Consider the following 144179-nt stretch of genomic DNA (forward strand, 5'->3'; position numbering starts at 1 on the left):
GTTAAAGCTCGGACTACCCTCGTTCTATATTAAAATGTTTTTTTCACCCTATAACTACTCTGCACCAAATTTTTCCTTTTTTTCCTTACGCAGTCCAAATTTTGAGGCTATAATACTTTCCACAATTATTCAATTAGAAAAAATATCTTCCAAAATAAAATTATTGTAACTTTTGTAATAAACCATGTAACTAGTAAAATAAATTACTCGGGGATTGCTTGGAACTTTAAATTTTGGATTCTGTGAGAGAAAAGTAAACAGTTATGAACACATTGCACGGGGATACGGGATAACAAAAGCAATCGAAGCCAAAGTGCGATAAGTAAAAGGCTCCCAGATTGGCCTCTGCGTCTATTGTAATACTATAGTTGATAAAAAAAAAAAAAAAAAAAAAAAAAAATGCATGACTATAATGGATCAGCACGTGGCCTGTTCTGTTTTGGCTGTACGAGCTCAAGGTCGACTGTAGTACATTTTTTCTTTTCTCCGAGAGTATCAAATGTTGTTCTCACGCGTCGATGTGTCAGTTGGACCTAATCATGCGCGAATCAGTTGCTGGTATATATTTATATTGTTATACTTGTGGGTTTACACTCTTTTATAATCAGTCAATGATTTTTCAATCAGCTTAACTGACGTACAAACCGAGTGTTTTTTGTATACATTCAAGCGAACCGTCAATTTTTTTGTGTTAATTAGTCAGTGTTTAAAAATAAAATTTTTTTAATATTAAAAGTACGTTTACACAAGATATTTCTCGACACACTGGCGCTTTATTCTATTTTACGGACATTCAGCCTCACGAATGTTTTTTTTCTTTCTCTCTCGCTCTCTTTCTGTATTCGTACAAAAAAAGAAAAAAAAAATTAATGTCACGAATAGCCCGTCTGGGCCGATATCCAGTAAAACATTCAGTCGGTCTGATGAAAAAAAAACCACGCTTGATTGTGTAGTTTGATTTTTTTTTTTTTTTTTTTTTTTTTTTTCAAGTATTCGCCGTTCATTGTGTATCCCTGGATGTATTTGAAGGAACAACAATAAGGCGTGCTTTTTTGCAGTTGGGCTCGATGGAAAAAATCGGGGTAAGTATATCAAGCACACAGCACGTGGATGTTTCTCGAGGACAATTCATGCACACGTATACTCGTGGCTTTGTGTTTTTTTTACTGAGCTCTTGTATGTATCCTTGTGACGGCGAACGAAGGTGATGTATTTCTGCAGGCCGATCAATATTTTACATCATCATAAAAAGAAAGTACGTTTGGCCCGGTGTGTTTAACATAATATTACGAAACGAGCGAGACAAAAGTCAACCGGTCACAGACACTCCATCGGATACCTCGACTCATTCGAAAGTGAAACTGTTCGACCCACTGGCTGGGTCATCTCATCCTGTCGAAATACCGAGTCCTTTTTTGAAACGATTGCCAAGTCGGTGACCCCACAGCTTTGTCGTTTTGAAAACAAACAAGTATTACGGAGCCTAACTACTCTAAATGTCGCTCCTTTTGACAAAACGAGTCTTTGAAAAAATTTAGGATACTCTGAAGTTTTTGAAAATCTGAGATCTTTCGTAAGCTTTTAAAGACAATTAAAGATGTTACGAGATTTCTGAGAAAAAACATATTAGTCTTCGTAAAACTTTTGCAGTCTTTGACAGACTCTGGGGTTTCCTTGAGTCACCGAAAATCTTAGATGTCTTTCAAATCTTTCGAAGACTTTGAAAAGTTTTTTTTAATGACTCGAGGAGTGCTACTCGCGTATAAATTAAAATAACTCGCTCCTTATGCCTGTACGATTTCTCGCGTCGATTTAACAATAAAAAAAAAAAAAAAAAAAAAAACAAGAAACACAAGTTTTTTATAAATAAGTATTATCTATCACAATGACAATGCGAAAGCTTCTTATTACGCTCGAACGGCAAATCATATTACGCAGGTGCATAAACACAATGGAAAGGATCGTTCACCTCTACCATCTATACCTTGCATCCTTCGAATTTATGTGTAACAACACCCACACCCACTCGTCGACAGACACAAGATCGCGAATTTCCCCTTCGCTCCTTGAAAGCCATTTCAGAGGCTTGTTTTCGTAAGTATAGAAAGATAATTAAAAAAAAAAAAAGTGAATGAGCAAAGGCACGCGAGCTTAGATATAGAGACAACACAACGCGCATGATTAATCGTCACGAGACTCTGCGTGTCTCACTGTCCATTGTCGTGGCTGGATGTTTAATGCGGATCTCGGCCCGCGTGTAGATTGAGATAATTGAAAAGGGGGAGGGAGGACACAACTCGTGACTCTCAAGGATGCCGAGTCCATTTGGGCAATTCCTTTGCGTACTCTCGCGCAATCTTTTTTTTTTTGCGCTAACTACTTTGAACTCTCTCTCTCTCTCTCTCTCTTTGGTTTTTTTGCACGCGGTTTTATAATAATAATAAATGCTGTGCTTTTTTTACGATTTATCGTTGAGTTTTTGCGATCCTCTGTAAAGAAGCGCGGGTGGTTGGATTTTTAGTAAAATTGCACTCTCGTGTTAATGGGTGGTCGAGGGTGTATTTATTTCCACGCTGCCACGTGGTTCGGCGAATCTCGAGGGATTTTATTCTGCTCTGAAATTTTAACTATAACGAGGTTTCAACAATTGTCTCTGCAACTACGAATTCTTCCTTCCAAACGCGTATCATACGTTATTTATTGGCGATACTAAGCAAGAGTGCGTAGTTGAAACTTTTTTTGTCCATCGAGTTTTGTATAGTGCATCAAGCAAAACGAACAGATTCTCACGATAACTGCGAGTCGAGGAAGAACTTTTTTTCCTAACTAGGAATAGACAAAGCTCAAGGTTTTCTTGAACAATCGCGAAATTTTATCAAGTTTTTGATTTTAATTTAACGCGTATCGTCAAATAATTTTTTTTTTTTTTTTTTTTTTTCTATAAATTGACAAAAGGATTATTTATTAAAGTAATAATAAGAGCATATAGGGGTAACTTGACGGTCAGTTCTGGTGGTTTTTAAAGCTACTGAAAAAACGAAGTGTGTGGTGTATTTAAAAATCAATAATAATTTAACTTAATTGTCAAGTACATGTACTTTTTTCAGAATTCAAATTGAACGTTTCAACTGTACGAAACGCGTACTCATTGTTTACCGTTAAGATTTTGCGCTTAAGTAACATCTGTAGATAATATTTTATTAAAATGTATTAAAAAAAGAAAATCAGAAAAATACGGACGCGAGCAAAAAGTGCATAAACGAAAGTAACTCCAAGCTTTTCGTAACGTAAAACGAGTGTACCTATATATTTAAAAGTAATGTATACGTGATGATATTTTCGTATGGTCTCACCTATTCTATCATCGAAACCCCATTCCCGCAATTTACCAGAGAAATATAACGTAAAATTAAGTACATTTTGTCTCACTGCCGGCGACGAAGCACCAAATAACAGACCCTCCAGAAATAAGGTTACGATCAATTACCATTTTATCGATCAATCAACCTTCACCCTTTTTTCCCTCGCTGTCCGTCGCGCTGCTCGCAAAACCCAAAAACACCAGTAACACTGGAGATAATGAGCACCACGATGGAAAAAAAAAAAAAAAAAAAAAAAAAGAGTCTAGGAGTCTAGGATCATCTCGTGTGCAGACATAATGAGACAGAAAAAGAGTAGCGATGCTCGACGCACCCACAGTTGTATGAACTACTGATAACGAGCTTGTCGTTAACGAGGGAAAGAGAGAGAGAAAGAGCTGACAACACCCCAGGGGTACACTGCACACGTAAAAGCATTCGGCTTTCGGGTACATAATATCCCGCGAGAGAGAGAGAGAGAGAGAGAGATGGTGTGCTTTTTTCTCGGAGGGGAAAACAAGATCGTGCGGGGATATATACACGTGTTCCTTCTTGTCTCGGTTATTTTTAGACTACGCGCGCTCGCATCAACGGGAAAAAGGGCCTCTCGACTTCGAGCGGATGCACCGCGGGGCGCTTCCCGAGGCTCGGGGATTTACATCACCCGTGACGCTTGCCAAGGTTGACTCTCGCGTTGTTACCGGATTTTCTCCCCCGGATCGGCTCGCGCGGAGAAAATAGTTTGTTTTTGTCACTGGCATGTATACTCGAAAACGAAGGGATTGAAACGCGTTTTGGAGAACCGACTCTTTTGTTGCTTCGGCCCGACGAACGCGGGGTCCCCGTTGGAAAATGTTGTTTTTCGTTCGTCGCCTGGAAAGGGGTTTCGATCCATTGCATCGACGAGTCTTTCGTCTTTGTTCTGACATTTTGCAATTATCGTTAAACGATTTTCGTTTTCGAGAGCCCGCAAATGCTCCTCGATTCCGATTCAGTGGCACCAAGGACCGCAGTTGCTTTCTTCTCGTGTACCGTACAGAGTATCGAAATGTAGCACCTATGGTCGTTGGGTGAGGATGATTTTTCCCGTTTTCCGAGTAGGAATGAAATGAGTTGCATCACTTTGGACTCGGGGTGGGTCGTGTATATGCTTTGAGGATTCTTCTGTGCACTTAGCAGCCAAACACTACATAGGGCCCAAAAGTGACGTGTCATCGTGGTATGTCCACGTGAGTTATTGGACTGCTCTTCCAAGTAAGCTTCGTCTTGGAATTCCCAATTAAGGACCCCTCGGTGTACTGTTTCATTGTGTTTTTGTTGCATATACATACATATACATTAGCTACGAAAACGTGATGTATTGGGACACTCGGAAATGAAATTTCGTCATCTCGCGTGGCTTGTATATTATCGCGTGAAAAATTCCGCTGTCGTTGACGACTCGGCCACTATACCCCTGATACGATGTAGGAATCTATACGCGTTTCAATAATAAAATTATTTCTCTGGATGGAAGATATCGACATGTTTACTTTTTTCGACATAAATTCATTACTATCACTTACGTATTTTTCATAAAAAATCTGTTTAATCATTAATCACCAAATATAACTTCAAGGCTCAAGCTCAATTGTAGGATTTAAAGTAAAAATTAAAAAATAAAATAAATCATACAACTGGCAAGAGTATCAATTTCAAATATTTTTTATCTTCCCACGCACGGCGTACCGGTCAGCCGCGTATAAAACTGAAACTTTTTATTTCCACTTGAACGCTCCGCGAACGCGCATCAATAAACTTCAATAACGTCGATCTCCGACGCGTGAAAGAATCAATTGCGCGACCGGCGATCTATACGAACAAATAAAAAAAAAAAGATATCTTCTGTTAGCGACACTTGAAACAGTGTCCGTAAGAGAGAATTCTTTTTATTCATTTTTTTTTTTTTTCTCTATGCCTCCACATTTTTCCAGATCAGCAACTGCAGAGGCACCCAAATGCCCAGCACAACGCCGCCAATTAAAAAGCGCCGCTCTCCGGTGACGCAACACACGTTGTACGGATGCACTTTGAAGGCTCACGCGCGACTGGATTAATGAAACCGTAAACGACGATCGGCCGGCTCGTTTGACAAAATGAGTCGGGAAAACGTCGAGTGTTTCGTTACGGGCCAACTCTTCTCACACGCTATTGCGCAACGCCGTCGGTCTAATTGACGGCCCTCTCTTTCTCTCATTTCGTAAAAGCTTTTAATATTTGCCGATTTTATTGTTACGACGCTTGTGATGCGCATTGAGTTTTGATACCGTGGAGCTGGAATTTTGGGTGCAGTATCCCATAGTTGTAGGATTTTGTTTTAATTTTGAGCTTTGTTTTTACGGAGGAGCAGATTTAGTTTGCAAAAACTTATGTTTTTTAGGCGACTGTTTCGTTTGATTAACATGTTTTTCAAGAGTCAAGGGTTATGGGTTCCAAGATGAAAGTCAGGAAAATTATGGATCATTGTTTCATTCTAGTTAAGCGTGGGATTGACTCGACCATTGCCCGTTTAATTTTTTTGGGGGGTGGATGAAAAAAAGAGGGTTGAAAAGTTTTAAATACATGTGGTGTACGAGTAAGAAAAATAAAAAAAATTCATCAAGAAAAGTTGTCATCATCAGCGCTTGTGGCAATGGACCCTACGTTGTGTTAATTTACCCTTGGGTTTGCCAATGAGATTCGTCGGAAGCAGACTAAATAAAAAATTAATGCCGATGAGTATGCGAATTCGCTCTACTTTCCCCGAAATTTCAAGATGTTTCAATTCCTTGAAAAACAAGTTCGAAGCTAAAGTTCGTAGTTCATTCGGTTCTTCCACGTTGGCCAACTGGAACATTGCATTACCTACCTGCTCAGCAAATATGACTTTCAAAGTTGGAGTGTCCAAGCCAAAGTCGGAAAATAAGTTATGAAAAGTCCCAAGGAGTCGGAACGAGAAAAGTGGCCAACTTTCTTTGTTACTTTAATGGAAAACCAGAGTCGTGAGAAAAATCGGTATTTCCCATGTTACGCTCCCCTACAGTGTGACCAAAAGAATAATCCATACAAATATATACCATCATCGCGGATGATCATACAAAGTTCAGCTAAAAATACCGCGCAATGGAGTCAGAGGTGCTCACAAAATCGATCGCAGTGTAATTACTAGGATCTCATGAATGAGTCACACCGAATTCGCTCTACCGATTTCCCGGCGCAACAACAAATACAATACCAAATCGCAAAGTCTTTAAATATACAACTGCACAGCGTATTCATTGTATGGCAGTGACGATAAACTATCCCTTGAATAAATCGGTAAGAAAAGCTTTTTTGTGTTAAGTCCATTACCGAAAGTGGAGTAAAACGTACATGGGGAAATCCCCAAAAAATGTCCCGTTTTTGGCCCCCATTTTAATAAAAAAAAATTGTTTTGAGGCACACCCTTGAAACTGGGCTATTATGAGAAAAAGAAAATTTTGAACACGGGTTCCACTGAAATACACATCATCTACAGAGATAGCATATAATATTAACACGTAAATCGCTGAAAAAGGGTGTCACCCTCACTAAACCTCGTGTTAAAAATTTTTTCCTCACAATACGTGGCATTACGAGTAAAATAAGGGATGCCTCAAAAACAATTTTTTTATTAAAACGGGGGACAAAAAAGGGATAGTTTTTGTGGATTTCCTCATATGCCGTACGAAAATGGGAAAAATAAAAATTCCCAAAAACCACCGATTTTTGATACCCCTCGAAAAAAGCGTTCCGAAACACCACACACTCTTCTCTAAGGCCGATTGTCGCGTACACGATGTTGCATGCTCTCGCCGAGGGAATCATCTTTTTTTCCTCGCCGGCCCGCCCGAAAACCAAACGAAAGACAACGTTGTTGGTGCACATAGAACACGCGCACACGTGCGCACATGCCCGTTCCATCTCTCCCTCTTTCCCGGCTCATCCGCCTGTACAGGGATATATATTTACACGCACTATCTCTCCGATGTGGCAGAGCTCTCTTTCGAGAGTCAGTCAGTCAATCGAGCGCGCTTCAAACAGTGGGTTCTGTTCCGTGCACCGTAGCAAGACAGTGCAGTGGCTCGAGAGAGTGTGTTTCTTGTGATACTGGATTGACGATAACAAGCGGAGGAGAAGAAGAAGGAGCGCATCGGGAAATCGGCGAGGGGGAGCAGGTAAAACCGGATTCCGGGCCGTTGTTGTACGGGCGCGCGTGTGTTGTTTATGCTGCGCCCGTTCTTCTTTCGGTCGGGTTCACGTGAAAAAGTCAACTCTTTCGAACAGTATAAACATTTCGGGCGACTCTGCGTTTTTCTTTGATCGGCGAGCTTGCCGATTTTTTTTTTTTCCCCATTTAGCGCTGATGAGATCGTTTTTCGTGCGGTGCTCCTGGCATTCTTTCTTGCGTACTTTTTTTCCCCCTCATGCTTTCGTTCCTTCGTACCTTTGGGTGAGTCCTTTTTTTTTGGATGGAATGGTTACTGTACTGTGTGATTTTTTTGACGATTTTTGATCGTTTTGTGCACGTTTTTCACGTTAATCGAATTTGATTTAATAAAGGATCGGAAAAGCGTGTGCTGGGAAAGCAGCATTGAAATGAATAAGTGAACGTTATTTATCTTGTTTACGGGCGCGTTTCCTGATTTTTTTTTTTCTTTGCTAAATTATTTGTTGATTGTAAAACTCATCGCTGCAGAGTACATTAAACAAATCAAGTCTGGAGTCGTACCGATTTTTTTTTTATCTTGAGAAATAAATGTTTTTTTTTTATTTTTTATTTTTTACCGTACTAAAAAAATAATTGGATGGAATAATTATATTTCTACCGCGTGTGATACATGTTCCGTACAAAGTTTTGAAAATCGATATTTTGGAACTATTTCTAGGTTATTTTTTCCGAAGCTATGAATTTAAAAGAAATAAGTACTACAATAATAAATTTAAAAAACATTTGTTTGTTTTTTCTGCTCGTAAAAAATTTAAATACTCTTAAAAATTATTTATGAAGGAAAAAACCATTTGAAAAATTTAATGGCTACACAATATTCATGTTAATTACATTTTACACGAATTTTACTTTTAAAAAAGTACAAAAATCTATTGTAATTGAGCCTTTTGTACTTTTACACAAAATTTTTAATTGCGAACAATAAAACCTTTGATTCAACAAAAATACTAACTGACGCTAGTTTTTAATTTATACGTATTCTTTGAACTACATTTCCGACAGAAATGGGTACAGATGCTCTTTTCACCTATCGATCCACCGAGTGATACAGGCAACGTTGAAAACTTCCTTCTCCCACAGTTAGCGTGCCAAGGGTTCGTTCGGCAGCCGCTGTGTGCCGTTGGCATTTAAATTTCCTCACCCGCCAGGTTCCCTAGAGTCGGTAAATTCAGTCGTTTTTATTATTGATTTAAACATTTTTTTACGTAATCCTACAACTTACTTATTTTTAATGGCTTTAATTTTTCTTTTGAAATAAACAATTCAAGTTAGAAAAAATGAGTGTTTGAGATGTAATTGCACTGCTTCACATCATAAATCACAGTCTGTGCCTTTATTAATTTTTTTACTAATGTATCAATTTTTTTTAAATTGTTTTTTCAAATGAAATAAGTGTATTGATCTAAAAAAAAAAAAAAAAATTCAAAGAACAAATAAAATACTTAAAATTAAAAAAACTCATCCACTTACGGTTCCAAACTACTATATTTTGTCACATTCATCGTTTCTACCGAAACAAATTAAACCGAAAGAAAGTTTACGAGCTCACCAAACTACTAAAACGTGTCGCAGAACAAAGTGAGCTCAATAAAGCCCAACTAATGGCACGTTAACGAACCTTTGCCGAACTAAGGAGCTTTATGTTGACTTGTAATGGGTTGCAACAAGGCATTTTTAGAAGGTTTCTTTCAAAGATAATTAAATCAAGCACACGACACTTATTCATAAATTGCTACATACGAGCTAATCCTATACTTATCAACTGTTGTTTTTTACGTTCGTAATTACCTGTCATTTCCATTCCGTTAAAAGGTGTACTTTCAATGTATACAAATGACTATCTTCAAAATCAACACAGTGTGGATTGGGGTGAGGCTAAAGTAAAATCAATCTGCTAAACTAAAGTCAAGCGTGACATCATAAGTACTGCGATCTTAACAGCTGATGGGCCAATTAGCAATTAAATCATACCGTGATGATTTTTCCTCTCGTCCCACTGATTCTTCCACGCACTTATTTTTATTTTTCATTCTAACGATGTATTTTGTAATAAATAAGCCATTGATATATTGAACAAAGTGTCCAAGATGTCTTTTGACAATATTCGTGCATTGGAAATTTTTTAATCGATTTCTAATAGTTTAAAAAAAAATTAAAACTGTTTTTTTTTTACAGCGAAAAAAAACAAATGAATAGTTTATATTAAAATACTTTCATGCATCAAAGAAAAGTTTTAATTAACTGCAATTACTAACGTTGACTACTGCAAATTTGCCAAATATTAATTTTTTTTTTCCACTAAAATAATATACGGATCGATAAAACAAACTATTATATACTAGGGCTCCACAAAAAAAATTTAATTTAAATTATGAGCTATGGACTAAAAACTCTGATGGTTGTTTTGACGTTTTTTCTACTATATTGTACTAAGTGAATAAATAAAAGAGATACGTAAAAAAAGACACACTTTTATTTTTATTTATCACTGTAGTATTTTATTCATAAAACAAATAAAAGACAAATAAAAGAGGGATGGACTAATTAAAAAATCTGATAGTTAATTCTTAGAGATGTAAAAAATCAGCTAGTTATCAAAGACACGAACTTTAATTCTAGTGGCTATTTTAAAGTTTTCCATGGTACTTTACTTTTAAAAATGTGAAAAAAAAAATTATTTAATTATAAGTGATACACACAGATTTGTAGGGAAACTTATATTTCGTACTGTTTAGTCCCAATTTTAGTGACTTTATAGTCATATATCCATGTTTTTCCACAAAAGTAAACTAGAAAAATTTAATCAAAGATGATTTAATAAAGGCATCCATCCCAACTTCTTGATAACGATCATTAAAATCGTTTAATACTACTTTAATAAAGATGATTTAATTTTAAAGATACAATGACATTAAATGATGAAAGCCAAATTTTAATAACCATTGACCAATTTGACCACTTTTCCCTAATATTTAGTCTACTAAATTAATCAAAGCTACATTTACAAGACCCTCTTTTTTTTGCCGTTGGCAAAAATCGTCTGACACTTACAGTTACTTGGAGATACCATCTCAGTTTTTCAACAGCTTACCTAATATATATGTTAATGACAGATGATTTTGGGGCATCATTGATCCCTATTTTTTGATGCTGACCATTGAAATCGTTGGATAATTTATAATAAGAGCGATTTAAAATGAAAAAAATCTTATTTCCAAGCTCTCGTACTTACCTCAAACTCACGGCGTTTGGCCTATTTGACCACAGTATCCAACCAAAAAAATAAAAAAAAAAATTAATTATGAAAATACACGTTTTGCAAGCCTACACTCAAAACTCAGCTCAGGTAGAGATAAACACCCGGGGCAGTACCAAAAAACAAGCAAAGATTAAGCTTCCGACAAAATAAATATGTTTTCAAGCAAGAACCCAACAACACGCACCTGGATGAAAAAAAAAAAAAAAAAAAAAAAAAAAAAAAAAAAAAAAATCAAAACAATCAATCTCCGTGTGCGCCCTACTATACGCGTGAAACGATAAATCCTCCCTGCAGGTTGTCCAATAACAGGGAAACAAACCACCTCGAGCCTACGCACACTCGCAAAAATCTATTATCGGAGCAAACACCCTCAACCACCAGCCATATACGCACAGCAAACGCACGCAAGGGAGTATACAAGTGTATCGAGAGAAAGAGAGAGAGAGAGTTCTTGGCCTGATTTACGGGGAATATTCACACGAGCTCTTTGCCGAACAAAAGTCGCGAACACGAGATTTGTTATCACATCGAGAGGGAGAGGAGGTGTGAATTTTCATCGATCCGACCTTGAAAAATGACTCGGCGCCAGATATTCGAGGTGTGTCGTGTGTGTGTGTGTGTGTGTGTGTGTGTGTGTGTTACGTCGCGGAATGAGAGAGATAAGGTGGACTGTATGCGAGAGAGAGACAGCAGGTGCTGCCAAGAGATGCTGACGATGTCTGTTGTGTGAAACGGAGGAGTCGATGAAGTGTAAGCTTTTGTGCTCCATAACTATGCAGATACGGTTTCTTCTGTTGGTGCATAGGGGGGAGGTCAGTCGGGCGTTAATGACTTTTTATTGTTAGCGTATAGGGCGAGGTCGCACACGCGTTGCAGCGCGAAAAAAATTGAGGGGGCCATTGGTGTTGATATAACTTTTTTTTTTTTTCGTGAATCAAGAGAAACTAAACGTAAGGGTAGCATATTATCGGTATTTTTTTTTTTTTTTTTTTTTTTTTTTTTTTTTTTTTTTTTTACAAAGAGTATTTTGAGTATTTCATTTAGATTATTTAAAAAAACAATTTTTTAATTTTATCATCGTTGTTTTTATAAGCCTTGGTTCAAATTTGGATACTATCTACGTCTATCTATGAAAGAAAAAATAAATAAAAAAAACTAATAATTCTCAGAAGTTACAAAAAATATGGATTAGCCATGCATCCGGTAAAAAAATATACCACTTACAAATTAGACTAAAAAAAATTTGTAAGAATTTTTAGGGATTGTTGATTCACAGAAGTTAAGTGTACAAATTTTTATTAAGTCAGTCTTAACAATGAGCCCTACGATAGCAGAAAAAAAAATCTCGCTTTTCTGCAGCACCACTTAAGAGGATCATCCATTAATTTCTTATTCCTAATAATAGTATTATTCATTTGAAATGGAAAGATTGTTCATTGCGCTCAAGTACTTACACCTTCCAGGGAAAGCTTAAGATAAATACTCCAGTTAAGCCGGACGTCAGGGCTTTGTCGTCAGTTTTGACGTCATGCGCGTCTCCCCAACACCTCACAATTTCAACAGCCCACCCCCATAAAAGAGCATTCCTACAAAATGGTTCGGCACCAATCGTCCCTACATTAAAAAAAAAAAAAAACCTTTAACTTTGCTTCTCAAAACCCTTAAAGAAATAGCGATTTTCATCTATTAAGCTCTTGGGTACACAGCTCGTCCGATATCCTCTTAGCATAGATCTTTCTACACTTTTACATCCACACTCTGTGGGAGTTGAGACTCAACAGATTCTCCCAAGGGAGAAAAAAGTGTGTGGATTCGTCTAAATCAGTGGGTAAATACTGAAAAATCGCGACTAGAGTCGTCTTCTTATTCAAGTTGTTTTTCGCTGCTGTTCGATGCTTTTTCCTTACTGTTTTTCAACAAAACGTTATTTTTCCCACTCACTCGGTCCTACTGGTTTAAAGTCAATGTCTGTGGAAGCAGATTTTGATACATGCATAATATTGCTTATTTTCCATTTATTATGTTTATTCACATCAAAAGAAGGGTTTTTTTCTGATGATTACGTGCCATACACGTCAGCTATTACGTTGGCTATCACGTTATCTGTATGTGCGAAATTTTTACCCCTTGTCAGCATTTATATAATCTAAAATTTTGTCTGTTGTGTCTTAACTACTGTTATATCAATATCATAAAATTTCCATAATTAATATCTTATAATTAACTGTCAATTTTTTAAATTGCAATACTTAACTTAAACTGCGATATATATATATATATACTCACACGTTTGTAAAATAAATTACGCAAAATACACTTAATTGTAGTAGAAAAAAATATTTTTTACTTTTCATGTGTAACGTAAGAAAAAGCTTATAGTTTACATTTGACCTCATGAGAAAAATAGCTCAATTTTTACACGAGCTGCATCACCTGAGCGTAAGTATAAGTGATGTTCCTGGGAGGGTACAACAAAAGATTCACCTGTGAAGGGGGGATCGATCGAACGATAATGGATGTAAAAATATTTTTCACTTCCTGCAGTTTTTATCAAATATGCCCCGTGTAAATCGACGTAGTACACAATTTAGCAATTTTTTTCCATTGTTATCGTACGTTCTGTTGTCATAAAAAACGTACAATATATGTAACTAAGTACAGCTAGAACTGAAACAATTACAATTTCTAAATAAATGCACCACAACAAGTGTTAAGAAAGATTTAGTAATAAGAAATTAAAAAAATGAAACTAAAAAGTTGGGTCCGTTGCAGCAAACACCGGCAAGACAACGGAGGTGCCGTCAGAGCGACTGCTCCACATGTGGACATCGCCGTCCCAATTGAGGATCGGACGGGCACCCAGAAAAAAGAGCAGCGGTCCGTGAAATACAATCGGCGCAAATGAGAAAAACAACGATGACCGGCAAGGCCGAGCAGCGAGCCTCGACCGCCAACAAGCGGAAGCTGTCCTTTCTCGGCTTCGGGCAGAGGATAATGGTGAGTGTTTATTTTTTTTCCACTTTGTTGATTCAGAGACTCCACTTTGTTGAGACAGTTGGTGGGAGATTAAAAAAAAAAAAAAAAAAAAACTGTTTTTTCAACCTCACGTCTGAACTTCTGAAAGCGATCGAACCTTAAAAACCCTAACGTTATTCGACGTCAATTCCTCACCTTAAAATTGCTCAAAAAGAGTGCAACTAGATTGAATGTAGTGAAAATATTTTTTACCTTTAATATGTATCAACTGCTGTATTTAAAAAAAAATTTTTTTAAATTAAGATAAGTGCAACTAATAGTGTGTATAAACTTTTCTGACAATTTTATGTAGCTTAACGATTTCATATTAATGAAAGAAGCGTTTTATGTACTATTAAAATATCATGCACTAGATTAAATATTAATTTTCCTATAGTAAAATTTAGAGGGTAAAGTATTTGCTACATCACATTGAGGTTTAAAAAATTTGAAATAGCATTCGTTCACTACTTGAAATTTGGAGAGATCAATGAAAAAATCATGAAAAAAAAAAAAGTTACCAACAAATATTTTAGAAAAATGTGCTTGTATTATGAGAAATTTCCACTGTATCCACAATAAGTTAAATCAATTTTATACTAGATTATTTTTAAAAATATAGTAACTTTTGTACATGTAACACCACTAAAATCCAAAAATTACGTATACAAAAATAACCCAATACCTCACAATACTCATTGAACCCCAACGAAACAGAAAAAAACAAGATTCGCATCGCCGACTCCTCCGTCTATTGAGAGTATAAAACCAATCGTCACGTACTCTCGCGCACAGCCCATAAAGTCATCCGCAAGCGGGATTCTTTTCTCGCGCAGCAACGGACTTTAATGCGATTCCATTATGCGACGTGTCAAGAGAGACGCGACGGGGAGAAAAAATAAGGATGATGCCCGGCGTCGATTTCTCGCCAACAAACGATCGTTTTAACGGGTCGAGCGCCTCGCCAATCAGACCAATCGAATCGCGAGGTCGAGACTCTTCTCGGTTTTCCTTTTTCCCCTTTGCTGTTCACTGGGGCATTTGTTCTCATCGACGCTGTTGTGACCGATGCACTGCTCCTCGAAATAATAGGTATCGGCATGTGGCTGTTCGAGAAAAACATGGAATGACTTTTCGCTTTGAAATGTCATTCATGAAAGAATGATGGGTGTTTTTTTTTTTTCATGTTACAAGCTGCAGCATTATTTTGGCTTGACACGGATGTTTCGAGGTATAAAGTAAGGGACGTTTTTATGGGTCTTGTGACTTGTGAAGTGTACTTTTCGTACATCGAACCAGTCGTTGCCAGTAGAGTATAAAAACAATATTATTTATAAAAGACTGAGTTTTTGATGTATTTTTTTTGTTTTTGTTTCTCAGGGTAACGTATATAAATTGACACACGCTGCAGCAAGTTTCATTAAGATTATTTCAAAAATTTTTTCTAATCCACCTAATCGATTATTCCTTGTTACTCCAATGCGTGCTTCATGCCCTCACACGCGGCACGACCCTCATATTTTTCTCGACACACGCATACACATATACGTACGTAAACCGTTTTGGCTTACGCAACAATAGCCGCGTCCGGAAGCCATCCTGCAAATTCGATTAAAAGACCAGTGTCAATCGACTGCAGCTATACGAAATGAAAAAACGAAAGAGAGAGACGAGAAACTATAGCATTGGCTGTCGAGCGAAGATTATCGGCCTATAGAGTATGGTAGTCCGAAGCGCGACGCGCGTCTATCTGTACGAAACACTGAGAACCCGCGAGTTTGAAAAAGTTGGCCTTCGGGTGTGTCAGTTTGAAAAAAAAATTTTTAAAGTGCTCCCAATGTGAGTCTGCAAATGCGACGTGAGATTGACGAGAATGCCGAGATTAATACCGCATCTTCTGAGTACGAGCAGCTCCCACAGGTGACACATTTTCGTAGTATTAATAAAAACGGAGATAATCAGTGCATTGGTTTTTTTTTGTCGATTTATTTGCATTGGAGAAATTATGTTTTGAAGAATTACTAGCAAAGAAAGTTAATTCAATAACGTTAATTGTCATTTAAGTTACCCCCAATATTAATAAAAATAACAACAGTAATAATTAAATAATAATAATAATAATAATAATAATAATAATAATAATAATAATAATAATGTAATGGTGTAAATTGTGTGATAATTTGAATATAGTGTTTGTAGGGAATTAGTTTAGCTCTGTTTCTTAATTATCGAGTTACGAAGGAGAAATTATTCTAACTTTGAGTTCTTGGCTTATCTAAAATTAACCTTGGAATATATTGATTTGTTTACTAAGTGTGTGTGTGTAGTGTGTCGCACAAAGCCAATTAAAAGTTAATTTTGTTATGTCAAATGCGTAGTAAAAGATAAATTATAAATGAAATCTTGGTTTTATTTTAATGCATTTATTGCGCTTTGAATTACACTTTCTTCAATTCTCACGATTATAATTTTATTATTTTTTATGAATTGAATGTTGCTTACTTCACTTATGATTTGATTCAAGTATAAGTATTTTAGGATTTTTTTTTGTATGGTTTCACAGTCTGAGATTTTTTTGGTTTAAGTTAGTTTATTTCAAGCGTAAAAAGAAAGAAGCCACATAACTTTCAAGCTCACGTTGAATAAAAAAATTTTTTTTATTTTACTTTGTTGTTGAAAAACTATTTTTCAATTATTTTTATTTCTTCAATTTCAATTATTTTCATACGTGGAACTTTTACAATTAATTTAGCCATCGAAAAATCTTCCAGAGATAATTGAAACAGAAAAAAAAAAAAAAAAAAAAAAAGGAACGACACTTTGTCACACTTTGTTAATACACGAAAAGTATGCATGTTCAAGGTGCAGCTGTAATCGCAAGATCGATAACATAGTACATATGTATAAGCCATCAGAGAATCAATTTAACTTCATCAATGCAACAAAACGGTATAATGAACTTCTCAACTCGATCTCCCGAATCAACAACTTAACCGGCACCATCTGTACCCCACACTTGTTTGCCTACACGTTCCAATCCACCCCCCGACATTCAACACAAGGAAAGGAAAAAAAAAAAAAAAACTTCCATCAGTTGCAAAGCGCGGCGTGGGGAGGGGGAGGAGGGTAGTGTCGCGCTAAAACTCAGCTCCGTTCCCTAGTTCAAGGTCAGGGTTGCCACGCGACTATACATCGCAGACTTTCACCCTCGCGCCCCACCGCTCCCCACCCCTGGCACAGCCCATTTTCGTGATCAACCACCGGAAATGCAAACAGGACGAACTGCCTGATGTGCACGTACGTGTACACTTACTCCATCATCCCTCGATGACACATCAAGGGAGGAAAGCGAAGTGGGCCTATACATCGAAGACAGATTGGTACTCCGGCGGGACAGGTAAAGGGGGGGGGGCAGAGGATCGATTGAAGCTGAAATGCGCCGGGGAGGGCGCGCAAGACATCAACGAAACGGCGAAAAGGAGGATATGTATATATGTGCCGAGGGAGGGAGCGTCGCTCATGTACTGGTAGCGATTGGATGGCCCCTACGGCTGCCCCAGATAAGCTTCTCCTCGTTTTGGCGATGTACCGCACAATTTTGTGGGGACACACGCGTGAAATATTACGTGTGCGCACGTGCGAGGGATCGATCAGCTATGACAAAATACAATGGAATTATAAATAGCAGCCAAAAGAGGGGTGGGGGTGTCCGAATGTTATTGGATCTGGGGCGGCTGTTTTGGCTGAGTGTTTTCAATCGCATTTGATTGTTAAAACTTACACGGGCACCGTTACCTGCCGAGTGAATTCGGGATGGCTTGTAGTGGCTGGTTATCGTTTCTCGTAATTAACTCAGCTGATGGGGGTGTGGTTACTCATCGAGATGGATTTTCTGTAATTATCGAAGCCATTGAGTTTTTTTTTTGAGGGTGTACGGGGGTAGTATTTGTATGGATTTGTTGGCGCGAAATTGTTTAACAATAATTGGCCCAGATGGGGGTGAGACAGAGCATTACTCCGGCTAGTCTGATTTTTCGAGACAAAAGGTAGCACCCCCATCAGAAGTAAAAATAATTTATCATCCAATCGACGTACAGAAATTCCTTTAGATCCAACCAAGGGGTGTGCGTGTCTTTATTTTTGTTTATATTTTTTTCTCAAATTGTACAAAAAAATTACATTTCATGCGTACCTATACACTTGGAGGATAAATTTTACTTATGACTTGTAGGTATGAAAAGTGCAAGCTCATCGTTTAATTACGTACAAAATGAAGCGGTGTTAGGGGGAAGGTGTTAGGCAGAATTAACTCCTGTGTAATGTAATGCCCAGCTGAACTGCCATCGGGTGGTATGGAGTGTTCCCGGAGTTTCCCACGTCACGTGTATAGGCAAAGATTGGGTTCGGCGCAGCCAAGATGGTGCACTGCTCGGGTAGTTTGCTAAACTTCCGAAATCAAAGCCTCTCTCTGAACCGAACGTGTATACGGCGAGTGTAGCGAGAAAGAAAGTCATGCGATATGTACAGGCACGCGCGCACGAAACGGGCAGGTTGACGGTGGCGCGCAATATCATACATTTTAATCCCATCCATCCTAGATCGGTCCATCGATTCCCGTCACTTCCGACTCGCCAGTTTGAAAAGCTGTCGCTGTACACCTACTTTGCTTTGCCCCTCTTGCGTCATCCACCCTCTCCCCCGACCCCTTTTCTCTCCCGCGGTGATGCGAACTCTGTAGAGCCGAACTTCATAGGAGTTGAGTGTATACACAATAGAACCAACCCACACTTGGGATTGTTCCCCACACATGTACCGTATACTCGAAGGACATTATATTTATATAGAGAGCAATGACGGCTTTTAAATGTAATGTTTTGTGGTGGAAAAAAGGTGAACAATTTATGTTGTTTTTTTTTGGTCACCCTCGTAAAAAAAAGCCTAATAATTGTTGATAAATGATGTTTATTGCATATCAGCCATTAAATTTTATAAAAAGAATTTATTTTCGAGATGGGGGTGCATTTTGACAAGAATTGAGGTAAAAATTTTCTCATCAAAAATGGATATTGTAAGTTATTTCATCGATAATCTAATCGCGGTAACACCATTTGAAAGCTTAAAATCGGAATGCCACCTTTTTCCCACCAAGCAGTCGATGCATTTGCATCAACCTCACCTCTTTGCACGCTCAGAGCTCGCAAGTATCGATTTTGCAATTTTCAAGGTTTTATTTTTACTGCTAATTGAATTCTCGCGAGGGCAAGGGTGACGGCGATCCTAAGGGGTTGTAAATGGTTACGTATCTAGGGTTTTATTATTTAAAGCTCGGGAGGGATAAAAGCACGGAAGATTATGCAGGGCTTTGTCGGTAATTCGGTTGGGCGGACGTGGGCGCTTGCGAAAATCGCAACTGATTCGTGTTCATTATAGTTTATTGGATGCGTCTTTTCATTCGACCTCAAAAATAGAAAAATGATTTGCACTATGGATTCAAATGTTATATCAACTATGATATTCTTCGATATTTCATATGTAGTTCTTAACACATTTATCTTACATCTTCAAATAGATATTTTGTGGTACAGTTTTTTTCTTAAAAAGATCATCCATCGTGTTGTGCTAGAAAATTTGTTTTCCACTATTCTTCTTGTGTTAAAAAAATTATTTCTAGCGAAAGTAATGAGAGCTACATTTTGAAAGAGAAAAAAAGTTTCAGTGATAAATATACTTTATAATGTTATTTTGTTTTCGAAAATATGTACACCGTTTTTGATAAAAAAAAAAAAAAATTTCCTACGAATAGAGATGAAAAAAAAAAAATCCAGTATTAACTGCTTGAACCTATACACGTTCGAGTAATGATGTAAAAGCTGAAGAGAAGCGGGTAAGCCGTGCGTTAATGCACCAAGATACTGATTTTAATAATGAATTTAACGAGAGGAGGGGCAAAACGGCGCTCGCTGGCCGGAGTTTTTTAAATCACGAACGTGCCCCCCGAGTAGATAAATTAACAAATCGTGGCCACGATCAGCGAGAGGTAGTCACGTAGATTCGCCCTGTCGAATATTTCCGGTACCCCACGAAGTTTTATCGTTGTACGAGAAAAGCCCTGATTGACCCGCTTTTTGTTTGCATTTCAATACGCTACAATTTGGAAGGTACGGCTCGAGAATACTCGGAAAATCTCAACGGTAGGCAAAAAAACAAAGCTCCATTCTGTGGCATTGCTGCACGCGTGTGCTGAAAATAACGCTGGCCAAACAACTGGAGGATTTTCAAAAATGTTTAACCCACGAATCCCACAAAATCAATCCAGCGCATGTGATCGAATTGCACTATGGATGCGATTCCCAAAAAAAAAAACAAAATCTGCACTGTTTCTCAGTAATTTCATTCAACATTAACAACAACAACCCCTATGTACGCATAAAATCCCAGGAATTTCACGAATCCCCCCTTGTGCTGCAAATTATCACTCATCACCGCAGCTTTTTCGGATGTAGGTCAGCCCCAGGTGGGCAGGTACCCGGGAAACCTGGACCCACAAGCTCCGAGCTTCTCCTTCCTGGGAAAAAAAACATGCTCGCTCGACCGCAGCACATCGAGGGATGACGTTTCGTTTTCACCCCGGTATTTCCGAGAAAACGACAAACACGGCAAATAATCCCGTGCTGCTTCATTTTTAACGAGGTGCTCGTTAACTTTTGCCGCCAACTTTTCCAAAAAAAAAAGCAAAAAAAAACTCGGCAGGTATGTACACGGCACTTGGTTAGAACGAGTAACAAGTCTCATCCGAAGCGAGGACTGTACATTGCGTTGTATCCCATCCCTCTCCTCCTCACGGGAATCCTACATACAGCAACTTTATATATATCCGGTCCACCGCGTCGAGGTTCAAGGTCACTGTCACCTGACACACATATTGTGTATCCACGTACCCACATATATTGTAATACATTCATATGGGGCGCAGAGAGCGCTTTCGCGTGAGTTTAGCCCACACGTTGTATTATCGTGATGGTATTTGTGGGTCGGTCGATGATGCCCGGGAGCACGCAGCTTCAGCTCCACGAGCTTCCTCCGTTTGTACTTGCGTTTTTCCTTTCCGTGCACTGATTTACATGTATACATAATTATATAATGAGATACGATGCGTTCGGATCCGTCCAAGTAGTACAACCCCGGTATGGTCAGACGTGGGCGCGACTGCGCTTGGGTTGTACTACTTGCCCGCGGCGTTTCACTGGAACCGTGATGTGTGACGTTGTGTGGATGAAAAAGGGAAAATGCAAAATGTACGTCCACTAGATATGTGTTCATCGTACAAAACTTTCGTACTTTCACTGCACCACGTACATATCGCCACAACAATAAATGAAGCGTTCCTCGATGCGTCAGCTTTGTTTTATACCATTTCATTTGGATCTGAAGCTAAAAACTGGTAACGTTGCAGCTTTTCTTTCTAAAAAAAAAAAAAGTAAATAAATAAATAAAAGAAAGTAATCAAACAAAACCAAGCGCTGCTTTGTTTTTCACTTTACTCGCGGTGCTCGATCTCCAGTTTCCGTGCATTATACAATACGTACCATGCACATGGATACGTTTTTCTTTCCCGTTCAATACACGCGCGCTCATCTCTTAATGCACGTGCACACACGCACCGCCCGAGGTATATCGAATCGCTCGTGCGTATATGTGCACTTTTCACATTTTTCTTTCTCCTCGCGGCCTTGAACGTCGTTTTATTACCGCTGGAAAATTATTTCCCCCCTTTCCCCCTCACTTAAGTTTTCAGGCTAAAAATACATATTTTATAATATATTCACGAGGCAAAGCAAATTGCGCCTACATGCTGTACGTGTGAGTTTTTTTTTTTTTTTTTTTTTTTTAACAAGCCTTTTGTGCTTTGTAAATATATTTGCACACGTTTTTCAATACGAATATTTTCCACGCAGTTGTTTTCAACTGCTTTTGAAAAGAATTTTCACTGTCTTGCGTCCTGATCGTCCAAACGTATTTAAAAGAAAGAAGGAAAAAAAAAAAACCAACAAAATTCATCCTGTACACGTATTTGCTTATTTCACTTTGGAAACAAAAAGTCACACTCAATCTTCATCCCGCAAAAGGCTTGCACATGCAAAACAAACCACTTTGCCTTTCACCCCCCTACACGTAAATGCCATCATCCATTCAATTGGTCACTTTCTTTTTTTTTTTTTTTTCTTTCTCACAGACATACATACAGGAATACTTATACACAGGAAGAAAAAAAAAGTTCTCGAGTGTCCTTCTAATCGATACAAGGTCGACCCTATCAGCTTTTTCCTGTTTCATGACCTCTCCCACCCTCACCCACACGCACAAACTCGCTCATTTTACATTCGACGCCGAGCGACGTCGCGCTGTCTAGCCAGTCTGGACTGCTGATTCTATACCATCATGGAACTACATGTATAACTTACATTGGTGTATGCACACGTGCACGGGTGGACTATAATAGGCTAACCGATGGTATTCACGCGTATATGCGCGTACTTTACGTGCTATGAACATTATATGTGGGTACACTCGATGATTTAATGCTTCGTGTAAACGTGGTATGTATTTTTGTTGCAAGCGTTTCAAGTGTGTCTATAATGTGTTGTATAATCGCACGTTTGGTACAGCTCGTCTACGTATCCTATACGTGTATGAAATACAATTTATTGATCATCTCGGTCATGCAGCACGTGATTTCTACAGGCGATGTATACAAATCAATCAAGAAAAATTTGCAATCATAGATAAAAAAAAAAAAAAAAAAATTACAATGTCGTAACATTGCAAGTAAATCTTTGATGCTTTGCACAAATACACGATATGCTTTCTGTGCTCGTGTCGGAAATACACCCTACATGTGCGTGTGAATTTTGTATGAGCCGTAATGATCTCGCGCGACTTTCCTATTAATTGTTACTTGTCTCTTGTGCATCACGCGTTTGTACGATTGAAGCGCCCTTGGCCGTTGTTTCGTAATTTAACGAGAAAGCTAATTTTCTCGGACAAAAGATTGACGCGCGGAATTGTTTTTCCAGGATTTTTTCATTTTCATTAGATGGGAATTAGCGTAGAGCTGCAGTGCGACGATAGCAGGGAGTACATTATCTCTGATGAATGACAAATAATACAGTACTACGGAGCATTCCGTAATTGAAGGGAGGGTTCGGAATGGAGTCTTGCGTCGCTGGGCTAATGGATTTTATTTCTTATTCATTTTGCAGGACGGGAAATAAGAGAGAAAACCCAAAAATTCATTAGTTCAACTAGAACGCTAACTGTTTGAAACTGTTTTTTTTTTTTTTTTTTTTTTTTTCTTGGAAGAATTTTATTTTGGATCCCAGTAGTATTTTACGAACTAATTGCCCCTCCTCCCGTCATTCCCTTTCTTGCATGTCGATAAACTTGATTTTGAATCTTATATAAGTCGACTCATTTGTCGTAGTCTGATTAGTGTACCAAATGTCCGTGATACGTATATATAATCTTTTTGGTTTTCTACAAATGATTTCTTGCAATAATATTTACTCGTGTTTTAACTTATCGACACTGTGAATCCAAATTTTTTTTTAAGTACACAAGCTTGTAGTTGTTTGAAATTTTAGTTTTTATATAAAACACATCGCAGTTGCGTTGATAAGAATTTTCAAGGACAACGAAATTGATGGTGCCCAAAGTGGTGTTTAACCAGTTATATAGAACCAAGAAATTTGGTACGGAAAAAAAATCCACGTTGGAAAACTTTAGAGTAAAAAAACTTGAGTGGGGGAAAAAAATAACATTGAAAAGCTCTCCATCGACTGGGCCGGGCGTGTTTTCATTCACTCCTACACGCGACCTACAGCGGGAGAGAGGAAAAACTTCTGAAAAAAAGAGGCATTAGCATACACAGTGCCGGGGAAAAACTGTAGGTGTTCCACGTAGAGGAAACTAAGCCCCGGTGGGCTCATAAATTTCCATTTCCCTCCCCATCGGTTTCACACATCGGCCACGAGCTTTCGATCATTTTTTCACGCCTCCAGAGAGCTTTCCCCTGCTCTCCTCCTTCCTTTCCCTGTGCTGCAGAGATTTTTTCCCAACCTCGTAACGTATTACACTCCAAACGTTGTATATTATTTGTGCCCTGGGCTGAAAGCTAGAGATACCAAGTCTTTGGCTTGAATCGAGGCTTTTGTTGCCATTTTGTTCGTACGTGTGTAATTTATCGTATACTTTGGGTGAATATTATTGGTTATTCCTTATGCTGATTACCTCGGTGTGTTTATTCATTAAATAATCAGCGATCAAATATTTATTGTTAATTAAATAGAGACGCGCTCTATTTTTTCACTACTACTTGTCCATGCGGTTGGTCAACCCGTGTTATTATCGTTATCGTCGTGAAGTATAAGTTTCAGTAAACCCTGATTTCAAAGTTGACACTTTTTAAGGTTTTATCATCAGATGATTTCGTAGAATAAAAAAAAATAGATGAAACTTTAGTAATAATTTCCGTATTTAATAGCTCGAGTCCTCGATAAAAGGGTACACCCACCCCCCCAAATCAAACCTGGGTTGAAGAATACCAAGAAATGGTAAAATTTTTTTCTTCTGGCAGCTTATAGTATCTGTTTTCTTAAACCTGTAGACGCAGAAATTTGAATTCGTAAATGCGCAGGTGTAAAGAGCCAAGAGATCCCGTGGACTCAAGGGGCGAACAATAGACCTTAACACTTGTTGCGTCCAAGCGGCGTTTGCGCTGATCAATTGGGCTTAGGGCTGTCCCTCCGCTCGCAGGAAAAAACAAAAACGATATACAGAGCCCAGAGACGAGCGAGGAAAAAGAGAGCCACAAAGCGTGCACCTACGAGGGAGGGGGTGCGACGAGGAACCGTTCCAAAGCTCTCCCACGGGAGCTTTTCCCCGTTTCAGCTCTGCGCGCGCAAACTTGCCCCAGTGTACATAAACACTCGCTGCAGCTGCCTTCCTACGTCATTCGCGAATTTTCTCCCTCATCCCCCTTTCCTTTTACCATCTGCAATTGATACCATTCACTGGTTGCGCTAATTTTTTTTTTTTTTTTTTCTTTTTTTTTCCCGATCGGTTATAATCGGTATATGAACTTCTCGAGTCTGCTGAGAGGGTGCAAAGTTCCTTATTGTAGGGTCGCGTGTGAAGTAATATTTATACGTATGTCACGAGTTTAAGCATTAATATTATTTTGCATATACATATATGTGTGATTTTTCGAAAAATAATTTTTTTCCCCGAATAGAGTTGAAAATTATTGGAGAAGTGCAGGTAGGATGAAAAAAAGGTCAGGTGCGAGGCGTTGTAGTTGAGTAGGGTTTTTTTTTTTTTTTTTTCTTTTTTTTTTGAGAACTATAAAGTGGAGCAGCGTGGGGTCGCTTTTCAAGGAATCGGAGAAAAATTTTTTTCCAATCGTCTCAAGGAGAGACTCACTCGAGAGCTTTCTGCTCGTTATTCCAGTCATCAACAAAGGAAAAGCCCGTTGGAGCTGTTGTTCCCGGAAAAATTAGATTTTTCCCTTGTTGTCATAACGTGTTTTCAAACGCCTCTTCAGACTCGTATTTTTCTATACTTGAGACTCCCCATCGCAAACTTTTTCATTTTTCGTTTTACGATCTGTTTCTGACGATTTTATCAATGGTGTTTTCCCCGTTTTATCGAAATAATCTTTTTTCTTCGGTTTTCAAACTTTTGTTTCTATATACACTGTCGAACGAACCAAGTGCCAAGCGTCTTTAATTGCGAGTAAAAAAAAAATTCATAAATTTTCCTATTTACCATACTTGTGACATCTCACACCAACGATTTCCCCTAAGAATTTTAATGCAAACGGCACCTAACAATTACAAAATAAATCACAGTACCAACCCACCGGCAAACTCAAGCTACTCCATTAAACTAATCAGAAAAAAAAAAAAAAAAAAAAAAAAAAAAAAAAAATAGAGCAACACCACAAACGCTTAAAGTCCATAAAACGTGTAGGTACTCTCATCCCTTCCGCTTAGCAAAAACTCCCCCCAACTTTGTCCGTCCCATTCGCCGATAATCCGACTTGCAATTTAGCTCGTTCCAACCCACCGTAACAAGCCGCACTTCCGAGCATCACCAACGCCGGACTTTCCCTTCCCGCTCCCGCTCGCAGCTTCCGCGCCCCGCACTTCTGGGTCGCCCAGAGGCTTCATTTACTCCCGTTTCTCTCTCCCGCTCGCGGATCGACTTATCGATTCGGCTTTGATTGCGCGTCTGGCTAACGTATGCGCGGGGCACGAGGAATTTCGTCCGGGTGTGGGATAACGAGCCTGTAAAGCGTGCGGTCATGGGGTGGTGTGTGGGAGGCTGCCGGGTTCTCGGATTCCGGATCAAAGGCGAGCGACGTTCGGAGTTTGGTTATCAAATTCACGTGATGTATACTTTTTTTTTCTTCAGTTTTTACATCCTCTCTTGTTTCATTGCATCGACATCAGGTGGATCAATGGCCAAGTTCACTGTAAACCAGTCGCCGTCGAGTGTGATTACGGTACACGTTGGATGTCTTCGTTTTTCTATACCTAAATAAACACCGGGGTTGAGTTGATGAGAACTGTAAGGACAACGAAATCGTTGGTGCTTCCAAGCACTTAACCAGGCGTACCAAAAGAAATTCTTTCAAACGGGAAACAACCAATGTAGGGGAACTCGCATATATTATACAAGTGTATCGAATGCGTAGTTTAAAAAAAATTTTTAAAAAGTAATACAGAGATGGTATACGTTGGATATAATGAGGTGGTTATGGTTGTCAATAAGTAACCTGACGGGCTTGTTGGGTTTTTCTAGTCATTCCACCATTTAGTGTTTTACATTAGGTTTTTTTTACCACGGGATGATGGATGATTGTACTGTACGTCTACAGTCTCTCTTACGCAGAGACGTTGATCAATCAAGTTTTTACACTTTTCAAACTCCCATGTATAATATATATATACACACAACATGAAATGCGTTACTAGTAAAACAAGTGATGTTGCCCAAGAAATACGAGTACTTACATAGTTTTTTCTTGTATTGCAGTTGAAAAAAAAAAAAATAATGAAAACATTCTAGGAAATTCGAGACGAAAGAGGTTCGTATTATTTTTCTATTTTCTTTTTCAATTTTTTTTTTTCTTTTTCGACACAATTTCTTTATATAAATTGTATACTCATGGCATCATTCAATGCCACAACTAATTTAACACGTACCAGCCAATGAAAAAAGAAAAATCATGGATATACACAAAAGCTCAAAAGTTTAGTTGATGCAAGTTACAGCTCATTTGCTGTAATTATTTTTAACAATCGAGACACATTGATTTTTCTCCATGTGTACGCAGATATGAGTCTTTACGTGCGTTCATCACCCCTCGGAGTCAAACGTGCCCATCGACCTGGAATCAATCCCAACTGTACGTTCATCTCAACTGCCCTTGGGCCAATTTTTCTCACCCCCAGAATCGATAAAACTTGAAGCAGCGACACGCAGCCGAGAATAATGACCATTTTCGTACGTTTGTTCAAGTTAAACTTCAAAATTGCGATTAATGCACTCATCCAGTGATCGATAAATCCAAAATCAATTAACGGCCACAGTCTCCGCTTTGTAGCAACGGCGACTAAGCGAAGTTAGTCCGACGATATAAGTATCGCTAACTCGAACTGAATATTCGAGATGACGTCCAAGTTTCACAACCAACTCGTCGTTGCATTTTAATCGACTCCCGTCAAACTTGCTCCCCAAGCGTGGCGTTGAATTAGATACGAGATTGCATCACCTATGGCCATGGAAATGGCTGTAAAATATAAGGAAAAAAAAAACCTATAGCCATTTCTTTAATTTTACCTTTGAATCGGACTATATCCTGTGGCCATTAGTGGCCATCACGGGGATTCGCGTTGAAAATAACTCTTACGCAAGTTTTACTTTTCATCAAAACCGATACTTGCAGGCTATTGAGTTGTGCCTCGCGATCGGAGGGGCTGTTAAAAAGTGCTCGCCACTACCAAGCCTTTTTTATAATTTTCAATCTAAAATTCAGAGGCGTTTTTTTCACAATACCTATACATGCAATATCTAGAAAGAAATTGACAAATTTTTTACAACCCAAGGATTTCCTGTTTGTTTTTTTTTTTGCATCTCTACAAATAATGGTCCGATCCTATGACTGTCGATGCGCATTTTCACGCGGAGTTGGCAGTTACTGATTTCATGAAAGAAAATACCAACAGCGCACTTCCGTACGAATCTCATTGTAAAAGTACGGCGTGGCAATAGTCGATGAGTTGGGTACACGATTGGCAAATTCTGTAATTTTGCAACCACTACAACCTGCCACAAGCTCAAAAGTCCCGATCAGCGACGAACCGAGACCCGCAAAAAAAGAAACCCTCGCCCAACCACGTACGCATATACATCCACCCAGTGGCGGAAAGAGCGGCAAGTATCAACCGAAAACCGAGTCGTTGGTGATACAAAACCGCACCGGCCGAAGGCCACTACACGCAGGCGAGCATAGCGGATAAAACGCAGCCCCTGTATACGGTTGCAGCGCGTAGCCCTCCCCTCCCGACTCACGGGCCAAAGACGTCAGTCCAGCTCTCGAGGGCCGAGCTCGACTCCCCCGGACCCGACTGCACAGGACCATGTGCACGAGGGGGGATGGGGGTGGCTCTCGGAGCGCCGGCGCATCGGGGTAGCTCGCTCGGCCGGCTGTCGCGTGCGCGCACCCCTTCATTCCGGCCCGGGGTGCCATGCCCGAGAGGCCACGGGGAGTCGTTGTTGCGCCACAGATCGGCTCAAGTGATCCCTCTACGCTGCCTATGTGCTTTTAACCCCCCCCCCCCACTGTTCTTGTTGTTGTTGACAGACAACAGTAGTGCATTGTCGGCTGTGAGCTGTACGTACCACACGCGTGTACTCATATCGTCCGTAGAATACTGTTTTTCTCTAGCTAATCGGTTTTACCGCTGCTTCTATTAGTTCTTACTCCGTCGGATCATCCTCTGGCACATCGTCGGTCGCGTGATAAGCTTCTCGTTGCGGAGGATCGGTATCACTTGTGTATACTTGTCCGATCGGTTGGGATCGCGAGTGTGTCGCGGGAGCACGTGGTGGAGGGTGTATGATGGTGGATTGTTTTTGATCGGCTGGAGGAGGCAGCGTTGGATCGATCACCCCGAGGAAATCAAATTTACTCTATGTGCCATTGTCTGACGACAAGTAAGTCGGTTTCTCCTTTTTACTGCCGATTTGCTTTTACACTTGCACCCTTGATGTATCAGCTCACCTATCGACGACTACCCCACCTGTCCCTTCAATATAATATGACGGTGTGCGCTTTAACTTGGCGCGCATATTTATTGTGTTGTCTCTACCTCACGCAGCTATTTTTTTTTTTTTAGTTTTTTCCTTTTTTTTAATGATTTATAGTAATATTTGATCCACGTTTTTCTAAATTGAATAGTTTTGCAAACAAGTTTTTCTCACGTAATTTGTATTTAATTTTTTGTGTACGAATTTTTCTTGAAGTAGCGAGAAATCAAATTCAAAATTTTAATAGATGATTGGTTGACCCGTTTCAACGTGCTTTACTAAGAACGTAATTTCAAAATATGTTGAAAACTAAACTACAGTTTTACAATGTGTTCTAATTGAAAAAATTCCATGGTAGATTGTTTACGTAGTTGGATCAATTCAATTTATTAAAACTTCTACTGAATAAAAAAATTAATTTTATAAAAGATATTTTTTAAAGGATTTCACTCTTATAAGAGTAAAACTATGTAGTAGAAATAATCTACAAACATACAAAAATTTATCGATTGTATTTATAAAAACTTGGAAAAAAATAAAATAAAATAAAAAAATAAAAAAAAGAAAGCAACAGTAAAAGACAACATAATTCTATATGATTTACAGTTATTTTTTTATATTTTACAAAAAAAATTTTATTTCGTGTATGTGAACGCACTCTAATATATGCTGCCGTCATCGACTTTCATGCTCCATTTCTTTCATTATTCTTTCGCTGCGGAATATAACTTTTTTTCACCACTCGGCCATTTAATTTGCTGCTTATTACACGGAGAAAATAAAATCTGATCTTACAGCTGTAAAAAATAGATGACTATCGATTACGATACATGTGCGTACGTAGTAGAAATTGTGTGATCTAATTATAAACAACGATGCCTCTTTTATACATGGTACATCACACGAGTAAAACAGTGCATGTGTAAAAATCATAATAACGGCTCGTTGTATGTATTGAGTGCATTATTATTAAATGTTTTTTTTTTTTTGCTATAAATAATAATCGGTTGTATAGAAGTTTCATGGTACTATTACTGTGTGATAATATTGATGTATTTTTATTAATATTACAATCAACGGAAAAAAGAGAAGAGACACATCAAGAAAATCAAAAAGAAAAACCCATTAGGTAAATATTTTTCGAGTATATGTACAAGGCCATGCTATTGAAAATAACATCCATCTTTATTATTTTGAAAGTGGAAAGTCTTGTTTGTGTGTATTAAGCTACACATCGCCAAATAATCCCTCACTCAATATTTAAATTGAACAGGTGCTTTACCTGAAATTAAGTTAAAAAATGATAAACATCAATCTTCACTTTGGCATAAATTTAACGAAATTGAGAAAAAACAGCCTTGGGGCATCCCCGACTAAACTCGAGGTCTAAGTGATTTTTTGAATCCCACTGTGATAATATTTTTTTCTGAAACCATTTCAATACAATTTTGGCAAATCACCACTTATAGTTCCACTACATTTGGGGATTCCCTATTGTAATAGCATTTCAGATTTCAGAATTTCCTTGGTTTTTATTCTACAAGTACTAGTAAAAAAACAATTTTTTGTCACCCTGAATTGAAAATAATATTTTACTGATTTTTTGACTCAACAACCATCTCTACCATTATATACGATTATAAAAAAAAAAAAAGTACTGATAAAGGTTAATCTATTAGGTATTAAAAGTACAAAATAAAAGAAAAAAAAAAAACTACTGGTTTCCACCAAAAATTCTTATATCGATTCATACTTTTGTATACCTGTGAAAAGAATCCCTTGGTTATACCGATCAACATTAAAAATCCGGCTCACGTTTTTCTCAGAGCATCTCAAAAACCCAGCTATACTTAATCCACGCAGCACGAGATCAGCCACGTAAAAAGTATCTCGTTGTCCAAACAAACAAAAAAAAGCCCCAAAAGACAGAGCTGAGAAAAAAAAAAAAAAAAAAAAGAAGAGAAAAGATAGAATAAGAAGAGACTTACCTGCACTTGTCGCCTCTTTCTCTCTCTTTTTCTCCACGCGCTTCAAAATGGACTTTACTCGCCGGGAAAATCGATGAGGCACCTCCTACCATCGCTGCAACTATGCTGTATACCCACTATTGAAGAGGCTCGGCACTGCTTGTTATATTCTGCACTACCACTAACTTGCGCTTGACTAATGTATATCTCGGTAAGGACACGTGAGTTGCACTTGATGTAACGTATATGTCTATCTTCTCGCTCTCCCGAGAAAGGTTGTTTCTGATTTTTTTTTTTTTTATAGTAAGTTGACGAAGCTTCAATTGTTACAAGTAATGGTTTTATTATACTTCTGTTGACAAATTTTACGGGATTGGAGTTCAAGGAACACTAAAATTACAAAACAAAAAACTTTGTTGTTTCATGATAAAAATGTTGACGAGAAATGTCCTGTGGAGGTCGTTGGAAGATCTTATCACAAGTTTTACTCGAATTGACAACACCTCCGGGCTCTATTGGAAAGTTTATCATGAACATTTTTTTTTCTTTCATAAAAAAAATATTTTTCAGGAGTACATCCACGATGCCATCAATAACTCATTAAAAGAGTCATAATTGTAGTAATTTGATGTTTATTAGATGGTAAATGATGGTAAACTATTGTCTCGTGCAATGCAGTTGTTTTCAAATATATACAATCTCGTGTATTCCTTATACTACCAAACGTAAGATAACAATAGGTATAAAAATTCTCAACTGAAACATACAGCAGCTTTAATTATTGTGTTTGGTTGTGGAAGAAAGGTGTCAAAAAGTGTGTCCTCTAACTTGTTTACTACGTCTAAAAAAAAAAGGGGGATAAAACTTTCATGTTGATTGGTACGACACTACGTGCATCAAAAATTATTTATCTTTCACTAATCTTTGCTTATCATCATTTGTCATCGATTATATGTCTCTACTTATCATTGTTTATCACAAAAATATGGTGCCTCGTTCAATATTTTTTAGTTGAGTATAGTTTTGATAACTTGCTTTTTTCATAATTCAAGGTCCCTTTGCGTATTACTAAACAAAATAAAATTGATATTTTTGTTAATTCAAAGTTTACTCCCATTATTAGTATATGGGTAAAAAATTTGTGATGGAAACTGTTAGTGATGTGTAAAAGTTTTTTTTTTTTTTTTTTCAATTTTTTTTATGTGAGTTTTTTATTGTTGAAAAAATAAAAAATTAGCCTGAACTGTAACATTATTTCATAATAAAAAATAAAAATATATTATTGATTAGTGATGCATGTAGAAATAAGTAAATAAAATTGTGTTAATCTTTATCAATGTAGAATAAATTTCGTGTATACTTTTAATATTCGTAACTTATCGAGTAAATTAAAATTTTATGTAAGACAAAGAGCTTTGTTGCAAAGAAAAACACGTTATTTTTAAGAAAAACAAATGTCTCATTTTGTGAGATTCTTCATATTCATCAGCCTTCATCAGTGCCCATACTCTTGCATAAGAGCGAGTATAAATCAAATCTCAAAGAGGGAAACTCGCGCCATTTTTCAGTGCGATAGTGATGAGAAATGTCCTGCTCCTTCAGGAATAAGCAGCGGAAAAATTTCTCCTCCGTATAGAACCAAGAGCGAAGTTCACTTGACGAGAGAAATTATTTGCGCAGTACAGATGTTTGGTAAAAATTTTCTCAAACAACTTTAACGCATGCAATTAAAAGTTTTTAGTTTTACATGCCTAGAAATAGTATAAATATATAAAAATCCGTACATCACTTAAATATACACGATAAATCGTACTTTCTTTTTTCCTATTATTTTTTTCTAATCAGTCTTCGATTTCGCAATCGTTTTTTTTTTTTACCTTTGAGGATGCCTTTTTTGAAGAGTATAAAAGTATGAAAGTGCATTAGGAAAAGTGGGATTCTTGAAACTCCCTCATTGGTTTAAATTTAAGGTTTTTTTGTTTTTATTATCAAAGTGGAGAAGTAATCCATAAAAAGAATATTATTAATGGAATGTTATTCGAATACCAACTCGTGCTCGAGAAAAAGTTAAACTATAATACAATATAATCCAACATTCAGTCATTTCATGCTGGATTAATTATTACTTTGTTGCAGTCAGGAAGTACCAAAATCTGAAAAACTACCGTTTTTCTACATATATTTCGAAGTATCAAAAACACGCACAAAGGGCATTTAAGTATAATTAATCATCAATTACTCTACTTTACGCTCCTTTGGTTGTTGTACTAATAACTTCCGAGTACACGCGATAGCACAAATTCATCGCTATTCAGCAAAAGTGGAAAATAAAAAAAAAATCATCAAACATCCCGCGGCAAAAAAAAAGTTTGGGATGAAAAATGACCGTGTGTTTAACCGAGGGCGAAATGTGGAAAAGGTGGGTCACGAGGTTGACCCAAACCATGACGCACGCGAAGGCGAGAGGGAAAAGTAGGTACTAGTTTTTTTTTTTGTTTTTTTTCCTCTTTTCTTTACTTCTTGGAGTACTGCACCGAAATGTTTGCTCTTTGGCGTTGATTTAATTATATATGGCGCCAGTTTTCGGGGGCTTCGAGGAAAAAGTTAATTGCAAAAGCTACATGAAATGAAAGGACATCCTTTTGATCCTGGGACTATGGATTTCAGCGGAGAAAGTATTGAATGTCGCGATTGGTAATCCTTTAAAATGAATTTTCGAAAACGTATAAATTATCTCTTGCCTACTAAATTGATGATTTTATAGTAATTTTTGACATTTTTAGTCCACCGACTTGAATCATAAGAGATTATATATAATTACTTTCAATATCCACGCACACAGCGTGATGCATATTAAATTCCTACATTCATTGAAATATTGCGAGATTCAGTCCATTAGGGTTAATTGCGTTGAATCAAATTATAGTGAAAAATTTTTGTCATTTTTCTTAAGAGATTTCAGCCCTTGGGTTATCCATTACTCGTGGGATTCTCCAATTTCAGAATAAAGAATCTATCGTTTAAGCAACACGTTACCAAGAGTTTTAAGTATATTTGATTCAACTCTTAATTTCAAGGTGATCGCCTATTACAAATATTTTAAAAACTGTAAATATTATTATTGTTCTCATGCTTTATTTTGTAATTTCCATGTCAATATTCAAAGGATTTTGCCAGTTGTTTAAAAAATTCAACGACATAAAAAAAAAGTTGGAACAATATCCGTCATGCAACATAATGCACATGATTGAACTTGAATTAAAATAATTTCCAACGATGACATTTCACAATGTGAGCAACAAGATCAAAGCGCTAAAAGGCAAAACAGAACTTGTTGAAAGATCGAAGAAAAAAGAAAGGAAAAGTATCAAAAGCTCGCTCCTACGGGGAGAAAATAACGAGGTGATGCAGCCAATAAGAAGTCCAAGCACGTGGACTATCTGAAGTGTATGTGTATATACTGAATAGCAGCATCACCTCCGCTTCAGCAGCTATTGCCATGATAATACTTGTACGAGGCAATAAGGAAAAACTGTCTTTAAGATCTACCGGTGTTCGTCACGTATCTCTGGAAATCTCTGTTTTTCGCTGGAAGAAAAAAAAAAAAAAAAAAAAAGATGAAAGAGGGTAGGGGAGATAACGCCTTTATGATTGGCTCGGTGAATCCAGAGGGAGAATACTTGTATTTGAGACGATCGACGAGATGATTGTCCAGCTTATATTCACACCGAATGCATTTTTTATTTATTTTTTTTCCCCCCCCAGATTCGAAATTTTCAAGCTAAAGATTTTATTTCTCGAAACTTTGTACTTTATGTTGTATTATTATTATGTCCAGCTCTACAGGAATGACCTGTAAAATCTTGCCGTTTTGGAGAAGTGTTGAGTTGAAGGAACTGGTGTCATTGTAATGCAGTTTTTTTTCCCCATACCATTAGAAAAGTTAAACGAAAGGAATTTCAACTTGTCCATGATTACTTCGACGAGTGACATTGGTACCATCGATACAATTGTTGTAAAACTAATCGTAAAATTGCAAGTACATATGCGATGTCAATCGACATACATTTACAAGATGACTGTAGTTATATTTTTGTGTGACACAATCCACACGTATAATAAATTGTTTGGTGGTTGGCGTTAATCGATGTCTTGGAAAAAAAAGCCATTGGGCAGCATGAAAATTACACTCGTATGTGGCGATGTAATCAGTATCTCCGATGAATATTTTTTATTACGATAGTACAGTACGAGTCAAAAGAATGTTTTTGTTTTCATCCAGTTTTAGTGACAACAGCAGCCGTGTCGCTGAGAAGTGTGGGGAAAAAAAAAAAACACATCTTATTGTTGGACATGGCGCATTCGTCCCAACATATAAGGCGCTTTCTTTCCTAGAACCGGTGGCGCTTACATATTGATGAAGATACACGAACACGTTATTCGAACTGTCACGTTGACGAAAATGATATGACACTTCTTCTTACTTCGTCAAACAACAACAGCATCAAACATTCGTAAAAAGAAACACGTAATAAAATTACGCATCTATATCTGTTATCCATTGACTTACTGTGGAAATGGGAGTTGGATTACACTGCAGCTGCTCAGCCTAGAAATTAATTAAAAAAAAAAAAAAAAAAATACAATTAGAACAGCGACAACAACGGGATAGACACTCGCCAATTAGCGCAATAATGACAATATAGTCCGAAAATGACGTATATATATATTGCCAGAGACTCGAGCAAAAGCCGAATTCACTGCAGTCGCATGTATTATACACCAGAGACTTCCGCATCTCGTAGAGAAAAAGAATGAAAAAACATTGATCGCAGCAGCACCCGCGCGCGTGCAAACCCACAAATCACCTATCCGCGAGCGCAAAAAAAAAACCAAGAAATAAAAAAAAAAAAAAAAAATTCGGAGAGAAATCAAGAGAAAGTAAAAAGAGTTTTCTGCGCAGGCTTATATATATATACCCATGCACTTATACATAGTACGGTAAAACTGGGTTGTGCAGCAGCACGAGCCAAAAGCTCAAGTTCAAGGACGCTGCCGCGGCCACCAGCACCGCATCGACCGGCGCGCGACTTGACGAGGAGGGTGGCGCGCTGGCGCACACGTTTAAACATCATCAAACGTATGTAGATGTGTATGTGTATGTATAACGTGGATTTTCGTGTGTATATACACGTCGAGCCACAGTGTGGGAGTCACGTGTTTGGCTCTCCGAACAATATACTTATATATGCGTGTGCGTGTTCGGGAGCTTTTACAGTTTTTGGCACGAGAGCCCCTCTTTTTGAAGCTCTATGGTCAGGGGTCACGACGATGAGGTCGCTTTGATTTTACTTACAGATTAGTTTCGTACTGATCGCTACCGTTTGTCGTTTAATTTTTGCATCTCGATGGGAGACGGCACGATGAAGATATGGTGTGCAATTTTTTTTTTCTTTTTTTTCCAACCACCACTTGCAAGATGGAATGATGAGAGCTGAGATATGGTCCTTTGGTCGGGTGAAATTCGAGGGGACTTTAATAAGATTGATGCTCGATTGATCTTTCGAGGTATCAGTGAAAAAAGTGGATGGGAAATTTTTTTTTTTTTCCATCGATTGTAAGTGCTGTTGATAAAGAATTTCAAGTTTTAGAAGAGAGAGTGAAGTCCCGTGCGATCGTTGATTCTTTGAAAAAACTTATACGATTACACCCCTATCCATTTCCTTTTTAAATCATTCGATGAACCCTTTGATTTAACTTCCTTTTCATCCAAGCGGTTCTAATGACAGACCGACTAGGCGCATGTATACACATACCAAAGATTGATTAATCATAGGGATGCTTAGTGGAATGATTTCTACATTTTATTTTTATTTTTATGTATTATGTTTTGGAAGTGTGGGTTTAGGTTTGGATTTTTTTTATTTATTCTTGCCGACTAATGCTTACCCCCAAAGAAGAAAGAACTGCTTTACTCAATGGTATTTAAGTAATAGAAGACTTAACCAGTTGATTATTCACTATGTTCGTTCCCCAATCATGTGCGCGCATCTCTAGTTACTTAATGATGTCTGTAGTTATTATCAAAAAATAGGTACCCTTTCGATACTGTCTTCAATTCGTTTATTCGAGATAATTTATTTAATCTTTTTTTCACTTTCGAGATAAAATACCACTTCCACCAAACAAATGCCTCTAGTTTTGATTCGATTTTCGTAATCGGTAATAAAAATTGAGGATATATATATGATGTATACTTTCTAATAATAGACAACTTCTGGTATTGGTATCAAAACATAGAAATATAAATTTTTCTAAACTTATTTTTGTTTTATCTGTCAGGTCTGTCGGGTAAAATACTACGGCAGTGTGTTAAGATAATCCATGGTATTATTATTTGATCGTTTTTAAATTAGATTTTTTTTCAAAAATATCTAGTATCTCTAATTACGAGACGATATGTATTATGTAATCGGCAAAATAAAGTTGTGACTTGTAGCCTCCTTGATTTATCTTTTGTTCACTTTTCTTGTAAAATACCACAGTAAAATGTCAAAATTCCAGTGATTGGAGTCTGACGGCGTATAAATTGAATTTTTTGCGTGAATTCGTTGGTACCGCTGATTATTAAACGAGGGGTGTTATTTACTAATTTTTACTTTATCTTGTATTTTGATAATAATAAGATTTACTTTATTTAAGTCTAATTTTTTTTTTTTTTTTATCTTTAGAACAGTAGAAAAACAAGGAATATAATTTTAAGTTTACTCATCCTTTCGGAGAAGTGATAAAAACACTGAAACTCAGCAGGTACAACAATTGACAAATCTTTGGTCACAACGTAAAAAATTTCGCTTTCGGTGACAAGTCGTGTGCATCGTATGTTTGCCAGCCCGCAATACCCGGTCAACAATAATAATGCCAAGTCGGTTTTAATCCGCCGTGTAATTTACAACATAGGAAAAGAGAAAATCATCCCGCGATTTCGGAACGAAAAAAAAACAATCTTCATGCCACTCGACGAAAATCGCGTACAATTTAAAGTATAATGCTGCTGTAGCATTATCATATACAATCGTCATCATCTCGTCAGATTCTTATCGACAATGTAAACGTGCGGTGCGGCGCATTCTGTAGTTAACATACTTTAAATCTTACATAAACGCGTTAATCTATTTGCTCTCCCGTTCGTTGTTACGTGTATTTTTTTTTTTTTTTTTTTTCGCCGATTTGCACGACGTTTGCTGCTGTTGCGGATCTCGTAATTGAAATGACAGAATCCACGTAAAATTTAATAAATACGCAAATACTTATCTTGGCATCGTCAAAGTGCATTTATGTAGCGCCTCGGCGAGAACAAAGTTTTTTCCGGTCATGACGAGGAGCAAATTGAAAACGTGGATCTTGAAAAAAGTGTGCAACAAACTGGTACGCAGGATAATGTGAATTTCTAAAATTTCCAAGCTTTTTTGTTCTAGAAAAAAAAAAGATGTGGTAGTTGTAACAGTGAAGTGATAAAGTTTCATAAATTAGTCGTCGTTACGAGTGCTCTGATTTTACGATTTTTGAATTAACCCACCGACTGATAAAATTTCCTTACAATGTTCGAAAAAAATCTTCATTCTTTTTATACAGTTACACAAACCAAAAGATTTACCATCGAATCTTCGACCAAGCAACCGCCTCCATAAATATTTTTAACTTTTTCGATTCAACTAGGTCCGTCTGGTGAATTATTTTAAAAATTCTGTACACATATCGTTTATTTTTTCACGTGACCAAAAATTAACAAAGATTGACTGCTTCAAAGTTACTCGTGACATCATAGGTTATGTGCCCTGTGACGTCACGCACCCCCACTCCAGAGTTTTATCTTCGTCAATTTTTATACTTACTTATTCGAATAAACGAAAAAATACGTGTCCAGTGGGTTTTTGATAATTTCTCTGACTAACTCAATAGACTAGAATAAATAATCCTCACAAACAGTACTTTATAGGTTATTCAAGCATAATAAAACTTGAAAAATGTTCTTCCGTACTCCGTGACAATTGACTTACATTTTAATACGCAGTAAAAAAAAAAAAAAAAAAAAAAAACGATTATACGTACTAAATGATGTTGTAAAAAAAGTGATAAAAGAGGTATAGTAGTTTGACCAAATGTGGGCGTTGGATTGATTGCAGAGCGATGGCCATGGCCCGGAAACGGTTCAAGAGCTGGACGAGGAGATGGAGAAGGTGTTCGCGATGGACTCAGGGGAGAAGTTTGACGTAGCCCGGCTCGGATCACCATCGAAATCCATCGGATCGGATCGCGATCGCGGTCGGGGACCCAGCCTCGCCCGCTATGGCGACCGAGGCCTGGACCGTAAGTATTTTTCCAGTTTTTTTTTTTAACAACACGCTGTAAGGTATCTTTTTACTTTGTTTTGTTATCATCATTTTACAGTATCATATAGAGCTGCAAAATTTTTCTTGTCAGAATCAACTTTTGAGGGTCATAAAACTGAATAAATAATGATGAATAACAATTAAAAAAAATTTTCTTAACTATTGCTACTTGAGAAAAAATTATCCAATTTCGATAGACTTGATAATTAGAGTTTTAAAAATGGCCTCGTTCATAATCCACAAGCATTTTAAGACTAAAACTAAAAAAAAAAACTAAAAAAAAAAATTATATACCTCAAAGTCTATTCACGCCTGAGTATATTTTTATTAAGAGCGAAAACGACGATTTGTCTGATTTAATAATCTTGGCACGGTTGGCCAAATATTACGACACCATCCGGCGTAAACTACAGTCTGGCTTTTATTTTCAATGCCACTGCACCGCTTGTGATTCGAGTTTTAACGTCTAGTCAGATTTGATATCATACTGTCACTATATACGCTTCGGAATAAATTATTATAAAATACAAGCTGATTTTTAATATTTAACTGAAAAATTTTTCACGTAAACGTCGCTTCCCAACAACTCATTGAGCGTTTCAAATGTTATTTCCAATTATGATTGCGTGCAAATACAGAGTGAGCTCGTGATCTACAGTTTGTGCCCCTAAACAAAAATACACTGTTGCATAAGTCTTATTCACTTAAAATTTTTGTACAAGTGATGCAACGTTGTGTTTGGTAATTATAGGAATTAGAATGTATATAAAAAAAAAAAAGAAACAATCAAGCTCTACAATTATATGGAAGAAAAAAAGATGTGTAATCAGAAGGTGCTCAATTAAATGTCAAAAATGTCAACATAAGAATAAACACATTTGGCTACAAACTTTTTTTTACTTGCTAATGGGCCCTTATAATTTGATGGACTTCTTAAACACAATACACATGTTAAAGAGCTATTTATGATATTGCTTACGATGGATGTGCTTTTTTAATTAAAAAAAAAATTTTTCGTTTTTATCAATATTTTTTTGAAATGTGTAAATATAAAAAAGTTATACCAGTCCAATTTACGTATTTGACATTTCAGGATTAAGCATTAAGTACAAAACTTGTGAATTTCAGAAATAAAATGTTTGCTCTGAGTATATTTTTCTCGAAGGCCAAGTATAAGTTTTCAATCCTAAATTTTTTTTTTTTAATTAATAGTATATCTGTAAATCTATCAAAGATGGCACTTGAACGCATAAAAATTAATCTATATTGATTTGGTGAAAATAATAAGTTTTTGCTTGATTTACATGCAAAAGCGCATGTAAACAATTCTGGTGAATGTACTGGTTGAAAATAAAAATTGAAAATTACTCAGAAAAACAGGTTATCGTAAACATTATTAATTTTATTTACGAACTAAACTCTTATTTTCTGTAAAAACTTGGGCTACTTATCATGTATAAGGTTGACAGTGAACTTTTTTTTTGTTTTGTTTCAGAACACCGAAAAAAGAGCTATCCACACCCGCATATGCCATTGAAGAGTCTCCACTCGAGGTCTATGCGACGTCATTTATCACCGTAAGTCTCGACCTTTCATCAACAGCATGTCCCTAGTTAGCTCAACACTGCCGATACCACGTATAAAAATTTCAAACGAAATATTGACCTTCCTCCAACTGCACATGGACTCCACCCTTTTGTTCCGCGGTGCCAATCAGAAAAAGGGGATTAGGCTCCATTAATACCATTCCTCTGTCTTTCCTGGTGATTTTTCATTGCGAGCCTTCTTTCGTTTTTCTTATCATTCAATACAAAAATAGGAAAAAAAAAAAAAAAAATACATTTACATAATGAAAAATCTACCAATGCATCTGTGCACACCCCATTTCTTTCTTTTTTTTTTCTGTGCTCTCAGGCGTAAAGCCGATGAATTGCACGACTCCTACTCCAAGAATAAAACACCACTCCCTCTCCGCGAAAAAAAAAAAAAAAACAGGTCTGCCGCACTGAATACTCAATTTTTTTCCACCCCCTCCCCCTTTTTAGATAACATTTATGCTTGGCACGTGTCTGCTCACGCGCTTTTGGGGTATAGATCTTGTGGTACATGTTTTTTCAAGAAAAGCAACGATAATTCGCAAAGTGTTGCATTCGTTGTTGGTTGATTGTATTACGATTTATGGTTTTTACGACCAGAATGACGCATCGATGAAACTGTGGGGATCCCGGCACGTATTTTCGTGCGTTTTATTGGGGTTTTTGTTTTTGGATGTTAATTTTGTTTTTTGTCACGTAAGATGAGCTTTTTGAGGAAGTGAGAAAAAGAAAATTATTATTTTATTTTAATATCATTTTATTGTGGTGAATTATTCGTTATTCGTAAAAAAAGCGAAGTAATTTAATGCACAAATGGTAAATTAATTAATTAATAATAACATTAATCGAATACTGTAATGAAAGGTAACAAAACTTTTTTATTATAAAATTAATCGAATAACTAAATAAAAAAGGAAAAATTTTTTTTGAAAAACAATTTTCACTAGATAACTTCGTAAAAAATGAAAGAAAATTTTCAAACAAATAATTAACGCTGAATTTATGGTTCATAAACAAAACACCAATTAAATAACTTGATCAGAAATAACAAAAATTAAGAAAAAAATATATCAACTCAACGTTTAAATGAACGATGGCAAACAAATGAAAAATCAAAAAAATTAAATTTAATTATTTCCCATGCAAGCAAGGACAAAAAAAAACTCTTGACGAAGAAAAAAAGCTCGTTTACTACCTTTTCTTTCTTGCAATGATGTTGATGGCTCTCAATAACGAGCTAGTCTCGTACAGTTAATGCAAAAAATGAAGATGCAGAGAGAAAAATAATGAAAACGAGCTTGCAAGCTCGATTGCACGTAACAAGGATTCGTCGCTCGGAGAAGGTCAGGAGAGAGAAAAACGACACGCGATAGCCAGGGATTGGCAGCTCCCTGATCAACGAATGCACCGTACACCTACTTTCTTAATAATCCTGTAATTACAAAGCTCTCTTCTTCGTGAGCTTTTTTTCCACTCCCATTATGGCAAAAGTTCGAGAAATAATTTTCATGGCCAGTCGAAGAGCGGGTTCTTTTTATTTCTCTCGGTCTATTCTACTCAAATGTTTTGTCGATCTTGACTTTTTTAAAGAGACGAGCTGATTGCGACTCGGCATGACATGCAGGCAAATAAACGTGTACGACAACCGAGTGGAAATTGCTTCGCTGCTTTGACACAGTTTTAAGATCGTTTATTCTTATTGTTGTTGGTTGTTGAGTATTTTTTTTTTCCTTCGCGCTAAGTTGGTGGCTCGACCCTTGGAAAATGTTAAACGCCGGTGCGGGTAACGAGAAACTTTGCAAAGTTAAAATTAAGACTGTAAATAGGTAATTGAGAAAGTTTCATGCGCCATTTACAGGAATATTTATGACTTATCTACATTGACTTGGGAAATAAGACTCACTGCTTGTTGATACTTTCTTTGATCTCGTTTCTAGTAATGGTATTTATTTTTAGAAATGGAAAATAGTTAATTACTCATTTCCAACTAATAACTAACCATGCAGTTATCAATCACAAATGTAAATAACCAACAATTTCACACTTATCAACTACAGTTGTATTAATTCGTTTTGTATTACCAGCATACTTAAGCGAAGATAAATAAAAATAATAAAAACTCGTAGTATAAGTCATTTCATGCGATGGGAAAAAGATCAATTAATCACTGAAAGATTCAATAAATAAAAAAATTACTTGAAACATTTCTTATATTGCATATATAGTCATGTAAAGTTTAATTTAATCCTACAATAATTTGTATTAAAATTATAATCCGATGATAAAACAATTGTTATGCTCACACAAGAAAAAAAAATAATGATCTGAATGAAAATAAAAATAATTTTATAAACTTATCATCACGAATTAAACTCAATTTGTCAACCTTTTTTTATTCCTTACATACAATATTTAAATGTCAAGTTATTGAACGGAGTGTTAATTTATTAAAAAAGGTACATGACATTGTTATGATGTTTAAAAAAATCAGTGCTGAAGAATTTATACTTACGAAGAATCTATACTTAATTAAATCTATATTTTATAATCACATAGCTATTTATTAATTATCAAGTATTTGAATACATAATAATTAAATGAAAAGTTATTATAAATTGTTCGAGTTCATAGTTGACAACTAAACAGTTGGTGACTAATCAATTGCTTAGTTAATTGATGAAATAGTTTAATTGTCGAAGTTAATGATTGTTTCAGACATTGTAAGCATCAAGTATATTTATAGGATATTTATTTAGTTTGGGTGCATCAGTGATTTTTTTATTTGTTGTAGTGGCTGGATTACTTACATTTACACAAAGACAGTAAGAATACATTGACGGAAAAATAAGATACACACAAGTTTGTACATACATGTTGTGAATAAAATTTTCGTGTACAATTGTGCCCTATACACAATGCATGAGATTCTATGTACAAAAACCTGTGTATTCTCATATTGTACGTTCCGAAGAAGAAAGGCTATGGTATGCTAATATGAAATCTTTTCATGAATTAAAGTGCACGTGGGCATATTAAAACGTATAAATTTTTACGGTTTGCACATTCTTCTTGTATACACAATAATTTTTTTTTCTCTGAGAAGTTTTTACCGTATGGGAATGAAAATAAATTAAAATAAGTACATTTCAAAGAAATTTCATCTGATTCTGTTCGTGAAAAAATTTTTTTAATCTTTATTTTACACACGAAAAAAAGTTAGTTTGGATAAACCAACGAATTTAATTAATATTGTTACAGTAACAATTTATATGGTAGCAATCATCAAATTATTGTTTCATCTACAAAAGATTAGTTCCAATATTTAAATTATTCCGCAGCGATGTTTCTTGTCTTTAAAATTAAAATTACCCATTTTTCAAATTGAACAGTTATAAAATTGAACTTTTTTCAAAATGGTAATAATAATAACAATAATAATAAAAATAATAACAATAATAATAATAAAAATAATAGTAATAATAATAATAATAATAATAATAATAATCCGAATTGGAAAAACATTTTTCATGCTCTGCACTTCTCAAAATTAATTTATATTTATGGTTCTTGAAAACGAGGTAGTTGAACGAAAGCCAAGATATGAAAACTATTATTTTCTGTTAACCACTTGGCGCAATAGCTTTTTTTTCTTAAAATGTATTTTTATTTATTTTAAAATGACTAAAAAATGTTTTTTTACCAATGAAGGGGAACCAAGCAAAAACGAGATTTGACAGATTTTAATAAAATTTTACATAGTGATACTTTTTAAAACTTTTTAATTGACTTTAAACAAATTTAGATAGACATTCTCATTTAAAATATATTATAGATTGAAAGTTTTCAGTTTGATAGTAATTGACAATAGTTTTTTTTAGCGAAGATAATCATTTTATTTTCATAGTAAAACTTCACACATAAAAAAGAGTATATTGTATAATTTAGTTAATACATTTTAATGGAAATGAAAGTGTCAATAGTTAAAATTTATTTAAATAAGATTTAATATACTATAAATGTAAAAAATTAATGTTAATTATCATATTTATATAAAACAGCTTAAAAAAATGAGCTTAATTAACCAAAGAACTCGGTTAAAAAAGTCTACTGATAGATGTTTAAAATTTTTATACGTAACTATTAAAAAAAAAAAAAAAATTGTGATATGAATGGCATTACGTATCCATTAAAGTGTTCTACAAGTCACTATTCAGAGCTCATAAACGCCACAAGTGAACGATATTTTTTCAACATTCCAATGTGCACAAATATTTCAAGTGCTTTTTCGTGCATCAGTGCACAAATACCTGTGCACCAGTGCTCTAAGAGACTACTTCAGGCACTGCGTGTCAAAAAAATATGTAGTCATTAAAAAAAAAAAGTTAGGCAAGTACACAGGGCACAGGAAAAAACGTCAATGTGTTTCAGCGAAGGTTCCCTAGGCGCTGAGTACAGTTTCGACGAAGAGGTGCCCTTAAACGGTCTCGTCATCATCAAGGGTGATGTACCAGTGTCCAACAACTGCTACGCGCCTGACCACGTCGACAACTCCTACAACGGCACAAGGACCCCCCAAACGGCGGAGGACTACGACAACGGGGAAGACTCCGACGATGGCAAGGTACGTCTTTTGTTCCCTCCATGGTTTGGGCAAAACGCATCCCCACCGTGTTTTAGTGTACGATGATTATTTGCTTTGCGTAAAAGGACGAAGACGCCAACGAAGGGACACTCGAGGACATCGCCGAAAACGTCGTCAGCAGCGAAAGCGAGGCCCCGGTCTCGGAACGGGCAGCTTCCGGTTTCAGCGACAGTCCGTCTTACGGCAGCCCAAGGGTCCAATTCGACAAGATACGCGAAGAGGACGGCCACGTGATGAACGCCAACGAGGCCGCTGATCCCGAGGACGACGACGACAAGCGACTGCAGAACCGCAGGCACCACAAGCACGACAAGTAAGGCGGCATCAATGTGTTACTTTGTCGCTTATTTTTTAGCGGTGCGGTTTGTCAGGGATTTCGTGTTTCGAAAAACTACTTTGGTTATAAGATAGGGGTCCATTTGACCGGTACACTATAAAATTGTCCAAGTGTGTTCAAGTACATGATTGAATCGTGTAATTAAAATTTTTGTTTTTTACTGAATGCATCGTAATAGGGTTGATAAACGTTTAAAGAGAAATCAAATCGATGCTTCGCAAACTATTTCACCTACTCCATTAAACTAAACAATTTTTTTCATCAACGATCGATATAAGAAGGCTGTACACAGCAGAAAATTTCTCACAGATTTTACACACTTGCCAACGTGCGAAATATGCGCCAGTCAAGTTTTTTCTCTTTTCAGTCTTCCTATGTTGTTTTTTTTGTTTTTTTTTTCGTTCAAACCACTGGGTGACCCGTAGATTTGGCAGTTCTTCAAATTCTTATCCACTTGGATTTACAGTGTAAATGTATTATACTGAGCAGCTCAAAGCTTTCTTGAGAAATTACGAAGTAATCGAGGCAATGGAGAAAAAAACTATTGTCATGGAGACTAAAGGTTTATTTATCAACTCATAAATCTGATATAAAAACAATACCGTTGTTCATTAGATGTAAAACATAAACAAACAATAGTTGGCTTCTTCATCGTGATTTCATTGATCTACATCTTGATTTTTTACAATAGAAAATACAAATAACAAAGGACATCGCCCGTCTCCAGCATCCAAATGCATCCTTTTATTCTCATCCATCGTTTTCACACTCGAATGTATCTGCAAAACGTAAAAAATCGCATATTATCGAACTCACTTCTTGATATGAATACCAAGGCCGCGAGTAGCAAGATAAACACTTCACCCCACGTTAAAGGAGCCCGTACTTACGGAAGGACAAATCGTCGCAAAGAACAAAATTCGTTTGCCCCAAATCCTTGGAATCAATCGCTATACGACTATTGTCGTTACTTCCGCTTCCTCGGCTTCTTTTGCCCGCAGCCTTGACCTGCGATCGGTGCAATAACTCCACCTGATCGATAACACTGTCAGTCTATGAACTATACGGGCGTGTAAGTGCTTCGAGTAATTCACGCGATACGATTATGTTTCGGACATTTTAATACATCAAAGTTTCCAATAACTATTGATTTAAGATCGGAGAAGCAATAATCAAAAGATACGTCGGAATGAACGAAATTGAAGGAAGATTATTTATCAACGCAATACTATCAAACACTTATGATATTTTGACACGTGAAATTCGCCTTTTACTGCAATTATTGCTTGATAATATATTATTTTTCTACGTCCACTCATAACATTTCAACACGTAGAATTCGTCTTTTAATGAAATTACATTATTTTTGTTGGATAATATACATGACTCCTATGTTTCAAATGATTTTGAGTAACAGCTCGTACAAATTCCATAAAAGAAATTTTTCTGACAATAACATGGTACGTCCGAATCGTAGATGATAATAATAATGAGTGATTTTTTTTCATGACACTAAAAGTTAAAAACTAAATCCTGACTTTTTTTACTGCTCAATATTTTATAACTAGAAATGGATACTAAACGAACTTCACGTGATATGGATGTATTATAAATTGTGGGTACTTTTCAAGTGTTTTACTTTTGTATACAAATAATTACCATTAACTATTAAAAAAATTAATAATCGAAACGGATCGACAAAAAATCCAAATACGAGTTGAAAAATTCCGAAGCATTTCATAAAACCGTAAAATCGATAAATTTTGAAAGAGAATACCAATGTTGTGTTGTAGAAATCACTGCTGTGAAATTTTGTTAAATCGTTCCGGTTTCGGTGATTTCACCCTACACCCACTACCCACCACCCCTCTGCAACTGCACAACCCCACATCGCACTCGAATCAATTACCTCTATTTTCAAGCACGAAAGAAAACGAGAATACAAGTAACAGAGTCGGTCTATACGTGTGTGCGCTCGAGGTATAAAGTACACTGCCGAGTGGTGCACCAGCTCGCGACAATAATATTCGGGTCGACTGCCAGGTCTCGTTTGCGTATCCCGGGTTCCTCCGTCGTGTTTGCCGCGCACAGCTGTCATTGTCAAGGATCGAGCTTGTGCTTGCGGCTGATCGCCGCCTCTCTCTCTCTTTCCGGGCTGCCATGCCCGTGGGCTACGAACCACCGGTCCCTCGGATCGGCGACATTCGCCAACGGTACACATACGATTGCCATTCATCGCCATGGTGTTTCCTACTTTTTTATCTTTTTTTTGTTCGTGGATTTTGTCTGTGTGAACTGATAGGGACTCTATTTTTTTTTTTTTTTGTGCGTCAAGTTTGGGGATGCGGGAATAGTGTGGCTTTTTTCGACGGATATAGCTGCTCACAGTGTGCAAAGTTCAGTGTTCTGGCCAAAAGAGCCTAATTGCGGTGCGATTGGGTAAACAAGTGCTGCAGTTGATTCGTAAAATGTGTCATTTGTGTGCTCCATACTTATGTGGGAAATTTTTCACTGCCACGGAGGATAAAAAAACGAGTATCGTGTATGATCGGTAGCAGCGCGTATCGTTAAATTTAACGATTATCGAGTCGAGCGATGCCACGGGGCGATCGGTAATGAAATCGGCGCGTCACGCGAGTCATACGAGTGACATTGAACCTCACCGATCGTGGTCACCCCCCTGAGCACTATATGCGTTTGCTTGTCGAATGATCTGTCCGTACTTGCGTACCAATCCGGGGTACTTTGTAACAACAGTGTGTGACGATAATCGCGTATTCGGTAAATTTAAGTTTGGGAAGGCGGAGGGGGGTCATTTTCAAAGTCGCTTGTGTAGACTACGTGCGCGAACGCGTAAGGAGACAAAGAGCCTTTGCCAATTCGTCCGATCTCGGGTGTGCGCGTTTCGTTCTCGAGAGAGAGAGATGGGAGGAGAGCACTCGTGTGCCAAGAGACGATTGAAAATTATTGGTAAAGTGTGTATAGGTATAGCTTGGCCCGAAACTACACGGCTCTGGGTTCTTTTGTACGGGATTTAGGAAGGAAATTTTTCACAAAGAGAAATTTCCTCGTACGGATGTTGCGTACTTAGTTTTGGTGGATAGCGTTTTTGGGATTTTGTGTTGAAATTTATGGTGAAAAAGTCATTGGTTCTCTATTTAAATTAAGTGAAAAGTAGTACCATTTTTTTCAAGAGCTCAAACTAAAGATACAATCTTTTTTTCTTTTCATTGATACGACTTATTAAATCAACATAAATAATCGGGCTTAATCAGCTCATCAAAAGTTCAATGTATTCATCTGATAATCACATGTGTAGGGCAAAAGACCAAACTTTGGCCAATCGGTATTGATTTTTCAATCGATCTATGTAAGGACAAAACGAATCAAGGATAGCTTTTATACTCATGCGATTTATCGAAACTACCGATCAAACATTGGAGAACCACCATCCAAACACACATAGCCTAAAAGTAATAACGATACCCCTTACTCGCCCATAGACGCCACAATCACCACCACCAGCACCACAGGCACAAAAAGTCCCGGAAGCTCTCGCTCCAAGAGGACCCGCAATGGCGCAAGCGCTCGGGAGCCGGTCTGCTGGGCGAGTTTGTCGGCCCGGCTGCTGGGCGCCGAGTGAGCGTCCAGCCGGACGAGGCCAAGACCCTCCAGGAGCTGGACATCGACGACCTCGAGTCCCACAGGAGCGACGACCCCCGGGGCATGAGGAGGCCCAAGACGAGCTACTCGATCATACAGATCGGCAGGCGCCTCGGGGGCGGATTGTTGCCACCCGAGACCTTCCGGAAGATGTACGACCACTCGCCCCACGAGGTCTTTGTTCAGCTGGACGAGCTGTACGGGGTCGGGGAGAACAGCGAGTGGCGGGAGACCGCGCGATGGATCAAGTACGAGGAGGACGTCCAGGAAGGCGCCGACAGGCAAGTGTCTCGTTCGTTTTGACGGCAGAAAAGGGTTCACTTGACGTTTTTGGGGGCTGCTAATCCACTTCTAACTAAGTTTGGAATACGAATTTCAAATATAAGTATTGAAGCATTCTAACATGATTTTATAACTTCATTAATTTTATACGATTTTCGAGTCCGTCATTATAAGATTAGATTTACATTTGTGGACAGTTTTAAATCGAAATGCATCTAGCAGCACGTACAATATAGGGAGTTCAGTGGGTATATTACCAAAAATACATACTTTTTTTTTTAGTATATTTTACTGCATATTTCATTGGATTACGGATACTTTATCAAATGCTTGTTATTATTCTTTCACGAAAATACCGATAATGAATTACAAAGGGTGAAAAACTTTTTTCTCACCAAGGTTTACTTGAAAAATTTATCTCCAACAAAATAATGCAATTATATTTTAAAATGAAAAAAAAGGTACCAAAGTATTGGAAAAAAAGAATTTGTTTATGGTAATTGAAGTACTATTTGATAATTTTTTTTTGAAAAATAAATTGCTTCGCTTTAGCTTGAAAATTTTTAATTTAGCATTGGATGTTAATAGGAGTAATGAAAAAAAAAAATGCATTAGATTTTGAGGGACCAATGTTATTTTGAATTGTATAAAAGTCTATAAAAAAATGGCCCTTTGGTCTGATTACGTGATGATTGCAGATGGGGCCAGCCACACGTGGCCTCGTTAAGTTTCCACTCGCTGCTGAACTTGCGCCGGTGCCTCGAGACTGGCGTCGTACTGCTCGATCTCGAGGAAAAAGACCTGCCAGGCGTGGCTTACCGGGTGGTCGAGCAAATGGTCATCGAAGAGTTGATCCTACCCGAGGACAAGACTGTGGTCATGCGGGCGCTACTGCTCAGACATCGGCACGTCCACGAGAGCGAGCGGGGCTTCAGATTTGGTGGCAAGAAGAACTACGCGAGCTACACGAGTCTCCAGGTTGGTGGGCTATTTTTTTTCTATTAAGAATGTGGGAGAGAATTTATGATTATTTTTCGAATGGCACAATGAGTTTTTGGGCGTGCCGGGTACTCGGGGTATCTCAGATCAATCGAATAGCTTCTGAGCTTTTCCGAGCTTTTCAATCTTCTAAGATTCGAATAGTTTCATACGGCTGAGCAGAGTTGCTCAACCTTGTATGAGTCACGAGGAATTTAACAATTTAGATGCAAGAGTCGTGGTTTCGCAAGTGAAAAATGGTTTTATTAAAATAGATTTCAATTGCAATCGAGAAAATGCAAGTTTTTTCACACTTTCATGTAGTTCGGTTTGATATGATAGTGCAAAAAAAAAAATTAAGCAAGAAGCTCGATGCTTCAAAAATCTGAGGACTCGACTCGTACTTGGTAAAGAACTCGATTTTTTTAGGTACCCGCACACTCCTTATTCGTGTATTCTTAGCTTAATGAGACTACATAATATTATTTTCGTGATAAAATAGAATTTTATTGACAATAGTGAAGACTGTGAACGTCTATTGATGTTGCATTATTACAATGTATCGCTCAACGATTATTGGTGTTAAAAATAAATTATATAAAGTTGAAAAAGTTTAGGACAAAATATTTATAAGCTCCAAATTTGTAAAATTTTTCCAGAATGCACGAACAATACTAGTATATAAACTTTAATTTATACAATTTTACCTTAAAAGTGTAAGTTGAGCAATCATATAGGAAATATTAAGAAATAAGAGTTAATCCCAATATACATTACAGATTATGTACACAAACGTTTACAAAAGAAGGTTATTATATCTACGTACAGTTTATACATGATTTATCTTTTTTTTTTTTTTTTTTACTTATTTCTTATTACGAAATCCATTGACTGACTGACAGTTTTCTCATATCTTGTTTCCACAGTCTATTTGGTTCGAGGAGGATGAAACTCCGCGGGACAGTGCTGAAAACAATGTAATTAAAAACAAAAAAAAAAAAAAAAAAAAAAAAAAACAAATGTTACCAAGTTTTTCCGTTTTATTTAAAAATTTTTTTTAAAAAGCTCTTGTTCACTGACACCAGGACACAAGTCAAAATAGTTTTAACTTTTTTTACCACTAATAAGATTCTTGTTTTGCAAAAGTCTTTTTTTTAATATTCATCGATGTTATATTACTCAGTCAGTTAAAACACAAGAATCCTGCATTTTTCAGCCATCGAAACAATTTATTATGTGAATTTATAAACTCAGTTGAGAATCCGAGTTACAAGAATTGTTATCACTATTCGTTAATTCAGACTTGAGCATAGATACTTTTTCAGATTTATTAGAATAATTTTTTTTGCTGAGAAAAACTTTTTCTAAGTATACTATATAATATAACGTAGGGCTTACCAAAATGTTTTTTCGTAAAAAACTAAGTTTTAAATTTAAAGAACAAACATAGTCAAAGTATTGCAACAGGTGATTAAATATTTTATTCCAAATAATCTTCAATATATTTTTATACATCTAATGAATTATATTTATTTACTAGAAAAATTTTTTTTTCTTAGTATTAAATTATGGATACTGATAAATAAAAGTTTTCTTAGCAAAAAATTTACATTATTCCAGGAAAGACTTTTTTTAGGTGTTTAATGATGTTCTGATTATTTTTTAATTAAAGAAACAAAAACAAATTTATACATGTATGACCAATAAATATAAAATAAAAATATGAAACTAATAATTTATTGGCACATCAATAACTATGAATAAAAAAACATTTTTTTAATTAATATTTTTATTGAACCCGAATGAACATTTTTATATATATGTATATCGATTGAAATAAAACATATGTTTAAAACATTAAAAATCTTTGGTTGCGAATCAAATAAATATTTGTATAATTCAAATTTAAAAATTTTAGAGTTCAATAGTTAGTGATAAGTTAAACAAAATTTTATAAATAACCATTAAACTGTTATAGGGAATTTGTTAATTGAATAACTTTATATAATGGAATTAATAATTAATCTTTGAATATATTAATATGTTTTATGATATAAAATAATTATATATTGTTAAAACTTTTTAAATATCTGTTTCATTGTTTTATTGTAATGTAATTATTATTGGAATTTGTACTGGTATATGATCATTTACTTAGTTTTTTTATTTAGTAGGAAACATACTTTTGTTTGTTGAGAAAAAATTGTTTGATCCAAAAGAATCCTTCAATAGGTTTATATAATATTTTTTTTAATATACTAAATATATTTCTTGCAAAATAAGTATGTGATTAAATCTGTAATATTATGTTAACCTCCTGACTTGGCTAAAAGTAAATAATTAAAATTCACAGTAATAATAAACAATAATTGAAATTAATGATAATTTAGCATTTTGCTGTAATAACTTATTTTATACCAATTACCCAAAAAAATAATACTTTACTTAAAATTTTATTATAATTTAAAATTGCTATTATTTGGCCAATAAATCAATTTGTAATTTAATTATAAAGTTTGTAAATTCACATAAGAAAATTCGTAGCACTCGTTTGCAACATCCATCGATGATTATTTTGTTTTACCCAGAAAATGAAATTCATTTCTGCTACTTCAGTTACTTATTTTGTCCATCGTCCTGTTTTTATTTCCTTTTTAATTTAACAAAAGTGTTTTTAACCATAACTAATTAATTTGGATACACAGAGCACACTACACTCGACTTTTCGTTAGTAAAATATATATTTTTATTTTTCACTGCACAATATACTTTTATCAACTGTTTGTCGTTGCAGTAACATACTAGTTACTTTTGAAATTTAAAGCGTAGACTACTCATACATTTGGAAATTTTATCAAATCAATAAAATATGTATATCTTGGTTTTAACTCAACTTATCGTAAAGACTCAATTACTTACCTTTATATAGTTTAAAAGTTAGATTTACAGTCAAGGTAAAACATGTTTTACCATTTTTACGCGATTTTTTTTACATTTTTCGTGTTTAAACTCACTTACCAACTTTAATTACATTCAACTTCTTTAAGTCATGATTATACAATTATTCACTTTGGTTTTTTACAAAAGAAATCTTTGTTTTACTCAAGTTTTTTTTTTTTTTTTTTTTTTTTTCAACGAAAACTATGAATGCCCTTCGCCAAGCATGCATCACTTGTGCACGTGAACACACAATTTATTATTCATCCAACTTTCACTCAAAAGTGAAATTGTAACTTAAAATTCACACCCAACAGTAGAATTATATGATTCAATAATATCAAAAGTAGAAAATCATTTTCGACATGGTATTATTTATTTTTTTCGCTAAATAATAGTGCGTCTTTCAAGTATCTTGTTTTTAATCATCTCAAAAGGTACATGATCACACCTTCAAATAAACATTCATTTAAAAAAATCAGAGTATCAATGATCCATCGTATTGCTAGTATGGACACTCGTGTAATTCATTAAACGAATCAGAATACCTCATGTAGACATTACGAGTATTTGTTTTATTCGATTGGCATTTCGTTTGACCCTTAGTTTTGTATACCTATATAGAACAACGACATTCATGCGTATATATTCCCACATCGATTTTTTTACCATTCGAGTTTTGCAACAAAATTAAAAAATACGTAGTTTTTTTTTTTCACGTTAATCCATGCACGAACGTGTGCGTGCTTTTCCCTCAGAACTTACATGACTCGAAGCCAAAGGTCGTCGCGTCGAATCAAGCACTGGACAACAATCACACGGCAGTAGACATGAAGGAGGAGATGACGTTTACCACGAGCAACGAGGACTTGAAGAAGGCCCACTGCAACGAGTACATCCTCAAGAGGATACCCATTGGGGCAGAGGCAACCGTAGTGCTCGTTGGGGCTGTCGATTTTCTCGACCAGCCAACCATCGCCTTCGTACGTTTGGCCGAAGGTATAATGGAGGAATTTTTTATTTATTTATTAATTTTTTTCATCAAACGATTTTTAGTGATTATTTTACTACCCGAGTATCTATAATATTTTTATCGTGAAAAAAAAACTTTCTAAGCGAGTGTATACGCGTTTTAGGCCAATTATAGGCAGATGTTGGGGTTTTTGTTTAACTCTGGTGTGAGCATTATGTTATTTTCATCCCAAGGTTGTGTAGAAAAAATAAATTTTTATTTTTTGCTCATTTTTAAAGACATCGATAAAATAAAACATAACAAGCTCGAGACGTTGAACGCTCCCAAAATTAGTGAAGAATATCAAAATTTAACTGATTGAGTTTGAAGTAACCTCATGACTTCAAAATTGTATATAGTAACTTACAAAAAGTATTCCAAGGTTTTTAAAAGTCATTGGAAATTATTGAATGATTTTTCAAGTATTTGTAAATATATGTGTGAGACTTTTCATGGCTTCAAAAGGTTTCAGAGATCATGACAATTTTGGAAACATTTAAAAAAGTATAGAAAAAATTTTGAAAATTTTCCTTAAACATGACTAAAAATGCACGGACCCTGAAGTGAACCTACAACTCTCCGTTAACACAAATCATGTATAAAACACTTTGAGCACGTCAATGGCACATATTACGTTCTCCTCCTCCAAACACCATGAATATAATCTTAATAATCTTGGACGAAAAAACTCTTTTTTCCATAAAGGTATCCTGATGCCAGCGATAACCGAGGTAAAGATCCCGGTGCGCTTCATGTTCACGCTACTGGGTCCCCGCAACAGCGATCTCGATTACCACGAGATCGGTCGGTCCATCTCGACTCTGATGTCGAACACGTCGTTCCACAAGGTCGCTTACAAGGCGAACGAGAGGCGCGAGCTCTTGTCGGCGATAAACGAGTTCCTCGACGACTCGATTGTGCTGCCGCCCGGGGACTGGGAGCGCCAGGCCTTGCTGCCCTTCGACGAGCTCAAGGCCAAGAGCGAGGCCATCCGAAGACGCAAGGCCAAGGCCATCGAGGAGAAGAAGAAGAAACAGGCCCAGAGCGAGTTCGCCGCGGCTAAGAAAGGTAATTCCTTTTAATTTTTATTTTGCTTCGTTGGTATAACGGAGGTGGATTCCAATGAAACTATTTTCTACGTTTACAACGTCTTTTTTTTCATACTTCTATTGTTACGTAATTTAAAACTCAATCCTTTTTTTTATGCAAAAAAATAGAACAATACATTTTACCGGAAAATAAATTTTTATTCGTCATTGAACATATATTGCACCATTCTTACCGTTATAAATAATGAAGAAGAAGAAAAATTACAGTACGAAGAATTCTTTTTTTTTAGAAAAAAATTGCAATACTAAGTATTTGAAAAAAGTACACATGCCCTAGTGTGAGCGTAGGTGACCGTATAATGATGCAGCTTTGTTTGGCACAATACGCTGTAGCTGTTGCTCATAATGTTATTCATAGCAGCTTTAAAAGGATGCGACAGCTATTTGACTTTCATCGTGATTCTCGCGAGATATATACGATTCGCATCAGGAAATTTTAATTAAATTCGAGTATTTTCATTTATTATGTCATGCCGTACTACAGAATGAAATGAGGATTCACATTTCCAACGATATTTTAATTATTATCATCACACTTTCTAAAATTGTTTTGTAATCAAACAAAAATTAAATTAATCAAAGAAAATATTCCAAATTGTTCATCATATTGTAAAAAATATGTTTCTTCAAACCAACTGAATCTTTAATTAAAATTAATAGAAGCATAGACATTGTCTTTGATTCAAAGAATTGGTTTATTGTTCGGTCAACTCTTTCGTGAAAGTAAATAACTGAAGTATTAATTTTCAACTATCGGACAGATGAGGATACTTTTTAAACAAAAAAAAAAAAAAAAAAAAAAAAAGAAATTTTATCCAATACCCAATTAGCCCTGATAGCCGGGGAGGACGAGAAGAAGCCTCCGGACGACGACGACCCCCTGCGTCGCACTCGACGCCCGTTCGGCGGCCTAATAAACGACGCGATGCGCCGTTACCCGCACTACCTCTCCGACTTCAAGGACGGCCTGAACTCGTCCTGCTTAGCCGCAGCCATCTTCATGTACTTCGCGGCCCTTTGCACGGCCATCACTTTTGGTGGACTCATGAGCGACAAGACCCACAACATCATCGGCATCTCCGAGACGCTGCTCTCGTGTTGCTGCACGGGGATAATAATGGCGCTATTTGCGACTCAGCCACTCGTCATTATCGGCACGACGGGTCCGCTACTGCTGTTCGACGAGAGCCTCTACTACTTCTGCCAGACCAACAATCTCGATTTTTTGCCAATGAGGATGTACATCGGGGCTTGGATGGCCATTATCGCGCTGCTCGTTGCCTGCGTCGAGGGCTCCGTGCTGGTGAGAATCTGTTTTTTTTAATTTTTTTTTTTTTTTTATCAAAACTACCTGATATACATGTGAAGAAATTCAAGGTAATTTCTACCTTTAAACTGGGATAAATTTGGGTAGTAAATTTTTTTAGTGTATCGGCAGTGTTTATATTCATGCTCAATATTTATACTGCGTGAGTGATTGTCTCTCCAATGTATACAAATATTTTTTTAAATCATAAAACATTCAAGAGTTACATTCAACAAACATTAAATTAGATGTTAAAAAATATTTTTTACTATTATTATTACTAGTATTACTACTGTGATTTTTCAAGAGCATGCATTCATCATGGAAAAACCAAACATTTTTATTATAAGCGCGTATTACACGAAAACTGTATTATTTTATTTTGCATTATAGTTATTACATAATATTATTCATATTAAAAATTTAATGTATTTATTTGCCAATGTTCTAAAGTCGTACAAACAATTATCAAGGGTTTATAGCTTAAAATGTTCATGACAATGTACACACAAGGACACACAGGGGGATAGGAAAAGAAAAAAAACTCCCTCGAGTTGAATTTGCCACTCTGACCAAAAAATACTAATTCCCGCGATCCCCCGTACAGGTGCGACTCTTTACCCGGTTCACCGAGGAAATCTTCACCGGGCTGATATCGCTCCTGTACATCGTCGAGACCTTCATAAAGCTCGTAAACTACTTCCACAAGAACCCCCTGCTCCCCGAGTACTGCTTCGGCTCGAGCAACGCCACCCAGCAGCACCCCAAACAACAAACGGCCCTGGGCAGCAGCATCTACCAAGACCTGATAGCCCAGCCGGCGAAGAACCTCACCGAGCTCAGTGCCCACCTGTCCGATGCCGACAGCTACGACAACGCCAACAACGACACCAACCTCTTCTTCTCGGACGTGGGTTTGTACCAGGACCAGCCGGTAGAGGCGCTCGCTTCGTCCCTGAGCCAACAGCAGTGCTCCATAATTGCCGGCCAAAACAAGCTGGGCCTGCTGATCAACCAGCCGAACACGGCCCTCATGTGCACGATACTCTGCCTGGGCACCTTCCTCGGGGCGTACTACTTGAGGATTTTCCGCAACAGCCACTACTTCGGGAGGAGCGCGCGGCGGGCCTTCGGCGACTTCGGGGTGCCCATCAGCATCGTCAGTTTCGTCGTGATCGACTACTTGGCCGGGGTCAAGACGGAAAAGCTCCTCGTGCCCGAGGGGGTGTCGCCGACCGTGCCTGGCCGCGATTGGCTGATCACCCCCGGTAACGTGCCCTTTGTTACCGCCATGCTCTGCTGCATACCCGCCCTACTCGTCTACATCCTAGTTTTCATGGAGACGCAGATTTCCGAGTGAGTCATTTATTTATTTATTTATTTATGTATACATATACATGTGGGGGAGGGAAACTAGAATAACATTTCAGTTCACCACATAAAATTTATGCTGTAAAATTGGTGGTTTTTTAATTAAATTAAAAAGTATTATCCGTTGATCAACTCATTGTTGAAAAATGCATGCATAATTATTAATTATAATTTAAAACTAAAAACATAGAATCAAGAGAAAAACTTACGGATGGATCGCGTTTGTGGTACAATTAAATGGCAATTAATTAAGTTTGCATTGTACTTGATGGAATAATCATTGCTTTGTATACTCGCAAGTAGTTTCAATATTCTTCTTCAATTTCTTCCCCAAGTTTACCTAGATTTGAATTTATTTAAAAAATCGTAGCGCAAATGATCGGTAATCTAAAATCCAAAAACGGACCATATAATATATATATACTGATGCATTGGCGTAATGTATCCTTTCGTAGATTGATAATCGACAAAAAGGAGCGGAAGCTGCGCAAGGGCAACGGCTACCACATGGACATCGTCGTGGTTTGCCTGATGAACTTTGGCTGCGGGATGTTCGGGGCGCCGTGGTGTTGCGCCGCCTCGGTGCGCTCGTTGACCCACGTGAACGCCGTGACCGTGATGTCCCGCACCCACGCACCCGGCGACAAGCCCCACATAGTCGAGGTGAAGGAGCAACGCGTCTCCTCGCTCCTTGTGGCCATCCTCGTGGGCGTGAGCGTCCTCATGGCACCCCTGTTGCGCCGCATCCCCATATCCGTGCTCCTCGGGGTCTTCCTCTACATGGGCATCTCGTCGACCAACGGGGTCCAGCTCTTCGACCGGGTCAAGCTGTTCTTCATGCCCGTCAAGCACCACGGCACGGCAAACTACGTGCGCCGCGTCCAGACCTACAAGATGCACCTCTTCACCACCATACAGATCGGCTGTCTGGCCGTTTTGTGGATCGTCAAGAGCACCAAGGCCGCCCTAGCGCTGCCGTTCTTCCTCATACTCATGATACCCCTGCGAGCCCAGATGAGGCACGTGTTCAGCCCGGCTGAGCTCAGGGCGCTCGACAGCAAAAACCCAGACAACGAGCAGGAGGACGAGCCCGACTTTTACGAGGAGGCGCCCTTGCCCGGATGAGCTGGGGGACCGTTTTCTCCTCTTTTTCGCTCTTTTTTGCCCTTTTTTTCTCCTTCTCCTTCGTCTATTACGCGCGCATATAATATTTCCTACATTTGTGTGTATACATGAGTGAGAGGCCGAAGCGATGATGACGATGATAGCGTGCCTTATTGGGATTCCAATGTACTGTTGCGTACACGCATGTGTTGCACGTTGCGTGCGTATTGCTGTTTGGGCGGTTTTCTTACGCGTTAATTTTTTTTTGCAATGACATTTTTTCCCCACCTAACAGATTATCGGTTCTATTGTTACTTTTTTTTGTTTGTTTGGTCTCATGATCGGTTCCCGAAACGAAATTTTAACCAGGGATTCCTGTGAGAATTCCACCAGGATTCCTGAAAGATTCATACAGGATTTCCATAAGGATTTCCGCATGACCTTGGCAAGTGCGTTTTCCGAAAAACTTCAGTAACTGGAATAGACATTAAAAAACAAAATGACCAATAACAAGTTGATATGTCAACTGGAAACTTTATCACGTTGCTCTTGATGTTCAAAATTGTCTGCAAGATGCCAAAGTCACGATGGAATTCTCGTGGGTAATTTTGGTGAGGAGGTTGCTTTGACGTTGATTCAAATTTGTCACAAAGAGTCAATTCCGTGGGACTCCTTTAGTACGGTGTTATTAGTTGTGTAAATAGAATAAAAGTATGCGGCAGATGATACTTTAGTTGTAGGCTATACGAGAACAATAGTTGATGATAAACTGCGATACTGTTATCGACGCATCGTCGGATTTCGTCCGGCCATGTTGTATTACAAACACACAAGAGAGTTACGTAGTTCCTTGGTTTTTTCAATGTTTAACGTTTGAGGAGGTGTCTTGACCCGTGGGATGCGATTTAAAACATATTTACAATATCCACATATACGATTTTTATTGATACATTTCCTTCGTTTCCTTTGAATGATTGATAGATGGTCGCGTTGTATAAAAATTCTATTGCATGTTTGATTCGTTCCCAAAAAAAAAAAAAAATAAATAAATAAATAAACAAAAAAATTAAAATGAAATAAAAAAGACCACTCCTTATGCAACATCGTACAGAATATAAAAATAGACTAACAAAAGTTTGCAAAGGATACGTTTCCATATTCTAAAAATTTTTTAAAGAATGAATATTTTTCGCAACTGAAACAAATTATTTTTTGCCCTGATAATATACATATAAAAAAATAGGTTTCAACGTTGTTCAGGGACATAAAATGATAGTGAAAAAGGTTAGGCAATATTTTTTCATACATAATATTTAACTCATATTCATCTTGGATTTTATCAAGCAGAAGATCTGTAAATCAAACGAATTTAGTGCTAAATTTATATATTTTGAGCTAAATTTTATGGTTGACCAAAGCCAGAAACGTATGTATTCTCAGACACGTACAGTTTCAAAATTTAAAATTTAATGGTTCTATTGAAGTATAAACTTATTTTTTTACGATTGATACAAGAAAATCAAATATAAATATTTTTGATGCCCTATGTGTATGTACATCTGAGCCTCTATGTATAGGTTTTTATTTTACAAGAATCTCGAAATTCTACAAATATTTTAATTTACTGGGAATTTGCTCAGATAATTTTCTAGAAGCTTCTCAAAAAAGCTCATACTTCGTTTTTCTTAGTTCAAAATTTTTGTTCATCAGTTTTTTAAACAGACAAATCGTCATTTAAAGTTTTAGTAGAAACACCTTTTACGGTAAGCTATACATAATTTTTTTTTACACTACCTATAAAATTTTCTCGAAAATGTGATAGTGCCAGTTAACGTATACAATGCAGGTTATAAATTTAGTGCATACAAAATATAATTTTGAGAAAAATAAAATAAAACAATAATAGAAAAAAGTCATACTTTATATTTACATTTGCTATAAAAGCCTTTAAGGACTTGATAAAGCTTATTTTCAAATCACAACATTTACATATGCTCAGTAAAAACAAAAGGTCGATGGTGGTGTTAGTGCCTAAGACGTGTGACTGGAGATGCAACACTTTTAAATAAAATTGAAAAACAAAAAAAAAGAGAGTGCCAAAGTTTATTCAAACAAATCTCATCTAGATTAAATTCTTATCAACTTCTTGAAGTTAAAAATTAAAATATTTTTTAACTACTCTGTCCTGACGTACGTACTTACAAAGTCCAATATTTTATCAAATTAAATTTTTAACTACACAAAGTTTTGAAAAAAAGAAAATCAGTTATAATATATCATAATCTTATGAAAATCTATGCGTACCAATTAAAAGAAGTAAATTAAAAATGAAAATTTATCTGCCAGATTTCTATTATCAAAATATGATTAAAAACTGCCTGTTTTAATGTAAAGTTCTTTTCTGAACTTTTTGTACTTAGTGTATATTTGTATTATTAAAATGAAAACAAATCAATCGAACTTGCAATAAATTTAATTATAGTCAATATGTAAAATTTACTTGTCGATAAACCTTTATTTCTCTTAGTAAATATACTTTTAAAAAAAGGTAAAATAAAAAAACCGTATTCTTTTTACGTATTGAAGTCCGGACGCTCCTTCATATACTGCAGAGTTTGTGTCAAACTGCACTTCATCAGATGAATCTCTGCCGAAAAGAGAGTACTCAAAAAATCATAGAAGTAATAAATAAAAATTTATCCATAAACAGAGCTGCTGTGTGTGTGTGTGTGTTATGCGTAGTATACTGTACGAAATGAAGGGTGTACGGAAAGCGCGAAGATAAACACGAAAAAAGATGTATAATTTTCGAGTCTTACTTAAAATGTAGAGAGAAACACATAAAAAAAATATTTTTTTATCTAAAACTACTTTGTTATAAAATGAGAAATGCGTAAGGACGTCGCCTTATGAACTTCTGAATCTTGATTATCAGAGGAATATTATCGCTAGAAGAATACGAGTGTCGATTTTGTTTAATGTTAGAAAAAGTACACATTTTCCCAAGTTTGACTGTTAATCATTTTTTTTTTTTTTTCATAAATTTTATAAAAAGATATATGAAATTAAAACTAATGACTTTTGTGTGTCTACAAAATTTTTTTACTTCGAATCTGAGATGCATGATTATATTTTTACTTGCATGAAAAAAAGATCTTTCGACTCTATTAGTTAATCGATTGACTCAAGCGAATTGATATAAGTCTGTCGTTAAATATAAAAATATACTAACAATAAATATTGTAAACGTAATTCTTTTACTAGTAAATTGGTCGACTTGTACAAAATTCGCTATTACTAGTGACAAAAAGAAGAGAAAAAAAAAATTGATAAATGAAAAACAAAAAGTGTACTGATTACATGTTTCAAATATGGACCAAGTGCAGAATGGGATCGTACCGTGTGTGTACAATCGTATTGTGCATAGCAGAGTTTAAAAAACAAATTGTACTCACTAGTTCGAGAATTTAAAAGCAAAAAAGCAGTATTTGAACTAAACGTTGGGAAAATAATTAATCATGAGAGAGAGAGATAAAGAGATGAGAAACAATCGATATACTTTAACAAAAGTAAAAATGAAAATAAAATGTATTTTAATAATTCGAACTATACACGTGTATCATAGGCACATTTATGTACATGTTTACATGTATATATACGTCTTTAATGATTGCTATGGAAAGAAAAGAATTGTCAAGTATTCTAATGTGTACTTTGAGAGAAAAACCACCAATTGATTGTTAAAAAAAAAAAAAGTGCAGAAAATACAAAAATAAACGTTGTACAAGTACTCAGCTTGCTACACAGTTTAAAAACTAAAAAAAAATCTTATCAAAATAGAGAGTTAATTAACGATAAAGATGGTAACAAGTCCTCCTAGTTATTGTGATAGTAATGAAAGCGTGACTGGAGTGAAATTTATGCGATGGCATATTGTTTACTGTAACAAAAGAAGATAACCTAAGAACTTTTTTTTAATTTTTTTTTTTAATAAAAATAAGAATATTTACTTAGATGATTTACACACAAAAACTTGAAATAGTGTTATGGACCCGCAATGTACGTTTTCTAATATGTTACTGTGTATGAGTTTTTAATAATTTTAAAGATGATTTGTTATTTTAAATTATCGTTCTCTACTGAAATAAATAATTTGTATTTTTACATTATTTCTATACCTATTAGTACTATTATATGTTTTTTATAAGTATTACAATACGATTTTATTTTGAAAAGATGGTACGTTGGATTTCATTGTTATATCGAAAAGTGTAGAAAAATATTGTAAATAATCATTATAGTTAACATAACAGTATTATGAGTAATAAAAATAGAGGAAAACGAGCCTGTCAGTAAAATAGTCTGTGCTTTGGATTAGATAGATGAAGAAAGAAAAATAAATATTTTAATTGCTCTTTAAAAATGTTTATTTCATTCGTATTTTCCTTTTATTAAATCAATTTGTTAAAAAACGCTTATTTCATTCAAGCTTACAAATCAACTAAAATTATATCAGGTACAGTAAAGGTGGGAAGCTCGTTATGTTGTTAAAGCAGTAAAATTAAAAAATGTGGGAAATTTTTCGCCTCACCCAAACATATCCTTATAAGTACTTACCAGCAATACTCATTTATTTCTTGGCTCCTAAAGACGGTATACTTTACTCTAAGCTGTTAAAAATTTAAATAATTGACGAAAAAATAAATTTTTTTGGATAAAATTTTTGGTGAGTCGATAAACTAAATCATACGAGTTTTTGTTGCTTAAATATACAAAATAAGTATCTCTATCCACGGAAAGTAACGTTTTTTGTCATTTACACATTTTAACATCGCTGCTCTTGGAAAATTGAGAAAATGGTTTTTAATGGGATTGTCAATTAATAAAAATAATTTTAAAGTAAAAAAACGAGTAGTACATCTCTATTCAAACCGAATGAAAAAATTTTCATTTAAAGACCGCATTAAAATGCAAGACTGTAAACGTTTAGTCAAAGCAACAGTAAGAAAGTAGGCCATTTGGTAAATTTATAAAAAAAGCAATACAATAATTTTAAAACAGTTAAATTAACATAAGTTTTTTTTTAAATAGCCATCACGTTAGCCCTTAAAGTTTTCTATACTTGATTATATCCGAAAAAATTCAATTTTGAGAAATTCTATTGCACACACATATTTCGTGCAATAACTCATGTATTTAATGTTATTGTTTTTGTTTGGTTTGCAGATAAAATTTAAATAATGCTTGAATATAATGAAAGTAAAACTTTGTTGTTATTTTCAATTTCAGTACATATTTATAACGTTTAAACTTCCCGCCCTTGGACTCAATTTTTAACATTTTCCGATGAATTAAATTCCCTTGAGTATATCATTTAATCCGTTAAGGATAAGCTGTTAGCTAACTTTACCAATGTGAATTTATTTAATTTATTTGATGGTCCAAGTACAGTTCCAATGCATTCGAAAACAACAATTTTGTTACAGTAAAAGTAAATTGTCAACTGATAAATCGTTAAATTAAACTCAAAAAGTTTCTTTAATCAAATAATGGCTTCACCAAGAGCAGCTTTTTCTGTTTTACAACACTTGTCTCCCAGGAGGATACAACAGGTGTCCAGCATTAGGTATAAAAACATTCTTGAAACATCAACAGGTTGTATTTTCAAGTATAATGTATTTATGGGTGTGTGTTTTGTTTGAAAAACCAGACAAGCTTTGAGTCCAAAATGTCCCAAGACACCAGTGCGCAATACTCTGACGGTGGACAGTGTTTTTCAAAATCATCGATCCCCGCGGTTCAACATCGACACTCCAAATAGAAAAAAAATAATCAACGAGGGCTTACTGGGTGAGCAGCAAACCGTGCTTGGGCACGGGGCTTTTGGCACAGTGTATAAGGCGAGTTACAAAGGTAGTTGTTGAATGATCAAACAAAAGTGTAAATATTTTGCGTATTATTTAGTGTATGTATGATGAATAAAGGTGAAGATGTTGCTGCCAAGGTGATTAAAAGTAACAACAATACCAAGAAGTGCTCTAAAAACATGGAAAGGGAAGCTGTGAGTTTGAGACATTTAAACATAGTGAAAGTTCTGATGGTTCACGAGGGTCCAGCTTTGACATTGATCACAATGGAATTGTGTAGTAAATCTTTGGATGACATGCTCAAGGACCATTCTATTGCCAAGGAGAAAAGAATTTATATTTGGGAATCGATAGCAGAGGCACTCAAGTACTGTCACAGTAAGGGTGTTGTGCACGCTGATGTTAAGCCAAAAAATGTATTAATGGGTACGGATGATCAGCCTAAATTGGCTGACTTTGGGAGTGCAGTTATTGTCCATGAGTCTGACACTCCGTTGACTTTTCATGTAAGTTAAAGAAAAAATAATAATAAAAAAAACTGAAGTGTAAGAGTAAAATTTTTAGGGAACACCAGGGTATGCTGCCCCAGAAATCGTACGTGGAAATCTACCTACTCCCTTGTCTGACATCTACTCATTGGGAATCCTAGCTTGGCAAATGATCTCAAGAACTGCACCGTTTGCAGATTTACACAAACACACTATTCTTTATCTCACTGGTAAAGGCACAACACCTCCAGATAGCGATCTTGATGATGATTTTAATGGAAAGTACAAGGATTTGTACAAAAAGTGTTGGAACAAGATACCAGAAAATAGACCTAGTCTCGATGTAATTACTAAGAAATTAAAAGAATTATAATTTATACTAATTCAAGGTGTTATTAAATAAATTACGTTGTTACCTTAAATCTTGTCATTTATTTGTAAACTTACATGTTATGGCTTATGATAAGTATAAAAAATACCTTTGTGTTAAATCATACTGTACTCAGATTTCGGGCATCTCTCCACCAGGTACCAACTGCAACCAAAACAAACCCCACTTAGTAAAGTACAAAGGTTACTTATTCTGAAACCATGTTTAAACTATAGAATTTGGAAATGTTAAGTAGTTAGGCTCACCATTGTGATGTTATTCCCATTGAGTAGTATCTGTTCTAGTTTTGTTATCCTCCTTCCCTCTGGAGTAGCTTCACATTCTGTCACATCATCCAAAAGCATGTTTACAAAGTCATCGAACCCCTTTAAAGTTCCAACTATTTCCTTTTCATTTTTCATTATAATATGTATCCTTGATCCGATGCATTTGTCCACCAATTCTGTGAAAAACATGAGGATAACACTATTGTTGATACACGTTCAAGAACTTATAAGCATTGATCTATACTTAATAAACATTGTTTTTATACCTAAAGGTAGTAGAGTAGATGGATTTGTAGTTACGTTGCTTGGTATAGGGTTTGACATTTCGCTGTGTCTATTCGCACCAAATCCACGTAATTACGTGGATATAAGGTTAGGAATTTAAAAAAAAAACGCTACTTTTTCAAATAAAGTATGTCCACGTGAAGTGAAGTTCGCACCCTTAGAGAATATATACTTTATAATCGATTATATGGCTCTACTATAAGTTTATAATTGGTAATAATTATTTGGATCAGCGCCATCTAGCGGTATTTATTTTTTCGCCAAAAGTGGCTCCTAAAATTCTGAAGGAGAGCTTTAGCGCAAAGAGCCATTTAGTCAATTATAAACCAGCCGCAACTCATTTTGAAGCTATAAAATAAAAAAATAACGATATATAAGTTTTTGGCGGCAAGTTGACAATCTATTTTCTACCAAAAAATTGATCTCCTATGTATTTATACTTTTGAAGATAAATTTTTGAGTAAAAGATAAATTGGTAACTTGCCGCCAAAAACACATATATTGTTATTTTTTTATTTTATAGCTATAAAATTAAGTTGCGGCTGGTTTATAAGTGAGTAAATAGCTCTAGGGCTAAACTGCCTAAAGCTCTCCTTCAGAATTTCAGAAGCAATTTTTGGCCAAAAAAATCACGACCGCTAGATGGCGCTGATCCAAATGACTATTACTGCTTATAGTAGAGCCATTTAATTAATTATAAACCAGCCGCAACTAATTTTATAAATACAAAATAAAAAGTTAACGTTATTTGCACTGTTGGCGGCAAGTTAAAAATTTATTTTTTACCCAAAAGTATAAATAAATAGGAGGTCAATATTCGTGTAAAACATACACTGCAAACTTGCCGCAAGTAGCACAAACATCGTTAACTATTTATTTTGTATCTACCAAATTAGTTGCGGCTGGTTTATAATTCATTAAATGGCTCTACTATAAGGATGACCTACGCAACTTAACTGCTGGCAGCATTTGCGGAATACAGCCCTTACCCACTGGGGGTGATCCCCCACTATCGGCCATGATCAGCGCCATCTGGCGTGGCTGATTTTGAACTAAAAAGTACCCCCTGTGTTTAGGTGGTACAGGTTCCGTTTACGGTCGTATTAACAACCGTCGATAAAAAGAACCTGGATTATCGGCATTCTACAATAGGTAAGTACGATACCTACTTTGTCGACTGCAGTACACGCGCGCGCCTTACAAAGCCCTACAAAGAGCTTTCAACCAAGAGCCATTTAATCAATTATAAACTAGCCGCAACTAATCTAGTAGATATAAAATGAAAAAATAACGTTGTTTGTTTTATTGGCGGCAAGTTTACAATTTATCTTTTACCCGAAAGTATAAATATATAGGAGATCGATATTCGTATAAAAGATACATTGCAAACTTGCCGCAAACAGCGCAAACAATGTTAACTTTTTATTTTGTATATATAAAATTAGTTGCGGCTGGTTTATAATTGATTAAATGGCTCTTGGTTGAAAGCTCTTTGTAGGGCTTTGTAAGGCGCGCGCGTGTACTGCAGTCGACAAAGTAGGTATCGTACTTACCTATTGTAGAATGCCGATAATCCAGGTTCTTTTTATCGACGGTTGTTAATACGACCGTAAACGGAACCTGTACCACCTAAACACAGGGGGTACTTTTTAGTTCAAAATCAGCCACGCCAGATGGCGCTGATCATGGCCGATAGTGGGGGATCACCCCCAGTGGGTAAGGGCTGTATTCCGCAAATGCTGCCAGCAGTTAAGTTGCGTAGGTCATCCTTATAGTAGAGCCATTTAATGAATTATAAACCAGCCGCAACTAATTTGGTAGATACAAAATAAATAGTTAACGATGTTTGTGCTATTTGCGGCAAGTTTGCAGTGTATGTTTTACACGAATATTGACCTCCTATTTATTTATACTTTTGGGTGAAAAAATAAATTTTTAACTTGCCGCCAACAGTGCAAATAACGTTTACTTTTCATTTTGTATTTATAAAATTAGTTGCGGCTGGTTTATAATTAATTAAATGGCTCTACTATAAGCAGTAATAGTCATTTGGATCAGCGCCATCTAGCGGTCGTGATTTTTTTGGCCAAAAATTGCTTCTGAAATTCTGAAGGAGAGCTTTAGGCAGTTTAGCCCTAGAGCTATTTACTCACTTATAAACCAGCCGCAACTTAATTTTATAGCTATAAAATAAAAAAATAACAATATATGTGTTTTTGGCGGCAAGTTACCAATTTATCTTTTACTCAAAAATTTATCTTCAAAAGTATAAATACATAGGAGATCAATTTTTTGGTAGAAAATAGATTGTCAACTTGCCGCCAAAAACTTATATATCGTTATTTTTTTATTTTATAGCTTTATCATGAGTTGCGGCTGGTTTATAACTGACTAAATGGCTCTACGCGCTATAAAGCTCTGGTTCAAAAGTTTAGGGCCACTTTTTAGTTCAGAAATTCGCAACGCTAGATGGCGCTGATCCAAATAATTATTACTTCTTATATTAGATCCATTTAACAAAATATAAACCAGCCGCATCTAATTCTATAGATAGATAATAAAAAGTTGACGTTGTTTGTGCTGCTTGCGGCAAGTTTACAATCTATTTTTTACCCAAAAGTCGACCTCCAAAAATATAGAAATTCATATGGTTTAATAAAATCGACCATATGGCATTACTTAGTAGTAAATTAAATTACTTTAATTACTACACATAACTTCCTGTACTTTTTGCACCGTGCTCTCTTTACCAGAATGATAAAATCAGAGGCTGTACGTATAGGTCGTGGTATAATCCTGCAGGCTTATTTGGACAATTCTATCCTGCACCTGCACGGCTAAAAATTTTGATTTGTATATATAGATATACACATGTGTTAATATATACATATGTCACATGTGCGAAATGGACCCTTGAAATTGAAAGGCCGATATGCCGCCGATAAAATGAATAACGCTAGATGGCGCTGATCTTCATAACTTTAGTTTGGAATTATTACAATTTTGTTGATTTTTAAATGCCGTGTGCCATCACTGCCATGTGAGATCTAACCTGAATTAACACGTGTTGGGTCATTTGGTGTGTGACGAGAAAGACTGGATTGTCAAAACATTTGCTTGTTTTTAGTTTTTTCTTAATCGACTGTGTAATAGTTACAAACAATTAAAAATGGCAAAGTTCAAGCTCAGTAAGTACTTGTATGTTTAATTGATTAGTTTTCATGTATCGCTTGATAATTGTATTTTCTGCATTGTTAAAAGGCATATATGACAGTTTTTGTGGAACATAATGTTATTATTTACAGACAAACCGAGCAAGAGGATGCCAGCTCGCAAAAGATACAAGATAGAGAAAAAAGTAAGGGAACACAACAGAAAAATGCGCAAAGAGGCTAAGAAACATCCCAAGAGTGAGTTTGGTCAAAAGAAATTCTTACCTTTCACATTAGTGTTGCTAAACTTGTAATTGCAAAATTTACAGAACAAAAGGTGATTCAAGTGCCCAATCAGTGTCCATTCAAGGAGGATATACTGAAGGAAGTGGAAGCATTTAAGAAACAGAAAGAGGAAGAAAGACTGAAGAGGAAAGAGGAAGCAAAACAAAAAAAACGTGAAGAGCTCGCCAAAGCTGGACTGGAAGGCTTGGTTAATCAAGCTGAGACCAAACAAAACGAGCATGAAGCCATGGAAACAGGAGTGGCAAGTAAAAACACTGATCAGCTAAACAAGAAAGAAGAGCACTCTCTCAAGGCATACTACAAGGAATTCAAAAAAGTCCTCGACGATGCTGATGTCATTCTTGAGGTTGTAGATGCTAGAGATCCTTTGGGGACTAGGTGCAAGCAAGTGGAGGAGTCGGTCCTAGCTGCCAAAGACAAGAGGCTTGTGATTGTCCTTAACAAGGCGGATCTCGTACCCAGAGAGAACTTGGATGCATGGCTCAAGTACTTAAGGAGGAGTCTACCAGCAGTTCCCTTCAAATCGTCTACTCAGAGTCAGTCCAGAAGATTGGGCAGGAGGAAACTCGGGCGCAAGAAGGAAGAGAATATTCAGGGTAACACCTGCTTTGGGGCCGAGCTGTTGCTTTCGCTTCTTGGCAACTATTGTAGAAGCACAGCCGGCACTAAGGCTAGTATTCGCGTGGGAGTTGTGGGCCTACCAAATGTTGGTAAATCCAGTGTCATCAACTCGTTGAAAAGAAGTAAGGCTTGCAACATAGGAAACACACCAGGTAACTATTGATGGTCTCTAAAGTATTTGGTTTTTTTCTAAACCTTCCAATCTAACGATTTCACACTAATATTACAGGCGTCACAAAGCAAATGCAAGTAGTGCAACTCGATTCGAAAATAAAGCTTTTGGATTCACCTGGCATAGTGTTTGAAAGTTCGAAAGATGCTGATCCGTCAGCGGTTGCTCTCAAAAATGCAGTAAAGATTGAATCTTTGCGAGATCCATTTACTCCTGCAAGTACCATCTTGAAGCGAATCTCGACTCATGAACTGATGGAATTGTACGATGTGACCGAGTTCGCGTCACCAGAGGAGTTTTTCGCTAAAAAAGCCGCTAGAATGGGAAAGTTTAGGAAGGGTGGCATTCCTGATTCACTAGCTGCTGCTCGAAGCATTCTAACTGATTGGAATTCCGGCAAAATTAGGTGAAACATGCTTTGTTCAATATTTACAAGATTGTTTAAGACAGATATTGTCAAGTTAAATTTTCAACCTTGCAGATATTACACTGTCCCACCAGAAGACACAGCTACGTGCCACGTGTCTGCCAAAATTGTGAACTCAACGGTAGAAGAATTTGACTTTGAAAAACTAGCAGATCAGGAGAAAATGCTCCTTGACAATTTAGAGGCTGAAAATGAATCTGAACTTCAGCCATTACAAATAAGTAGCAGTGGCCCTGTTGAATTGTCAATGGAGGTAGAGGAAAAAACAGAATCTGTAAGTACATGTTGAAGTGGAGAGTAAATTTTGGAAAATTTTATTGTAAAAGTTAAGTCTAATACCCAAATAAAAACTCAATGTTTAGGAAGTTAAAGTTCAAGGCAAAAAGGGAAAGAAGCGGAAGGCACAAGAAAACAATAAAACTTCTCAAAGAAAGAAGAAAGTTGACCCTGTATTTGAATTGGAAGGAAATCAGCAACTAAATAGAATAAAGAAAATGCAATTTAAAAAACAAAAAAAGGAAGCTGGACGAAGAGGTTTGTCTGTCACTTGTAAATTAAGGTCATGAGTTAATAGTAGTTCATTTTGTAATTTGAAATAAATTCTATTTTAGCAAGAGAAGCCACAGCCCTAGCTGGCGTCTTAGATGGCGTAAATCTGAAGACAACGAATGACAATTATGATTTCAAAACGGACTTTTCCCTGAAATAACTGAATTTTTCATTCACTTGGGCTGTTGTTATTGAATTTCACAAATTATCATCCTAGTTCTGTGTAAATAATAATTTTCTAATAAAAATTACATACAAAAAAATGTATTTGTATTAGTGTATATTGTTTACAACGAAGTTAAAATGAATCTATATCTTTTATTCCTTTCTATAAAGTGTACATAAAAAATTTCATGTAAAATTAATTCCTGGATGATTTGTATGAACAATCGGATTTAATAAACAAATTCAATATTTGAAAGGCAGTGTTATTCAAAAATTTGTTTAATAACTTCTCTTAAGCTCAATAAATTAACAATTTTACATATTCATTGTAATAACTTGTTTACTAGGACGTTGACCATTGCAGTCGTGCCAATGATATTATATTCACATAAAATTAATTGAATAATTCGTATTGCATTAAAATAAGTAATCGCTCATTATTTTAACTTATGTTTTAGTACACAAAAGTGTATTCCTTACACAAATCGCTGTTCATCTGTGAAATTTGAAAAAATTATCGAAATAATATTTAGAGATTCAGTGTAACTATGAAATAAAAAGTCAATCAATATACATGAACATAAATATATGTCACCAAAATTAAGCTCGCAAGTGGGTTTGAGTAAGTAAAATAACTTTCCCACTTTTTCTACATTTTTTAAATAAATGGCCAAACTCATGCCAGTAGTATATAAAAAACATGTCTACCTTCTTTTTTGTTCGTTGTAATAAATTTGACGTATAACATACTTAAATTTTATTTTTAATTATTTAAATGCGTTACTTATCCTGTTTTATTATTGTTACAATAATACAAAAAAACTAGAGGTTCGAGTATTTTATGTTTAATTCATAAAAAATAATAAAAATTTAATAATAATATAATAAAATAAAAATTCTATTGTTAAAATTTTTTTACCAAACGTAAGATAAAAAATCTCGCAGGAGTTCTTACGAAAATTTTTATTAAAAAATATTTGACAGGTATAAGGGTCAATAGTTGTCAGCTTCATTATTAATTTACAGCTTGAATAAATTCACAATAATTTTATTTCATGTACGATTACGTTTTCATGAGCAGTACCGTCACTGTTTTAAATTATACGTGACTCCGCAGAGCACAGTCATTTGGGCTTTTCACTTGCGAAAGAGCAGCACACGTCAAAGCTAATTTTGTATACGCTGGTGTCATTTGTCTCTTTTTTTTCGTGAAAGAAGCAACTGTCCAAGATTTAGACTGCGACGTGCCGACGTGTGCACACGGGGTCTTTAGTTTTCAGAACGATTTTTCATTCGTAAGTAATTGTTAATATTATTGTGATTATTCATTTGATCAAAGATCTTCTTCAATCATAAGGTAAATACCAAGTTAGTATATTATACACGTTTTATGTGACATATACTCCCTTTTGTGTCGCCAATTTATAAATCTCAATTATTTTAATTTTCTCCTGATTTTCAATTAATATCAAGAAACGAGTATGCGTAAGCATCACATTTAATGTTCCATTGGGGAATAAATTAATACAAATTTCTAAATCCTTGAAATAAGTGTTCTATGTAGTAATCAATTAATAAAGTTCATGTTAAATTATTTCGAATAATCAACTCGTTCACATATAATTTTTAATTTTTTGACACCAGATATTTAGTGATTTAGTGCTCGCGTTTTTATGTCTTAATCAAAAGTTTTATGACTTATCATGTTGCAAATTAATCAAGGCCAGAAATCATTGTCATCTGGATATTTAAAAATCATTTTGTATGGATCTGAGTTTTTTAAAAATTGTACAGCAACGCACGGCTTGTAAATTTTTATTTTAAGAAGTGACTAATATTGTGTATATATATATATATATATATAATGCTTTCACAATCATCAACTCTTGTTTTAACTTGCGTACGAAGTTTCACGAAGTACAAAAATTGTGGTTCAATTGCGTGCTATTACACACATATACATGAATTGCGTGATATATGTTACATTGACTGTCGTCAAGGTACAAAGTGGAATTGCAATGCATATCATCTGTTATTACAACGTTAATTGGAGTATTACGTTTGTCACAAGTGACGTGGGCCCTTATTATCTTTACAATTTAGAGAAATAAAATTCAAAAGTCATGATAACTTGAATAAAAAAAAAGATTATCACTATCAATTTTCTACATGCGTCATTACCTCTGTTACATTTAATCACTCTTATCAAGTAAATCAAGAGACAATGAGTGCAAAAGGGGGGCAAGATATCAGATAACATATGTATGCACTATTTTATTAAACAATATTATACCGTATCTCTGGGACAATAGTATAAAATTAATTAATTATCAACAAATTTCAGCTATTGTTTGACTCGTTTTGTCCAATATTTTTGTATTCAATTATGTGAGTTTTTTTATTCAATTAGTGAATTTCCAGTGGGTACTGAATTCGAGTAAATATCGAGATCAATATGTTAGTAAAATACGTTTCAATAAGTATTATAAATACTTTCAATTAGACATTATACCCGATTGCACGATAATTTTGTCATCAATGTATAAATGTATTAAAAAATATGAATAAAGTGTATATGGACGTATTTATTTGGGTATGAAAATCCCAATATTGTATTTATTTTTTTCTGAAAATGAGTCATTTTACAGTGCGGTCAAAATAAAATTTTTTTTTCAAGCTGACTCAAATGGGAACAACTTATGAAGTTTTCAGTTGAATTCGATAGGCTTGTAAATAAACAAATAATCATCTTTTGATGAATAATAGAAAAAAAATAATGTAAAAACTAACGTAACAGCTTACTTATCATATAATCTGAATCAACCTTTCTTTACTTTTTTTTGTTAGTCTAAATCAGATTGGAAAAATTGTAGGTTTGAAAAAGACTTTAAATTTTCTAATTGCCAGTGGGAGTAATTTTTATAATTACTTAACTAACTGAGTCGTTGCTAAACTGCAACAAAGCGTTAATTAAAAATTTTGTCCAAAAAGACCTTAGCACGAAGTCTATCCAATAAGATATCTTAAAAATTTCTAGTGTGACGATTTTTCACTTAATCCAAGATTATCTAGTTTGCTTAGTACCATTTTAAAAATGTCTTCTTTTTTATATAAATATCAATGTAAAAACTCGTCAAAACAATTTATATGATCGTAAATACTCTACAACTATGGACAATGATATAATAATCCTGTGACATTAGAGTTTCTAATGAAAATTTGCATAAATAATAATTAATTTAATACTATTACATAATTAACTTCAAACTAATCAATCCCCCGAGTTATAAGCTTATACTCTCCAATACATATGAATTAAAATAGTATTTATTTATACAGAGTTTTAAAAATGGTGCATTTCAAACGTCCGCCTGGCCCATTGAATGTCTGGAATGTAGTTGACGGATTTGAGGTGCTTGAGGATGGAACAAAGAAACCTGTCAAGTTTTCCATTCAAGAAGTCCCAAACACTCCCGAGCACAGACAAGAAGTCATCAATCTCCTGTGCGATCATTTTTTGGATGACGAGGCAATGTGCAGATGTCTAAGTTCGTATTTATATGGCATTTATCATACACATTACTATGAATCAGTTGGATTGTATTATTTCTGAAAATGATAAATTTCACTGTAGAATTAAAAAAAGATCCCGATGGTGTGGACGACTTCAAAACTATGTGGAACTATGGAATGGATCAAGAAATAACTGTTGGTTGTTACAAACTTGACTCAGAGGGAAAAATAGGAGAACTTGTTGGAGTTAACGTGGTGTTTATGGTGACGGATGAAACGAGCAATGACTTTGCCAAGTTTAAGGTACATTTTTGTTTTCTTTAACAATTATTTTATGTACTCTAATTAAGTTTTGTGGATCATCGCATATGGTTAGAGTACAATGGCAAATATTAGCAATACTTATTTATTGTTCTCCCCTTGAATGTTTGACGAATGAAGATTGCCGCATTCAAATTAGGCGGGCCTTTCGGTGATTTTTTTTTCCTTTATGAAAAAAGTGATAAATTTTTAGTGATTAAATAATTTATTAGAAAAAATGGAAAAAGTAACTTTTTTCGTTGCAGGCTGCCTTCAAAAGTGATAATTTTTTGACAATTTGGAAATTTTTCGAATCATTGTTACAAAAATGTGATGTCAAGAAGATATACAATGTGGACAAATACATCAGCTCCATATGCTTATGTGTTAATCCAACATATCGTGGTCAAAAGTTGGGATTTTATATGCTTGATGCAAGGTAAAATGATTTTTATAATTTATTGAGTCTTTTTTTTTGCAGTATAAGTTTTTGAGATAAAAATTTTAATTTTTCTCATTGTATTTTTAATGTGTCAATTCATTGATAGTTTAAATTATCTAGTTATCATTGCTGATATGATTATTATTGTATATTTATTATTTTTTAATTAATTTAATTATTTAAGTCTTATATACAGTGCTGCTTAAATGTATAATTTTTATAATATATAATTTATATAATACATGTATGATACTATTTCAAGTAAAAATATATATAATATGTCCACAAAATAATTTACTTGCAGAAAGGAAATGGCAAAAAAATATCAATACACAGCTACGTGCACTATGTTTACGGTACCATCGTCTCAGAAGCAGGCGAAACGTGCTGGATTTGAAGACGGCATCGTTATCCACTATAATGATGCTCTCGATGACAAGGGGAATCCAATTTTTCCCAACATCGAGTCATCTTGCGTTAAGTTGATGATGAGGAGACTTCCTTGATACATTCGTCGTGACAGATTTTTGTATTTTCTGTGCTTTCAACACAATGTTCATATTCAATAGACCGATACGTATTTTTTTTACCTTCTTTACGAGTAACCAAATCAAGAAAATAATAACTTTTGGTGACTATAAAACAAGAAATTTTGTTTCTCGATTTTTTAGAAATCTTAATTTTTAGATTGATATAATAAAGATAATTGTACTTTCTTTTGTTTATATTGGTAATTAATTATTGTTTGAGAAAATTTGTATCTCAGATGATAAATACCTCAGTACTTTTGAGCACTTAAACACCTCATAATGTTCATATATTTTTAAAATCTAACACTATTTTTTTTTTCACCAGAAAAATAGAAAAATAATTTTCAATCAGGAGTTTATTTTATTAATTTTAGTAATGTATATTTTTAGCAAATGAGCCTTTTAGGACTAGGATACTAAAAATTCATTTACAAAATCCTAAGATATAACTAGTTTTTTTTTTTTTTTTTTTTTCAATGAGTACTTAATAGGTGAAAAAAAATTGCACTGTGTAGTTTTTAAATATCGATTTACGATAATCGCCGGTAACAACTGAAACTATTAGAATTTTGTACATCTTTTTACCAAGGTGAAAGTATAAAAGGTTCAACTATATGCAAATACGCTTATAAAAGAAATAAATTATTTATTATAATGGGACCAAAAATTAAAATAAAAACATGACAGAGTTGGAGCTTGTTTGATTATACATACAAATATATAAATACTACAAAAGCAAAATTACATATACATACTCTTTATCTTTCCTTTACATATTCAGTGCCGCACTTACAGGTTTTCTATGTATACATCGATTGGGAGATGATGAGCACTAGAGGAAAGAGAGAGAGAAGGAGAGACAAGAGAACAGAGATGGCAGTAATACGTCGATGTAACGGTGATTGTTACTATTACGCTTAGTCTCAGTGACGAGAGATTTGAACACGACTAGTTTCTATCGGCTGGTGAATTTCGATTTTTTCTCCTTCACAACAACTTTTTCGCCGAATAATTTTAATTTTAATTCAAAGGAACAGCTTTATGTAAATTTTAATCTATCACTGTAAAGTCGCAAAGTTTAGTGGTCCATAGAACACAGAGTTTTCATTATCGTACCTTAACCAGAGTGATCTCGCTGATCTTATTTCTGTGTGAAATTTAATGCAGTACTGACATTCTGTCAAGCTAACATTGGATTATTGGTGCGTAAAATGAATTTTATTAATACATACGTAGTGCCCCCAATGAATTCGCAATATTTGTTTTTGGGGCTTTAAAGCAGTGTGATGCAATATATTTAAATACTTTTTGAGAGAGAGACCAGAGTCTCACCTATACTTCCGTACGTTACAACATTCTTTAAAAAGTACTTGACTCAAATTCAGTTTTAAAATAGGAGTATAATTGTTATCGACACATCGATATATTTTCTTCAAGCTGCCTACGTGTTATTCATTTTTGAAAAAATTTAAAGAAAAGGAAAAAAATTTGTGAGCAAAAATAACCAGAATGTTTACTCCGTTGTCGACAATCTAATTGACTATATCCACATAATCTTTGTTTGCATTTGCGATAAAAAATTTTTAACACTGAAAAAACATTCGCACAAGTGTACTGAGCAACCCAATTCTTTGAATCAAAGAAATGTCATGTATTCTTATTTTTTAACACAATTGTGTTGATTGGAAAAAATATTTTATACGATTGAACGAAAAATTGATTAAAAACAATTTCACACTTCGAACGATTTTTTACAATGAACTCAATACTAAAAATCAATATTTAACAGAATTATGAGCTTAAGAAGTTAATTAATTTCTCAGTTCGTTACCCTATAATTAAAAAAATAATTGTGCCTGTTATACAAAGTCAAAAATAATTATAATTAAAATACTTATTAGTTTTAACACAATAAAAATTGGTTACATAAGAATTTGTAAGTGTAATCTGTATAATTTAAAAATAAAAAATTAAGTTAAAAATTAAAATAAATGTAAATCGATGTATAATAAGGACTTACTCCTTAAGGAGTAATATTACTAATATTACTCGAGTCTAAAATATCGAACTATAATAATGGTTAAAAAAAAAGAAAAAAAAGAAAAGGTAGAAAAGCCTTTTCTGGGTCTAAAACACTATTAAAAGCTCAAGTTGATCGATGATCGTCAACAAATAAGCATCAAATCTTTCACTTGGGTGAACACCGTACTATTGACACTTATAAACAGGCACTTAGCACTGCACGTATCAAATAGCGGATGATCCAATTATTCCACTTTCCCTCTCTCTCTCTTCAGCAGCTGGGATGCTAATCGTAGGGTGCATTTTATGGGTCATCACCAGGCTGTTGTATTGGATGTGTGTGTGTGTGTGTACGTACGTAATACGATAGCCTCGGTAATGAGGGAGATCGTGAGAATTTTCTAAGGTGGTGCATTGTGTGCTTTGAATATAATGGGATGCATTACGTGTGCTTGATAAATGTTATGGGTGACATTTATGGGTGAGATCAGTAGTACAGTTAAGCTCAAATGTTTTTCAAACGATCAGTTAATTTAATGGAATTATCATTTCTCTCTCGCTTTTTCATTCCTACGTTATCATATAAATAATTTAAAAAAAAGTTTGCTTATTAAAAATATATATTATATAGGAACATTTTGGAGATTATAATTAAAGTTTATTACCCATTCGTCAATTGTAGGAAAGTAGCCTACGTTATGGTGTACGACAATTCAGTACAGCTCAGTTCATTTGTTGTAAGTGATATGTAATTGTAATGTGTGTGAAGCAATTAAGAACGGAATAAATATTAAAAAGTATTAATTTTACAAAAATAAAAAAAATTCATAGCTGTACGTTTTTAGGCATAACTGCTTCGTAGGAGTGTTTTATACTTTCACCATAGCAAGAAGTGTAACTAGTGTACGTATAAAGACAAATAAATCGACTATTTTAAAAAGTTTGCATCAAACTGACTTAAATTTAGTTTGTAGCTTCGTTTTTGTACGACAACCTGATAGTTACAAATCCAAAAAATTTTATCGAAGGGAAAAATTTTTCAACTTTAAGACTATGACACGTACGATATCATAGCTATTGGCTCTCTGGCTGGAACCGTTAAGGACGAAGGTTGTACACACGCGACGCGCTCTTCCCTCGTTTTTGCATAAATAAAGACGTTGATACTGGTTCCTCGACTATTTACTTCGTGTGCACCCCAAGACCCTAGAATCCTACGCAACAACTGCATGATGCTAAAAAAATTGTAGATCCAAAAAATTATTTTCATGTCTTCATAGTTAAAAAAAAGTAATATTACACAGGCTCCTAAAATCAGTTTTCTGGGTGTATCTTAAAAATTTTCAAGCTTGTACATTTGATATTCAAAAGAATGTTGAAAATCTTCAAAAAATACCATTAATACATTTAAATATTTTTATTTATTTTTACAGAACCTTCTTCATACTTACAAAATTAAAGAAAATGTTGGAAAGTATGAAAAAAAATAACTATTTTTTATATACCTTTTATAGCTAAAAACTGATGTAATAGTGCTAATATTGATAAATTGAAATTATTTTAAAGATTAGTACGATTATGGTCATACTTTTTGCTTTAGTAAAAAATGTAACAGTCATGCCTTGAATGCTAAAATTTAATTTTTTGCATAAATTTGACCATTGATTATTGATTTTTACATTAACTTTATTTATTAAATGCTTTGCGTAATTTTTGGTTCTCATGTAATTGATTCAATATTTTTCGGTGTCATATTGTAAGTAAATAAATAAGAAAGAAAAATGTATATTCACGAACATGACGTTAAAATTAAAATTTAAAGCTCAATTTCATGATCCCGCACACTGATATTCGCGTATTACTCTCCTTATAAATAGTAACATAGACAAAGGCAGAATACAGCGGAGGATTGGAGTATCATTGAACATAACACGTGCCTTAAGTGTATAGCGTTCCAGCATAGTAATAGTATAGCATCTTCCCCTCGTCTGCTTCCCATCTCTCTCTCTCTCTCTCTTTCCCTGATTCGTTCCGCAGTGCTTAGCTCTTTCCCTTCCTTTGAAAGACGCGCGCGACTGCATTTTGCTATTAATAAAAGCGCACGTGACACGAGACTTGAACGTCAACTGCGTGACTCCATACATCTTCCTCTCTCTCTCTATAACATATTTTTTTTTCTCGCTTTACTCTACAAATGCCGCAATTTCAGTCTTGTGCAGCAGTTCGCGGAAATCGCACGTGAATCCTCACACGGTAATTCATAACTCTGCATGTGAATGTCGTGATTACTTGGTTTTTGGTTGTAGAATTCGAATTCAGAATGAATAATCAGGTTAATAATTTATTTTCACGCTGTTCATCCTATCGTGCTGCTCACGCGTTTGCGATTCAATTTCGACCTTCGCGCGTTTTAATCACGGGGTGATCCACTTCGAGAATATTAAATAGGTTTTACGTTATTTTTTGATGATTAGTTTGTTCAGAGCAAAAGTTTGGATTTTTTGAACATTTTTTACTCACTTTTTTTGAAAACTGTAGCTTATCATTTTTTTAAATAATACAGTAACTATCAATTAAAATGGATAATCATGCACTTAGTTGCCGGAAGATTTGACATGATAAGATACGTTAGTTTTACGTGCAGGCCTTAGAAGTAGTAGTTAACGATATAATATCTTTTATATTGAATAAACGTGATATTGTGCATCTTCAAAAATAAACGTATTATTTAAACGCTGACATCCCATGTTTGCCTACTGTATATTGTGCTCATTTTGATTTCGACCTTGTATTGTTTGTAGTTATGCTCACTTCCACTACTTCTACTAGCTCCTCTAAAATAATCGATAAATTATACGATATTGATGGCTAATGCAGTTTCTGATGGACAATATTGTACAAACTCTAATTTAATTGTTGTGAGTTTTATGACGTATAGAATAATCGTTGTACACGAATAAACGAATTTTTATGATATTGATAAAATTATCCAAACAAATTTTGAAAGATGGAATTAAAAAAAAAGATGTAGCAATTTAATACATATTTTTAACACGGTAAAAATAAAAATTTTAAGTAATTAAAGCACCACTGACAAAACCACTTGCAGCGGTATATAACATTTTATTTGACATGTAGATACAATATACTGCACGTACGTATCAGCGCACGAAGACGTAAAGGCGATGAGTGGCAGTGGCAAGAGATGTACAGCAAGCGAATGGAAACGACCGGCCGGCCCATCGAACGTCTGGAGGATAGCCGAGGGTTGCGAGAAAGTACCCGACGAAGGTAATACTCGGGCCGGCAGTAGCGGAGCCACTGACTTTCGATTTTCCATTCGGGAGGTGCCAGAGGACCGATACCAAGAAGCAATCGAGCACATGTGCAAGTATTTCGTTGCTGACGAGGCAACCTGCAAATCCCTGAGTATGTCTGAGCCATCCAGTACTTTTTTTTTTTTTTTTCGTTTTTTTTCAGTAAGACTTCTTTTTGAACTTTTTCCGGAGAGAGTTGTAGGAATTAATTTTCCTTTTTTTCAGACGTTATTTAGAATTGTTCTTTTCTTTTTTTGTAGAACTGAAAGAAGATCGAGATGCAGTAGATGACTTTCAGCGCCTTTGGGACTATTTACTGAAAATAGGCATAAGCATTGGTGCTTACAAATTAGATGAAAATGACACACCGATCGAACTTGCTGGGATGAATGTTTTATTCGTGGTGACTGACGAGATTGAGAAGGCCTTGGAAAAATTTGTGGTAAGAGTTTATTTACACATTCTTTGTTTTTTTAAGACAAATAGTACGTGTCGTGAAAAACAACGCCGATTATTAGAAAGAATCTCATTTTTAAGATGTTATTTTGATAGGTGCCGGTGAAAAATGTACTGTTAACCGATTCGTTTGTCTAATAATTTATATTATGCGTGGAGATAGAACTTACTGTAAGAGTTGATAATAAAATATGATACAGTAAATAGTCAATTGATAATAAAATTTAGATTTAATTAATGTGCTGGTGTTACAAAGTGGAGTACCTACGTGTTGACTAATGATTTGCTGATAGTTTATTTGTTATAATTATGTACAGAAAAGATTAGATAGCTGTGTACAGATTTTGTGAATCTTTGTGATCACAATTTTGTTGTCTTATGCACTTATTTTCCTACTAGATAACATGAACAATACCTGCATATTGCTATTTAATATTATTTATTGGAAGCCAATTTTTCGTCGGAAATGACAATATTTATATTTTTCAGGTGTCCTTCAAGTCAAAGAAAGCAAAAAAATTATTTAAATTCATGCAAGGGCTATCGGAGAAGGCGGACGTGCGTGACATTTACGGAGTGGACAAATATATATCTGCACTGGGCTTGAGCGTCGCACCGGCTTTTCGTGGACAAAAGCTTGGAGTTCGTTTACTCGAAGCCCGGTACGTAGCTCGAGGACTGGAAATGTTTTAAAATATTTTTAACTCGGTAATTTAAATTAGCCTTACTTTTATGACGTTTCAATAAATATTACTGCTGGAATGTTGGCTTACGAGATTTTACGTACCGATGAAATTCTATGATCCATCCCTCAAATGTACCATTTGAAAGCTTAAATACTACCACTTGTTTTTCAAAAAATATGTTTTCAGGAACGACATTGGACGGAAGTACGGGATAACCGCGACCTCAACTATTTTCACAGCTACGCCGTCGCAAATCCAGGCGGAGCGTGCGGGTTTTGAGTGCGTGCTAGTTCAGGATTATAGTCAAGTTCGAGATGATAATGGCCAGCTTTTATTTCCGGACATAGAGTCGAAGGTGGCGAAGATAATGATAAAACGCTTGAGGTGAAAACCAATTTATGGTTGTTATGTGGTGATCGAGTGGTGTCTTGTATGCTTTAACATTGGCATTGTCATTCTGATAGAACGAAAAAAATGAAGTCATATAAATCATAGTTAAAAAAAAAAAAAATAACCGCAATAGTAGATCAAAGTTGATTTTATTATATTACTGCTTCTTCAAACACATGTGTAATTGTATATTCAATCTAGAATATATTTTATGAAATATGGCATCGTCGTATAGTTATTTTTTACAAAGTTGTAATTTGGTACCTAATGCAATCAACAGCTTTGTACATGTGGGTTGATTCTTCACTGTGACGTGGCGGTGCCCATGCGTATCCTTTGTCATTAAATACAACCAATCAGACTATAATATAATAGTTGCAGTAGTACGAATGGAAACATAACCAAATTTTGCCAATATACCTTGTACCAAAACCAATATACCTTTCAGAAAAATAATTTAAAACTCAAATAATAAATTTAAAAAAAACTTTTGGTGACCATGAGATGCGTAATAAAAAACGTTTTTTTGTATTAAATGCTGTTTTTTAAGTGATAAATATATTTATTTATTATTTTATACATTAAAACTTTGTCAAATTTTTCTATGGATGATATTTAATAGAGCATCCAAAAATTTTTTCATAGCGTACAACATTTTTATATTTAAAAAATTTTTTTTTTTTAATTTAAAAATTATAAAGTTGTATTATTGGATATATAGAAAAAAAATTTCTATAAAAATAAAACCATTAAATTAACATTTTTTACTTACATTGCGTTGATTCCTTCTGTTTTTTAACTCTTAAATTAAATTATTTTAACTATTAGTTTATCATTTCTTTATTACTAACAATACAAAACTTAACTTTTGGTTAGATAACTAGTACTTATCATCGCAAGGGGTTAAGTTTGAGTAGAGAAGAGAACTTACAATGCCAATCAAATAATATAATATTCAGATGTATAAGAAGACGTATACTTTCCAGTAATAAAGAAAAAAAATTACTTCGCAGTATGAGTATATTACTATTCTTTCTTTCCATAAATAAGAGAGTATTCGTAAAATTCCCCAATAAATAACAAATTACGTATAATGCTTTTGATTTTCATTCAATTCGCAAGTAGTAATAGCTTTACGATATATATTAATAGTTATTATGGCTATACTTTTCTTAGTTTTTTTTCAAAGAATCTGAATTTTCTCTTTTATCAATGAAATATTAATTACGATTCAATGATTTCGAACACTTGAAAGAAGATATATGCACAAAATAGAACAAGTCATTTTTTTATCCATAAATATGCAAATTGAGGTGGAAATTACTTCGTGCATTTTTTCACATGAGGGTGCGTAAGAAGTGGATCAATATGAACCGTTGAGTTCCAAGAATCTTACTGTTACATTTCATATCTTAATGTATGAGATAGAAATACTACCAACTTCAGCTTAGTATCTTTTTATTGACGTGACGTCCAGTTTTAATTGCAAGCTTATAATTTTTATAATTTTTACTCAAATCAACAGTGAAATAAATGACCCCTAATTTGCTTTATTACTTCATGACACTATTATAATTTTTATAATTAATAACTTTTTGCTTATGTTCAGTAAAACAAATTTAAAATAACATATTTTGTACTCTTATCAAGTACCCTGTGATAACATTCCTTATATTAAAAATATTTAAAAATTTTTGCATACTTTCAATTAATCCATATACATGCGTATTTATATGCGAAAATATGTATACACGTATACGTATATATTTTAAAAAAAACATTAATTCAGAATGATCTATTTAACTATAAAAAGAATGAGTATATTTTTTTGAAGGCACTAATTTTATTACCACACCATTCAACTATTTAGAGAAATTTACTGAACAGTTGCGCATTAAAAATGTCAAATTAAATGAAATACTTTCAAAATTATGTCTGACAGTTCAGCTTTACGTCATATAAAAACCATTTTATTGTCATCTTAAATATTTATTGACTGTAAATGTAAAAATTTTTGAAAATATTTTATAAAAATGGTATTTTTTCATTTTGATATGTGTCATTAAAAAAAAAAATCGGCTACAGAAGGATAATTGATCTTTAATAATAGATGTATAATAAATAACCGCTTCTTATTCCCTGATCGTTTGTAATAAATTATTTCTCTTAGTTTTAATGCATGAATACAAAATCAGAGAGTTAAAAGAGTCAAGACCTTTTATTAAAAAAAAAATTCAGTCGTATAAAAATTGTAAGTCAATCGTTGTCTTATTCGAAAAAAATGGAAATTTACAATAGCCATTGCTTTATTTGCACTAAAATGTTTTGTTCAGCTGCTGGCATTTGGCCTTACGAAACTAAAAACATGAAATTCTGCAAACGTTCCTATTATTTAACGATTTCTCTAATATTTCTGATATCTCAAGTAATGTGAATCTTAAAACTGAAATATTTGCACGAGTTGATAATTTGAAAAAATATTATTTTCAGTTTTCTTTACTTGCAACATTAAAAAAAAATTTTTTTTTTGTACTTATTAGACAGCAGCTATTTTCAAGAATATAAATATCGATATGACACATGCATTCATAAATATTACATCAATTTTTTACCTTTGTCAGTTCCTTTCCAAGTATCTAACATCAGTAATGTTTGAAAAAGAGGTTAGCATTTTTATAAATCTCTTTATACAAAATGCACTAAAAATATTAATTTTTCAAAACTTATAGTTTAAAAACATGAGTGATTTCGTGATTAAGAGTTGGGAAATGATAAATGATAAAGACGAACAGAAAATTATGTTAAAACACGCTGAACGAGGAAGATTATTTTCTTATACCTACATAAGTATACATAGAATTAAGTTAAACCTTTTTGCTCTTGATAATAAAATCAAATATACGGATCGTAATATTATTTACTAATCTTTGACTTGATACTGAAAAGTAACAAAAGTTTTCTTTGCAGGTTACATATTTATTACTTTCGGTCTATACTGTACACTCCCACTTCTAACCAAAATTTATATAGAACGTAATCCATTGAATGCACGAATATCAGTCGAATATTTGTTATTTGCTGATTATTTTATTAGGAAAGAAGGACATTTTTTTAAAGTCTACATCATTGATATAATTATTGCCTCATCATCAGTAATAGGTTTTGTTGCATTTGATTTGACTTTCGCAGTCAATCTCGAGCAATGTTTATCACTATTTAATGTAGTAGAGTAAGTTTACATGAAAATACAAACATAATTTCGAAAAATTGTATAACTTTAAGTCCTTAAGGATAATACCGACAACTTCTTACGTTATTGATTTTTAGGTACCGATTAATCCATGGAGTGAGTTTCAGTGATAAACAATTTACATTTGAAAAAGAAGCCTTGATGCGTAAAAAAATAACGGAAATAATAAAAATGCACCAAAGAGCTTTACAGTTAAGTTTTCACTATAATTAGCTGTAATAGTACACAATGGTTTAAAAAATTTGAAAAATGTTGTATGGTAAACTTACAGTTTATTGGTTTTTTAAACGAGCTTACAAGTTTTAGAAATCTTCTAAAACCGTTGAAAACGTCAGCTCATTTTTCTGACTAAATACAACTTCTGGATTTCTTACATATTAATTTGTACATAAGTAATTAGCTATTTCTATATATTAGCATTTGTATGAATCCATCTAAAATGTAAGACTAAAATATTTAACGATAGTTTTCTGCAACAATAATTTTTATTTATTGTTATTTTATTATGATATTAATTTTATACGCTTTTATAAAGTTTAGTCTTTTATTTTTAATGTTATCATACAGATTGTAATACTGAGTTGGTGTAATATTTACAGGTAAAGTATCGCGTCAGAAATCCTAAAATAATGCATTCCTAAAGAGTAGCAGATATTTTCAAAGTTTTTAAAAATTCTAACGATTTTATTTTTATAATTATTTTTTTTTTTTTTATACATTATAAAATTAGGGTGAAGCACTTTTTAGGTGTATAATTACAAGAAATTTTGGAATGTGTTTTTGTGTATCTGAACATAAAAAGCCACAGTACTCAAGTCCAATGCCCTTTTCTTCTAGTACATTAAAAAGCCCCTGAGATTATGCATTTTTTTTTTTTTAATAATTTGAAGTTTCGGATCACAAGTTATTTGAAGACAAGTTTTTTAATGACCATAATATGAGTATTTCAATGTATGTGTATTATTTATCAATATATGTTCCTCCATTTCGTATGCATACACGGATGAAAGTTTTTTTGATTAGTTTTCGAACATGAGCATAGAGATTATGACTAAACATTCATTAGTAACACATTAATAAAAATCCGATTTTTTACAGTAAAATATACTTAAACGAAAAATATGTCTAAATAATATTCTTATATTGTTGGTTAAAACTTTGGAACATCAAAGTTTTAGACCCTAGAATTAAGGCTTATTTTTATATTTCAATATAAATAACCACATCTCAGAGTTTCGTGGCCTACACCAGCTGACAAGATCTATTGATGGATAGTCATTTATTTTATTTTTTCGTAAATATGTCGATGATGATATTAATAATAATAATAAATAATAATAAAAATATCAATAATAATAACACCAAATTGAACGCCAGTAACGGTATTAATACTAATTTTTTTGTATTACTTTTTAGAAATGTCAGCATTATTAAAAGAATTTATTCTAGGTGTTTTTGCATTTACATGTCAGTATCCGTACTTGCCATAAGTACGTCATGTGTGCTGGTCAGTGTGTACAAATCACTATAACATTCGACATTTGAAAATATTAGAATAAAAAAAAAATTGTAAACCCAAATAAATTAAATCATATTATTAGATACTAAATACAAATGAAACCTATTCTTAGATACTAAATAACTGTCAACAAGTGAATTTTGTGTATTTCATCAGAGCATCTGCATATTTGATTGGTTTGTTAATAAATATATTCATAATCAGTTATCAAGGGCAAAGACTTATAAATCACAGTGGTAGTATATTTGATGCCGCGTAAGTTACATTGAAAAAAATTGTTTTCAATTTGTCAGCTTGTAAAATACACATATTTTTTCATTTAGTTACAATAATGAATGGTACTTGTGCTCGAAAAAATGTAAGGATTTACTGAGACTATTAGTACTGCGCAGCAGAGAGCCCTCTTTTCTAACTGCAGGTGGCTTCAATACCGTGGGTTACGAGAATTATCTAGGCGTAAAGTTTAAATGATTTACTGTTTACTTTAATTTTACTGATACTTTTAACGTAAAAATTTCTTTGAATGGAAAAAATTTTAATCATCTTGCACAGTCATATTAAAACAATAACCTAAACTGTGTTTAATATTTTCAGATCATCAAAGCTGCGTCATCGTTCATGACAATATTTTCAAAGGCCAGCGAATAATAGTTTTTGAAATATTTGTATTATTAAAATAGTCTGTATATTATGTAGTAGTGTAGAAGTAAATCAACAAATAAATTGTTAAAGTGATCAATGTGTTGTGCAGATTATTAATAAATCTCATTACGTAAGAACTTAATCATGATTAAAAAATACAACAGTTACCATATTTGCTATGCGCATCTACGGTGCTACCCTCATTGTCATTAATTTCCTATATTAAATCTTATAGAGCAAAATAGTTGAAGCGGCTGCCGTCGACAAAAGTTCTTTACATTCTCATAAGAATATGTGTTGGTGACAAGTAGCGCCAAATGACAGGCGCATAGCGAATATATGGTACATTGCTATTTCCTACAGTATATGACACCATTGCACCCCTTGTGGTATACTTATAGTATATGGGCGCGTTCTAAATTTTTCACACCTGGATTGTTTGTTCCAAAATTGCAAAGAAATTTTTACTGGTTATTGATCGGATACTTTGTTGTTTCCACAATTTATGAAACTTTCTGTTGTACATTTTTGGAACAAACAATCAATGTAGGTAACAAACGGTAATTTTCGAACACACCCTCAAATAATACTCACTCTCCCCTGGCAGAAGTAAAATGACTATTTTTTATAATACCAAATTTAATATATTAAGTACCAATATTATTGAAGAAAATGCGATAATTTTACTTGAAAAGAGGATAAATAAATGTACACAAATGCATACCCGCTCTAAAAGTACTGATTTTTTCCCTTATTAAGAAAAAAAATCTGGGGATCTTTAGTCAGGTAAAGAATTCAATTTTCTGCTCATCAAAAATTATTTTATCATCCTTCGTGAATAATATAAGAAAGCAATATTGACAGGAACGTGGACATACATAATGAATATTCAACGAAAATCTGGTAAGTTTCGGTAACTTTAAACAAAAATGTATCCGACAATCACCACCTTTGTAATTCTGATTGATAATATTTTTTTGTAATTATGATTGAGTTCCTAAGGAATTTTTATAGGATTTTTCAGCGACGTTTATAGTGTGTGTCATAATTCTTAACAATTTTTTTGTTTTTTTATGGCTTCACTTACTTGCATTAAAATTATCCAAACTATCCATCCGATTTGTTATTTATACATTGTTAACATTACGTTATTTAAAGACTGTTCTTTATTTGTATCTTGAAAAAGTGGATGGACAGATCAGGATTCCACTGACAATACTTGTATTAGAATATAAATATAGTGAAAGTGGTCCCTACTGACGCCTTGTACCTTGTTCCAGCAATAATTTTCAATACCTACTAGTACATTATATTGACAGTCTTCATAATTTGCATTCTGTATTTTTTTCATTACTATTTTTAAAAGTATCTTATCTCACCCAAATTATTATTAACGTATTTTTATAAAACAATATAATAATAGGTAGGTAAATAAGTTGGCGTGATCACGTGATCAATCTTTCACGAAAGATTACAAGTTGAAGTGTAATATAGTATTTTGAAATTTTTTGTAACAATAGTATAAATTTACACAGAGCATGTGTTAATTATCTTCTGTGAATTAGTGCTTCACATCACATGATAAATCAAATACATATCAATGTCTTATTTGAAATTTCAATGAACATTATTATGAGAGCATTATCAGGGGCAACATAGTATAACAAGAGGAAAACCGAAAAATTATTAAATTATTCGTTAAAGAATGTTTAACGTCTACGATGCTTATTTGGTAATTAATTCAAATCAAATTTTTTTTAAATAATGCTTATAGTCGTATTAAACATGGAAAGGTAAAAATTGTTCTTGCACTGCATTTACTTGACAAAATGTTATTCGACTCTTATCAGTGCAGTTTGTTCACGTAATATTCTGAAGCATCGAAAACATCATATTGGTTGAGTATTCGCACATTAATTTGCCTTATCTTACTTTTTTTCAGAGATAGGGAGAGGTCGATTTTAGATTATCTTTATATCGTGCTAAAAAATGTTTCAATGTTATGTGTACTCTACTGTTCATCTTTCTTCATTTCCCAAGCGCGTAAAGTGAGAGATTGTTCAATTTGTTGTGATTTGATATTTAGTTAAAAGACAAAGCGAATCCGCTGGTTAAGCAACGAAAATACTGTAGTTGGAAGATATAAGAGGTGAGTTTGTTCATCTGTCTAATCAGAGTAATTTTTTAGCGTTATTTTCTGATATGTCAAAGTTATCCGTGATTTTTTACCAATCGCATCTAGAAAATTCAAATAAATCAATATCATTTTAAAGTTAACGTCTGTAAAAGCTTTTGCACTGATTTTAAGTATTCTCCAACTCAAGTATACCAGGACATCATGATAGTCTAACAAATATATGTAAACATCCAATGTTATTTCATCCATACAAATCTTTACTTCTCGATCGTTGAAATTATTGTTGCTATTTTAATATACTTTAATTTCTGCAGAACAATGAAGGATAAGAATCTCACGACTGCAGGACAGTCTTGGCGCCAACCAGATGCTCCTTTGAATGTGTGGCGAGTCGTTGAAGGCCAGCAGAAACTTGAAGACGGGACTACGAGACCGATAAAATTTTCTATCCAAGAAGTGCCAAAAAACAGGCATGAGGAAGCGGTGAACTTTATGATGAAGTATTTTGTGGATGACGAGCCTATGTCCAAATACTTAAGTATGAATTTTTTTTTTATCGATTGTCAATTGCTATATAATAGCCAATTTTTAACGTAATAAAGAGTAAATGGAAACATTTCCAATGCAACTAACGTTTTCGGCCTTAACTTAATACAGATTCGTTTTAGATTAAGTAAACGAAAGTTTATTTACAAAAATCATCACTATTTATTCAAATAGAATCGTATAGCTGTTTTGGTACACCGTCTTCTTCAGACGTTGAGGTTTTCAAACTAAACTACATTTGGCTTTATAATGTTATTCCATATACACCACAGTATAGTTGTATCGTTAAACAAACACAACTTTTACATGTACTCTATTATTCAATCACTAATAATAATTGGCAATCGTAAAATTTTATAAGAGCAGCAACTGTGAGCTTATTTTTCACGTCACCTGTAATAAGATCCAAATATAAACATTTCAGCTAAAAGAATTAACCACTCCCATACAAACATATTAGCTTAAAAATTTTTAAATGTAATAGTAAGCAATCGACTGCAAAGAAAGTTGGGAAACAAGGAGTTAATTTTCGTTACAGATTTTAAAAATGATTCCGATGCCAAGGATAGCTTGCGAATCACGTGGAATTATTGTTTACAGCAAGGAATTGTCGAGGCGGCTTACGTGCTCGATTCGAATAGTGAGATATCAGAATTAGCGGCCGTTAACATGCTGTACGTGGCAAACGACAAAACGGAAAAGGAAATGGGAGAGTTGAGGGTAAGGTGTACCAAAGAATGATTCAAACGCGACTCGATTTGGGACTGACCAGTGATTTGTACGTATAGGAGTTATACTTATAATTATTTCTTTGTAGACAAAGTATAAGTCCGAGAACTTCAAGAAAATATTCGACGAGATGGAAAAGTTGTCAAAGAAGGCCGATGTCCGCAAAGTTTATGGGGTTGATGAGTATATTGGTGCTGTAGGACTTAGTGTTTCGCACAAATACAGAGGGCAAAAGTTGGGATTACACATGCTGGAGGCGCGGTGAGCGTATTTTTTTTAAAATTAATTTTCTTTGTTCTACATTGATTGCAACAATTATTTTATGATATTTATTTTTGAGAAATAATTTTAAGTGAGTAAATGATGTGCTCTATTTGCAAATAATTTAATTGAACCTATATGGTTCTTATCCACCTAAAAAGTGAGTGTTTATAAATATTATGATTCAGCACACCATTTCGGTTATGAATGTCACAATTATTAGTTAACGTCTCATAAAATTATGAGTATCGTGTATTAGTTAATTCTCTATATCATGCATTTTTATTTTCATCGAGTTCTTTTAGATTTAATATTTTACAAAAACGATACAGCTAGGGTAACTATTACAACATTTTTTCCGACGATTAATAAGATATGTTCAATCAAGCATTAGTTTTTTTTTTGAGAAATGGTAAAAGTAGTTTATTTCCATATTATTAACTCAATATACTAGTAGCTCAATCTAGGAGTTTTCTACAGTTCCGATATTAAAAAGTCAATTTTTAATACACTATATCTTGAAAATACAAATCAGCTTTTAAAAAGTTTAACTATAGAAAAATACTACCTTCAAAAATTTGTAGTACGCAAAGTTTCAAGAAAAATTATAAGAAAAGACCATTTAGTACATTACTACTTAAATATTATATTGAATATTATTCAATATAATTTTATTGAATATTATTTTAAAAAAAGGTTATTGGTGTTTTTAAAAATAATATAATGAAATAATGCAATAAAAGCATGTAACTACACATGATAAAAATACATTTGTTCATTTTTATAGACTTCAGCATATAAATTATTGTATTATCCACTGAAACATTAATTTCATCTTAAAAATGGTATTTACAGACATGACATAGGAAAGAAATATGGTATTCCAGCAACCTCAACAGTATTTACAGCGCGCTCGTCTCAGGTTTTGGCAGAACGAGCGGGTTACCAAACAAAATCCATTCAAAAGTATTTAGATATTCTCGATCAACACGGCAAGTTATTCTTCACTGGCATCGAGGCCGAGGATATGAGAGTCATGATAAAAAAATTGTACTAAACTGTTATAAACTTATGCACACAAATTAAAGTAAAATAATAAGCCTGATTAATTAGCAGGTTAATTTTCTACCTTGTAGAATTACATGCTGACCGATTTCATTTTAATTCTCCAACCATAAGTTTATATTGATATTATTTGGTGAATATTAACAAAAATAATATTTTACTGATAACAAAAAAGTAGTGGATTTCAAAACATACACCTTTTTTTGTAACCTTTAATGTAACTTATACTGTCTGTCTATCTACATGCCCTTGTAATCGATTTTTAATTTATTTTTAGATTGTCTTGCTTCAAAAGGATTTTTAATTACAGTCACAATGCAATGCGATATTAATGTATTGCACAACATTTTTTTTCTTGGTTACGTTACTTTTATTTCGCCTCTGACCAACCGCATGTTGATGACTCGGTCTTACCTTACTCGCATGTATCTACTTGAAACTATACTGCGGATTATTTAGTTCAATTCTAAATGTAAATCATAACTACAATCTAAAAATTAAAATGTACAAAAATTCTATAAATATAATGTAAATATTCCTTTACTTATGAAGTAAAAAGTCGTAAATATTTTTTTGTCGTCAAAAGGGGTGCCCAATTATATGCATTGTTATGAAATGGTTATGCAACTCACAATTTTATCAACCATGCATAAGATAAAAATTTTCTGATTTTCGTTGTTAATCAAAGCATATTATTATCCCTTCTGTTCTTAGCACCGTAGTTACTTGTATTGTTACTAACTATTCCTAATTACGAATATCATCAAATCAGGTACATGTGGATGACAGTGCAATTAATTTATCCATTATACAGCTGATTATCTACAGAAATATTGAAGTGGCCTATATCACACGCGAGTTGGGATTATCCGACTTATGCGAAAAGCCGTCAAGGGTTTCCACCGCGCTGTCATGGTCGCACTCCGCTGAAAGAGAAGATGAACCACATACTTCGAAGTTTAAGGGGTATGGTTGTATTTTGACGAATAAGCGGTGCACGTTTGTTCGAAAGTGCAATACAAATGATAGAGAATGTGGTGATTGGAAATGCTGTTAGCATTGTTGTTGTAATTTTTTGTCTCTGCTGGTGTTTTTTGCAGCATCTTTGTTATGAGTGGGCGAGTAGTCAGTTGGTGCCAATAATAAGGGCATATATCTCCTGAAATTCAAAGGTAACCACAAAAATTTAACACATTTTTGTACACTGGGATACCTACTTGAATTATTTGTAATGTTACAACTGTTTTTTAACAGATATCCAGATTGTGAATATTATTTTTAATGCTGCCAATCATTTAAGTACCATTAAAATATGTGTTATCCCGGAGCATTTGTAAGCCAAGTTTTTTGAAAACATCAAAAAGCATTGACATCTGATATGCTTGTTTTAACCATTAATGTGCATCATTAAATTTCCCAACATTGATTTTGTCTATGTATTTTGAAATTGATGCGAAAGTCCGCAAATTCGCAATGATCACGAAACTCAATATTCTCAAACACCTCACAACTCAGCCAACTTCGAGCCTTATACCCCTCCCCCTGACGAGATTTCACTATAGGTTATTTTCATCCGGAAAAAAAAAACCAAGTTGTTCCGACGAGTCCCGTCATCACCGGCGACTGACACTCTATTACAAGTCTCATTTATCATCGCCAAATTTAATACACCAATTTCCAATCCACCCTCATCCCCCACACTTCCGCGTCATTTTCTGAAAAAAGCAAAAAATCCTTTCTCTCGAGGTTTTAAAATCCCCACTGACCGGGTATCAGCTGCTTCTGATTGTTTCACAGGACGCACCGTGACCACATATACGTACGCCTTGCACATGCAGTACACATATACACACACACCCCCACGGGGCAGGGGGGGGGCACACAATAACGGGTTTTTCGCGCGCGCCGCCCACCCAACCCCCTTAAAGCTCGCGCGCGCGCTCGACTACGCCGACTCAAGTGCCACTCTCTCTCTCTCTCTCTCTCTCGTTTGATATCTATACGAGCCAGGAAGCTGGCAAAGGAAAGAGAGAGAGAGAGTGGAGGCGCCGGTAGACAACGACGTCGAAGACGACGGGACGAAGACTCAGTCAGTCGCGTTTCGCGCGCGTCACCGGCTGTACCACCCGGTGGGTATCCCTGGGCCAATAAACCCATGTGCCGATACGTATTGAAGATAATCCGACGTAAACCTGATGTCTTTGTCAGAATCTGAGAAATCGGATGAATTCGCGAGGTGATGCATACGCCCCTCGTGCCCCGCTCATGGAATTCTGGGTACGGATGGCACGCTGTTTTTTTTGTTTCTCGCTGGAAGTAATTGGGGTTGTCAGGGCGCTATTTTTGTTTCCAGGCGGAAAAAATCCTCAGGGAAATTAGCGCAGTTCGGAGAAAGTGCTCTTTCGATCGACGCGCTGAAATTGCACGCGAGTATTAAAAATATAATCGAATGGGTGTAGGGCGCCGAATCAAGCAGGTATACATAACGATACCTGTTAGATGCATAATTTGCGTCCCTACAGAGTGGAATCGCAAAGAGATTTTTTTTTTTTCATCCGGCAAATTTCACCTGTGCACCAACTTATTGTTAGCGTGTCGGTAAATTTGCATTTTTCGACTCGCAAAGTGTAGAAGTTCAGTGCGCGTCACCAGTGACTAACACGTTTTTTCTATTGCGTTGGCCATGAATATATGAATACTGTGCAACTGCGAGTGCGGTGCGGTGTGACTGTGGGGTAAAACAGAGAAGAAGAAGAAAAAAGTGTTTCCGATCCATCGGGGAGAGTTTTCGGGAGTACAAGTGAATCGAGTCCTTGGATTTCACGGGGAGCAACGCGCACGGTAAGCGGGTACTTGACCGATCGTTCATCCGTACATTTGTGGTGCTCGATAAACTCGGATACGCACTTACGGAGATTGTCCGGGCGATTTTGTGTGCCAGAAAAAGGGGCAATTGATTCCGTTGCCTCTGGCTTTTTTGGGTGATGATGGCGATGATAATGATCGGCGAAAGTGTGCGTCAAAAGGTCGGCGAGGGTTGACACTTTCTTGATGAATCGTTTGGGGGATTGTTGTTGATTGAATCGGGATTTATTGGTCGAGTTAGCTAGACGGTTTTGCTTGGATTGGATTTTTCGGGGTGGGTACTGGATGTGGTTGTTGGCTCTGATTTTTTTTTTTTTTTTTTATAGTTCATCGTGTACCGGTGTAGGGAGAACAGTTTTTTTTTGTGTTCGTTGTTTCAAACTGTAGTTTTGTGAGCTTTTTTTCGAATACACAAGTTCCAAAAATAATTTTCGTCAAATTTACGAACTTGTCGGGCGAGGAACATTTTTTCATTCATTCCGGGTTTAATCGAGGCCATCAATTCATTTTTTAAATTTAGACAAATAGTGGTAGAAGACGTTGGCAAGGTAGCTGGAACATATTAGAAAACACCATAAATATCGAGTCATGTGTTCGTAAACATACACGAGTAAGAAAGTTTTTTTTCGTAGTAGTTATGATATTAATTTTTATTGATTTGACAAATCCATCTATTGACGATGATTGTAATAATACGACTCTCCAATTATTTGTAACTTGACTTACTTTTGCCGTATTGAACTTTGAAATTAAAACGGAAAAAAATCCCGTTTTAATAATGTTAATAATACTATCACGCGTTTAGTGAATAAAACCTCATCCTAAACTTAACAAAAATATAATTAAAATTTTAAATGATCAACACCAACGACTTGATTGTAAAAAATTATTTTTGAAAGAAAGTTCAATTGAACGAAATACAATAAAATTTTTTAAAACGTTAGTTATAGATTTTTATACCGATAAACTTTATTATTAGAAAAAATTTAAAAGTTCACAGCAGCACCGAAATACCGTTTCCGTACGACTAACTCCTTGACAATACCCTGTTCCTCCATCACACTTGTTTGTTGTTGCATGTCTACTTACTCTGTTGATGCTTCCCTAAACTAACAAAGCATTACAATGTCCGTAAGATGATTATTTTGCTTTAGGGTGTTTTCGTGTGTTTAAGTAACAGCATTACGACTACAGTGCCATAACCATGTCGTGGGTAGCAATAGAAGTGAGAGCATGTAATAATCTTGTCTTGTTTTACGGTACGTTTGAAATGCAGTCATTAACGCGCGCATAGCAAAAACCGTAGGTGAATTGTACAATCACCCTCTTCATAAGTGCTTTTATGTTTGTAAGGTGACAGTTTTTAATGTAAAAATAAAAAATTTAGCAGCTTTATTGAACTTTACTATTTAACGTTTTTCTTTATGAATTTTAATGCTTAAAATTTATTAGAAACTGCAATAATTATTACAAGATTTTTTACAGATGTGTTACATAATTCTAATATCTATTTAAAACCAATTTTTATGAAAGCTGAAAATATTTTATTAGGAGGATAAATAGGAGATTTTTGTTATTTATTTCAAGTTGATTCTATGGATTAAGGATAATTACACGCTTTTTTATTCTGTTTCCAAAACAGGAGCCATAGTATACCTAACTTTAAAAAATTTTTTTAATATTATGTTTGGTTGAATCTTAGTTTTTCATTGAAAGTAAATGCAACAATCTTTTAATAGAAATTTCACAGACTCATCTTAGATTAAAAAAAAAAAAAAAAGTAATTATTCAATTTTAAAACACACGGTTATTTTATTGAAGCAATAATCATATATTGATTACTAAACTTTAAAAAAAATTCACTTACAAAAAAGAAATATAAAAATTACGTTAGAAAAAATTTTCAATCTTTAACAATGGCTACTTATTCAATAAAAACAAATGTGCATTTTTTCAAATGAATTGCAATTACACTTGTATCCACAACAGCTTTCATATCTTTGTAATCACAAGTATCGCTTTTGTTTTGAGCACCGCATTTTTCTTGAACTATAAAGTTATATTTAGTCAGATCACTGGTAAGTTTTTTTAAAATTATTTATACTTTGATCAGTATGATTTCATACGTGCAAGTTTGCTAAAAGTATGTTGCACTTGAGTTTTCACAGTAGTAAAATTGACACATCAAACGATTTCACAAACTCACATACAAATGAAATAAATTTTCATACCTTGGGTTGGAATTACTTTTCTTCAAAGATATTGCGAACAACAGCTTGGTTATTATAATATTATACTTAATTACTTATTTGTACAGTTTTATTTACGTGGCATTCCGAACAATTAACACTGAAATACGTATAATCAATCCACTTGCCACACGAAAATTGTCAATAAAATCTATTAAACAATTACACGTCAAAATTTAAAAATTACATGGCTATTACCGTCACATTTGTTTTAACAAATATTTATTGAAAAAAAAAAAAAAAAAAAAAGAACTTGCAGACATCGTTTGAAAATCCTTTCAAAAATCTCATACAAAAAACGCATCTTTGAAAATTTCTTAAAAATCCTGTATGCTCCCAAGCTCTCAATCGAGAAACAATGCCACGGCAAAACTAAATTAACGCAAACGGCGTTACTCAATTGTGCGGCAAAGAACGCGGTACACACCTATACGCGGCCCAGTGCTAAAACCGAGCGACGCGCATTATCTGATCAGGGCGAAGATGCTGCAAGCCAGCTAAGTGGGCGGCGATTAAGCACTGCAACCATGTATATATGTATATGTACCTGCATAGCAAAAAAAAAAAAAAAAAAAAAAAAAGGAGAACGAAGCCGAAGAGAAAGAAGGAAGAAGAAGAGTCGAGCCGTTAAGTGGCCGAAGCCACGCGATGCGTGTACATGACGCAGGAGAGGAAACGGTTTGGCTTCACTTTCGTCGCGCTTTTATTTCGGTCGACGCGCTTGTTTTTATTTTCATTTTCTCCGTCTCCCTTCTTTTATCTTCCGGGAGTATATATTTGTATGCGTAAAATGTTATATACGTATATATATATTTAGGCACGCGTTTGACACCTACTCTTATTTTTTGATTTGGTGCCTGTCGGGGGGCCCTTTTGGTGATCGTTTTTTTTTTCTTCCCTCGATGAACACGGGAGCTCGATGATATTTGTTTTTTTTGTCTGGTACTGTGTGATTCGTTGCAGCTTCTGTGTTCGTACACGTAGAGTTTGTGTGCAGCAAATGGGTTCCGGATAAATCGCGTCTCTCGTAATAAGCGATGTTGTTTGATGATTCGTGGCACTTGTGATTTTTTATCTTTTTTCTTGAAAATGTAAATGCTCACAGTTAAATCCATCGATATGCACTTCTTTCCATAAATAATTATTAATAATGGCCATTATAATTAACAACCTTACATTTTTAGGGAAATTACTTCCATTGAGTGTAAAAAAAATGGTCAAAGAGATTGTAACTAAAAAAAAAAAAAAAAAAAAAAAAAAAAAAAAAAAAAAAAAGAAATTTAATACAATAAGCAGTCTGAACAGGTGGGAGAGAATACTTACCGGTCACAAATAGATTAAAATAAATTTCCATAAAAGCAGAAAAAAAGGACTTAAATTCCAAAAGATTATAGTCCCTAGCTTATGAGTGGGCAAATTTCCTTTTGCGAAGTCGTTACTCAACTGATGAATTTTGAATCATGTTACCTTTAATTAAGAAAACTTTGTTGTACTGTTTTTATATAATTGTTTCTAAGCTATCATTTGTAATGCAATTGTTTAGCAAAGTCTTTCAAATTTAATACTCTGTATTGAGGCTGTAGTACAATTATTTTATGGATTTCTGAACAGTTTAAAAAAAATTTTTTCTCCAGAGTAAAATGCTTTGTTATTGTTCCACAAATTTTTTATTTATTACCATAACTATTTACAATAAAATACTGAGAAAATTTTTTTTTACATTAGATAAGAGTTACACATTTTAAATATTAAATTTTGTCAAGTACCATGTTATAGGAAAAAATTTTAGCACAAACAATGCATTAAATTGTAAGAAAAAAAATATACTTGCCGTAAAAAAAAGTACAATGCATCCGTGCCAACGTCTGCCTGTATCAAAGTGTATTAAAACGTCATATATTGATTAACCATTTATACAAATTAGATAAAATTATTTTTACAAGAAAATTTACAAGAAATACAAGAAACTTCTGAAAATTACAACTCTCGATTCTGCCTCTGCTGGCTTAACCGTACGAATACTAATTTCGAAAATTCATTTGCTCACACGATCTATTGAATTTCTGGGAAGCCCTCAAAATCACGTCCCATTGATTAATCTTGTTGTAACATCCAAGTAATTTCGGGTACATTATTACTAAAAGCTACAAGTAATACATCGATGGACGAAATTCTTTTCTACTTCACGAATTAATCCCTTTTGAAGGGTATTCGCGTATTGCGCAGCATAACGCATATACTCACGGGGAATAGGAAATAATTCGAGTTCGCCTCACTTGAAGAATAAATTAAATTCTGGGTCCTGACGGAATACTTTTCTTCGTGTGGATGAATACAGTCACATTATCGTAGCAGTGCTTAATCTAATTTGGTTGTAAACAACACTGCGGGACAAAAGCCGCGACATCGGCTCGTAAAACGTGGTTGAAATGAAATTGCGGAGATGATGACATTTTAAAGGTAAGTGAATCCGATGAAAAGAAAGAGACATAATGTATACGAGCTGTGACTGCCTGTCTGTTCGACTGGGTACGGCTGTATCACATTTGCAGGTAATTGTGCAGAGGACGGTTCGTGGAAATACTGCGGGGAGAACCGTGCGTGGTAATTTTGGGTACAATAAGAGATTTTTTTCTCCTTTTTATGTCTTTTGTTTTTAGATTTTACGTGGGGGTTGTATTAAACACTAAACAAGTTCATCACTTGGAAGTAGTGGACGCAGAGGGGTGGGGAGAAAGTCGTAACTCCCGGGCAGTGGGTGTAGGTCGCGTGGATCGGATTTTTCGATTCGCTAATGCGCTGAAATTACGAATAGCAATTTTTCTTCTCGTTTTATCGAGGTAGATGTGGTGGAATTCTTCGTTGGGGTCTCGATCGGATTTTATTACGTGCTCAGTGCAGGTGGCTGCTGCTCGAGATACTTTTCTAAACGCGAAATTTTATGCTGAAAGTAGACTAAGATATATCTTTTCCTTTGAGTTTTACGGTATTTGGCTTCTGGAATGTTTTTTTACGTTGTTGTATACCTTTGATGTGTTTATTTAAACATTAAATGTAAGTGCTTACACAGTTCTTAACTAAATGAATTATGCAAATGTATGACAATAATTGATGTTATTTCGCGACAACGGCAAATGTAATTATTTTGACACAGGCTTAGCAATGGCTTTATACGAGTCAAATTTTTTCAAGATAAGCAGATTTTTTCCGTGTGTCAAGCGAACTGCCTCACTTCTTAAAAATAATATGAAAAAAATAACTTCATTCGTACAATTTAATTTGTTTCAATTAGTTTGTTTGTAAACCTCGAGCTTAGCATAATTTTTAGTGATTATTGGATCTGTTATGGTTTTTAAGAGTTTGAAAAAATGTAAACTCTAAACATTAAAAAACAAAAATGTGTCACGAAAACAGACGGTACATATAAACAATTTTTTTTTTTTAAGTAAGTTTTGTACTCCGCAGGAGATACAGTCAGAGGTATTTTTGATTCTATTTCTTTTCGCTGAATAATGAAGAAAATTTTTCAAAGAACTAATAAACCTTGAGCAGATATTGTAATGTATAATTATGTTTTAACTCTTTTTATTTTCATGAGTTTCTTATTGAACGACGACATACTTATATAATTATATTGTTACGTTGTACGGAAGATATCCAAAAAGTGTTTGTAGCAACATTTTTTAATCTCAAAACATATTTTCAAGAATATTTGATTTCATAATATTTGAAAAGTATGCTATTTCCAATAACATAAAAAAATATACAGCATATATAACAACTTGGATGATAATTGAGACCAACCACATTATGCCTTGATTTTCCTTAAACAAAAAAGTTGTTCTGATAACCGTCCTATTCTTTGATGTAATAAATGACAATAAACTAATTTCCTAAAGGTAGAAACAGAGCTGAGTTAGTAACAGTTTGTGCTCAATTATTATGTAAAGCACTGCTTTCTATGTAGCTGCAAACAGCGCACTTTCCGTTTAATGACTGCAAAGCTTTGGATCGACATCAAACAGCTCTCGACAATTCTCGTTACCAGTGAAGTGTAATGAAAAGTAGAAGAGACGAGTAAAAATGACAGAAAGCTACCAGTTTTAATTGATAGCTGTTAATTAAATGAAATGTCAAGAAAATCCTTTAAATTGAGAATTTTTGTCTACGGACAACGTCGAAAAATTTAACTTCAAGCGAACCTTTCATTGAAATAAAACCCTATTTTTTTACTCTTCTTTTATGTTACATGGAAACTATTACAGTCTGGTATTTCAGAAACGTTCTGGTATAAAAAGATCAACGATTTTATTTATTTGAAAAGAGCTGTTGTTTATTCGATTGTTCTTAGGTTCACTACTTCATCACACCAGTGTAGGCAATGCTTAACATCTAAAACGTTTGAGCACTTTGTGGACCTATCCACATGTTGTAACGTTCCCGGTGCTCTTTTATGTGGCATACAAAGCATATCTTCCGCATTTAATCAATATTTATTACACGCTTCAAAGTTACCACAGTTTTTCTTTGAGATAGTACTAATACCGCTATATGTTTTCTACACCTAGTCAGATACTTTAGTACTTCTTTGGCATGATGTTATCGTATTGGGCAATGTATGTATTTGGAAGCCCTAATTTAACTTTCATCCCTAGGTTTTTTATCCTTTCAATAATCTCCTCATCCCCTTCAAACCATCCATTCAACATGTAAAATCTCTTGTTTTCCACCGTCTATTTTAATTGCCTGCCTTTACCAATTTTTTGTAATACTAACTCCCCAAAGAAGTTAATTTTCTCTCACAGCTTTTATCGATTTTCAAATAAAATTGTTAGGACAGTTTGTGTTCTAAGTTTTTCCAATTTTTATTTTCTAGCCACTTTTGCTAAGATTATGATCGTACCTCTTAATAAATTTTCAAAAATCATCAATTTTTTTTTAACTCATTGCGAATACTTTTTTATTATTATATACATCAAACCTTTTGAATTACATACACCTATAATTTACTACGAAAATTGTTTTAAATGAAATCTAGTGAAAAGCTGCTGAATCGCCTTAAAATTAATAGTTGAGAAGGTACTTTACTTATGAAAAATAAAATAAGCAGTGAGTGAGTAAATGTTTCTGGGATACGCTGTCGAACACAAATTTTTCTTGTATGAATTGAAGATCTATTTTTTTTAAACTACGACAGGTCGTTTTTATCGAAAAATACTTCTTGACGTTACATGTATACCTTCGGAAAGTCTTAACATTTTAATCTCGATATTAGCTTTAAATGTTTGCCTCATTGGTTTTTAAATTTAGATGAAAATAAAAATGAAATCCGTCATCTTCATTATGAAACAATTATTATTAAAGTTTCGATTGGTATGGTATTGGTCTTAAGCTTTTTTTATTTTTACAGGAAAACTCAGGTGATGGACAGTCAACTGTAACAGTGAAGATTTCATTCGTCTCCTCAATGATGTTATTCAACAGATTTCAACGAAACAAAACAAAATAATAAACGACTGAGCGATGCTGAGATGCGCAAGGACGTATCTCTGCATCGCTGGAATGACGATCTCGCTTAGCTGTTACCAATCGTGTCATCCAACGTATAAACTGCGCCAAAAGCATCACTCCGTTTGAGGTAATTATCGAATTTTCGGTATGCGATGGCTGTCAGGAATCGGGTTTCGTATTTTATATCAAAATTCGCTCCTTTACTCAGAAAACAGTTTTTTATGAGTTCTTGTTTCTCGTTGAAGAATTTTTATCTTTCATTTGAGGTGATTTCAAACAAAAATGTGTAGGAATTTCATGATTTATCAGGAAATGTTGCGAGCAACGAGTAATTCGATTTTTCTGAGAACTCCACTGAATTTGATAAATTGACATAAACGTTTTCTATAGTAGGAAAACATATTTTGATCGTTAAAATGCATATGACATTTTAAATGGTATGGAGTGTATATGGAAAATAATACACAATTAATAGTGCATTTCACACGACACAAACGTTAAATCAAATTTCCATTCAATTGAAATATTTCTGCTTGTAATTTTCAATAAAAGTTATTATTTTTATTATGTAAGTAGATCAAAAGACTAAATTTTTAGTACAAAAAGTTCAAAAAATATTAAAAAACCAAAAAGAAAGAAATAACTACACAGTAAAAATTAAAAAAAAAAAAATGTAATTTATGTAAGATTATCATCTAACATTGCATATAGTTGGCAGACAATTTCAAAAAATTTAAGTCCACATTAATTTTATGTCGTTCGTTGTTATTGCTGTTAGTTAAATTGAGATGGACAAAGTATTAACAGATGCTTACGATATAATAATGCGTGTATTAAGAATTGATTGAGAAATAAATGTATCATAGGTACTTACAGAAAAAAAGATGGTCATTTTAAATTGGTAGTACAATGAAAAATGTAATAACTAACAATTTCACGGTAGTATATATCACTGCATAAAACGCGATGTTAAACGTACTACACGATTCAAAAAAACTGTTCTAGTTGTGTAAAAAAATTTGTCCCATTGTCTGAAAAAGCATAGTCGCGTTAACACAAGAATTCCTTTCTATCAGCGATTGTACGTCAACTCCATAAAAAACGTGAAAAGCGCGTATCGAAAAACCTTTTCCGAGTAATTGAATCAAAGCTTGCTCGAGCCGCATCGCATTGACAAAGCAATTAAATCACGAAATCCCTAATTGTAATCCTTTTTCTTTTCCTTCCCGATCCGAGGTCGTGATCACAAAAGCTTCCTTGGGTTATCGTTTTTTATTTCGCGAGAAAAGAAGAAAAAAAGAGGAAGCGTCACATGGAGAACAGTGACGTGCTGGGGACCGCCGTCCTCGGTAGCATTGCACTTGGGGACACGAGGAGCGTCGACGTGGCCGATTATTACAGCACTGGAAGCGCAGCGATCGTCAACGATGCCACTTCTAATGCTACTTCTGCGCTTGGGGGGCGCGCCAACGATACCGAAGAGATCGACCCCTTCTATTTTTATGAGGTGGGTGCTGCTTTTGTTGTTCATTTTTTTTTTTTTTTTTTTTTTCTTTTTTTTCATTTTTGTTTTTTTTTCACATTTGATTTACTGTAGTATATACACTCTCATTTGGACAGTAAACATTGTTTGGTCCAAGCTTTAAAATTAATTTTCTTTTTCGCAAATAAACACGTTTCTGCCGTAAAAATACTGGCTTGTAAATGCTTAAGGTTAAACAGGGTATAAATTAAATTGTAAAGATAGGTTATTGTTTATCTAAAAATACATGCGTTAAAATTTTGTGGAAATCTGCAGACACGATATCAAATATTTTGTATATTTAAATCCGTAGTATACGAACACTATATACCTATATACGAAACCTTGATGAAAATCGATGGGGCGTTAATTGAAAACTTCAGGAATATTTTGCATCGCTAAAAACATTGATTGAGTGCCCATGAAAGCTGATGCTAATTGATATCGGTTTGAAATTCATACTTTTCAGCTATCGTACGGTTTACATAGTTATACTCGATCAGACATGTATAAGAGATTAGGCAACTCTATACTTGTTTGACTTTTGCAGTATTGACATGCAATATAACTTACTGTTAGTTGTTGTCAGAAATTTTTCTTTTTCATCAAATTTCTTAATTAAATTTTGACAATAACTAATTTTACAGTTCATTTATTTATAAATTTATGAATAATATACTTGGAGAAAAGTTACTTGATTATTATCGTATCAAACTCCACAACAGCCCGATAAAGTAATTTTCAAGATATCCAATAGTTTGGCCACTATTTTCGAGTTGAACTCATTTTTTAAATTTTCTGTGAAGACAACATAATAATGTTTTAGTACAGTTAAAAATAATTAAAAAGGTATTTTTTCTTTAACTTAAATAATTATACATATTTTGCAGCTGACAGAATTCATTTTTATGTATTATGGCTCTCATTTACTTAAATGTTATAATTAATGTGACTTAGTCTCAAATTTTAAAGTATACTTGTTTTTATAAATTAATATATCTTTCATAAAAAAAAGAAAAAAAAATTAATATACGAAGTTCGAAAATTAATTTTGAATGTGAAGTTATAAAAATTTTTAGTGAAAGCTGATTTCGATCGCAAAGACTAGCAAAAAGTCTTAGAGACGTCAACTGTTTAGAAAGTTTATCCTGGTTTATTTTACTAAAACATGCACTCAATCAAATGTATGCTAAACAAGTTTAAGATTATCGTGATGGAGACATTAAATTTTAGAATTAAATGCTTTACCTTCGTGACAGTTTGGTCGCAATACCTCGAGGGATCAAAAAGTTGTATTTTAAAAGAGATATTAAACACAGTTTTTCCTGGATGCACAGCCACTCATTAATCTCTCAACACCAAGTTCTCCAAACCCTCAAAGGGCACTAATGAATTATCATAAATAACTCGAGTTCTTTTGAGTGAAAGTCGCGGGGCAGCAATTAATTTGTCAGTGAGGTAGTACCGCTAACATTCACTGTATGAGCATTGTACAGGTATGCGAACGGACAAACGACTCAATGAACTGAGAAGAGCCTCAGAGAGAACTCGGAGATTCCCTGGGAAATAATGTTGAAAATATTTTTGCACAGCATTTTTTTTCCTTTTTTTTTTTTTTTATTCAATGCCTCAGTTAGGGTAATTTTAATACAAAGGTAAATAGTGTGTGCAAATACATCAAGCCAGCGATTCGTTCAAAGGAATTTTGCAATTGATTAAAAACTATTAGATTCATCAATCCCCGTTACTAAAGAAGAGTAAAACGAAGAAATCTCACCCTCACGTGCGCATTACTCTATTCCATGTATTCGCGTGAAACGGCAAAAATTTGCACTTAATGGCTCGAAATTAGGAAACTGATGTGGTCTCACACGAATATACGCCTCAATAAGGCTGACAAGTTGAATATCGACGTATGCTCGGCTCACCGTATAATGTACTTTTGCGTATAAGCGCGAGAGCGAAATGTGCAAGATTTTTCGCTCCACTTTGCAATAACGTTCTCGTTGAATAAAATGCGATACGAGGTGCATTTACTGGCTGGGGATTTGTTGTCATCGTCGTTTCCACGGGTCCTGCTACTGATCCAGTTTTATGCGGAGTAGAAAGCTTTTCTGCCCCAAGAAGCGAGTCTTTAGAATTGTACTTTTTTCTCCCCATTAGGTGAGCACTTTAGCTTATGATTAATACATTTTTCTATGCTGACTAAAAAATAATGAGTGTTTGATTCTTATTTCTCACAAACCAAAATTAAATATATAGTCATCATTGTTGTGAATTTACAGCAATAATATCCAGAGTTCCCTTGTTTGTAATACTTGGTTAATGTGATCAAGAAAACAATACTTATTAATTTTTTACCTAACGGATCAAACTAAATTAAAAATTTACTTTTCATCCAAAATCCTAACTAATGTAAATATGACAATTTCAGGCATCAAGAAAAAATTATTTGAAAATTTGTTAAATAAATTTCTGGTATAAAGATATCAAGAGAAAAAAAAATAATAAAAATTATAGAGAAATTCCAGCAAAAACTACCATTCTGCCTAGTTAATCGAATGCAAGCTGGCAAAAAGGAAAAAATTTGTTACAAGTTTTAACAGTTAAAATCATGGTTTGAAGAGTAAAAATTTCGATAGGGAAAAGAAAAATTTATCAACCGATTATTTTAAGGTTTACTGTTACAGCATATAAATTTTTACTGTTCTAACTACAATATTTTTACTACTAAAACAGTAATCTTTACTGTTAAAAATAATAATTTTCACCTTTTTTACCAACTTGCGTCCAGTTTATTGCGCGGAATGGTAATTTTTGCTGGAATTTCTCTATAATTTTGATAATTTTTTTTCTCCCAGTGGACTAAAAATTGTAAATAAGTTATAAATAAGGTACTACAAAATAAGATACTTGCGGTTTCTGCAACTAAGTAAATTATTTTAAAGCTCTTGCGAGAACCATCTGCAAATGCACGCTGAGATATTCCACGGGCCTCCCACTCAAGCCACCCAATTTAAAATGCGAAATCAAAGCTCACGGACATCCAGCCGAGCGCATATATGAATGTAACATCAAAAGCCGAGCTTCTTAAGATAACTAAATTTTTAATTAAGGCGCTGGAAGCCAAGGAAAACACGCAGCAGGAAATATCGAGCTGGTTCACGCAGCGCCAGTCCCTCGGCATCAAAATCGACATTAGATTCAAGGCAATCGAGCAGGCGCACATCAAACATTAACGACAGGCCCGTCGCCGCGAACGCATTTAAAAGCTCGAGTCGCATCACGTTAAAGAGGAGGCGCCCAAAGGAGCCGAGCTACATGTTTGCGCTTAACCCACACGTGCGCGCACACTGGCCTTGTTATTGCAGGGAGCTTTTGTTTGCCTTCTCCTTCGAGGCTGCGCTGCTACTGGCGCGCGAGCGAGTTGTTACCAACATTAGTCGGTGTGCTTTTGACCCTACCCCCCCCCTCCCATCTCCCTCTCTCTTTACTAAATTTGGGTGACGTAAGCTTTCGACAATCATGCCGTTGTGTATAATCGAGCCGAGGTGAATAATTAAGTACCTTTGGTGCTTTGTGTATACATTGGACATCATTTTGTTTATGGTCATTGTTTGGGGATATTCGACAGTTTCAGACTTTATGAATTTAAAAAAATTTTACGAGGATTCAAAACGGTATGATTCAGTTTCAAGTGAATGATTAAAATTTACCATTTGATTTATTTACATTTTAATGGACATTTATTTCAATTGTCAAGCAACTGGTTTACATTAAAAAATAAATTGCATTTTTCACCAAAATAACAGAACATGGATTAGTCAATAAATACAATAAATTGTTTGGTGAAATAATTTTATTAAAGAATCTACTTTAATTATCACTTGTTTGAATACTAATAAATTATGAATTAATTGATGTTGTTAATTTACTGATATTTCAATCAATAAACGTGTATTTTATCGACAATTTGAACAATTTTCAATGAGGAAATGTGTTTGTAATTTTCATGAAAGTATAATTGTTGTTATGATTATTATCATTAACTGACTATTTAAGAAATAAATAAAATTAAAGCATAGTATTTGTTAAAATAGTTTTTCATTGAGAAAAAAAGTTTTGAAGCATAAATATTAAAAATAAAAAGATATTTTTACGAGTTTCCTGAAACTTTTAAGCATTTAAAATATCAAAAGAACACCGAAATCTAATGTGTCGATTCATAAACTACGGATAATTGTGCCAGAAAATTTCTTTTCACCCTACTTACTCTAAAAAATTTTGGACTTCACGTTTTATTTGATATGCTTTTGCTAAAAAAACAAACTAGACGCCAATGTAAAAATATATTCTAGACTAAAAGCACTTATACTTTCAAGGGGGGGGGGGGTAGCAAAGAATAAAGAAAAAGAGCAAAGGAGTCCTTCGAATTTAATAAAGGAAGAATGCCTTTGGCAGGGTAGGGGCCGCAAGGGCTCTTGATTCTTGAAATATGTGCTGAACAAGGTGTGTAAAAGGACGAAAGAAGATATATTAGAATGTCGTTGTTATTAAATCCAAAAAAAAATAATCGATTTTCTGTTAATTTTACATCAAATAATTTCAATAGAGTAATTTACCACGTTTTAATGAAAATCTAAATTTAATTAAAATCACTAAACTGTTTTCATGTATTAAAACTGAATTAAATTTAAAAATAGCTGATATAATTTTATTTTAATCCTATAAAGTGCATATTTTAATACGACCGAAAGTGAATAGAAGTTATATTTCGATTTGTATCAGTGCATATTGAAGTCTGACCTGTTTTTAGAAATTGCAGGTTCAGATATGGAAAATTAAAGTTATAATTTCAGTGGGCATTTGTAATGACAGGAAAAATATATATGAGCAACAAAACATGCCGCAAATCCAGTAATATCCACAAACACTGTCACAGAGGAATCCACTTATAAAGGCTTAATTACTAGCGCATTTTAATAAAAAAAGTTTCCGATTGCCTGGAAACATTTTTTTTTCCCTACCAAAAATCCTAAATGCATTGCACGGTATGGCAACGAGGTAGTCAATATGTAGACAGGAAGTAAAGGACGAGAGAAAGCAGAGGAGAAAACTATCCCGGGGAATCTCGACGGGAAAAAAAAGAGAGGGGCCGTGGTGATGCTTCCTCATATCGACTGCAGGTCTGCTGTTGTGCGATATGTAATTGTCGACTCAGAGATGAAGAAGACAAAGGGGAATGAGCTCTATTAAAGCAAGAGGACTTGGGGATCGTTTGACAGAAGTTCTGGAGTGGATTAGAAGACATGTGGACTTTTGCTTCTCCTTAGCCGAAGCTGACTACTTTTTTTTGTTGACCGGATGAAGGGGAGATATCTGAAGTAATTTCTTTTTTCTGCTTGGCCATAGTTTTTGTTAAATAGTTCCAGGAAGCGTCTCTCGTGTCTTACGTGTACTCTTATGGAGCGTGTGATTGTAATCTATTCTGGTCTTTGACGTAAAAAGCCTAATGATGGGCGAAAAATTACTCTCTACGAGATACAACGTGGAAATGTGTTATAAATCAAGGGTTGAAGAGGATACGCTGTACTGGTTGAAATATGTTAGCGGGTGAATAATCAGCGACGAAACGGATTGTTAAAGAGTTGGAAAAAAATTTACTGGTTTTTAATTATCCAGTTTTGATTTCTGCCATCTAATTGATTATGCAAATGTTCAGTTGAATTAATTTTTCCATCATTGACAAGATTTTAATGAAAAAAAGTATGCTTCAACCACAATCATCGTGTGACAGTCAAAGTTGTCCTTTCAACGTTAACAAAGTGTTTTCACGGATTCTGTATTTAAATTTATAATTGTGCACTAGAAAAAGTACGATTCTTACCCTCCGTCACCTGTTGTGCCTTTTTTTTTAACTTCATTGCACGATGACGAAAAATTTGGGATTTAATTAACCGTTACTTAATTGATCGAAGCGTGACTCTGGCACAATGGCAAGAATAATGGGAAATTTTAATTAATTCACGATTAGAATTTAAAATATTAATAGAAAATTTTAATCAACGTGGAAGCAAATGTTTTTTTTATTTATTTCAAAATATCCAACTTGTCGAGAGTAACCCTTATTTGTAAATGTTTTTGGTTGTTAGCTTTGATCTCCTCACGTAAAAAAGGCTAATTAGAAAAAACACACATAGATAAGCTTCTGAATTTAAGTTTCTCAAGAAGTAATCCAGGATCAATGTAGCGCAAAAAACGTTAAATCACAGTTTTCAAAGTATAATTTAGCTCAGGCAATGAATTCGGCTTTCCGTTCCATTAAACTCTAAAACTTTAATTGATATTTAAATGTCCCGGAGCACTGCGGCCCAAAAAGTTAAATTTAATATCTCGATTGCGGTTCCACACTGTAGACGTTTCTAATTACAATAGCAGTTTTATGTGAAAGTAAATAAAAAAAATTCAAAGAGAAGTCTTTCATTGAAACTCACACATAGAACTGTGTCAGCTAAAGGACACTTTGTGAAAATTACTAAATTTAGTTTTAATCGAGTTTTCTCGCTGTAGGCAACGGAAAAAAAAAAAAAAAAAAAAACCAAAGCGAAAGATCTTGTTTGCATACACATGGCATGTAAAAGTGCGTGGGTATGTTGACACGTGCACCCGACCGTACGCACATACCGCGCACAGCATATACATCAGAGTTTGTAAAGTCACTTTCCTGGCATATATACATGTATAATGTACTCTGATACGCGTGAGCTTTAAAGCTGTTCGAGGGTCGCAGTGAGGCCGTGGTGGGTTAATCCACCTTCCAAGGATTAATATCAATTAAGGTAGAACAAAGCGACTCGAAAGATCTGAAGCCACAGTTTACCAAATCAGGGCGAGCAATAGCAAGGATGACTATCCTCGTACGGTTTAATTTACCCATTAACTTTGTGACTCCTCCAACAAAAGCGTTGAGTTTGATGCCTTTACCTACATGTACGCAGCTTACATCGTAGGTATCTTTTTCTCCCTCCTCCTCCTCCTCCTCTTTGTACACGGTATCTCATTACGTAAAGCTCCTTGATCCTGCCGCCGGCCCATGGGTAAAGCTCCAACAACTTCACATCTGGTTAATTCGTGTTTTTTCAGTCCTCTTTACCTCCACCTTCCTCTTACTAGACCGTACCGTTGACGTGCTATGCTAATTTTCTCCCCCCGAGGATTAGCTGAAAAAGCTTTCAAGTGAGCTTTTCACCTCCCAGCCCAGCTTTTAATGGCTTATTGTGTTTTGCCGAGTTTTTTCTTCCGGTATATATATATTTACGCAATGGCTATTGAAACGGGTTGAGTTAATTTTCTGTATTGACAAAGCCGTTGGTGTTTATTGGCTCTTGTAACCTGATTTGTGAGCTGTGTGTACTTGTTTTACAAAGTGATTTACCGAGGGTCGTTGAGTCGCAGTTGGGGGCGTGCTTTCAAGAATACTTTCATCGGCCTTTTTTTTCAAAGCGTTTGCGTTGTTTTGCTTTCGCAAAGTATTTTCTTTATCATTCAAAGTTAGCTTTTTATATGGTTTATTGAAGCAATTGAGATTTTTATGGGGAAAAAAAAGATGTTTGGAGAACTCAAGCTGAAGAGTGAAAATATATTTCATTCAGGTAGTTATCTGCGTATCGTACCTTTTTCAAAAAAGCAACGCAAAACGTTGATCCAATTTAATATAATCCCAAGGCGCTAGCACTATCTTTTGCTTTCATGTTGGTCACACAAATTTTTTTTTTTACATTTTCCAATTTTTGTGTGGATGTTCATAAAGGTTACAGTTTTATAAACAGTTAGTTTTTTGTTTACATGTTTGGAGTTCTTTTACATAAATTAATTAAACCAACTAAGATAATGAAAATTTTGTACGTAATTTATAAATGTTAAAAATTGAAACATTCCAGGCACAATATTTTAAAATGATATGTCTTGTAAAATTTTAGAAAAAAGGACATTAAAGCACATGTTATCTTGAAGAGCAAAATACAGAAAAATTTTTTTCATTTATTTTCTTAGAGCATGAACACTTTTCATTTAAGGAAGACTTTTTTTGAAAAATATCTATATTTTTCTAAAGATTTTTAAAAAACTCACGTAACATCTCATAGAACGATTATTACATCAAGTTAGTTATTTTAACGAAAATTAAAAAAAAAAAATAAATAAAAAATCCACATGAATAACACTCGATGAGATTTATCGTTGTAAACAATACACCAACATGTTTGTATTTGCTTAGGAAAAGTTTTGCTACAAAAACTCTTAAGTAACCAAGCCAACAATCTCGCAGATATATATCCGTATGAGAGTACACAGCGTATCAGCCAATGATCCCCCCCCCCCCGCCCCTAACCGAACCAAGTTTCCCGCACCGCCTACTGTAAACTCCATCCTCTTCTTGTTGCTGTATGCTCTCCTCCCCTGTACTCGTTTGCGGTTTTTTCCTCTAATCTCACCACCGCCACGGAATACTCGCACAGGCGTGTGCACCAGATAGATCCGCGTGAAAAACACTATCAACCAACCGAGCGCTGAATTTATAGTCCTCAAAGGAATCGGCGCCATCGATCGCTCCTCTCGTCTTTCCCCTCCCCTCGGCGCTTAGTTGCGATTATTCCGTAAAGAGAGCGAGATAGGGTGAGCGTGCGTGTGGGAGAACTGGACAGGGAAATGCCAGCGAGGGGGTCGGGAAAAGGAATTTGTGCGACAATTAACGTGACTAGGATGCCTTTGCCCGAAAGATTCCTTAGCTCCTTGCATGTATTTTGGATAAGAAACCGGAGACTATATTTCTTACTCTCTGGGCAGGGAGGGCAGGAAAAAAACGTCACTTCTATGAGTTTCCAAGTTGGTGGACCCGTTTCGTGATAATTAATTGGAATGGCACGTGGCGAGAATGTTTGGGAAAGTCGAGGAAATCGTCAAGGGGCCTTTTTCTTGCGATTCCGATTGATTTCGAAGTTTTACTCGCGAAGGTGGAACGATTAGGTACTCGCACGTCAAGTGCTCGCACACAGAGAATTTTGCCTCTGAAATTTTTCTGTTAGGTAACGCTTGCCAAGGCATATGGCCTATATTTCCAATTCACCAAAATCTACATTTTTTTATGGCTCACAAGTAATTCTTTATTTTCTTTATTTTATCAGTACTTACAAAGCCAAGGTCATCAGACCTGATTCATCCATTCCGATTCATCCTTTTACAAGACACGTGTATCAGATTGGAAGCCAAACTTTGTTGCATAGCAGCTTTACTGATTTTACTTGACTCATGAAGTGGCTCACATAAACTTGGATTTTTATCATCATCAGAACTACAAGTACTTAATACGTGTGTGAGGCATTAGAAGTTTCTTTTTCTTCTTTTATTCGAGTTGTCTAATTTCTGAATAACACAAGCTAGCAAATTTACCCTTTATGTGGAAAAGTGTGGCACATAATAAAAACTATTAAGCTTTTCTCAGTGGAGTCCAATTACGGAATGCAATAGTTTGTGGATTAAAAAAAAACTATTCTTTCATCAAATCGTGCATTGGAAAAAAATATTTTAATCATAATTGTTAATGGTCTTTGGTTGAAAAAAAGAGTTTAATTTAGTTTTATTTCTCAATAATTTTAGGGAGGATTTTTTAATATTTAAGAAAAAATATTATTGTTTCAAATTAATAAATTATCTAAAATTGTATGTATGATAATTTAGCGTTTAAATCACATAAATCATTTTACACAGTAATAATAATAATAATAATAATAATAATAGAAAAAAATTTTATTTATCAGTCAAAATAATTAAAAAACAAAAAATACCTAGTTGAATTAAAATTGGTGTAGTAAATCCTGAGATGTGATGGATAAAACATGTAGTGCACTTACATACATAATAACTAGAAATTTTTCAATGGTAATGCATCAAGATAAATAAAAAGTGCATATAATATCCCAGACCTTCATTTTTTTTGTAGAGCTTCTTCTAGAAAAAGAATAATTCAAAAGACAAAATTTTTTTTCACGGGCATAAAAAAAAAAAATAACGAAAGTAAAATGAAGAGACAAAAAGTTTTGTGAAGCTAAGTATAAAGGTAGGAGCAGAGTCCAAACAATGGCCTCCAACTCCAACATTGACAGGCTTCTTTTGCGTGCCTTACTGCGAAACATCATCTATAAAGGATAACGTATTTTCGAAACTGAAAACCGAGTGTATCTTATATGCGGAAATGACAACAGAAATCGGCAAACATCAGCTGGTGTGCACAGTTTTTATCTCATTCACAATTTTTCATTTTTTCTATGGTTATTGCTAGTGCTAGAATATACAGAGAAATCCTGTTTTCACACTTGCATACATTTTTTCTATACCTTTGCATTTTTAAGATTTTTCACACCAATTTTCTAAAAATTCATAAGAAAATCCAAAAATAAAAAATACTTTTATTGTTTACAAATTCAAAGACTATATTGTATTGGCTCTGGATGAAATTCTAAGATAAATTTTTTCTTAAAATAAACAGTTTTTATGTTTAACTTTCGCTAAAAAAAGCACCCTTGAGCGCAGGAAGCGTTTCAAGTACAAATGATGATTTAATTAAACGAAGTTTACGATTCATTTCAATAATATTTGAGAAAACCTTTTTCTCCAGAACAATTTAATTAATTTTTTGATTACGGTAGTAAAATATATGTAAAAAATGATTAATTACATCTTTCATCAAGGTTATTCACAACGTGTCATATAACATTTGTCAATAGGAAGCTCATCAGATCTTGCACCAATTATCGGTCGTTAGTCCCTTTTTCATTTCTACATTGGTGAAAAACATTGCTGTTAGTTCAAATATGGTTACAGAAATAACAAAAGAAGGTTTTCTCTTTGACCCACATTGACAGCTACTTCTAAAGACCAGAAGTTTCGAATCAATTTTATCGCCTAATAGTCGACACGTACTCCACACTCGTATGACACAACCTCGAGCTTATATTTACATGGTTGACTACCTCTGATATGTGTCTACCAGCTGGCTTCGTTTACTGCCCGCACCTCGTATGTATACATATGCATACGAGGTGAGAGAAGCGCTTGAGTCAACTTTTTTAAGTATATGCGCTTCATTACCGGAGGGCTTTAGGGTCTATTTCATAATTACTACGCTCTGTCTGCCTATAAACTTTTCATTAGTGTATTTTTTAGTCATTGGTGCACTGAGCTCGAGGAATGAAAAAATACCGCTTAACAATTAGTACTTACATACGTGTGGTATTCAATCTAAATATTTATGAATGTTGGGATGAAAAAAGGGAAAATTCTTTAGTAGCGCATGAAAAATAATTACATCTATAAAAATAATTAGATGATTAATAAATAATTAGATTAATAAAATTATGAAGGGTTGAAAAATTCGTGTTTAGTAAAAAAGTTAAGATATGAAAAATACAGCGATTAAAATAACAACAGATTATCAGTAAATTAAATAATTCATAAACAAGAAATTGTAAAAGATTGTATGAAAAAAATCATCCTGTTTTCCGAAACAATACTTCATGTTGCCCTTTGAATAAGTCATTCCTCCATTTAAAGTAAGTTTTTTTTTAATTGTCTAAGAGTGAAAATGGCTCAACAATACAATTGATAAAAGTAACAATCAACAATTTTAATACAATCCCAAATCAAACAATAATGATCCGTGAGTACAGCTTGAAGGAAAATTCATGAAAAAAGCCATGTATATATTCCCTAATGGTATATATGAGCTGGAAAAACCTCTTGCGCATTCTCGTGTGCATCAATCACGATCCCCGCTCATTACCACTCGAGTCGTTAGTAGCATCCGTATGCATTGCGTACAAGATAAAGCATCCACTTGGATGTGCCCGCAAGAAAAATAATAGACCACGTATACCGTGAGGGAAAATCAGTTTTTTTTTGGCCGAGGAAAGAAAAAACGCTGCGTGTATTTTTCATTGAAAATTATGGAGAATTGGATAGCGTGTTGTTGCGTGGTTTTCCAAGGCAAGAAACCTCTCGCTGGAGCTTGACGAACCGGATTAATACCCCAAAGGGAAATAGAAAAATGGCGAAAGCGACGGATCCCGTAAATAAGCCGAGAGCTTACGCGATCTCTCCTTCTTTCCGTCCTCTTCCTATCTCAGAGCTTTCGGAAGTTATCGTTCGCCACTTATTGCTCTCCTCCTTCCTCGATGATTTTTCTTCTCTAGGCACGTGATGTCTCAGTTGCGCGCTTCGGAAGACGACTCCTCTTTCTCTCTCATTATGAAAAATGTGAGTTTACTCATATATACTTATATACCTTGCCTCAACTTTTCTGTAATTTTTTCGACTTTTTCGTTGGTACAAAATCGATTTTGGTAGGTTACTGCAGCTGCGCTGTTTCCGGTCGAGACGGCGAGGATTTTTTGCAGCTTTAGTACAATGAGGTAGCATGTCTTCGGAAGCTATTCGTTGAAAACTGCATTTAAATGGAAAAGCGCAATTAGGGGATCGGTGGTTAAGTCGAGGCGACTTCTTTTGCGGTTTTTGAAACTCGAACGATTTATTGCTGGGGTGTTTTTTTCTCGGCAAAAAATGGAGTAGGTACAGACGATGGGGTGGATAGAACAGAGGTGAATCGAAATTGATGCGATTTATCATTTATTTTCTTGAGAATCGTGTGATTTATCTTGTGGTCATGATCATCGCAGCTTTAATAAGTATTGCTTTGCTTCATAAATGACATCGTATTTTTTTCGTACATGAAAAATCGCTGCCAATCAATTGGCTCGGGGCTTCTTCAAACTCTTGCTTATAACTTTTTTTTCTTCAAGTTTTCAATACTAATGACTTATTTTTAAACCAATTTATTTGTGTGTTTTATTATTTACTTATAAAGGTTTATTTGTTCCGATAGAAATTGAACAAGTTATAAAAACCTGACAGTATAAAATTTATATCTTTGAAAATGTAGAAATTATCGTAACATAGTTTTCTGAATATTTGTTTAAAACTTAAAACAAAGCACTTATTTTATTCTTTAATACAGTTGACACGCAAATCAAAGTTTTTGGAAAAAGAAAACCATAACGTTTCTTTATTTTTCTTTACTTAATTAAATCAAGCAAAAAGTTATTATAAAAATCGTTTTATAATTAAAAATATAGAATGATTAAAAAAAATTTTTCAAACAGAATGAGTTAATATGATTTTGATCTGAAAAATATAATTTTTATGTTTTGAGAAAAAAATTGTTGCTAAAAGTCATCTTTTTAAATGTTTACTTGATTAACCTGTTAATTCAATCATCAAAACTATTCAATAACTTTTCTATCACCACATACACTTCAAAATCTTCAATCTTTGCATCCGACGCAAAAATCAAAGGTCAAAAATACATCAAGATATTAATTTTACATCCGTCCGTCAACAACAGATTACAAGTGCTGGAAAAGTTCACAAAACAAGATCAACCCTGTCATAAAAATCAATCATTCCCGAACTACGCAAAAGCGTGATCTCGCTGTGGCCAACATGTCCCCAAGCGAAAAAAAAAAAAATTATTTCATCCAACCACTGACAGATAAAATTGAAAAGACGCAAACAGAAACAAAGGAATTGAAAAAAAGTGTCCCCTACATTGTTTCTTGACCGTAAAAACTGGAAAATGCGGCTACACCGTGTTGACAGAGTATAAGTGTAAACGTCGAATCCGATCGTACAAGTGACAGCTGGGCGTTACGCAATACTCACGATTGTTTTTTCTCGTGTTTATGCCCCACTTCCTTTCCCCTTTAACGGGTGCATTCACGTATAGTCTTTGACAGAATCCGGTCGCGAGTTTTATCATCCTCAAACTGAGCTTTGCTGATGTGATTGAAAAATTTTTGGCTGTTAGAAGAAAAAAAGGGATGGGACAGTGTTTGCAATCACTTAACTTGTTAAAAGCTTGGGAAGGATCGACGAATCGCGAAAAGTTTTGCATAGTTGAGTTATTTACTCGATTGCTCGTTCGCGAAATGTAGGCGCTGCGGATGGAAAGAGTTGATTAAAGGTTGAGTGAAGCGGAAGGGCGCCTTGGAAATCAAAATAGAAAGTATGGCTTAAAAAAAAAAAAATCGTGTTTTAGTTGGTAAAATGCATACACTAATGAATTCTGATGCCCAGCTGACACAAAATACTTCAACGTGATTTTTTTCTTTCATAAAGCACGTGTGCGGACATTGTTGAGATGAAATTTATGGACGGACGCAACTCTCGATTGTCGAAGTGCAACGTGCCGTCGTGAAATTCATCAATTTCAAACCTGACCTGCTGTTTCGGACGTTGTACAATGTGTCCTTCAGAGATGGATGTAATCGATACCTTGATCGTCTGTGCAAAAAGCGAAAGAAACAAATTCTTTGCGAAGTTTCGAATGTCGATCGACATCGGTAAAATGTGGGACTCATGAAGCGTTAAGGATTTTTTTGTACAGCTCACGCCTTAAAAACAATAAAATTGTTCAGAAATTTCATTTTTTTCATTTTTTAAAATTACTATCAGCATTTTACATTAAATATCGTAGGTGCTGTCATTAATTTATTATTTAAGGTTGTTTGAAAATTCTATTCATCAGCTAAAATAAAAAACTGACAGAAAGAATATTAATACAACTTATTCGATATTGATTTATCTTATTACATTTATATATTTACACTGATAAAAAGTAATATTCTATTTGTTCAAAACATTAATACTGAAAATTTTTGCTACGTCACCTACAAGTCATACGTTTTATTTTACAATCACGAAATTGTTCATGCATGAACTAACATCTTCACAACGTAAGAAAGTCATTCTACTGAGGTTAAAAATTACAACCTCACCACAAGTCACATTTTATAGGTGCATTCATAGCATCTACTGGCTTACAATTGAAATCGTTTGAAAATTCCTTCAGAGTTGATACGGGCCCTATAACGCGTAACTTGTCTGGTGCATGATGATCCGCAGTCATGCCACTTTCAGTGCTACTCGATGCTTGATTTTCTTGACACCAAGATGAGCCGGAGGCGATCCAAAACATTTGATTACGCGTGTACTTTTCAAAACCCGGCAGAAGTGGCTCCTCGAGCTTATTTTTAATCGAATCCAGGTACGCGTGATAAGCGATTTGCAAGCCGGTTATGTCAGCTGAATTTTCATTGACTGTGAGTTCACCGTCGGTCTGTAAATACCAAAAATCAATGCTTACATCATTGTGAATTTCAAAAAATTACTATAAAAAATGTGAAAAGTTTACGTGATACTTACGTGTAGCTCAGAATTTTGATATGCGTAGGCATTGTATTTATCAATGATACATTTGGATTTATTCATATAAATTTCCGTACTTTTGGCATCCCACCAATCATCATCGTGTAAATTGCCGTGTTCATCAAATAATCGTGTATACATCGATACTGAATGGGCCATCTCGTGGCCCATTATGAATCCCAACATTCCATAATTCATGTAATTTGGAACATTTTCATCAAAAAGTGATGGATTTATCGTTATCCTAGAGAGGTCTGTGATTTAACGTAAATGAATATTAATTTTTTGATGTTAAAAACAGTTTTATCTAGGGAATAGTGTTCATGGACCTTTGAATTCCAATCAAATTAAATAAAAAATAAGTTTTTTATATTAGCAATAGTAAAATATCTTCGATAGAAGTAAACTTTAACATATTATTTCCTTCGTTAGGTAATTGATATAGACATATTTAGTTTGAAATGAAAGTATCAAGGACAGCCTAATTATCTTGCCTCTAAACATGGTTGCATCACAATTAATTATAGTTATGAAAAAAATTTAAGTCACGGTTAATATTTTCATTCCAAACTTCACGTAGTGATAGTTAATAGTATTGATTTAAATACTCTATTGGATAAAAACAATTCAAGAACGTATAATTCATAGTATTCAAGAATTGCATTTCAGAGGTCAACATTAATCCCCTCAACTATCGCAGAAATAGAATCCAATCTAATACCGACACATCGCATTTTGAAACGAATACGCAGCATCTAACTGAGTGACATGGCCAAATACTCCAGTCCAATCTGACCTGTTGAATGGTTTCGTGAATTCCTCGATTTCTTTTCTCCACCTAAATTTGTACAAACTCAACGCGGTTTTCAAAGCATTTTGATTCATTGGCACATCCAGATCCTTGTAATAATGGTTGAGGTGAGAGTCGTCGAGAAGCTCATTCGGATATCCTATCAGTAGATCCATCTGAGAAATTTTCTTGAGAATTTTATCCTTGGTCTCACCAGCCAACCAACCAACCTAAAGTGTTCTTAACTAAATTAATCTGCTTTATTTTTAAAACAGAAGTTTTTGCATATCATGTGTTCCGCTAATTACCATAACACACCTTTTTGATCGTCTGATAGAAAATCGCTTGTATATTTTTCAACATCATTTCAATTGCAGTCGTATTCGAGTAATTATTGTTATGAACGTTTTGAACGTACAATGCGCTTGTGGCTAGATACATATCGTCATTTACAGTTGTCGTGCACATCCTCTTTCTGTTGACTTTTTTATCCGCATCATTGTCAGCTTCATCAATGATTCCACGGATAGTTTCACGGGTTTGTTTGCTTAGATACAACAGTGCGTCATTTATGGCTCTCCAGAAGGCATAATTTGCCAACACACGACTAGGTGACCCTCCGTTTGTCATGAGATCGCAAAATTTTTCAAAGTACGTGGGCTCCAGAATATAAACTATTTCTGATGCGTCGATTCTTGCAAACGGCGTTAGGATTTCGTTTAGGTAGTTGAGCCAATTCGCGCATGGATACCTTGATTCCAAGTCTTTGACCGATATAGCCGTGTATAAACTTGAAATATTGTTTTGTTTCTTTGTCAGTGGTAGGAGCTGTTAATTTTTTTTATATCAATTAATTCTAAGGCCCATAATCTCATGAATACAATACTTACTTCTAGTAAACATCAAAAAAATTTAATGAATGGATTTCATAAAAACTTACTTTTGCTAGTTCCATCTCAAATTTGAGTACTTGTTCAAGTTCCCCTTCCATATTATTATTGTTGTTTGTTACTATCATTCTTGTCAAGTAGATCATGTATGATTTGTAATTTTGTACATTAGAATCATTGAAGGCTTGCAGCAAAGTTTCCGTTTGGGTTCCCAAAACAGGATTTGACAGCTAAAGATAATATTCATTGATTTTTGTAAGGAATTGTATTAGAAATAAAAGTGGTCAAGGCTTACATATATCACTTTCTTTGAACTATTCGTTATGTTGATTTGGAATGATAATTGTAAAAAGTAGTTGAAAGGTAAGCCTATTTTGTGAAATTGAAGTGCAATATCTGTCCATTCTAATTCTATTCCGTTCCATGATTTATCTTTTTCCAAAAAAGGCCAACCAATCTTATCAAATAAATATTTCAGATCATCTTCAGCTCGCGTGTTTGGTGCAGCTGTAAATACAAAAGTGTTTTTTTAATTACTTTAACAAAATTTCAATAATAAATTTTATGCAAAGATTAACGATTTTATTGGGATATTAATTATGTAAACGATTTTCAAACAAACATGTTTGCTGTATTTTGTTTTTATGACTAGATAATTATTGCATGGTATAAAACAAATTGAGTTTGGATAAAAAGTCCAAAGTTTTATTAATCAGTGATTTTAAAATAATACATACTTTCATCCATACAAGCCTTGTGATACCGATGTAGCTTTTTCAAATATTCTGGACCATCTTCAGACGTTTTTTCCATTATTAAATCACTCAATACGTTAACTATGTCGTTGTGAATTGATGTTAGTATAGAATCAGTACTAGATTTACCACATACAAAATCGTAAAAATTTTCGCATGGGTTCACTGATTGATTCATATTTTTGAGTACTAATTCAGCTAAAAATTGAAATATTAAAATAGACACGATAAAGATTAATATCAAATTTGTGTTTTTGTAATATCCTTACATGTACGATTACACGAACGTGAGAAGCAAATGTTGGGTGGCACATCTGTGTATAAAATATATAATCTATCAGTAGGTAGTAAAATAGTTTACAAGAAATTATTACTGTGTTCTGATACTTTTAAGTTAAATTCTTATTTTTTTATTAAGTTTTCGTTCAAAGTTTTTTCTTAAATATCGATTTTTCTGGGTTCATGCACACATATAAATAAAACAATAGTTTAACTTATCAGTAGTATAACTTACCATTTATTCTCAGCACATGGATATAAATGGCAATGCAACATAAAAATAAAAATATTGTTGCACACGCCATGCTTTTGAAAATCATTGTTTTTTCTTGAACAAAGATAACATCATTAGAGTAACGTCTGTTGATCTTTTTTTTTGGAAAATCTGTAACTTTCAGCTCGAATACTGATATGTTGAGGCGAACGTCCTCACTTTCTTCCAACATTTAATTTTTTAAAATTTTCTTTACTTTTCAAACTTTTTTAACAACAAATGCCTAACTTTGATATTCTTACAACACACGCACACCACAAACGAACTAATACTTTTGTCACTGTCGGTAGTCTAAATTATTTTCTGATGTTATGTAGTTGTCATGTTAATATTATACAACGAACACACAGTTTGTCAACTTTTACACATGCAATTCAACAAATGATCGTTGCGTTAATAAACTTTACCACTTCAAGCAATGAAACCTCAATGACTGCGATCAATGTTTTCGAATTTGTGACTTATAGCCTGCCTAAGTGAAAATGTTTGAGATCTGTTTTGAAAAATGTAGCACGCGTCAAACCGACAATCGTGACGGGGGTTGGTGTGTATTTGAGTGAATGACGCGTGTGTACATGTGTCAGCGTGCGTGTCTAAAAAGTTATTTGCACTCTAATTAGTTCAAATTTACATAATCGTGATTATTCCGCTTTATAATTATCACAGGAAATTCCTTGTTTGCTTTTTCCATTGAAGCAAAGTAACGGTAATAATATTTTATTTGAATGTAAGCACATTAGGTTTTTCGTAAATTAAAAATTTTTTTTTCGTACTTGTCTTAAAATAAATCGTTTCCCAATCTAGATAATATAATGTCTTGTAATGATAAACTAACCAAGTATCAAAGTTTAATTTTACTTTGTCGCAACATGGAAGACTCTACGAGATTTATATGTTTTTCTTGTGCTGTCTTGTATTTCAATACAATAAATAACACAACATAATTTTTTCCATGTTGTGTACACTAAAAAATTATAGCAAAATTTTATTAGAGTATTAGAATTAGTGCTTTTGCAGACAAATGCAAAAGAAACGAAGACAAAAATAGAGACTGAGAGACAGAGCGATAACATAGAAGCACGTAATAAAAAAAATACTGTTTTTATTAATGAAAAAAAATTATACATACTGATTTAGAAGCTGATATCACAGTTCACAGGAGCCGAAAGTCTGGAGATGGAAGGCCAAAAATAAAAATTATAGTACTAAAATAAATATTAAAAAAATTATTTTTGAAGAAAAACAGAAAACCAAGGCATGGACGAAGATAAATAAAAAGTTTAAACTACAGAGACAAAATCATTGTCTACAGAGTTGAAAAATACTTTTTTTTTTTTTTTAGAAAATTAAAGAGTATAGTGTGCAAGCAAGAGGACTTGGCTCCAGCACAAAATTTTCAAAAATTGCGTACATATATGTAAAAATTTGTGTCACCTAAATATTTTTTTTTTTTTCAACGCGATAAAGCTCCCGTGACGTGAATGAAGGGGTCAGGCCTAGTTGAATCGCGCAATTAAAAAAATATCCGCAGTAAAAAGGATCGCGATCTCGGACGGCGCGAGCGATTATTCAGGCAGTAGTTGCTCTTCCCTTCTCGTCCGCGAACGAGAAACGCGAGATTCTACGGCACAGTTGCTTCTCGGTTGCCATTTACGGAGGCCCTGCGCGATTCCACGCGAATACCATCGAACGCCGTAGAGTCTCATGCTTATGCAGACTCCCTGGATGTCGCGAAGCTAACGAGATGGATGTCGCGTGTATATACCCGTTGGTTTTGTTGAATCCTTGGGAAAGTGAGTTATCCACCGGAGCTGTATTGAGTGGTCGTTGGAAAACGCTCTTCTCGGACTTTGATGCTGGAATTCTTTCGCGACCGTAAGATGATTCAATAAAACGATGATAAACCCTTTACTCGCTGCCTTAAACGTTTCCCATGAATTTCTGGACAAGCAAAAAAAGGGGGTGGCATTGTATGAATAATTTTTTTTTCGCTTTAAATTACAAAATAGCACTGAGAGTGACTCCAGTGAGTTGTGATGTTTCGAGGTACCGAAACCTTTAAGATACATGTTTGTGTCGTAATGGCTGCACAGGAGGTTCTGCAGCTACAGCAGAGGAGTTTGAATGAATCGGCGAATAGGCAGAGATGGATGGGTCGTACGCCTTGTACTTCGATGCGTTATTTATGGGGGTGTATTTTTCATTCTCTAATGACGCCGTTTTTCTCCATAAAAAAACTATTGGATTTTTTCACGAAACAACGGAACAAAGACAATTCGAGGCTAAACTATTTTTTATTCTTTTTATTTTTCTGTTCCTCGTTAAAAACGAATAATTAATGTTGCGTTATCGCACTTTTTGGCACTTCCGTACTTTTGCGCAATATTTGATGTCGTTACATCAGAAACGTTGCTTTCATACGATTTCATTGAAATTATATAGCCATGACATACATGCTCACTACGTTTTTTTTTTTTTTTTTTTTTTTTTTTTTTTTTTTTTTTTTTATTACACGCGAGAAATAAAACATAAAAATTGTTTGAAACCACTGTAATCACAATATTTTTTTTGTTTTGCATTATTTATATTTTGGAGTATTTAATTTTAAGTAAATATCGATACTGTGCATATTATTTTTAAATTTATAACAAAAATTAAAATTGCAAAGGAAATGAGAAAACGTACTTTGCACAAAAAATAATTTAAAAAGATTTTCATGCGTCACGAAAATACATTATACCTATGATCTATTAGCGGTTAATTAGTTACATTTACGTCACACGAAGCTCGCAGGTATAGTAAGACTTAATTTTTTCTCATCGGTTTTGGCTGTATATTCCGGTTCACTTGAAACCAACATTTACGCGTGACTTTGCGTTGCTGTTTGCACCCACTTTTTCCCGCGTGTACCAACGAATCATTCGATACCATCGAGCACCTATTCAAGTGTCATAATTTATTCTCTCGACGCAGCTTTGTCAGCACAGCCTGTATTTTCTTAAAAGACGCACACGTCAATCTTCGAAGCCTTTAAATTCTCCTGTTACACAATAACACTGTTTGCCCAAAGACGTCACCTGATGGGAAAAAAAATGAGCAATAAAAAAAATGTTGCAAAACTTTATTACTAACATCTTTCTTTTGCAGGATATGTCACAGCTACACGTTCGTGCGTGCACCTCCTATTGGCTCAGCTCCCGAATTTATGATCAGCAACACGTGTGACGTCTCTTCTCTTATCGCTCTTTTCTTCCTCCTCGTGTGCAATTACCCCAAGCTCACGTACACCGCGTATGTATACATATATTGGAACGCCTTTGTACTTCCGAACGGAACAGCCACGCGCGTGTTATCGCCGACGATTAACCGGTTGGACTCGGTTGGCTAGAAATCCCAACATCTGATCAATCGCATCATTTTTCGATTACTTAATTGGAGCAAAAATTTTACGCCGAGCTCAAGGTATCTGGTTCCGGGTTTACATCAACCAATACGATTGTTGAAAACTCCAAACGCTTATTGCTCTGATGAAACTACACTTTGAACCATCACATGGTCCCAAAACTGTTGATATTGTTAATCGGTAGAAAATTGAAAAATTATGTGATCGAATCGTGTTGTTGCTCGTAACAAGGCCAATTTGGATGATGATCAAAGAATTGATTGATTTACGCCCGATTAGCGTAAATCAGCAGAGTAGTAAGAGTTCGAAGAACCTAATCTAAAATTGTAATACGCGCGGGAGCAAGAAAACCCTGCTGTGCATCCGACACTTAATCATCCCGAAAACGCCCACTTAAGCCACACACCGACGACGAAAACGACCACGGGGGCATCAAAGATCGGGGGCTCGCAGCGCCTAGTTCAGCGTATAAATTGACGGCAAAGATGATCTTAGTTATGGCCGCTCCGTGGGTATACATCTCGGGGCAAGCGAAGCTTCGCAGCTGTGCAATTAAGGAGGGCAGTAATTCTAGCTTTTGCCGATGCCACGGCTGCTGGGGATGGGCGGGTGGACAAATAATGTTTGGCTGGTCCAGGTTTTATCCAGGGATTGTTTAACGAGTAGGTAATAAAAACTGTACGAAGAAATTTAAAAAATTTTTGTACGGAAAGGGGTTACATCTAAAAAAATAATCTCTACATTGTCGATGTGCACATAAACAGATTTTGATGAAAATTCGCTTTACTATTTTAGTTATAGAAAATAATCATCAAAGTTTGATGCTATCCATAATCCACAACCACATTTTCTTCAACCCACATCTCTTGGATATAATTAAAAGTAATTTATAGAATGTTTTTAGTGATTATAATACTTTTTAGGACGATTTAAAAATTCGCAAAAGAGACACAATAAAAAATTATATGAAGCTGTTAACAAAATCAGCATTAAATTATTGTTGTACACACAAGTTAGGCAAGGAGGTGTTTTTTCAGGTACGATTCTTATGGGGGTTTTTTCCCTCTTGACATCGTTGTATAACTTGCGTTAAATTCAATACATGTATATTTTGCCCATTTACAGAAAGTGACGGTAAGTTTTTTTTTTAATTAGTTGAGAAATAGAGCTTGCTCAAGCAATTGCAGATATTAGATGTGCTGTTATGATGTTTTCTACAGTTTCTTACACATTAAGAGTAAAAACAAATCGAGTTATAATATATGTTTGCATATCGCAATGTAATGACGTTTAGTACATTTGTGCTTGCAGACTGAACAATTGACGCTGTTGTGGCTGCTGTTTGTAATAATCGTAGCCGGCAACACGGCTGTGCTCGCGAACTTACTCCATGGACACAGAAGGAAATCCAGGATGAATTTTTTCATCATACAACTTGCCCTGGCAGGTTAGTCTAGAAAGATACTTTCTACCATTACTAAAAGTACTAATTTTTTTACTTTGAAGATTTTAATTTTAGTCACTGATTGTATTAGCTTTATAGACTCGGTACACAAAAGAAAGCAATATGGTTTAATTTCCTGAATGTATATACTTCTGTTGCTTTTCTGCATTCAAAGTCATTTGCTTTATATTGAATATTTAAATGTGATGAAAAGATATTATTAACTATTTGAAACAGTGGATATAATTTTGAATTACGCTATTTCTTGCTCATTTGTGTTCCTAATTTATCTGAATTTTTTTTTACTTGCTTCAATATCGTACACATCAAAGTAACATTCTGAACTTGTAGTTTGTAATACAAACGAGAGATTTATTTATTACGTGTTTTAAAGTAATTACATTTTATCAGCTACTCGTTACATTTTATGTTAAAAGGACTCAGTAACTTGGCCATAATATTTAATAAATTGACATTATATTTATTTTAAAATATTTTACATCATGCTTATTATAAAATATTTATTGAACACAATGTAAATCGAAATTAAATTCCAAAAAAACCAGTTGAAAAACACCAATAATTTTAAAAGCTCCCTACATTAATTTTGTTTTAAACATAAATTTTGTACTTATAATTGTATAAAAAATAAACCCACCTACTGTATAATAAGAACAAAAAAAAGCATCAATGAAAATCAAGATATACTGTGAATCCCGCTACGCGCCATTTCTTACCATGCAATTGAATTTTATCCGTATCGGTATCAGCCATCTAAAATCGCAACCCAGTCACGTCCTCGTATACTTGAGCTTATTTCAGCTACCGTTCACGTACTTATGACGCATTAGCACTTTTTCACCCTCGTTCTAGTATAAGCCCATTATATTGAGGGGATTGTCACACTGTACCGCATATAAACGTGTAAAATAAGGATGGCAGTGTTCGTAAAATGTATCTATAAATATAAATGTACTAAGGCGGCTGCATAAGAAAATCATAGCGAAGAGGGGTTTAATGAGCAAAGCAAATAAAATATGTAAATAAAATATTTTTAAATAAGACGTTTTTTTAGTTGACAATATTTATTGATCCATTAAATGAATTTGTAAAATTGCAAATATAACTAATATTTTTTTGACCGATTCAAGGCTTTTCTTATGAAGCAAAATAAATTTTGTTTGAGCTCCGGGTTTGTGTATATGGACTACTGTCCAGCGAACAAGAGCAATTGAATTCGATTCTATTAAACTGAGCAATAAACTCGAGAAGGACCTCGTTAAGATAACTTACGATCACCCCATCAGTTCATGTAAGCGTCGAAGTCCATAGCACACAACATAAAATCTCGTAATTACTGAGATAGAATTTTTTTATTTCTTTTTACAGTATGCTTGCGTACAATAACAAGGTGGCCACGCAAAAGTATCGAGCTGATTAATTGCCCGCAATTTTATGTGTAAATCTGTTAAAATTGCAATAAAATAAAATTTTAAAAAAGGCTTCATAAAGTGTAACCCTATATACATTGAGCTTCATTACAATGTGTAAATCAAAATTTGAACGTAAAATTAAGGTGATCAACGTGGTGCTCAGTGAGTTTATTCTTGTACTTAAATGGAGAAAGACATACATCCAGAGTATCTCCAAAATCAGCTCAACTAAATGAGGCTTATATCTTACTTTCTAGTTACTTGGAATGTTGCATGAAAAAAAAAAAAAAAATTTCATTTCATTTTATTCAGTAAATTGCAAAAAAATTTTGGATTCAAATTTTTTTACTTTACTTATTATTTTATTAATTAATTTTTTTTTATAAATACATATAAATTAAAATCGACTAAGATAGATCGGGTAAAAGTTTAGAAGTGGGAAAGGTGGTTGATGACATTGCGGTATTATGTTTTCACATGGAAACTAGTATTATGTGTCAGTTGGAAAATTAAAACAAATGTGTAAAATTTTTAATGAAAATGAGCAACATCAATAATAATAATTATATTTTTTAAGTGGGCAGACATTCAAGCTCACTAAGTGTGACTATCTCGTAACGGGTATAAAAAAGTTCATCGATATTAAAAAAAAAAACACACACAAGTTGTCTATCGTTAATAAAAGTCCAAATAAAAAAAATTAACTTCAAGAGCTATAAAATTCATTACACATAGTCACCTTTTTTTCCTTGTTTGTACCACGACATATTTTTAGCTTTGTTCGCATACGCAGTTAAAAGTTCTTCGACGAATACATGCACGTATATCTTAAAGTGGGAGGGAAAATAAGAAGAAGAAGTTGCTCAAAAAGGAGTAAGTTACCAAACTAATTTTTTGAAGCCCTTCAACTCAAATAATCACGTGTACCTGTACGATGGCTAAAACTTTGAGTCATTAACATTGGGAAGCAACTCTTGCGAAAAAAAATGTCTGCAAATACTAGATATGCTACGTATTTTTTTCTCAACTTCATTAGTCTTGTGAAAATAAAATAAATACCTACACCATAAATTATTAAAATCAGTAACTACTCACTAAAACTATGAACAGGAAAAATATGGTACGAAGATTCGAGAAGTAGTGGGACCATATCTAAATAAAAATATTTTTGTTTCTCATTCATCAGCTAAGCGATGCAAAAAATTACCAACATGAATTATTTAGAGATTTGTCGTATCTCCTGCAATGCTTTTTTAGTTTGTTTACAATCATTATCTTAATGTCCAAGCATAAAAACATTAGATTATGAAATGTGATGTCGCGTTATCAACCACAGGAGGTATTAAAAAAACATTATCATTATCATTTAGATCTGACACATTCATTAGAATTGTTTTAAAATGACGTTTAAGGCATTGCTTGCTTATCAGAGATTTAAAAAAAATCACTTAATAAAGATCTGTTACAATAAAAATAATGATGATAAATGATCATTAGATACAAATTTTGGTAATAGTTCTTATAATCTACTACATAGTTGGAGTATTTTAAAAACTAAATTGATCTCGTAAAATACATTTAAAAAAAAAAAAAAAAAAAAAATCACTTACCAACGTACTTCGAGAGCATTGAATTAAGATATCAGTGTATAAAGTAGAGAAAACAACGTTTTTCATAACGATGATGAAATAAATATAAGTGGGGTGACAATAAATCAAGTATTACATTTTTCCAATAGAAGAAATGAAAGAAAAACCATTTTCTTTATGGACGTCATGTCAGCTTTATCACACGCACAGTAAATTTATTAATACCGATGCATGCATTTGATGTTAGATGTAAAAAGTAAGAAATGATTTGGAAGAAATATTCGAGAACGAATTGATTATCCAAGTATCATTTTCCCCTCCATAAGTACAATACACCACAAGAACCAATCTAATATCGTTTGCTATCCGAGCCATTGGATGGCACGAAACTCTTAACAACCTGTTTCCCATTGTAGATCTCCTGGTGGGCATAATATCAGTTCTGACTGACATCATCTGGCGGTACTCCGTGGCTTGGTACGCGGGAAATTTTGCCTGCAAGGTCATACGTTTCGCCCAGGTCGTTGTCACCTACAGCTCGACCTACGTCCTCGTTGCCCTCTCGATAGACAGATGCGACGCCATCATCCGGCCGATGAAGTTCTCCAGAGGTTGTGAGTATGACTTGTGAGTGGGTACATGCAGTGTTTTTTTTTTTTTTTTTTTTTGCCTTTGGGTACACGGCAATATTCATGCAAACTTGTACACATTAAAAAAAATTTTTTTTTGTACGCTATTTAATATATTTTTACACGCTATATTATTTTTTGGTATTATATGGGAGTCTCTATAGGTCTCGATGTACGTATGCAAAATGATTCATTGTCAAGTTAAGCGTGCCATCAAAAAATACAAGTAATACTTTTAAACGTTAAATTATTTTAGAAATTCTGTATCAAACTATCAATGTAAACTTTGCTTGTACATAATTTTGTATAAAAAAGTGAGTCTTAGGGTTTCATCTGATAAATAATTTAATGAATCTTCAGTTTTGGTTTTCAAGTAATTACTAAATTACGTTTTTTTTCATCCAAAAGAATAAAGTCCTTTTTATAATGGTAAACAGTGAATCGATGCAGTTGCATTACATGCGTGAAATCGCAACGGATATTCGAAGAGATTGAGCAGCCCGAAAGCTCCCATAACCGAGTGGATCAATGTCTCATCCTTCCCTCGATATCTCCGACAAGCAAAGATCTCACACGAGTGCGCAACATCTTCGTCCTACCCATGGCACGTCCCACTCAACGATCACCCGTGCAAATGTGCCTTTAATTGAATTCCTCGAGCCAAAATATCAAAAAAGCTCAAACAGACTCCATCCATTGGGGACCTCTTCCCATGAAATTTCAAAGCAGCTCCAATCAAGAAAAATCCGCTCTGGTCGTTGCACCCGCCGAAAAGACTGTGGGTACAGCAAAAGCGCGACCCTCCTCCTCCTCATCTTCTTTCTCCGCCCACCCGCGGGCTAGCCTCGTAAAATTCCTCCAGCTCGAACAATCCGCAGGATGTATACCCTTTAAGCGCGCATTTTTTCGTGGCGTGTCGTTGATCCCTGCCCGTCTCTGCTCCTTTATTTTTTTTTTTTTTTTCTTTTTTTTTTCTTTATCGTCATCACCCCGTCCTCGCTTTTTGCATCTCCCAAGACTGCTATATACCCACGTGTCCTCCCTTTATTAAATTACACCCGTGGATTTTCTTCCTCCCATATGCATGCATGCATGAGGTGGATCATTGGGTGGCAGATAATAAGCCATACGGTCGAGCTGGTCATTAGTGTCGGATCCAGCGGTAATTGAGACTTGGAGTTGGCGACGAGCCTGCAATTAGCTCTTGGTTTGCGTGCAGGGGCACGTCAACGCCTTTTGCAAACAATTCAAATTTTTGCTCGACTCGAAATGATTATGTATGGACCCCCAGCTCGTTTAAGAGGTGCATATAAACGTCGGCTTGATGTTACATACACGCGGTTGGTATTGTTTTATTCGCGTCGAAATGATTGAACATTGAAATAACCGTGCCATTTGAGTCTAATGTATACACAGAGTAGAAATACAAAAGTTAGGATTCAAATTCAATTATTTGCACACGCAGTGCGTGCGTGGGTCGGTAAATTTATGCTCTGCCGAGCTACCGGCTGTATATTTATACGTGCAAGTATATAATTTTTTTTTTTCCATCAACAGGGTGGAGAGCCAAGGCCTTGGTGATCGCCGCCTGGGGCATCTCTGCGTTTTACAGCGTGCCCATATTTTTTCTCTACGAGGAGAAAATGATCGAGGTGAGTGGTTTTATACGGGAGCACGCCAACCCATCCATTTGTGTGCGTGAAAAGGAGTCTCTTTTGTGAAAGTTAAACAATCGAGTCTCCTGTGATGACTATGTTTATAAAATTGTATGAGAGTTTTTTTCTTTGTTTATTAGTTGAAATTGTGAAAAAAAAGACTTCTTTTGATTACCCAACATACGTTGAAAATGTTTATTGACTTTATGCTTTGAGCGTGTGCGACCAGTTAATTTGTTTTACGTGACAATTTTTGTTTATTGACATTATAATTAATAGTACATGATCATCACGTCAAATCATTTAAATGTACTACAATGAACAATACGCACGAAAGACATTTCCAAAGAAATGAAACAATTGATCAAAAATTGAATGCAGGACAAGCCCCAGTGCTGGATCGACCTGGGCTCCGAGACGAACTGGCGCATCTACATGACGATAGTGAGCGTGACGTTGTTCGTCGTGCCAACCCTCATAATAACCGGCTGCTACGTGGTCATCATTTACACGATCTGGTCGCAGAGTTCGAAGCTGAGGCAGGACGCGACACAGGACACCCGGAGAGCCTCGTCGCGCGGCATCATACCAAAGGCCAAAATCAAAACAGTCAAGATGACGCTTGTCATCGTTTTCGGTGGGTATCACATTAATCATACGTTGAGGGATGATAAATACACCCCTTTAGCGTAGCGGCTTGTGTAATAAGTATATACGATGTTGATGGATGGGCGCGCGTGTTTGGCTCGAGGAAGAGAAAAGATTGGCTCACCGTTACAACACACGAGGGGAGTTTTCGTTTTTAGATGAGCTCGTGGCGGTGGCATAACTGTAGCACGGGCGAATAGTGCCTCTGATGGACATTTGTTTCGGATGAGTAGCGTTTCTGGGTGCTTGTTCCTATGTATGCTTTTTTTTTTGTCGCACTGCTTTGTGGGAGATTTGTGTTTCACAAAGCATGTATTGTTCAAGGCGTCGTTGTCAAATTAACAACAGTTTACGTTGCATGCCAATGAAGGCAATTTTTCAACGAGAGATAATTAACTTTCAAAAAAATTACTTTAATTATTTATGAGAACCCACTGTAATATTTATAATTTCCTGATTGTAAATGAAATTTCTTGATTTTGAGCTGTAAATAATGTACGAAACGTAGAATAAGGGCTTGAAAGAATCGTATACGTACAACCTTTAGATTATTTTTCGTCCACACTGATATGTATACATATAGGTACTGTCGACAAAAAAAGGATGAGATAATATGAAATTTCAGATGTTTTTTCCTTCTTGATTATTTCTCGTCTTGACTCGTATTAGATCATTAACGGGTGGGTGTATTAAATACACTTAAGGTATCTCTAGGGATTTCACCAAGAAGTATTACGTAGGAGTGGTAATTGATGGTGACAGAGTAGTCTGTAGGCCGTCGGGTTGGTACTTTTTTTTCTAGATTTAGTAGAGATTTAACAACATATCAGACTGACGTTGCTTGGATTTTCCATGGCAGACTTGATTGAATCCTTCAGCAACTATGTAGCCGCGTTACCAGTATCCTTAGTAGATAGATTGGCCGTAAGGTCATCTATGAGTACAAGGCCCCCTTAAGATATAAACAAAAATAAATCTTTTATCCCGATGAAATACCGAAGCTACTCAGGTGGACCTCCAGTTATAGTAAGCACGGATCTCCACGCTCACTGAGGCGGATGAGCTTCCCATTATTCTTGTCTATTTGCTTGTTCTTCTAACATCGTTTAAAAACCACTTCTTTATAGATTTTCTTGATGTTGACGGTCTTCATGTATAATACGATGTGTGAGAAAATACTACAGTTGTAATGACGCAAATAAAGATACGAAAACGTTATAATTACTATGGTGACTCAAGGATCATTTGATAATCATAAGTATAATTAGAATGTGGATTTGATTAGATCCCTTTCAGAAAAACAATATCCACCCTATGCAATGAAGACAAAAACCTAAAGTTATAAACTAGTTGGAACATTAACTACAATCAATAAAAATTTAAAATATAAAACGAGTGTAAAAAGTAAAACATTTTCTGAGAGAGTTAACGTCGACTATTAGTGGCACTGTTTCCAGATTACCTCAATGATGGAGGGATACAATATGAGCTTGGAAATGAAGTCATAATGTAAAAGGACAAACAAAGAACTTTTCAGCCGCAAACGAAACAAACAAAACTATGGCACTGTCGGTCAGGTATACACGTACGCGTAAGCTTTTGAGAAATGTTGGAACATAAAAACATGTAAACTGTTATTGCGATCTCTCTGGTATCTGCTTATTGCCACGTGTATTACATACCCGTCAGATGAAGATGCCCGAGTAACAAAGCTTTGTCCTCCGAGTATTTGGCATCGCCTCGTTTTTATTTCATAAAGCTGTCGAGAAAGTGTCCCGGTAACTGTAGCTTCTTTAGTTCTTAAAGCGATATCTCAGGTATAATATTATTCAGTATCAGCATTCTAAGTAGTAGCCAAATACTTATGATCCTTATTTATGCTTTTTCATACTTATTTCCATTGTTGGAGTTTCTAACATTTTTCGTGTTGAAAATCAGCAGTATATTCAAATGTATACATATACATATATACATATTTTTTTTTTACTAAAGCCAACACAATCCAAAACAATCGAGACCAAAGACCTCTCATTGACGTCATAAAAAGTTGAATTGTTCGGAGAAAAATTTATACGTACCCACCCCTCTTCTTCTCATCCGGCGATAAACCACGAGAAAAAACACAGGCAGCTGAGTATACTTCCAAGTTTATAGCAGGCTAAGAAATCTCGAGCTCGGCCCCGGAAAGTATCGCGTCCAAATCTTACTGTGTACCTCGGAAAATTCGGATCCGTAAACAGCATTAAATCATTCTGTTAGTGTATAAAAGAGTACCTATGCAGCTATACCTTGGTAGTCTCGCATAAAAATTCCACTCGAGGGAGTAAATCAGGCCAATCGGCCACTAAAGCTTATCGTGTCTTACACGGTACACATGTACATTTTGACAACTAAAATAATCTATACGTGATCCGCAAATTGTGAAGGTCCCACGTTGCATGTGGATGTACATATCAGATGTCAAAGGCTTCTTCTATTGATGTTCGAAACGAAAACCCATGTACTGACTGGTTCATTCTCCACATCCTTTATAACGTGACAATTTCAGTCCAAGATCCTGGGTATGTTCAGTTACCACAAAATTTCACAAATGTATCGCTATATTATTCTTTCATTTCGTAATCTTTTGTGTTTAAATAACAACTTTTAAATTAAATTATCATCACAGGTTTTATCACTAACATTTCATTGTAGGTATACTATAGATAAACGAGTACTTTCCGTAAGAGAAGCTCATTAAATTTTTTTGATTATTAAGAATAGAAACGGGACTACAAGTGTAACGAGTTTACAGTTCATTAATAATGAAAAAATCCAACATTTTTTACATTTTACTACCACGATATTCTAACGTAATGAACAGTCTAGATGTATAAAAACTCTCTCGGAAACCAAATCTCTATTTTATTATGGTCCTGGGGACAGAAAAAAATTCTATAACACAAGGCAAAGCTCTCGGCAATCCTTTTTATTCGTTACAGTACAGTCAAATTTTATCTTACTCACTAATCTCTGTATCTCTATGTGGGTATGAAAAAAAAAAAAAAATGCGAGACCAAAAAAAAGGAGCAAAAGAATCGAAATATCTCGACTTACCGACCACCCCAGCACCCCATTAATAGCCCCGGCGCATAAGAGTGCTGGGAACTTTCTAGCCACTCCCAGAGGACTACATTGTATGTGTGTACAAAAAATAACAAACTTCAGCGACGATCTTCTCTGAATCGTTATTTTATATGGGTATGGTATGGCCTACGTCAAAGAGTGTGATAAAAAAATCTGGGGGAGAAAAAATACTCGAGAGGAGGTAAAAAAGCAAGGGAAAGCCCACGGGACGACGAGACCCTTTTTTTGGCACGATTGCTTTTTTTCAGGATCATAGCCGGATAAGCGTGCCTATGTCTGTGTATATACGACGTTGTGGATATTATAATACGTTCTTAATTCGAGCTTACCGAGATTTTGTAAGTGATTTATTTCAATTTATTTAGGATTTGACACTTTTGTAATTTATTTTCATTGCAGGAGTGACCACACATTGTTTTTAATGGAAATTATTTTTACGAAAAAATACGTACAACGTCAGAAATAAAAATCACAGTTTTTCTCTTTCGTGGGGATAAAATAACACGACTACCGTAAAGAGAAAAATGTCAACAAAATATTTTCGCTCTCACGTAATCTTTTTCAAATAAACTTTCTATTATTTTCATGGGAAGGATTTTCCGCTCTGACAAAGTGAATTTTCCAAACAATGCGTTAAAAGATTTCTCGACAGTATTATGCTTTTATTTGGAATTTGGAATTTTATATTCTCCAAAAAATAATTGCCAACATGTGTATGATATCCGTACGAATTATCCTTTGGATTATGGTTTATGAAAATTGAAAATTATTTTCAACAACCAAGGGTTACTCTAAGAATGAACAAATGAGAAATCACACGTGACTATACGCTGCATGAAACGAAAAATTATTTAAATAGTTCTCACTAACAATTACAGTTTTAAATAAAATATTTCTCAGAATTCTGGGTTTTTCAAAAGTATGGATTCTAATATGGTTAGAGATTTATGTGTGAATAAAATGTCCTTCGAAACTAAAATATTATATATAATTCAGCCCACTTGGTGACTTTTTCTCATAATAATTATTACGATCAATTTATTTTCAGTTAAACATTAAAGTAAAATTAAAAAACTTATCAATTAATTGTTTTCAAATTAAATGCAAACCTCAACCCTGGCAATAAAAATTGCTTATCTTTGAAATGTTTCAGTGTTCATATTGTGCTGGAGCCCGTACATTGTGTTCGATCTCCTACAAGTTTACGGACAAATACCGAAATCGCAGACAAATACTGCGATCGCCACCTTCATACAGAGTCTGGCGCCTCTCAACTCAGCAGCTAACCCAATCATTTACTGCCTCTTCAGTGCTCCCTTTTGCAAAACAATTCGGTAAGCTGTCATTTTAAACTATCCTCCCCCCCCCTTATCTACCTACTTATTTATTAAGTGTTTTGATATACCTCGCGTGTTTTGTCATATGTAAGCACACTAATCATGGTTGATGTAAGTATTATAAAGAATGGATAAATTTTCCAGCACGATTTAGTAAAAAAAGATTCATAAATTTATAAAAAAGTACATAGTATGTCAAACATAAATTGCATGACCAACGTGTAATGGTGCAATGTGTCATCTGGAACGAACCGCTCTTAAAAGCTCAAAAAAAAGCTCCTTGTCGTTCCACAAAGAGTCACGCACTTACCCCGTCGTGATGACTATATATTGATTAATCACATTCACGCATATGCGTACGAAACATCTACAGTCCCTAATATTTTTGTACTTTACGTTAGGAACACATGTTGGGGGGGGGAGGGGGTTGAATCGTTGTTTCCCCTCTTAAGCTGTCAAGTGGTATTATCACACGAGAAAATCGATGTAAAGCTGAATTTTTTTTTTTCTGTACATGTTTGGTTTTTGAAAAAAGCACGTGCTTCTTTCATTTTTATCGACCACGGGAATTCTGAATGCCTTTTGGAAAGTGGATACAACAGTCCAAGGATAAAACGGCAAGGTGTAAACTGTTGCGGTAATACGATGTGTATGTGAACGTGAAAGCACTTTTGATAGGGGATTCGTCGAGGGTTTGAAAAGCTTTTTTTCTACAAAAGATAGAGAAAACTGAAAATAAAAGCACGAATCTTTACTTGAAAGTTGGTGACTTGACAATATATAATGAAAATCAGGAAAAGGGAGGACAAATTCAAGGTGGAGTGGAAGTTTTGACAAAAGTGCTCACTTTGTTATTTACTCGTTTATTAATGTATTATTTTACGTAAGAGGTACATATTCAAATACGCTACGAGCACCACAATTCGCTTGAACATGTTATTGATATTCGAGATATTTTCTGCTCATAGTTTGAGGTGGAAATGATACAGTGGACGTACAGTATCAAATAAGCTTCTAAAGTTGATCGTACACTCGTAAATTGTTTTAAAATTTAATGAACGTGTGTATTTTCCAAAGTGCATTTTCTACCATCAATTGGGGCTCGTTTGACTCTCAATTCATTTCGAACCACCAAAGTACTCGAGCTAATTTCCTCCTGTAAACGTAACGACGACCGAGTGGAAGAAGAAGAAAAAAAAGCACTTGCTCCGTTCTCACGAAATTTGCATGACAATGCCACGCGTTATGATTTTATTGTGATTTATGCCGGTTCTCGAGTAAAAAAGCGTACTCAAGCCCTTCAGCGTCGCCCACGTATTTGGTTCGTCGGTGGAGCTACAGTTCATCGGGAAACTCTTATAAAGCTTTTACGACATACATGTACGTGTGTAAGCTTCTCTGGAGGAGCGAGTGGGGGGTTCGTGGTTGTTTCAGCGTAGTGGCTGAAAAAATAAGCTCGTTCAATCAATAGGGAAGGTAGGGTACTTACGATGAAATGCCAAGTGGGGCTCATTGCTTGTCCTCTGTTTTAAAAGCACTCCTAAAAACTATCTCGCGCGGGTTTCGTTAGCGCCGAGTGGGAAAAATCAATAGCAAAAAGCTGCTTCATCGATAAGACGAACGCACCGTCCGCTCAAGTATAGTTTGAAACTTTCCCGAATAAATTGAGGCGAGGGAGCGGGGCTCGGTTAGGAAATGGTTTTCATCAAGTTTTTTTCTTTATGAATCAATACAAAATTATGGTTGATGTTTATTGTTACGATAAAAGTTGCTCATGATGTGCTTTGACTTGATGATGAATATTCCAATTTTATCATGTGGTTATGATGTAGAGTGTATTTTTTCGAAAAATTAATTGAAAAAATAATGCCCCTCAGGGGATACTATGAGTATTTTTCTCATGGAAATAATTGTACGTACTGTAAAACAATAGTTAATGAAAAACAAACGTTCATCATGTTAACGTTTCTAAATTTATCATCAGTAGTGATTTTAATTGTGTTTAGAAAATAATGTTTGTTTTTTCTTCATTAAAAATCTTTGTGACTTCCGTGTTTTTGTCTATTTCACATTAAAAATACTATTTCACATCTAAGCCCTGGACCTTAGTTGATGCAAAAAAGTTGTTTTCTGAAAAAATTTTTTTTTAATTTTATAGTTTGTTAACACTGTTGTACATAAGACGCATACCATTTTTAACATTTTCAACTTGCACGTGTTAGCAGTATACATATATCTTAGAAGCAAATCGTTAAAAAAAATATTTGTTTTGATTAATTATTGCATAGTTCAAGTTACCACTGCTACTAGAAATTTCTAAAGCAGGTACAAACAAATAATACGAACCATTGCAGTACTTGACCAAAAATACTTGATCTTAATAATTTATAAAAAATCATACAGTCAGTGCCAACAACCTCAGAACTAAGTGTGTGTTTTTATGTTATCAAACTTATACAGAAAATACTTGTGTTAATATCGGAGAGCCGTTGTTTGGTACAACTTTCCAATAATTTTTTTACAACATTTTTTCAAAACAACAACAGTGTAGGAAATTTCACTGCGATTTATATATCATACACACATAAAAATTAGTAATATGTCGTGTGTCCTTTTACACATATCCTCATTCCATAATAAATCATTATCCTTTTTCAATTAATTGCCTCCCAGTGAACTAAAAAAATTGAAAGTTCTAATCATGCTGAGACGTAATCGATAGCAGATTGAAACTATAAGACGCAATAGCTTTCGCAAATAATTTTGCTACGCCTGAGCGTTTGGTGTAATCCTTATACGTTTATTAAAAGCCGCGCATTTCCTTCAGAAACATCGAGAGCCCCTTCCGTATCCTTTTAGCCGTTTCAAAGTGTATATTATACCAGCTCTTCCTCTTTGCCAGCGGAGAAGAGAGAAAAAACGTATGTGCTACGTTCGCGAACTGACGGGAATTAATCGCAGTCCTCGTTGGCTTTTTTTACCGTCTCTTTCTTTCTCCGGGCCATATATTCTTAAAAATAGCGCTATGCGCTAAGACTTGAGCTGACGCGGGCAATTTTTGCTCAATGCACGAGCTGGAGTCTTTTTTTTTTTTTTTTTTTTTTCCCCAACTGTCGGTCGTTTTGGTGCGTCATGTCAGATTTGCGTTTCCAAAAATTTTGTATGGAAACGTTTTTTGCAGTGGAGGACTTTTCAAGTGCTTCGAGATTCAAAGTGAATTGAAGCCGATTTAATTGGTGTTGAAATACGAAAGTGATCGCGAATATTGCTTTAACGTGAGTTTTTAACTTGGGCAGTAAAGGTGAAACGAAAAATTCTCTTTGCTATGGGATCTGCCTCTAGTGGGGACTTTAAGAAAAGTTTAATGATAAATTTTTAGTTATAAAAGTTTTTTTACAAATTTTAATTTGATTTCTAGACTTTAGTTCGTAACAATTGAATGCTCAAAAAATTTTTGTTTTTATTTGTTTAAAATAAACAAAGACAAATGAATCGATTACGCCTTATTTTAAATATAATTTTTTTCACTCACCTATACTTCAAAGCTTTTTGGAAATGCATGTAAATTTTTAGGTGCATGGGATTCTGAAAAAAATTTATAAGTCCCAAATGATGTATGGAAATACTGTGAATAAGACTACCAGTCGTTAATTTTTATCTACTTAGATATCAAGTTATTGTTACTCAATACCTCAACACAATACAATAAATATTTCTAAAGTAATTTTTAGTGTTGAAAGTTTTTTCTGTGTGACTCCATGATAACACCATCGCCATATATTGTAACATGTTCAAGTTTATTGGGACTCCAAATTTTTATACCATACAAGAAAAATTTTGGGAAAAACTATGGGCTATTATTTAATACAAAGTTTAAATAAACTTGTTAGAACGATATCAGAAAATTAATTGGAAGCTGAGTGAGAGATGAGAGTGTTAGTTTTTGGTTACTACCGGTAACACGTATAGATAGTAAAAATTGGATTATTGGAATAGGATACTC

At 34.7% G+C, this 144179-nt stretch overlaps 9 protein-coding genes and 1 long non-coding RNA gene across 15 annotated transcripts in view; 7 read left to right on the forward strand and 3 right to left on the reverse strand.

Annotated features, from left to right (window-relative positions):
* The first annotated feature begins 13703 nt into the window (after positions 1 to 13703).
* Positions 13704 to 61660, forward strand: Ae2 (anion exchange protein Ae2). Of its 3 annotated transcripts, XM_089592244.1 has the most exons (13): positions 13704 to 13882; positions 39426 to 39609; positions 41128 to 41209; positions 45656 to 45848; positions 45935 to 46182; positions 49710 to 50150; positions 50850 to 51129; positions 52056 to 52106; positions 54825 to 55065; positions 55784 to 56146; positions 57018 to 57490; positions 58101 to 58849; positions 59320 to 61660. In XM_089592244.1, exons 1-13 carry the CDS (start codon positions 13787 to 13789, stop codon positions 59987 to 59989), a joined length of 4071 nt encoding a protein of 1356 aa, XP_089448370.1. In that variant the 5' UTR covers positions 13704 to 13786; the 3' UTR covers positions 59990 to 61660. The 3 variants fall into 3 exon arrangements, with proteins under 3 accessions (XP_089448370.1, XP_089448371.1, XP_014208518.2); XM_089592245.1 differs by lacking the exon at positions 52056 to 52106; XM_014353032.3 differs by lacking the exons at positions 13704 to 13882; positions 39426 to 39609; positions 41128 to 41209; positions 45656 to 45848; positions 45935 to 46182 and adding an exon at positions 48217 to 48419.
* LOC106639435 (uncharacterized) lies at positions 46796 to 48255 on the reverse strand. Its single transcript, XR_016293052.1, has 3 exons — positions 48116 to 48255; positions 47097 to 47238; positions 46796 to 46985 (listed from the first exon to the last, which is right to left on the reverse strand). It is a non-coding gene; the product is annotated as an uncharacterized LOC106639435 (long non-coding RNA).
* Positions 61661 to 65424: 3764 nt separating the features above from the next.
* Mos (proto-oncogene serine/threonine-protein kinase mos) lies at positions 65425 to 66696 on the forward strand. Its single transcript, XM_014348377.2, has 4 exons — positions 65425 to 65594; positions 65679 to 65881; positions 65953 to 66341; positions 66400 to 66696. The coding sequence occupies exons 1-4, from the start codon at positions 65518 to 65520 to the stop codon at positions 66694 to 66696; spliced, it is 966 nt and encodes a 321-aa protein (XP_014203863.2). The 5' UTR covers positions 65425 to 65517.
* Positions 66697 to 66742: 46 nt separating this feature from the next.
* LOC106639693 (U6 snRNA-associated Sm-like protein LSm5) lies at positions 66743 to 71062 on the reverse strand. 2 transcript variants are annotated; one of them, XM_023391017.2, is made up of 4 exons: positions 71049 to 71062; positions 67247 to 67284; positions 66960 to 67156; positions 66743 to 66858 (listed from the first exon to the last, which is right to left on the reverse strand). In XM_023391017.2, exons 1-4 carry the CDS (start codon positions 71060 to 71062, stop codon positions 66826 to 66828), a joined length of 282 nt encoding a protein of 93 aa, XP_023246785.2. In that variant the 3' UTR covers positions 66743 to 66825. The 2 variants fall into 2 exon arrangements, with proteins under 2 accessions (XP_023246785.2, XP_014208932.2); XM_014353446.2 differs by lacking the exon at positions 71049 to 71062 and having other exon boundaries at positions 67247 to 67443.
* Ns1 (Nucleostemin 1) lies at positions 70278 to 72877 on the forward strand. Its single transcript, XM_014353433.3, has 7 exons — positions 70278 to 70453; positions 70571 to 70675; positions 70747 to 71496; positions 71574 to 71922; positions 71998 to 72217; positions 72306 to 72477; positions 72555 to 72877. The coding sequence occupies exons 1-7, from the start codon at positions 70435 to 70437 to the stop codon at positions 72650 to 72652; spliced, it is 1713 nt and encodes a 570-aa protein (XP_014208919.2). The 5' UTR covers positions 70278 to 70434; the 3' UTR covers positions 72653 to 72877.
* A 929-nt stretch (positions 72878 to 73806) lies between these two features.
* On the forward strand, positions 73807 to 78181 carry LOC106637545 (uncharacterized). 3 transcript variants are annotated; one of them, XM_089592215.1, is made up of 5 exons: positions 73807 to 73952; positions 75997 to 76205; positions 76292 to 76473; positions 76737 to 76909; positions 77217 to 78181. In XM_089592215.1, exons 2-5 carry the CDS (start codon positions 76007 to 76009, stop codon positions 77416 to 77418), a joined length of 756 nt encoding a protein of 251 aa, XP_089448341.1. In that variant the 5' UTR covers positions 73807 to 73952; positions 75997 to 76006; the 3' UTR covers positions 77419 to 78181. The 3 variants fall into 3 exon arrangements, with proteins under 3 accessions (XP_089448341.1, XP_089448342.1, XP_089448343.1); XM_089592216.1 differs by lacking the exon at positions 73807 to 73952 and adding an exon at positions 73953 to 74014; XM_089592217.1 differs by lacking the exon at positions 73807 to 73952 and adding an exon at positions 75018 to 75114.
* A 3514-nt stretch (positions 78182 to 81695) lies between these two features.
* On the forward strand, positions 81696 to 84328 carry LOC106637522 (Arylalkylamine N-acetyltransferase-like 2). Its single transcript, XM_014350327.2, has 5 exons — positions 81696 to 81717; positions 82603 to 82893; positions 83042 to 83223; positions 83727 to 83899; positions 84110 to 84328. Exons 2-5 carry the CDS (start codon positions 82650 to 82652, stop codon positions 84309 to 84311), a joined length of 801 nt encoding a protein of 266 aa, XP_014205813.2. The 5' UTR covers positions 81696 to 81717; positions 82603 to 82649; the 3' UTR covers positions 84312 to 84328.
* Positions 84329 to 92179: 7851 nt separating this feature from the next.
* On the forward strand, positions 92180 to 94958 carry LOC106637530 (uncharacterized). Its single transcript, XM_014350337.2, has 4 exons — positions 92180 to 92399; positions 92946 to 93127; positions 93225 to 93397; positions 94253 to 94958. The coding sequence occupies exons 1-4, from the start codon at positions 92180 to 92182 to the stop codon at positions 94452 to 94454; spliced, it is 777 nt and encodes a 258-aa protein (XP_014205823.2). The 3' UTR covers positions 94455 to 94958.
* Positions 94959 to 118747: 23789 nt separating this feature from the next.
* Positions 118748 to 124417, reverse strand: LOC106636091 (neprilysin-2-like). The gene is made up of 9 exons (XM_014348364.2): positions 124342 to 124417; positions 123900 to 124111; positions 123655 to 123834; positions 123033 to 123542; positions 122650 to 122944; positions 121922 to 122178; positions 121495 to 121835; positions 118947 to 119105; positions 118748 to 118901 (listed from the first exon to the last, which is right to left on the reverse strand). Exons 1-9 carry the CDS (start codon positions 124415 to 124417, stop codon positions 118748 to 118750), a joined length of 2184 nt encoding a protein of 727 aa, XP_014203850.2.
* A 2239-nt stretch (positions 124418 to 126656) lies between these two features.
* The window catches only part of CCAP-R (Crustacean cardioactive peptide receptor), an 18451-nt gene continuing 928 nt past the window's right edge, over positions 126657 to 144179 (forward strand). Inside the window, exons 1-8 of the mRNA XM_089592123.1 lie at positions 126657 to 126787; positions 128060 to 128291; positions 129441 to 129449; positions 129627 to 129762; positions 133198 to 133395; positions 134968 to 135062; positions 135447 to 135702; positions 139993 to 140173. Coding sequence (XP_089448249.1) covers positions 126657 to 126787; positions 128060 to 128291; positions 129441 to 129449; positions 129627 to 129762; positions 133198 to 133395; positions 134968 to 135062; positions 135447 to 135702; positions 139993 to 140173 — 1238 coding nt within the window. The remainder of the gene's footprint in view (positions 126788 to 128059; positions 128292 to 129440; positions 129450 to 129626; positions 129763 to 133197; positions 133396 to 134967; positions 135063 to 135446; positions 135703 to 139992; positions 140174 to 144179) is intronic.

Source organism: Copidosoma floridanum, unplaced genomic scaffold, assembly GCF_036245765.1.
Source record: "Copidosoma floridanum isolate Cflo_tuat_1 unplaced genomic scaffold, Cflo_Japanese_pri ptg000014l, whole genome shotgun sequence".
Lineage (NCBI taxonomy): Eukaryota > Metazoa > Arthropoda > Insecta > Hymenoptera > Encyrtidae > Copidosoma > Copidosoma floridanum.

Coding starts and splice junctions, on each gene's coding strand:
- Ae2 (XM_089592244.1), top strand. CDS start 13,787: ATGAGAAAAACAACGATGACCGGCAAGGCCGAGCAGCGAGCCTCGACC. Junction 52,107..54,824: donor GGGACAGTGCTGAAAACAAT/GTAATTAAAAAC, acceptor CTTTTCCCTCAG/AACTTACATGACTCGAAGCC. Junction 58,850..59,319: donor ATGGAGACGCAGATTTCCGA/GTGAGTCATTTA, acceptor ATCCTTTCGTAG/ATTGATAATCGACAAAAAGG.
- Mos (XM_014348377.2), top strand. CDS start 65,518: ATGGCTTCACCAAGAGCAGCTTTTTCTGTTTTACAACACTTGTCTCCC. Junction 65,882..65,952: donor GTATAAGGCGAGTTACAAAG/GTAGTTGTTGAA, acceptor TGATGAATAAAG/GTGAAGATGTTGCTGCCAAG. Junction 66,342..66,399: donor ACACTCCGTTGACTTTTCAT/GTAAGTTAAAGA, acceptor TAAAATTTTTAG/GGAACACCAGGGTATGCTGC.
- LOC106639693 (XM_014353446.2), bottom strand. CDS start 67,304: ATGTCAAACCCTATACCAAGCAACGTAACTACAAATCCATCTACTCTA. Junction 67,157..67,246: donor ATCTACTCTACTACCTTTAG/GTATAAAAACAA, acceptor TGTTTTTCACAG/AATTGGTGGACAAATGCATC. Junction 66,859..66,959: donor ATGGGAATAACATCACAATG/GTGAGCCTAACT, acceptor TTTTGGTTGCAG/TTGGTACCTGGTGGAGAGAT.
- Ns1 (XM_014353433.3), top strand. Junction 71,497..71,573: donor CAACATAGGAAACACACCAG/GTAACTATTGAT, acceptor CTAATATTACAG/GCGTCACAAAGCAAATGCAA. Junction 71,923..71,997: donor TGGAATTCCGGCAAAATTAG/GTGAAACATGCT, acceptor TCAACCTTGCAG/ATATTACACTGTCCCACCAG.
- LOC106637545 (XM_089592215.1), top strand. CDS start 76,007: ATGGTGCATTTCAAACGTCCGCCTGGCCCATTGAATGTCTGGAATGTA. Junction 76,474..76,736: donor ATGACTTTGCCAAGTTTAAG/GTACATTTTTGT, acceptor TTTTCGTTGCAG/GCTGCCTTCAAAAGTGATAA. Junction 76,910..77,216: donor TTTTATATGCTTGATGCAAG/GTAAAATGATTT, acceptor ATTTACTTGCAG/AAAGGAAATGGCAAAAAAAT.
- LOC106637522 (XM_014350327.2), top strand. CDS start 82,650: ATGAGTGGCAGTGGCAAGAGATGTACAGCAAGCGAATGGAAACGACCG. Junction 82,894..83,041: donor GGCAACCTGCAAATCCCTGA/GTATGTCTGAGC, acceptor CTTTTTTTGTAG/AACTGAAAGAAGATCGAGAT. Junction 83,900..84,109: donor GTTCGTTTACTCGAAGCCCG/GTACGTAGCTCG, acceptor ATATGTTTTCAG/GAACGACATTGGACGGAAGT.
- LOC106637530 (XM_014350337.2), top strand. CDS start 92,180: ATGAAGGATAAGAATCTCACGACTGCAGGACAGTCTTGGCGCCAACCA. Junction 92,400..92,945: donor GCCTATGTCCAAATACTTAA/GTATGAATTTTT, acceptor TTTTCGTTACAG/ATTTTAAAAATGATTCCGAT. Junction 93,128..93,224: donor AGGAAATGGGAGAGTTGAGG/GTAAGGTGTACC, acceptor ATTTCTTTGTAG/ACAAAGTATAAGTCCGAGAA.
- LOC106636091 (XM_014348364.2), bottom strand. CDS start 124,417: ATGGAAAAAACGTCTGAAGATGGTCCAGAATATTTGAAAAAGCTACAT. Junction 122,945..123,032: donor TCTATCAGACGATCAAAAAG/GTGTGTTATGGT, acceptor AGAACACTTTAG/GTTGGTTGGTTGGCTGGTGA. Junction 119,106..121,494: donor CCTATAAAATGTGACTTGTG/GTGAGGTTGTAA, acceptor ATTTAAATGCAG/TTTTCAACGAATAGCTTCCG.